Here is a 135,466-nt window from a genome sequence, read left to right on the forward strand (position 1 = left end):
ATCTCCAGGGCTCCAGACATTTGCTCTGTGTGGGTATCAGCAGTTTTCCTTCTTGAACTCTTCCTCTCAGGGTCCCCCTCCTTTCTCAGCCTTGAATTTTGCATCAAAGAGATTCTACAGGGGCTACAGCCCCAGCAGAGACCAGGTCTGGGGACATGGGGAGCTAGATTAGGTGTTAGAACCTTGCCTACCAAAGCTGGGGATTCTGAAGATGTTAATTCCCCCCCCCCTCAGCTGTGATATCAACCCCTTTCCAAGCCTCCCTGTCCCTCTCCCCTTCCCCAGACTTCACACTTCCCATATACTAGGATTCTTTTCCTGAAGGTGTTTTCTTGTCTTTGCACATATTTCATTGCCTTGTAATCACTTGTTTACGTGTTCTGCCACCCCAGTAGATTGGAAGCTCCTTCCAGGATCTGAGTCCTACTCATCTTTGGATTTCTGGAATCTGGTACATAGTAGGTGCTCAACAGATGATAAAGTAACAACTTTAAGGTGCTTTAGTGCTATAAAGAGAACAAAAAGGAAGCTCCCGAAGACTGCAAGGCCTTTCTACGTGCCCTTGTGAGGCCAGATCTTAGACCGTCAGAGTCAGTAACAACTCTTCACACCTGTTGTTTATAACCAGAACTTACCGCCACTTGGTAAAGCGACAGCATTACCAAGCATTGATGCATGAATTTTGGCCTCTGTGTGGTGGAGGGGTCTGAGTGTCAGACATCATGTGTATCAGTTTCCTGTGGCTGCTGTAACAAATTACCACACATTTAGTGGCTTAAAACAACACAAACTTATTGTCTTACAGTTCTGGAGGTCAGATGTGAGAAATGACTCATGGGGCTAAAAGCAGCACTTCATTGCTTTTGGAAGCTGTAGGAGGAAAATCTGTTTCCTTGCCTTTTCCAGCTTCTAGAGGCTGCCCACATTCCCTGGTTTGTGGCCCCCTGAGAGCACCTCTGCTTCAGTCATCACATCTCTGATTCTCTCTCTCCTGCCTTCCTCTTTCACTGCTAAGGACCACTGAGATTACCACTGGGTAATTTAGGATAATCTCCCATCTCAAAAATCATTTACTTAACCACATCCACAAAGTCCCTTTTGCTGGACTTCCCTGGCGGCGCGGTGGTTAAGAATCCACCTGCCAATGCTGGGGACACGGGATCGAGCCCTGGTCCGGGAAAATCCCACATGCCACGGAGCAACTAAGCCCATGTGCCACGACGACTGAGCCTGTGCTCTAGAGCCTGTGAGCCACAACTACAGAGCCCGCATGCTGCAACTACTGAAGCCCGTGTGCCTAGAGCCCGTGCTCTGCAACAAGAGAAGCCACTGCAATGAGAAGCCCGCGCACCGCAACGAAGAGTAGCTCCTGCTCACCGCAACCAGAGAAAACCCGTGCGCAGCAATGAAGACCCAACGCAGCCAAAAATGAATAAATACATAAATAAATTTATTTTTAAAAAAAAAGTCCCTTTTGCTATGTCGGGTAACATATTCACAGGACAGGGACATCTTTGGGGGGCCATTATTCTGTCTACCATACCACATCTGTTCTCTTTAGCAGTTTCAAGCCCAAGGAAATGATTAACGGGTGGGACAGAAGGACCCTAAACAATCCCGTACTAGAAGGCACACGTCTAAACTCTAATTTTCCATTTGCTGGACCACACATGGTTGACGGCAACAAAAAACCATTAGGAACTAAGTGAGAGTAACCTCAAAGAGGATAGATCAGCTCTGATACAGCAGTGGTGCAATCTCGGGCCGCTTCCATTTAGTTAACTGCTCCACGGCTGTTTCCTCATGTGTAAAATGGGGCTTATGATACCTCCTCCCTCTCAGGGTTGTGGTGAGGATCAAGTGAGATAATGTACGTAAAGCTCCTTCCAGCACAGGAAAAGGTACCCTGGGGCCATTACCATCAGTGCAGAGTGAAGGGGAGGGCATGATTTTACCAACTCACAGGCAACAGTCATGAAACAATCCCAAGTCTCACTGGTATTGTTTTGTAAGACTCAGCTAAAGTTTTTGCTCAAGATTTCTTAGAAAATTGGAAAAGTGAATACCCGTAATGCATATTCTCCCACAAAACAGACTAGATGGAGTTTCTGTGGCATGTAAAATTTCAGAATCATTTTTCAAGTCTTCAGTAAAACAGTGAATCTGGAAGATTATGTAGATAAATTCTGTTCAAGCCCCACTCCCTGTCAAGACACATCATACTCAGCTCCCACAGCCACTTCCTGACAAAGACAAGTGTAAACGTAAAGATGCTCATCACTTCCAAATGTACTTTTCTACCCACATATCTGCTTCATTTGACATCTCTTTCCTAGCCCACGCCTGAGCTAAAAGACGGGTCAGGAGGAAAGTCATGCATTTTTCTAAATCCAAGTTTGAACTTAGAACTAGAAAATAAACATTGTGGGAGATGTGTGTTGGAGTCTGATCTCTATGACTCACTCCCTGATCCACAAAACTCACTTTGCGTCTTCCATGTCTCATCCTTAGTTCTTTCTAATTTAGGAAGATGACCTCACAATAAAGGAACTTAGCAGTCTATGTCAAGGGAAGAGGGGATGAGGTAGAGGGTAGCAGTAGTGAAATGTAGTAAGTAGTGAAATGTAATTCAAAATGGTCTCAAACTCTACAGTTATAAATGCTAGTTTCAATTTATTTACTCACAAACACATTTATCAGATCCACCTATCAGTTGTTTCTGATATTAATTGAATTCGTGATAAGTAGCAACTGGTTACCTAAATTATACAAACCATACAAAAACAGCATCTGAGAAAAGAAACTTGCTAGTAATTTATTTAAGGTGGAGAGCCTTTGTTTAGCTTACTTTATTACAAAAGCTGTGGATTTTTATATCCCAGAGAATCATACAGACATGAAAAATGTAACATACTAAAACTGTATGTTAACAGACATGAATAAGAGTAGGCAAGAGATCGAAAACCAAATCAAGAATGAGAAGAGTTTATTCATTTCATTCATTCATTCATTCCTTTATATCATTCACTGAGCATCTCTGCTAGGGTAAAGAATGCAAGGATAAGAATAACACAGTCCCTGCCTTGAAGAAAGTCAGTTCTGTGAGAATGCATCAAGGAAGCCAGTATCTATGGGACAATCCCATGCATGCTCCAGTGGGGTATGTACAGGATGCTTTGGGAGCAGAAGGAAGGCCAGCTCAGTTTGGAGCGAGTTGGGTCTATTTTTTTTTTTTTTTGGCTGCGTTGGGTTTTCGTTGCTGTGCCCGGGCTTTCTCTAGTTGCGGTGAGCGGGAGCTGCTCTTAGTGAGTGTGCGGGCTTCTCATTGCTGTGGCTTCTCTTATTGTGGAGCATGGGCTCTAGGCGTGCAGGCTTCAGTAGTTGTGGCACGTGGGCTCAGTAGGTGTGGCATGCAGGCTCTAGAGCACGGGCTCAGTAGTTGTGGCGCACGTGCTTAGTTGCTCTGCAGCATGTGGGATTTTCCTTGACCAGGGCTCGAACCCGTGTCCCCTGCATTGGCAGGCGAATTCTTAACTACTGCACCACCAGGGAAGTCCCATGAGTTGGGTCTTAAGGGATAAGTGGAAGTTAACTAGGCAAATAGGGACAGGACATTCAAAGCAGAGGGAACCAAATGTACAAAGCCTCAGCAGTACCAGTATAAAGCACAAGAAACCCCAAGTTGCTAGCTACGACTGGAGCCTATGAGCTTGGTAGAGAATGAAGATGGAGTAGTAGGAGGTACCAGTTCTTGTGAGCTTTGTATACAACCGTACAGTCAGAATTGCATTCTGCAGGGCATAAGGGAGACAATAAAGACTTTTCAAAGGTGTTTTTTCTTTGCGCGTGCTCCAGCCCGCCCGTCGGACGCTGCCAGGCTCGCGGGCGGGGCGCAGCCTGAGGGTTCGGGGAAACTTTGTCACCCTGGTCCCGGAGAAAGCAGCGTCCGGCTTGCCGGGCAGCTCGCAGGGCGGGGACCTGGCCTGCAAGGAGGAACAGGGGGCAGAAGGAGTACCTCACGGGACCAGAGTGGCTGCTCCAGTAATAAAGAACCCCTTTTGAGGTGTTGTGATGCACGGAGGGACTTGGTGGAGTTCTTCGGGCTGAACAGCAAATTAAAGATAACTTGCGAGAGGTCAAAGCCCAGATTCACAGCTGCACAAGTCATCACCGGGAATGCCTTCGAAGCCATGAGGTGTGGCTGTATGAACAGGTAGATCTCATCTATCAGCTTAAAGAGGAGATGCTTCAGCAGCAGGTCCAACAGCTCTACCGGTTACTGGGCCGGTTCAATTGTCTTATTCATCAGCTGGAGTGCACCCAAAACAAAGATCTAGCCAATCAAGTCTCCGTGTGCCCGGAGAGACTGGGCAGTTTGACCCTCAAACCTGAAGATTCGACTGTCCTACTCTTTGAAGCCGATAATAACTGCCCTGCACCAAGCAATCGCCACGTTTGGATCTCTCAAGACCATTCAAATTCCTGAGCACCTGATGACTCATGCTAGCTCATCAAATATTGGGCCCTTCCTGGAGAAAAGAGGCTATATCGCATTGGAGAGCAGAAGTCAGCATCCAGCACCACGGCGGTCCCTCTCAGCGAATGGCTCCTTGGAAGCAAACCTGCCAGCGGTTGCCAGGCTCCTTACATACCCAGTACCAATCTGCAGGACTGGCTCACCCAAAAGCAGACCTTGGAGAATAGTCAGACTTCTGCTAGAGCCTGCAATTTCTTCAATAATGTCTGGGACAACCTAAAGGGCTTGGAAAACTGGCTCCACGAGAGTCAGCAACAAGAAGTTTCTGTTGCTGGTAAACAAGTTACCAAAAGTGTAACAGCTATTCTACTACCAGTTCTTACTCCAGTGAAATTGAAAAGGTTGTAAATCTAGTGCTTCTTGATCAAGATGAGGTGGAGCTTTCTGATTGGCTGGTGACTCCCCAGGAATCCCATAAGCTTGAGAAGCCTGGGAATGGCAGCTGTGAAACCAGTGAGAAGTTTAAGCTCTTGTTCCAGGTGTTCCAGGAGTCCTATAGTGTGAATGATTGGCTCATCAAGCCTGATTCCTGTACCAGTTGTCAGGGTAAACAGCCCAAAGGTGTGGAGATTGAGAACCTGGGCAATCTTAAGTGCCTGAATGACCACTTGGAGGCCAAGAAACCCTTGTCCACTCCCAGCATGATTACTGAGGATTGGCTTGTCCAGAATCATCAAGACCCATGTAAAGTAGAGGAGGTCTGCAAAGCTAATGAGCCCTGTACAAGCTTTTCAGAGTGCGTGTGTGATGAAAATTTTGAGAAGGAAGCTCTGTGTAAATGGCTTCTGAAGAAAGAAGGAAAGGGTAAAAAGGTATGCCTGTGGAACCAAAACCTGAACCTGAGAAACATAAAGATTCCCTGAATATGTGGCTTTGTCCTTCCAGAAGAGAGGAAACAACAAGCTAAGGCACCAAAGGCAATGGCTTCTTCTAGAATTGCTGATTCCTTCCAAGTCATAAGGAACAGTCCCTTGTCAGAGTGGCTCATTACCCCCTCATGCAAAGAAGGATGTCCCAAGGAAGTGTCTCTTACAGGGGACAGAGCTGGCATACCAAAGCTTACAAGCCACTTGGCCACTTCCTGGTGTCCCTTTAACACGGCTGACTGGGTCTTGCCAGGAAAGAAGACGGGAAATCTTAGCCAGTTATCCTCAGGAGAAGACAAATGGCTACTTCGAAAGAAGGCCGAGGAAGTATTATTTAATTCGCTCCTACGGGAGGAACACAACTTTCCCCCAGACCGTTATGGCCTCCCAGCAGTTTGTGATCTCTTTGCCTGTATGCAGCTTAAAGTTGATAAAGAAAAATGGTTGTATTGAACTCCTCTACAGATGTGAAGGAATGGAGTACTAGAGTCAAGCAAATTTTCTGCAGATTATCACAAATCCATGAGCTGAGTGACTGCGGCTTGCCAAATCATTGCGTTTCTGGGTCTGATGTAGTTCCTTTTCTGCCTAATTTTGAACTAGTGAAGAGAAATAATAAGTCATCAAATTATGAGTTACTGTGTAAAAGAAAAAGGCTGTTTGTTGACGCTGAGGTGATTCAGTTTCTTCTTACAGAAGTATTAATTCACCCCTACACTAGAAACACAGCATCAAAATGGGTAGGTCTTTTTCATAAGCCTCCACGGCTCCTTAGTTTGAGTTGTTGTTAGAAGTACATTAAAGCACTGTAGTTTTAAAAATGAAATAGTTCTATAATCAAGGTGTGTTGATGTATTCTAAAACTAGTAAACTTACCTAACCTTTTGATTGCCCTTCTTTGGATGCTTCCCTTGTTGTGGGTTTTCTTCCATTAATGGTGAATTCTTCTGTTTAATTAATATAATTTAATATATTTTAATATAATATAATATATTTCACACAAATAATTAACCTTGCCAATATAGTGGTTTTTTCTTACCAAAACATGTATTAACAATCTTGGCAATTTTTGACATTAATTACAAAACATTTTAGCTTACATGCCAGATTCTACATTATTTTTCTTTTTTTGAAACAAACTCAGCTATTGCAAGTTTCATCTTAATTCCCTTCTCTAAACGTTATTATTAAAGTATCTAGACAGCTCTTTCAGAAGGGCTCCATATTGCTTGAAGACTATATTCAGGGTAATCCTAGCCTCTTTCAAAATATTCTGAAGAACTACAGGAAGAAGAGCCCCAGTGCTGACTAATCAAAAAGCAAAAGGCAAGACATGTTGGAAATGTAGTACTTGAATTATTCACTATCCTAAGTGTTACTGGTGCATCCTGTGTAAATGGAAGCTGAACTGGAAACCTGGTGCTTTTAACTAGGCATAAATTAAATGTCCTCTCACTGCAAGCATAGCATACCTATTCCTTATAATGCAGTGACATTTTAGTGAATAGGCTGTTTTGAACACTGTGCCTTGGGGTGTTTATTGAAGCTTTATGAAAACTATTGATGTTTCCTTAGTATCCTTAAAATTATGTCCATGCTTTAAAAAGTTTCTCTTTAGGAGAGGAATGGTATTTATACCATGTTTTAAAATTCTGTAAGATGAGACATCTTAGTTGCTTTCCAGGCTTTTAAACTATTAAGCCGCTCAACTTGCCTATATGTTATTGGAAATACTTTAAAAGTTTGTGATGTGGTCATCTAGAAAGCCCTTTTGGGGAAACTTCACAGTTCCAGTGTCATTGACATACAGCTTCCTTAGAATTCTTGAACCACAGCTGAAATGAGCCTATTATTTTTAGTTCCCCCAGATACCATTTAGAACTTTAAAACTAAAGGTGGTGGGTAAAAACTTAAGGAGCCTTTCCATTATCTTAGGTTGCAGGAAACTTTGTAGTATTTGAGGTTTAACACATTGTGTATCACTAAATTAACATTAATCACTATGCTAATGAGTATGTAAAACACTGTTTTGCATTGATGCATTTTGTACCTCCCTCCATTAAAAGTATAACAGCCAAAAAAAAAAGGTGTTTTTTAAATAACAGCTATGTTGAGATATTGTTCACATACCATGAAATTCATCATTTTAAAGTGCACCATTCAATGCTTCTGAGTATATTCACAGTTGTGCAACCATCACCACAATCTAATTTTAGAACATTTTAATCACCCCCCAAAAGAAAACCCCATATCCATTAGCAGTCCCTCTACATTCCCTCCTCCCCTCAGTCCCTGGCAACCACTAATCTAGATTTTTGTAGATTTTCCTGTTGTGAACATTTCAGATGAATGGAATCATATGTAGTCTTTTGTGACTGACTTCTTTCACTTAGCATAATGTTTTCAAGGTTCATCTATGTTGTAGTATATGTCAGTAATTCACTCTTTTTTATGGTCAAATAATATTCTGTTGCATGGATATACCACATTTGCTTTATCCATTCATCAGTTGATGGGCATTTCAGTTGTTTGCACTTTTTGGCTATTGTGAATATTGCTACCATGAACATTTGTGTACAAATTTTTGTGTGAACATATATTTTCATTTCTTTGGGATATACACCTAGGAGTGGAATTACTGGGTCATATGGTAACTTCATTTTTAACCATCTCTCAAACGTTTCCAAAGTGGCCACACCATTTTACAATCTCACCCACAATGTACAAGGGTTCCAATTTCTCTATATCCTTACCAACACTTGCTATTGTTCGTCTTTTTTATTTTAGCCATCCCTGTGAGTGTGAAGTGGTATCTTATTGTGGTTTTGATGTCGATTACCCTAACGGTTAATGTTGAGCATCTTTTCATGTGCTTATTGGCCATTTGTACACCTTCTTTGGAGAAATGTCTATTAATATCCTTAGTCCATTTTTTTCATTGTTATTTGTCTTTTTATTGAGTTGTAAGAGATTTTTAAAATATATTCTGGATATGTCCCTTATTAGACATATGATTTGCAGAAACATTCTCCCATTCTGTGGATTGTGGGCTGTCTTTTCACTTTCCTAATGGTGTCCTTTTTTTTAATTGAAGTATAGTTAGTATAGAATATTATATTTCTTAATGGTGTACTTTGAAGCTGAAAACTGAAATTTTGATAAAGTCAAGTTTATCTAGTTTTTCTTCTGCTGCTTGTACTTTTGGTGTTATAAGAAACCATTGCCTAATCTAGGTTTATAAAGTTTACTCCCATGCTTTTTGTTTTTAGTTTTTTCTAAGAATTTTATAGTTCCAGCTTCACAGATAGGTTTATGATCTATTTTGAGTTAATTTTTTAGTATGTCAATGTAGGGGTCCAACTTCATTCTTTTGCATGTGGATATCCAGTTGTCTCAGAACCATTTGCTGAAAAGATTATTCTTTCCCTTAAATTTGTTTTTTAAATGCTGTTATAGGTATGCTGGCAATGACATTCTAAAATGCTATTAACTCTTAGATTTATGATTGCTTGCTGACAAATTAAATTGACAACAAGAAAGGAATTTCTCTTGTATTTCACAACTAGATGACTTGTGTGTCTGAAAATTAATTTCTCAATAAGCATGTCAGGAATGTAGTTTTGTTTTCTAAGTATTGAGTTTCTACTGTGCGCCAGAAAATGTGCTTGGCGCTGAGTATAAAATGAACAAAACAGACACAGCCCCTGCCTTCATGGATCCTGTAGTCTAGTGAGAAATTAACAGGGGGTCCTGATATAGTTTAGGGAAATTGAGGAAGGTTTCTCTGGTTGAAGAGTCCCCCCAAGAAACAACAGCATGAAAAGAAGACTGAGCAAGGAAGGAGCTTGACCTTTGGGGGAAAATAAAAGGCCACTGGAGCTACAATGTTCCAGACAAGGAGAGAAATACAAGATGAGGCTGAATAAGTGGTCAGGGCCGGTGAATGGAGGACCTGTAAATCATTTCCCAAACCGTCCGTGAAGGCTCCCCGGTGTCCCAGCAAACTCTCAGGGACGCCGCGTTTGCTTTGAATTTTAAGGGAAACATAGCGCCATATGTCGGACACAAAGGGGACTACTCAATCATGCTGGTTTACACTTTAATTTCAGATGCCTCTACGTTCCATCTGAGGGGTACTCGGCAGCTGGTGTGATAAAAAGCAAGTCCCTCGGGAAAATCAGTGTGGAGCTGGAAATGAGGGTGATTGTGTCCAACCCGATTCCAAGGTTTGAGAACTTAAGCAGTGCCCAGCAGGTGCAAAGCTGCTAAGACATAAATATTGTTTGAACCTAATTACTTAATAAACAGAACTGGTAGGTATTTCTTCTGGCCCACGAATGCCCTGAAAAAACTATTATGATATTAAGGCCACCGTGAACGGAGAAAAGTTGGGAGCCTCTACTGTTAAGGATTTTGGGGCTTTATTCCAAGTGTTACAGGCAGTTATTAAAAGGTTTGAAACAGGGAGAGTGACATGGAGGCTTTAAGTTTTTCTAGTAAAGTGATATTTTAAAAATCTAGACATTTTACCTAAAGTGATTTTGCTTTCAATTACTTGTTCAATTTTAAAAATGTCTTAGGTTTAAACTCTAATTAAGGACTCCAGTGTTTTCCTCCCTAACAGACACTTTTGCGCCAAGGTGAGAGACCAATCAAGAACCCAAGCAGAGGTGGGCTTCTTTCACTGGCTTAAAATTGTTCCTCCCTCCACAAACTGTCCACAAAAAAGGAGAGAAGGGGCAGGACCCACTACTCTGATGGCTCTTGGTTCACTTAATGTTGGAAAGGATGGAACAGAATTTTAAACATAGATTAGGCCTGGAAAGCTGCCTCCTTTTTAAGTTGCTTGAAATTTGTATCCTCTCAAATGGGTTTGACAATTGTAGCAGAGATTGCTGGTCCTACCAGTGTCCACTGGCCCCCTTCTACTTTAATAAAAGAGCATCAGTCTCCATTTTATTTGGAGTTATGCCCCCCTCCCCAGCTAACAGACTGAATTTTCCAGCCTCTTTTGACTAGGAGATGTGGCCATGTGACCAATTCAACTGACGATATGTGACCTTCCCAGAAGGCTGCTTAAAAGGAGCTGAGTTAGCTGGAAGGTGTATTCTCTTTGCCCTTCTGCCCTTCCTTCTTTTGGCTTGTGGCACAGATTTGATGGTTGGAGTACTACCAGCCCTCTTGGACCATGAGATGACCTTGAGAATGAAAGCCAGATGCTAGGGTGATGGAGCAGAAAGATAGGGGGAGCCTGTGTCTCTGATAACTGTGGAGCTACCATACTAGTCCTGGACAGCCTTCCTCTGGACTTATATATGTTAACCTAAAACAAATTGATATTTCTCCAGCAAAGATGGGTTTATTCAGGATCAGCAAAGAATTGCAGTTCAGGGTCTGCAACCATGGTGAGCTGCATGCAGTTCCTCTCTGGGCAAGGGAAGGAGAATGCTTTTTATTTTTATTTATTTATTTTTTGGCCACGTTGCGCAGCTTGCTGGATCTTAGTTTCCCAACTAAGGGGTTGAACCCCGGGCCACAGCAGTAAAAGCTCAGAGTCCTAACTACTGGACCACCAGGGAACTCCCTGGAGAATGCATTTTATATGAAAGGAAGTGGGCGGACTCTAGTAAAGAAAGGGTCTATGGTTTTTCATTGGCTGAGTCCTTGCCGGGAAAGAAAAGTCTTTCTTCTTCCTCTGGGGGCTCTGCTAACCTCGCAGGGCATGAGAGCTCCCCCTTTTGGTCTCCCAAATTTATTTAATTGAGGTTTCTGTTGATTCATTTTTTATATACATATTTGACAGAGAAATTTCTGTCTTATTCAAGCCGCTGTTACTTGGTCTGGACTGTTTTTTGTTTTATGCCACAAAATCTATCCTAATAGTCCTCATGTATGATTACCCAAAATAAGATCACAGCCATTGAACCCTTTCCCCAAGGTGGGGATTGCCAGTTTCACAGATGGGTTTTATTCAGTATCAAAGAATATTTTTTTCCTCTGGAAACTATTTCAGCCCCAACTTTATTCTCAATATTTTTTTTTCTTTTTTTTTTAAATTTTATTTATTTATTTATTTATTTATTTATGGCTGTGTTGGATCTTCGTTTCTGTGCAAGGGCTTTCTCCAGTTGCGGCAAGCGGGGGCCACTCTTCATCGCGGTGCGCGGGCCTCTCACTATTGCAGCCTCTCCTGTTGCGGAGCACAGGCTCCAGACACGCAGGCTCAGTAATTGTGGCTCATGGGCCCATTTGCTCCGCGGCATGTGGGATCTTCCCAGACCAGGGCTCAAACCCGTGTCCCCTGCACTGGCAGGCAGATTCCCAACCACTGTGCCACCAGGGAAGCCCTATTGTCAATATTTTTAGCCAGTGCCCTCCTGTGTCATTATTTAGGCAGGAGAGAGAGAGAGAGAGAGAGAGAGAGAGAGAGGAAATCCTTTCCCATCTTGATATAAAAATATTTTCTTATATATTCTTCAAATAATTTTGAAGTTTTGTTTTTTGCATTTAGGCCTCTAATTGAGTGACTCTGAAGGAACACCATAGAAGAGCACCAGAGAACAGGCTTTTTTGGGCTATCCAAAATGCTCAAGAGGAATGCTTGTGTGGTTGGCTGGGTCGTATGACAATCTTTGTCCTTGGAAACCCCTTTCCAAACCAATGAGGACAGTTTGCCTTGGCTGTGTAGAAACATACTTTTTGACCCAAATTTGAAAAATCCCTATGAAATAGGAATAACCAAAGGAAGTACTTGAAATTATTAAAAGATTTTTAAAACCCTTGGTCTCTTTTTGACCATTTATCCTTTTTCGGCGGTAGCTCAGAATATTTTTAAAAATGTAATGATTGCACTATTTATCTATGTAAGATAATTTTGCTAAAGTCTTCATCTCAAAAGTTTGCCCTTCAAGATTCTGCCCCTGGAATTCCTACCTTCAAACATGCCCATTTAGAGAGACAAAGAGCTCTTGTTACGTTTGGGGTGAGGGGAGTGGAAGATGTTTTTGAATCTACTAGGAAAGAGTTCAAGCTCAGAGTCTTTGATCTGCTGGGATTTCTAACACATGTGAACCCTCAACACACTTTCTCTAATTCTACCAGATGTAGCCAAGTTGTTCAGAGAGAGTCCATCAACTCATAAGTTGCTTTAGTTACAGATCTCTTGCTTTATATTATACAGGATGGATTTCCAGATGTTCTTTTGATTTGTAGTTTGCTCATTTCCCTCCAAGAAATTGTCAAGAAATGGTCTGGACTAGTGGACCCTTTATCTTTGTTTGCCCTAGGAGGTGGCATTGTTAGGGCACTCGGCAAGTTAAATACAGTATTTTGTAGACTCTGACACTGTTATTGTTTAGACTTTAGAGAGAAAAAGAACCGAGTTGAAATGGAGGAAGAGTATTAGGAAAGAAGCAGATGGCTTGAAAAAAAATTTTTTTTCTTCCTCTGAAATAAAATGAGACTGCCCAGCCTTACTGAGATCCAGGAGATCTCAGGATGAAGTTAAATATGCAGTTGTAATACGACCCAGCACACATCTCTTGGCTTTCCTGCAGATTTAACAGCCATGCTATTTTATTGAGTATCCACTATGTGCCTGGCACTTTATTGGCCCAACTCTTTCTACAGAAAGGCTTAACCAACTCATTACTAACACTAATGGTAAACTAAGCAGAGAATTCAGTGATAGTCCTTGAAGCAGACATAAAAGTGTTCAAAGAGGTACATTCTGGTTGTATCTGTTTATCTGTTCTTTCAATTAAGAACAGATACTTGAGACTTAGGAGACATTTTCATTTCTACCAATTCTCAACTTTTAATAACCAAAAATAAGCACCATTATAAAATGAGATAGAGAACATTGAATACTCGACTGTCTCTGCAGCTTCCATTTTGCCCTGAGAGAGGCAAAAATACTTCATTGATGAGCTTACGTCACTGGCATATTTCTCATCATTTGATCCATAGACTAGCATCAGCATCCAAGAACTTTGAAAGTGTTAGTTTTTTGCTACCACAATGTTGCAGACTGAATCATTCTGAATCATATTGCTTTTTTTAACCCTTCAAATGAAAATTTGCAAGCTTTGGATGAACATAGAAGAATAACAGAGATGGAATAGTTGCATAAAGTTCAGGAGTAGGGTAGAATCTGAGACAATGAGAAAATGACTGTAGGGGTAGTTCCATCCATTTGTTTATTTACACAGAAAATTCCTCCAGAAAAAAAAAAGTTTAAAGTTGCTTAAAAGACACAGGGTTGAGCTATCAGTATATTACATTTTAATTTTCAAAAGGGCACAGGGATGGTAAAACAATAAAGTTTAGCCTTAAGTTTCCTGGTGGTCAAGGCAAAAGGGAAAGTCCTTGAGTTAAATAGCTCTAATTAGCTAATAAGAAGAAGCATAAAGTTTGTAAGGAGAAAGTTTTTTTCTGGGACTAAATTCTAAGAGGAATTTGGTTAAATAAAAAAATTAAAAGTTGAATAATATATGTGAGGAATTTTTGCATGCTTTTTTCTCATTTAATTCTCACAAAAGTATTGTGAAGCATAGTGCGTCATATTCGTCTTACAGATGAGGAAACTGAGGATCAGAGCAGTTATGTTGACTGGACAAAGCTGGGTTTTGAACCCTGATATAGCTGAATTGAAAGCCTACACTATGCACCACACTGCCTCTCAGTGGACACTCATGTATATTGTGTAGTTTTGGACTGTGAGTTCATTTTCAGTGGGGCTTTATCTGTGGCAATATTCTGCAGCCTGGATTGAGGCATAGTCCATCCACAATAGTTTTGCATTTGTTTCTGTTAGGCACTTCAGGTATGACTAGTCCCCAAGGGCTTCTTTTTCTAGGATCTTGAGGTGAGACCTTAGATTATTAACTTGAGACTTTTCCTCTTTTCTAATGGATGCATTTTAGTGCTATAAATTTTCCTCTTAGATCTGCTTTAGCTGTGTCCCACAGATCTTGATATGTCGTTTTTTTCATTTTCATTCTGTACAGTTTTTTTTTACTTCTCTTGATACTTCCTTTTTTTAATATTTCTTTCTTTCTTCTTTCTTTTTTAGATTTATTATTTATTTATTTATTTTTGGCCATGTTGCGGCACATGGGATCTTTGTTGAGGCATGCGGGATCTTTCATTGTGGTGCGCGGGCTTCTCTCTAGTTGTGGCATGAGGGTTTTCTCTAGTTGTGGCGCGCAGGCTCCAGGGCACGTGGGCTCTGTAGCTGTGGTGCATGGGTTCCAGAGCGCATGGGCTCTGTAGTTTGCAGCACTCAGGCTCCCTAGTTGAGGTGTGTGAGCTCAGTAGTTGTGACGTGTGGGCTTAGTTGCCCCGCAGCATGTGGGATCTTAGTTCCCTGACCAGGGATCAAACCTGCATCCCCTGCATTGCAAGGCGGATTCTTTACCACTGGACCACCAGGGAAACCACTTGATACTTTCTTTTTGAAGTATGTTCTTTAGTTTCCAAGTGTTTGGAGATGTTGTTATGTTTCCATTGTTGATTTCTAGTTTGATCCCATAGTGGTCACAGAACACACTCTGTATGATTTCAGTTCTTTTAAATTTGCTGAGGTTTGTTTTATGGGCCAGGATATCGTCTATCTTGGTATATGTTCTGTGGTTATATGAAGAGAATGTATATTCCACTGTTGTTGGGTGGAGTGCTCTATGAATGTTGATTAGATCCTATTGGTTGATGATGTTGTTTAGATCTATATCCTTGCAGATTTTCTGCCTAGTTGTTCTACTAATTTTTTTAAAATAAATTTATTTATTTATCTATTTTTGGCTGCATTGGGTCTTTGTTGTGGTGCATGGGCTTATCATTGCGGTGGCTTCCCTTGTTGTGGAGCATGGGCTCTAGGCATGCGGGCTTCAATAGTTGTGGCTCGCAGGCTCTAGAGCGCAGGCTCAGTAGTTGTGGTGTACAGGCTTAGTTGCTCTGCAACATGTGGGATCTTCCCGGACCAGGGCTCGAACCCGTGTCCCCTGCATTGGCAGGTGGATTCTTAACCACTGTGCCACCAGGGAAGTCCTGTTCTACTAATTGTTGATAGAGGGATGTTGAAGTCTCCACTTTTAACTGTAGATTTGTCTGTTTCTCTTTCCGGTTCTATTAGTTTTTGTTCCACATGTTTTGCAACCCTAAATGCATACACATTTAGAATTACCATTCTTGGTGAATTGATCTTTTTATTATCATATAATGGCCCTCTCTGTCTTTGGTAATCTTCATTGCTCTTAAGTCCACTTTATCTGATATTAAAATAGCCACTCCTGGTTCTCTCTTTTTTAAAAAAACTTATTTATTTATTTTGGCTGCACTGGGTCTCATTTGCGGCATGCGGGATCTTTAGTTGCGGTATGCGGACTTCTTAGTTGAGGCATGCAGACTCTTAGTTGCGGCATGCCTGCAGGATCTAGTTCCCCGACCAGGGATCAAAGATGGGCCCCCTGCATTAGGAGTGTGGAGTCTTACCCACTGGACCACCAAGGAAGTCCCACTCCTGGTTTTCTTTTATCAATGTTTGCATGCTATATCTTTTTCCACCCTTTTAACTTTCAAGCTACCTATACAGTTAAATTTGAAGTGAGTTTCTCGTAGACAGCATATAGTTAGGTCATGTTTCTTAATCCATTTTGCCAATCTCTTTTTTAAATTAATAGTCTATTTGAGCACTTTTAGGTTTACAGAAAAATAGAGCAGGATGTACAATGTTCTCATATAGTTCCTAACCTCAGTTTTCTGTATTAGTATTATCTTCCATTAGTGTGGTATATTTGTTATAATTGATAAGTCAATATTGATACACTATTATTAACTGAAGTCCATAGTTTACATTAGGATTCACTCTTTGTGTTGTGTGTTGTGTGTTGTATGGGTTTTAACAAATCTATAATGACATGTAGCCACCATTATAGTATCATACAGATTAGTTTCGCTGCCCTAAAAATCCCCTGTTCACAGCAAAATTGAGTGGAAGATTCAGAGATTCCCCATATACCCACTACCCCCAATACATGCATATCCTCCCAAATTATCAACATACCTCACCAGAGTTGTGCATTTGTTACTACTGATGAACCCACATTGACACATTATTATCACCCAAAGTCCATAGTTTATATTAGGGTTCACTCTTGGTGTACATTCTACGGGTTTGGACAAATACATAATGACATATATGCACCATTATAGTATCATACAGAGTAGTTTCCCTGCCCCTTAAACCTCCTGTGCTCCACCTATTCATCCCACCCTTCTCCCTAACCTCTGGCAACCCCTGATCCTTTTACTATCTCAGTAGGTTTGCCTTTTCCAGAATGTCATATAGTTGGAATCATACAGTACGTAACTTTTTCAGATTGGCTTCTTTCACTTAGTAATATGCATTTAAGGTTCTTCCGTGTCTTTTGACGCTATGATAGCTCATTTCTTCTTAGCATTGAATAATATTCCATTTGTCTATTTGTACCACAGTTTATTTATCCATTCACCTACTGAAGGACATCTTGGTTGCATCCAGGTTTTGCAATTATGAATAAAGCTGCTTATAAACATTCGCATACAGGTCTTTGTGTGGACATAAGTTTTAAGTTTTCAATTTCTTTGGGTAAATAACAAGGAGTGTAGTTGCTGGATATGTTTTGTAAGAAACTGCCAAACTTTCTTCCAAGGTGGCTGTACCATTTTGCATTTCCACCAGCAATGAACGAGAGTTCCTGTTACTCCATATCCTCCCCAGCATTTGGTGTTGTCATTGCTCTGGATTGTGGCCGTTCTAATAGGTCTATAGTGGTGTCTCGTTGTTCAGTTTGCATTTCCCTGATATATGATGTGGGGCATCTCTTTATATGCTCATCTACCATCTATATATCTTCTTTGTTGTCTTAAGGTCTTTAGTCCATCTTTAAATTGGGTTGTTCATTTTCCTATTGTTTTGTTTTAAAGAGTACTTTGTATACTTTGGATAATAGTTCTCCAAAAATGTCCATGTCCTAATCCCTGGAATTCCTGTGAATGTTACCTTACATGGCAAAAGAGACTTTAAAATGTGATTAATCTAAGGACTTTGAATGGGGGAATTATACTAAATTGTCTGGGTGGGTGTAATCTAATTACATGGGTCCTTAAAATCCGAGAACCTTTGCTGGCAGTGGTCAAGGAAGATGTGACAATGAAGAAAGACACAGAGAAATGTAATGTTGGTAGCTTTGAAGATGGAGGAAAGGGGCCATGAGCCAAGGAATGTGGGTGACCTCATGCAAACAGAGCCTTCAGAGCTTCCAGAAAGGAAAGCAGCCGTTTGGAAACTTTATTTTAGCCCAGTGAGACTCCTGTCAGACTTCTAGAACTAAATTTGCATTGTCTAAGCTGCTAAATTGGTGGTAATTTGTTACAATATCAGTAGAAATCTAGTACACTGAAACTTTCTATTTTTTCATCTGTTTCAAGTGTGTTTATAATTGCTTATGAAGCATTTTTATCATTACTGCTTTAAAATCTCTGTCAAATAATTCTAACAGGTTATCTTGGTGTTGCCATCTTTTTTTTTTTTCTCCTTCAGTTTGAGCTCTTCCTGGCTCTTGGAATGAATAATTTTTGATTGCATCATGGACATTTTTGCATTATGAGACTCTGCATCTTATTTAAACCGTTTGTCAGTAGCTGGCTTTCTCTGACCCCACTGACAGGAGAAGCTGGGGCTGAGCCTTGTGACTGCCAGATGCAGACAGAAGTCAGTTTTCCACTCAGCTTGTGTTGACACCAGAAAGGGGGTGCTCCTAATCATTGCTGGGTGAGTTCTGCCCCCTCACGTGGTCTCCACTGACACTGTGTGGGGAGAGAGGGATACCTCATCACTGGCTGGTGGGGATGAACGTCCAGGATCTCTGCTTGGTCTTCTGCGACACCACTTCAGTGGGCGGTATTGGGCACTTCATTTTATCCTTCTGAGGGTGGAGGTCTAGGCTCCCCACTTTGTCTTTGCTGGTGTGGTTGGGGTTAAGGCCAGTTTCGTCGGCTGGAATAGAGTGGTTATTGTTTGCATGCTTTGTCTTGTTAGGCTGCTCTTTCCTGATCCTTTGGCTAGAGAAGGATTTGGTTGAGGCTGGCCTTTTTGTTCATGCCATCTGGAATTTCCAATTGCTGGCTTCTTCCGCACTGTCTGGATACACGCATGAGTCAAAAAGGAAACCCAGGGGACTTCCCTGGTGGTGCAGTGGTTAAGAATCCGCCTGCCAATGCAGGGGACACGGGTTCGAGCACTGGTCCCGGAAGAGGCCACATGCCGCAGAGCAGCTAAGCCCGTGCGCCACAACTACTGAGCCTGCGCTCTAGAGCCCATGAGCCACAACTACTGAAGCCTGCGTGCCACAACTAATGAAGCCTGTGTGCCTAGAGCCTGTGTTCTCAACAAGAGAAGCCATCGCAATGAAAAGCCCGCACACCGCAACGAAGAGTAGCCTCGATCGCCTCCACTAGAGAAAGCCCGTGCACAGCAACGAAGACCCAGTGCAGCCAAAAAATAAATAAATGAATAAATAAACTAAAAATAAATAAATAATTCTAAAAAAACATAATAACATTTGTGTAAAAAAAAAAAAAAAAAAAGGAAACCCATGAAACTCATCACTGTGTTTTTCCTCAAATCCCAAGGTCCCTAGTCAGTCTGCCTTCATCTCCACCTTTCAGTCTTAAGTGTGCTTTATACATAATGTCCAGGGTTTTTAGTTCTACTGAGAGGGAGGATTGGGGGAAAGGATGCCAACTTTATCATCCCGGAAGTGGAAGTCTGACTAAAAGATCACTTTCTACATTTTTTTTTAAAAAGTTTTAATTTTTTGGGCCGCACGGCCTGTGGGATCTTAGTTCCCTAACCAGGGACGGAACCTGCGCCCCCTGCAATGGAAGCGTGGAGTCTTAACCACTGAACCACCAGGGAAGTCCCTAAAGATCACTTTTTAAGGTTGGCTTTTCTTCTTATAGGTTTTTGGACCATGTATTGGCAGATTTTTTTCCAGTTCACATTTTTAATAAAGGTGTAATCCTATGAGGGTTTTGGCTTTATATGGATTTTCAGTCCAACTCTGATCTGAATGAGCCCCAGGAATTATCTGCATGTAAGTTTTATAACCCAAGCCCCTAGCCCATCAACTCTCCTTGAGCTGCTGCCCATTCACCCCAGTACAGCTACAGCTTCAGCTTATGTCACTGCCAGAATGTTTTTTCAGCCACTCTCTTGTGAATTCAGCTATGAATTTAAACAGATGCTTGCTGTGTTTTAGTTAGCATTTCTGGGTGTTTAAAAAATTTATTGTCGTAAAATATACACAACATAAAACTTTCCATTTTAACCATTTCTAAATATACAATTCAGTGGCATTAAGTCATACTATCATGCAACCATCACGAATATCCATTTGTAGAACTTTTCATCATCCAAACAGAAATCTGTTCTGGGTGTTTTGAACAAGTTTTTAGGTTATCTGTTTCCTGCTGGTGAAGTGGTAGTCAAAAGACATTTCAGGTGGAAGATACAGCAAGTGAAAAGGATGGAGCTTAGAAGAGTCCTAATACCTGAGAGACAACGGAGTCCAGTGTGATAGGAACCAATAGATAGATGGTGTGGTGGGAAGTGATAATGAGGCTGACAGAATGGTGACAGATTGTGCAGGCCAAGCTAATCCCACTGCAGGTAATGGGGAAAGGAAATTTGTAAATAAGAAATTGAGTTGCTTAGTGTTGTTATTTAGGAAGATTGCTCTAGTAATAGGGAGATCTTGCAGACATAACAGTCCTGTTAGGGGAACCACTGACAGAAACCACCCAGGCATGATAGTAACCACTTGCATGAGTTATCTTACAACAGGAGGTCCTGGTAAGGAACGTGGAACTAACAAGCGACCACCAACCGGAAGAATTCGGGAAAGGTCAAAAGGAGAGAGGGGACTCCAGTCTATATGTCCTATCAACCTCCCAGAATCCTTCTCGCTGGAATCCATCTTGGCTGAGCGATGCACACCACCAGGAAGGACCCTGAGTCAGAGTGACTGGCCAGAGACAACCCGGAAACTAACCCCATTACCATAAAACCTGAGACAGTGAGCCACATGGCAGAGCAATCCTCCTGGGTTCCCTTACCCTGCTGCTCTTCCCCCCGGGGTGCTGTTTCCCAATAAAGTCTCTTGCTATGTCAGCACGTGGTGTGTCTCCTTGGACAATTCATTTCCGAGTGTTAGACAAGAGCCCACTCTAGGGCCCTGAAAGGGGTCTCCATTCCTGCAACACTCCTACACTTCCTATTATCCAATGTATGAAAAGTTTGCTGATATATTTTTAGTTTTCTAGTTGTTTACAGCAGGATGTCAAATCCTGCACCAATTCCTCCTCCGTGGGTGGAAGCAGAGGACCAGCATAGGGTAGTTGCTAGGTTTCACTGTGGGACTGTATGCGATTGCTCAGGGACTACACATATAGAGCTAGATTAAAAGACAACCAAGGATGAGTACAGGTCAATCTCGACTTTTAAGGAGTGGCCAGAGCAAGGACCAGTGAAAGCAATTAGAAGTTCTTCCTATTTGTCAAACACCTTTGTTTAAATTATCTCTATGTATTATTATTCATTCCAGATCAGGGATCAGCAAACTACAGCCTGCAGGCCAAATCTGGCCCACCACTTGTTTTTGCAAATAAAGTTTTACTGTAATTCAGCCGCACATTAATTTATGTATATCTCTGGCTACTTTTGTGCTACAATGGCAGAGTTGAATAATTATGTCACAGGTAGATGGTTGTCAAAGCCTTAAATATTTCCTATCTTGTAGAAAGTTTGCTGAGCCCTGTCCTAGAGGACTGTGGGGACTGAACAGTGAAAAGTGCATGGGATCAGGCAAAAGAAGAAATACCACAAGAAGCCAAGGCAGGAAAATATTTAAGATTAAATGTCTATTAGCTGTAGAAATGCTACACCACCCCATTATCCAATTTTTAGTTTTTCACTCTTCTGATCATTAGATCATTTTTAATGATCTGATTACAGAAGCAGTTATATACATGAAAATGACTAGCTGTTTAAGTAAATGCAGGACTGGTGTATCTGAGAGAACGGTTCCAAATGAGGTGAGTCCTAGACACAGTGGAATACTAGACAGCACACAGATGAATATAGTATCACAATGTATTCCACTAAGTGAAAAAAACTGCTTAAAATATGATTTGTATACCACGATCCCATTTTTGCTGAAGAAAATAATCTGAAAAATTATACATCAAATTTATTTCTTATATATTTATTGTTTTCTATTTTTTGGACAATAACCATTAATTAATTTTATATCTAGAAGAAGTAAATTTTTCATTTTACTGGGGAAAAAAATAATACACCTCTAATATTGACCAAATCAAAGGCTTAAATCACAACCTTAAATTTTACACAGAGATTTGTCCATCAATACTCTGAATGTATTTCCTCAAATTTCTTTGATAGGAAGAGTTACTGGTTCCCAAGATAAAACTTTAACTGAGAAAAAGAATGAATGGAAAGATTATAAAGGGTTGCTCAGTCATTTATATACCATTAAATTACTTATACACTGATGTTCCTGCATATTTTTTCTACAGGTTTGCTTTGATATCTTTACTTAATACTACAAGTTCTCTTCAACAGTGAGTATAAAGGCTAATGTGGAATTTGTAGCTTAAGTACAATCTTCCTCTTGTTAGTGAAATTAACCTAAGCATTCTTCCCATTTTTCTGAAGTCAAACAACTTACCCACGTGTGTAACTCACCATACCTCCTTTTCTCTCAAGAAAAGGTCTAAAATTTTAAAATATTCTAACACTGGAAAAAAATAGCAAACAAATAAGAGACTGAATGATATTGCAAGAACTGCTACCTTCAAAGCTTGGCATAGGTATTAAATTTCTGCTTCTCACACGTTTGGTGCATATGCTTAAATATTAATAAGGACCCTGTAGCCAAAAATACATGGTAACTAAATCCAAAGTTCGGAAGACTGCAGCTTTTACAATACAAATGCACCCTTCAGTACATGAATAAAGAACATTAGGACAGAGATCCTGAGAACTACAAATAAAAAAGGAAAAGAATCATGTGTTTACAATGAATATTGCTCCAAAAAATGCGATGTAGATTATTATCTGACACGAATAAACGTACATATACATTCTCTATTTTCCCTTTTGTCCACCCTTTTACAGTGTTCACAAAGATAAGTCTGCATATTTCTCATCTTCTTGGAGGCACCCTAGTGTACCAGAAAGATGGAACGTTGACAGCCTGGTATCATTTACTCTGTGATCTCGGGCAAGTACTTAGAAAAACAAAATCCATCTGAGTCTAAACCTCATTTGAAAAATGGAGAGAATAACAACAATAATAACAAAACCAATTGCTTTATTTATTTATTTATTTTAAAAATAAATTTATTTGTTTTTGGCTGCGTTGGGTCTTCGTTGCTGAGCGTGGGCTTTTCTCTAGTTGCGGCGAGCGGGGGCTACTCTTCGTTGCGGTTGGCGTGCTTCTCATTGCGGTGGCCTCTCTTGCTGCAGAGCACGGGCTCTAGGCGCACAGGCTTCAGTAGTTGTAGCATGAGGGCTCAGTATTTGTGGCTCACAGGCTCTAGAGCGTAGGCTCAGTAGTTGTTGCGCACAGGCTTAGTTTCTCCGCAGCATGTGGGATCTTCCCAGACCAGGGCTCGAACCAGTGTCCCCTGCATTGGCAGGCGGATTCTTAACCACTGCGCAACCAGGGAAGTCCTTGCCTTATTTAACATAAAAAGCATTTCCCATAGTTATTAGATACAAAGGATAAAAACTTTTATATTAATGGGCTTGGTATGTAGCAGGATGTGTTAATTCCTTTCCCTTCTGGCACTCTCTTGCAATTACAAATCAAGTGCTGTTAGAAATATAATTCATCTGAACTCAGTAAGAGATACCCAACTGACTGAAATGTCTCCTTCACTGTCTTAAGTTTTCTCAATCATGTTTTTGGTCTACTTGTTCCATTATGCAGTCCTCTCTCCTTGAATAAAAATGTAAAAGCAAAACAGAAGTCAAATAATGCTGACTGCTTTCTTGATCATGGCAATGTGACATTCTCAGCCATTACCATACATCCTTGTGTGTTAACCTTGTTGCTCTGTAAAACTTCAATTACTGCAGATATGTATGGGAATAAATGCTGCTTTTTGTATATAAGACAATCTGGCTGGGAGGTTAAAAGGCAATGTCCTGGGAGTTCCCTGGTGGCCTAGTGGTTAGGATTCTGGGCTTTCACTGCCATGGCCCGGGCTCAATCCCTGGTCGGGGAACTGAGATCCTGCAAGCTGTGTGCCCCCCTGCTCCCCAAAAAGTCAGTGTTCTATTTTAACTGAGTCTGAGAAAGGCAACATATAAGATAAATTGCATGTTTTAAGACTGACTTTCAGACTGAATAATTCAACAATTAGTTGATCAGAAATGACCCCTTTATTGTCTTAGAAGAAAAACAAATATAAAAGTTACTTGTTATTAAAGAGTGAAGAATATTAAGTAATCAGGTAATTTACTATTAAAATGTAATTATATTTTAGAATTCTCTTTTGAATATTTAAATGCTTTTTTTTTTCTTTTTGGCCACATGGCTTGTGGCTTATGGCTTATGGGATCCTAGTTCCCTGACCAGGTATCGAACCTGTGCCCCCTGCAGTGGAAGCACAGAGTCCTAACCACTGGACCACTAGGGAATTCCCTTAAATGCTATTAAGTAAAACTTTCTAAGAAATTTGGTTATTGGCATATGAAATTATTACAAATTTACCAACGGTTACAGATATGAACATATTCATGTAAAGAAGCCAGGGAATTGATCATCTCAGAGTATATGAAAAAGAAATGAAAGCAAAGAGGGATAACTTCCCAAACAAATGAACCTAGTTAATTATTTATTTATTTATTTTTGGCTGCGTTGGGTCTTCGTTGCTGCATGCAGGCTTTCTCTAGTTGCAGTGAGCGGGGGCTACTCTTTGTTGCAGTGCACGGGCTTCTCATTGTGGTGGCTTCTCTTGTTGCGCAGCACGGGCTCTAGGCACGTGGGCTTCAGTAGTTGTGGCACGAGGGCTCATAGTTGTGGCTCGCGGGCTTAGTGGCTCGCGGGCGTAGTTGCTCCGTGGCATGTGGGATCTTCCCGGACCAGGGCTTGAACCCGTGTCCCCTGCATTGGCAGGCGGATCCTTAACCACTGCGCCACCAGGGAAGTCCCCAAATGAACCTCGTTAAATCCTCAGGATTTTAGATGAGAAAATAGAGGGATGGTTCTGTTTCCTGACTCCCTAAAAGCCCTACAGAGGATACCTGACTTCCTTCTGCATCCTAAAAAGGAACAGCTATTCCTCCAAAACTGAGGCCCCTATGTTTTCCATACCTAGGAAAGAGCATTTATTTTATTTTAAAAAAATTTTCAGGGTTGTGGGCGTATTCCAAACTTTCTTTTCTCTTTTTAATTAGAATCCCTGCCATAGAATGTTACTGTTACTGATGGGAGGTATCTTACTCCTCAAGGGTTTGGGCAGAAAAAGATGCAAATCACTGCTATAGAGACTCAGGTACAATAAAACACTGGTTCCTATGGTCTATTCATCACATGTAGAAGTCCAATTCTGATTTGTAAAAAATTCCAGAAATTCAGAATATTTGAAAAAAAAAGCATCATTTTACTTGTACACTTAAGTTGTACATAGAAACTTATAATACAGTTCTGTAAAACTGAAAGAATTGCCAGGGAAAAGGGAGGGTGTTACCTTTTATTGGCTGATCATTAAGGAAGTTAGAGAAATAAAACAAAAACACAATAAAATGTTTAAAAAATTAAAAGACATTTTCCAGGTACAAATTTTATAAATACAAAACAAATTCACAAATTACTTTGAATGCTAAATAAATATCTAGTTAATAAACTCAGACTCAATACCTCCAGCCAGCACTGGTACAGCACTTCAAGGAATAAAGTTGGATTCATTCATGTATAGTGTTGAAAGAATCTGCTCATTAAACAATTCTTAGACGTATACACTTTTTTCTAAACTGTGCTATCATGGAAGATTTATCTGTGTAAATAATTCTCCCTTAATACCACACTTCTAAAAAGAAGTCAATGACAAAATAAATCATAGGCGAAAAAATATTTTTTGAGATACTGGGACACATGAATGATCTCAAAATGCACAAAAATCTCTGTAAACCAGTACTGTAGCCAATACATCTATCAAATTTATTAGATACTGAACAAAACTGTAGCAAAGGAAATCTTTCCTACATTCTCCTGAGTGCTTAATATTAAAGTTGAGAATATAGTGCAGGCCACACTTCAATGTGGTCAATCAGTTGTTATTGCTTTATACATATATGTCTGCTTTAGAGCATGATTTAATGTTCCATTTTCATGAACAATTTGTTTTCTTCAAATATATCCTTTAGAAAGACAAAATCAGATTCGTGACTTTTTTGCAGCTGGTGGTGTGCTAACTTGATCCACACTCCCAGGTGTGACGTTGAGTCCAAGTTTTTGAGCCTGAATATGAAAAAATGCTTGCAGCCTAGTTCCAGCTTTTGCTTCACTTGTGTTACGAGGGTTGTACTCAAAGCAGTTCGAAAACATTAACTCAATATCATCGATAAACTCAGCTAGAACGAAAAAACCAAATGAGATTAGAATGAAAGAAAGTAAATTATAAATACAATCTTTGTATCATATCTGGAAATGTCATTAAGAAAACAGAAGTCCACATTTTTCTTTAGAAATTAAAGACTCTGAAACAAGGTGGCAGAACTGAAACTTAAAATTGTTTATAAATACTTTAAAAAACTGTTTTATTGAAATTATACAATTATTTAATTAGATGTATTTTATATAACTGAAAAGAACATCTATTAAGATGAGATTCTATAAAATATCTTTAACTCATTCAATCCCCATCCATCTTTCATTTCCATATATGCATACATAAGCATTTTAGGGATTTCTTGGGATGCCATCTACACAATTATGTTAATATACATCATTTAAATAAAAAGAAAAACAGCCTTTACCTCCTTAAAGGAAAATAATTATCAGAGAAAAACATAAATTACTCACATGCTAGTTTATATTCACATTTGTTCACTTTTTCACGAATTATATTTAAGGCAATGGGCTTTTTGATGATGTCATAATAGTCTGGGACCTGTAAAATAATTCAAATATATCTCTCCTATAGAAAATTTATTGAAGGTAAGTAGTCAAATACATGCAAGTTTTGCCCTTAAAAGCAACTGAATATTAACTTCTGAATACTATTATTCCATTAAAATTACATAATACATTTCAGTCACTGTAATGTTGTAAAAGCTTATTTGATACTATAAAAAATGTTAACGTATTGTGAAAAACAGATTATGGGTTTGCTTGTGTGTTCTCTTCCTTTCTCTGTCTCTCTCTCTATATAGATACATAAATGTATTTATAAAGAAATTTCTGTAATGACCATGACTGAATTTGTAATAAAGAATAAAATACACGTAACAAAACTTAATTCAGCACAAAACTACTCGGGAAAAATAAGTTACAGTCCAACTGAGAGTTAATTTTTTTGTTGTTGTTAAATATTTATTTATTTTTGGCGGCATTGAGTCTTAGTTGCGGCATGTGGGATCTTCTGTTGCGGCGCGTGTGCTTCTCTCTAGTTGCCCCACGTGGGCTTAGTTGCCCCGTGGCATGTGGGATCTTAGTTCCCCGTCCAGGGATGGAACCTGTGTCCCCTGTGTTGGAAGGTGGATTCTTTTTTTTTTTTTTTTAAATATTTATTTATTTATTTACTGCTGTGTTGGGTCTTCGTTTCTGCACAAGGGCTTTCTCTAGTTGCGGTGAGTGGGGGCCACTTTTCATCGCAGCGCGCGTGCCTCTCACTGTCATGGCCTCTCTTGTTGCGGAGCACAGGCTCCAGACGCGCAGGCTCAGTAGCTGTGGCTCACGGGCCTAGTTGCTCCACGGCATGTGGGATCTTCCCAGACCAGGGCTCGAACCTGTGTCCCCTGCATTGGCAGGCAGACTCTCAACCACTGCGCCACCAGGGAAGCCCGGAAGGTGGATTCTTAACCACTGGACCACCAGGGAAGTCCCAGAGAGTTAATTTTTATAAGACGCTATTCAATGTTAATTAATCTTTCACATTCTGGTTCTAGAATTCTCAAAGTAGAATTCTGACGATGTCACTTTTTCATTCAGAAACCTTCACCTGATACTGACAAGTGAGGCCCTTTACAAGCTAGTTGTGTCTGAGCCCCTCTAACACACCCTCTGCTCCATTCAAACCATCCATCATTCCCATATTCTCATTTCTAGGTCTTAACTTCTTGTCCCCTCTTCCTAAAATGTCCTCATTCCATTTCTCACTGTTGAAATTCCATCTTTCTTCAGTGACCAGATCAAATAGTTCTTCCATAAAAAAAACTTTCTAATTCCTGCTATTCCTTCCTCCTGAAATGCTCCAATCAATTCCTTCTCTTCTCTACTTCGGACAGACCATTAAACTTCTGGTATAACTGACACTGCCCCACCTCTGCTCTGGCACATCACATTCTGCCGTACCCATACACAAATAACAGCTCAAATCCCTTAGTTAGGTCAGGCTATCTCTGTTATTCAAGAGTACCCATCTTTTACATCAGTGTTTCTCAAAACGCTGTCCCTGGACCAGCACCATCAGCATCATTTGGGGACTTGTCAGTAATGCAAATGGTTGGGCATCATCCCAGACCTAGTGAAACAAGACTGGGGTGGGGCCCAGTCAGCTGTGTTTTAACAAGCCCTCCATTGACTGTGGTGTATGCTAAAGTTTAAGAAACACTGTTTTACATAATAGAAATGCCAATAATGGTACTCAGTTGAATCAACTCCATTCATATTCATTACACAAAATAAAAAGTGAGGTTATTTCAACACATTGTCATCATTTATAAGAATCAGTCACAGGGGCTTCCCTGGTGGTGCAGTGGTTAAGAATCCACCTGCCAATGCAGGGGACACGGGTTCAAGCCCTGGTCCGGGAAGATCCCACATGCCGTGGAGCAACTAAGCCCGTGCGCCACAACTACTGAGCCTGCGCTCTAGGGCCCGCGAGCCACAACCACTGAGCCCGCGTGCCACAACTACTGAAGCCAGCGTGCCTAGAGCCCATGCTCCGCAATGAGAGAAGTCACCACAATGAGAAGCCCGTGCACCACAATGAAGAGTGGCCCCCACTTGACGTAACTAGAGAGAGCCCACGTGCAGCAACGAAGACCCAACGCAGCCAAAGATAAATAAATAAATAAATAAATTAAAAAAAAAAAAAGAATCAGTCACAGGACTAGAAGGGACTGAGGAGACTATGCTAGCTCCATTTTTTTCAATATAAGAACAAACGTTCCAAGATTTGTTTTGTTTTTTAAGTAGACAGTGACTAAACAAGTATTTTGACTACCTTAAAGTTGCCATGCAGACTAAATCAGATAATACACATGAATACATTTTATGAAGTCTAGTAGTATTACCTGGATTTTAGAAACGAGTTTCAAAAAAGGCCAGCTGTCATCATGCCGTACCAATTCCACAACAAGTTGTTCAAAAGCGGACAATTCATGAACTCCTCCCTGTCGACCTGAACTCCTTCGATTAAGTGTCATAGGAGATGATTCTGAATAAACAATTATGTTAACTTTAGGTGATGACAAAACAAAATATTTGATCACCATAAGCTAATCAGGACATATAAATACAAACTAAATTCAAACAGAAAATCGACACTCTACACACTGAGATGTTAAACTGACTTACATTCTGAGAGATAGGTAAATCTGGACCAAGTATTCGTTATTTCCTTTCGATCTTAAAAATTTCCAATTGAAATAAACACTCATTGGGAACAGATTGTAAAAAGAGCGTAATACAAAAGGAAATTCTAGAACACAAAGTTTGTGGGTTGTTACTCCATTTTATTAAAAATATGTTTTTAACTACAGTAAAATGAAATCCTCTGGCATTTCCTGAAATACAACCTTAGGAAAATAACCTCTTCAGATTTAGAAACTTGGCTTCTTTATAAATTACCTTGCATAATAGAAAATATTTCTCAATGATGAAATAAAAGATTATTCTTATAAATCTAATTTTATATGGAGAATTTTCTTAAAGCAAAATGCTTTCTCATAAAATGTAAGGTATATAATGAGATCTAAGGTGAATGAGTTAGTAGAAAAGAGTAGTATAATCCATATATAGATCTAGGTGTTTAAATTCTCTGCTTAAATGTTAATCCACACATTTCCCCCTTTATTTGTCCTTAGAACCAGGCTAGTAAGTTCACAAATCAGTTAACAACAACAATATTTTTTTCAGCAGAGTTTTTTTTTTTTTTTCTTTCTTAAAACAAAAATGCTTCAGGTGTACTATTTTCCAAATAGCTTGGAGTTCAGGATTGGGGAAGAGCAAAACACATAAGGGGATAGGAAAAGCTAAATTAGATCTCGGTGCAAAGTTACCTGATACTACCCCCACCCCACTGCCAAACCTGACGACCTGGCGACTGCATTATGTTCCATTCTTCCACCAGTGAATTCCTTAATCCTGTCATGGGTTTGAATAATGCAATACAAACTATCTAAAATTCTTCAAAGAACAGTAGTAGCATTTTTTATGTTTAACTTCATTTTTTGAAATATCAAAGTTTTACTACTACTGACATTAAAGAAAAAAGAGGATAGGATTAGAAATAAATGGGTAAAGAGACTATTACATGGATAAATATTACCAACAACTTACATAAATATATATAATATATAAACAATTTATATAATATATATATAAATATTAAAACAACAATTATCAGAATCAAAAAGACAGCTGGTAATCACTCCCTAACAATATTACTGTTCCCAACTCTCCCTGCCCCGAAATTCAGTATGTCAGGTGGGAACCTTATCAAATTACCTAATGTAGCTTGTCTAGGTGATAAGTACATGTGTTTTGAAGGAAGCAAAGGTGGAAGAGAATGAAACGTGTTACAATGTGGTATACTGAGGCTGTTCAAGTATTGGCCAAATCTCTCCATTAAACACAGAACACTGTTTGCAAATTTCTTACAACTACCCTACTACACTAGTAGAAATACTAGTACTGTAGTTTACCTTTATTCCAAATACCTGCCCCTTCCTTGAACATTATGCTTCAGGTCAGGTGTTCCCTAATAACTCTGTATAGTGGACAGCCTTTCAAAAATGATACAAAGTATCTCAACATTCAATCTTTCCAAATTACTCAATTTTCTTAGGTAAGAATAGCTTAAATTAGACTTCTTCATACCTGTAGATTGTCTTTTCCTGCCTCTTCTCTTGGATTCACTATCTTGGAGAGAAAGTTTTGAAGCAACATTTAGAGATCTTGACCGCTCACTTGACTTTGTGGCAATGACTCTGAAGTTAGGGAAGTTGGGACTATTTTCCGGTGTATAATTAGCACTTTTCCTGCCTCTGCGTTTTCTACGAGGACTAAGTAGTTCCACGAATACATCTGCTTGCAGTGGGCCATGACTCTGGCGAGTAGAACGACTGGCAATTCTTAAAGATTTAGTTTCTGTAGGAGGAGCAGATTTTATCTTTCTTAGGCTTCTACCAGTAGCTTTAGAAGAAACAGTTGTTTTCGGTGTACTCTGCTGACTCCTTGAAGTATATCTTCCAGGATCTTGTCGTTGGCCACGACTTGAGAAAGAAGAGCTAAGTCTCCCTCTTGTTTTAATTGGTAATGTAACTTGTGTTCTTCTTCGTTTTGGTGGGCTATAAATAGTGTTAGAAAACAATTATTGTACAGACCAATGATGAACATATGAATTACTTCTATCCCCCTTGTTCTACTACTCAGCCAATGAGTTCTACATACATAACTTTTGTTACTGAGACTTATCCTGTACTCAGTTCTTTAAACTTAGAATCAACAAACTCTTCATGGAAATCTAAAATGTGCTTTCATATATTTCTTTGTAATGCAAAGACAATGTTTAATAATTTCTTGGTAACTCCAGGACATGATCATGAAAATCAAATCCTAGGTTGTGATAAACTGTAATAAAATTCTCAGGAGAACTGAAAAAATGGACTTAATCATGTTGAAAAACTTAAAATGCAAATCTTTTGTCTCCTTATGCTACAGGAGACTGTCACTTTTCATTACTATTGATACTGAGGTAACCTACAGTTTTGGCCAATGGATCCCACAAAAGTAGGCCTTAAACCTACTGTTCCTCAACACTAAGCCAAGAATCTCTTTGCCATCTTTTGATTCTTACTGTAAAATACAAAACTAGATTCAACCCTTTAATTGCCTTTAAGTTGTAGACAAGGATGATACAACCCCATTAAGCCTCCTTATATCCATCTCCCCCCATACCTGAACTTCCAGTTTACTTAAAATATTTCCAAAAATTCTCCAAGTTCTTTATCATCCTTATGCTTAACACAATACTGTCATTACAAGCTACAGGGAAAATGGCTCCTGCTAGTTGGAGCTATTGAACAACTTGTTTAAAGTAGAGGGGGTGGCTCTCTCTACTCATCCTCCTCAGTCTTTGGCCTTTTTGTACTGTGTTGGTTCTAGGTTGCCCTTGCTTCACATTCATTTTCTTGATTCCACAAGAATGGAGCTCAAATGTTAAAAACAAGGGGAGGTCTTAGGGACAAATAAAGGGAGACTGCCCCAGTGCTGCCACGGCAGGAATAACCAAAGCCATTCATTAGGCCTGGGTGACACAGCTTGCTAAGCTGCAGAATACTTGGCTATACAGTAGTATAGAAGTTGTTTCTAGGTGCTGATGTGGTACGAGTATAAAAATACAATGTGCTTCCTGGCATTTCTCTCTCTCTCTCTGTAGACTGCCAAGATCAGCAATATTTGGGTATAACTCCTTGAGAAAAGCAAAAGAGGCATTGGGAGCTGCATTCATCTCTATCTCATGAATATCCTCTGGACTGCTTATTTGCTGCTTTCAGCAAAATCTAAGTAATATCAACCTTGATGTGGCTCTGAATTGACATCCTAACCAAACTTAAACTTACACTTGATTTTATGATCTGGCTAAATTCACAAAGCGACTATACTCCCTTGGGAATAATTTCATATGTTTATAATACATAAAAAGCAAGGGGAACTTTATGAGACTATATTGCACACTAGTTTTTTGTTTTTAAATTATGGGCCCCAACCATTCCATTTGCATTTGAAAAGTCAAGAGACTGTCTAGTTAAAGACTCGAACTCTCATTTTATTGCATGGTAGGACTTACCTGACATCTTCCTCTTCTTGAGAATCATCTTCATCTTGTTCTACCTCATACTCTTCCTCCTCACTTTGATCCTCTTCATCATCATCATCAACTTCATCATCCTCACCTTCCATACTATCTTCCATCTCGTCATCACTTTCCAAGGATGGTCTCTGTCTAGAGGAGAGTCGTCTAGAACGTTGCTTTGGCCGACACTCTGGACAAAACCAATCTCCTTCAGGCACAGTCTGATAAATCACATAAATGATTATTAATCATCTGTCACTCAAAATCTCAGTGTCTCAATTCTAATCTGAGAAGCAGAAGAAGAAAAAAATACCTTGAGCTTTGGTCGAACACAGTAGGTATGATGACCCCGATCACAGCCATCACAAAGTACCATGTTTTCAGCATCACCCTTCTTTCGGCATATCTTGCAACGGGCGTTCAGTATAGACTTAGACCATATTACACTACGATCCAAGGTGGAGAGATGAAGAAAGACTTGGGATAGACTGGCAGAAGAAAGGAGAGACTCTCTCCAACGGTCCAGGACTGTTTTATAAGAACGCCCACTGTCACTGGCATCTTAAATGAAAAGGGAAAGTGATTAAACTTCCTAGGCAAACCCTAGATATCTCCTAGAACTATTTCCTTGGTAGTGTAAATAGGTTGGAATTCACAGTTCTTCTCTCCTAATACTTCACAAAAAGACCACGTTGATATTAAAAACAAAAACCTCGTGTTAAAGAAAATTTGCTGAGCCATATCTTATTTATGACATAAGGAATTACTTAAATCTGTAAACCAAATGCTGGGGGATTTCAATAGTTAAAAGAGAAAAATAACTTAGGCAATGTATTCTCAATCTAGTAATCTAGTTCTTTGTATCAAATCTTGACGTAATTTAGAAAGCTCGCTATATATGATTACAAGTCAGCTACTATTCATTTGAATCAAGAATGTTACTGCCTCATTTCAGATAAAAGATGGACTGCTCTCTAAGTATAAATCATATTTAAGGTTTCTTTTGGGGATAATGAAAATGTTCTGAAATTAGATAGTGGTGGATGGCTGTACAACTGTGAATATACTAAAAACCACTGAACTGTACAATTTAAAAGGGTGAATTTTATATATGTGAAATATATCTCAATCTAACTTATTAAAAATATCGATTATGTATAAATGCCAATGATATTGTCTTCTATACCTAAGAAAGTATTATTTTTAAAATAAGGTAAATTAAAAAAATGTTAATACCCCCTTAAAAAGAACTTTCAGCACCAATTTTTATACGGAAACATTTGAACCTATTAAGAGTCATTTAGGAAGTGTTCAAGATGGCGGAAGAGTAAGACATGGAGATCACCTTCCTTCCCACAAATACATCAGAAATACATCTACATGTGGAACAACTCCTACAGAACACCTACTGAATGCTGGCAGAAGACCTCAGACCTTCCAAAAGGCAAGAAACTCCCCGCGTACCTGGGTAGGGCAAAAGAAAAAAGAAAAAACAGAGACAAAAGAATAGGGACGGGACCTGCACCAGTGGGAGGGAGCTGTGAAGGAGGAAAGGTTTCCACACACCTTCGCAGGCAGAGACTGCGGGTGGCAGAGGGGGGAAGCTTCGGAGCCGCAGAGGAGAGCGCAGCCACAGGGGTGCGGAGGGCAAAGCGGAGAGATTCCCGCAGAGAGGATCGGTGCCGAGCAGCACTCACCAGCCCGAGAGGCTTGTCTGCTCACCCGCCGGGGCGGGCGGGGCTGGGAGCTGAGGCTCGGGCTTCGGTCAGATCGCAGGGAGAGGACTGGGGCTGGCGGCGTGAACACAGCCTGAAGGGGTTAGCGCACCACAGCTAGCCGGGAGGGAGTCCGGGAAAAAGTCTGCAGCTGCCGAAGAGGCAAGAGACTTTTTCTTGCCTCTTTGTTTCCTGGTGCGCAAGGAGAGGGGATTAAGAGCGCCACTTAAAGGAGCTCCAGGGACGGGCGCGAGGGGCCGCTATCAGCGCGGACCCCCGAGACGGGCATGAGACGCTAAGGCAGCTGCTGCAGCCACCAAGAAGCCTGTGTGCGAGCACATGTCACTATCCACACCTCCGCTCCCGGGAGCCTATGCAGCCCGCCACTGCTAGGGTCCCGTGATCCAGGGACAACATCCCCGGGAGAACGCACGGCGCGCCTCAGGCTGTTGCAATGTCACGCTGGCCTCTGCCGCCGCAGGCTCGCCCCGCATTCCATACCCCTCCCTCCCCCTGGCCTGAGTGAGCCAGAGCCCCCGAATCAGCTGCTACTTTAACCCCGTCCTGTCTGACTGAAGAAAAGATGCCCTCAGACGACCTACACGCAGAGGCGGAGCCAAATCCAAAACTGAACCCCAGGAGCTATGCGAACAAAGAAGAGAAAGGCAAATCTCTCCCAGCAGCCTCAGGAGCAGCGGATTAAATCTCCAGAGTCAACTTGATGTACCCTGCATCTGCGGAATACCTGATTAGACAATGAATCATGCCAAATTGAGGAGGTGGACTTTGGGAGCAATGATATACATATATTTTTCCTTTTTCTCTTTTTGTGAGTGTGTATGTGTATGCTTCTATGCTTCGTTGTGTGATTTTGTCTGTACAGCTTTGCTTTTACCATTTGTCCTAGGGTTCTGTCTGTCTATTTTTTTTTTTTTTTTTTTTTTAGTATAGTTTTTAGCACTGTTATCTTGGTGGATTTGTTTTTTGGTTTGGTTGCTCTCTTCTTTTCTTAATTACTTTTTTTTCATTTTTAACAATTATTTTTTATTTTAATAACTTACACAGTAAGTTAAGCAAAATGAGAAGACAGAGAAACACACAGCAGATGAAGAAGCAAGGTAAAAACTCACCAGACCAAACAAATGAAGAGGAAATAGGCAGTCTACCTGAAAAAAAAATTCAGAGTAATGATAGTAAAGATGATCCAAAATCCTGGAAATAGAATGGAGAAAATACAACGTTAACAACGACCTAGAAGAATTAAAGAGCAAACAATGATGAACAATGCAATAAATGAAATTTAAAATTCTGTAGAAGGAATCAATAGCAGAATAACTGAGGCAGAAGAATGGATAAGTGACCTGGAAGATAAAATAGTGGAAATAACTAGCGCAGAGCAGAATAAAGAAAAAAGCACGAAAAGAACTGAGGACAGTCTCAGAGACCTCTGGGACAACATTAAACACACCAACATTCGAATTATAGGGGTCCCAGAAGAAGAAGAGAAAAAGAAAGGGACTGAGAAAATATTTGAAGAGATTATAGTTGAAAACTTCCCTAATATGGGAAAGGAAATAGTCAATCAAGTCCAGGAAGCACAGAGGGTCCCATACAGGAAAAATCCAAGGAGAAACACTCCAAGACACATATTAATCCAACTATCAAAAATTAAATACAAAGAAAAAATATTAAAAGCAGCAAGGGAAAAACAACAAATAACATACAAGGGAATTCCCATAAGGTTAACAGCTGATCTTTCAGCAGAAACTCTGCAAGCCAGAAGGGAGTGGCAGGGCATATTTAAAGTGATGAAAGGGAACAACCTACAACCAAGATTACTCTACCCAGTAAGGATCTCATTCAGATTCGATGGAGAAATTAAAACCTTTACAGACAAGCAAAAGCTAAGAGAATTCAGCACTACCAAACCAGCTTTACAACAAATGCTAAAGGAACTTCTCTAGGCAGGAAACACAAGAGAAGGAAAAGACCTACAATAACAAACCCAAAACAATTAAGAAAATGGTAACAGGCACATACATATCGATAATTACCTAAAAATGGATTAAATGATCCAACCAAAAGACACAGACTGGCTGAATGGATACAAAAACAAGACCCACACATATGCTGTCTACAAGAGACCCACTTCAGACCTAGGGACACATACAGACTGCAAGTGAGGGGATGGAAAAAGATATACCATGCAAATGGAAATCAAAAGAAAGCTGGAGTAGCAATTCTCAAATCAGACAAAATAGACTTTAAAATAAAGACTATTACAAGAGACAAAGAAGGACACTACATAACGATCAAGGGATAAATCCAAGAAGGAGATACAACAATTGTAAATATTTATGCACTCAACATAGGAGCACCTCCATACATAAGGCAAATGCTAACAGCCATAAAAAGGGGAAATCAACAGTAACACAATCATAGTAGGGGACTTTAACACCCCACTTTCACCAATGGACAGATCATCCAAAATGAAAATAAATAAGGAAACACAAGCTTTAAATGACACATTAAACAAGATGGACTTAATTGATATTTATAGGACATTGCATCCAAAAACAACAGAATACACTTTCTTCTCAAGTGCTCATGGAACATTCTCCAGGATAGATCATATCTTGGATCACAAATCAAGCCTTGGTAAATTTAAGAAAATTGTAATTGTTATCCAAGTATGTTTTCTGACCACAATGCTATAAGACTAGATATCAATTATAGGAAAATATCTGTAAAAAATACAAACACATGGAGGCTAAACAATACACTATTAAATAACCAAGATATCACTGAAGAAATCAAAGAGGAAATCAAAAAATACCTAGAAACAAATGACAATGAAAACACGACGACCCAAAACCTATGGGATGCAGCAAAAGCAGTTCTAAGAGGGAAGTTTACATCAATACAAGCCTACCTCAAGAAACAAGAAACATATCAAATAAACAACCTAACCTTACCCCTAAAGCAATTAGAGAAAGAAGAAGAAAAAACCCCCAAAGTTAGCAGAAGGAAAGAAATCATAAAGATCAGAAATAAATGAAAAAGAAATGAAGGAAACGAGAGCAAAGATCAATAAAACTAAACACTGGGTCTTTGAGAAGATAAACAAAATTGATAAAACACTAGCCAGACTCATCAAGAAAAAAAGGGAGAAGACTCAAATCAACAGAATTAGAAATGAAAAAGGAGAAGTAACAACTGACACTGCAGAAATACAAAGGATCGTGAGGGATTACTACAAGCAACTATATGCCAATAAAATGGACAACCTGGAAGAAATGGACAAATTCTTAGAAAAACACAACCTTCTGAGACTGAACCAGGAAGAAACAAAAATATAAACAGACCAATCATAAGCACTGAAATTGAGACTGTGATTAAAAATCTTCCGACAAACAAAAGCCCAGGACCAGATGGCTTCACAGGTGAATTCTATCAAACATTTAGAGAAGAGCTAACACCTATCCTTCTCAAACTCTTCCAAAGTATAGCAGAGGGAGGAACCCTCCCAAACTCATTCTATGAGGCCACCATCACCCTGATACCAAAACCAGACAAAGATGTCACAAAGAAAGGAAACTACAGGCCAATATCACTGATGAACATAGATGCAAAAATCCTCAACAAAATACTAGCAAACAGAATCCAACAGCACATTAAAAGGATCATACACCATGACCAAGTGGGGTTTATCCCAGGAATGCAAGGATTCTTCAATATATGCAAAACAATGAATGTGATACACCATATTAACAAATTGAAGGAGAAAAACCATATGATCATCTTAATAGATGCAGAAAAAGCTTTTGACAAAATTCACCACCCATTTATGATAAAAACCCTCCAGAAAGTAAGCATAGAGAAAAGTTACCTCAACATATAAAGGCCATATATAACAAACCCACAGCCAACATTGTTCTCAATGGTGAAAAACCAAAACCATTTCCACTAAGATCAGGAACAAGACAACGTCGCCCACTCTCACCACTATTATTCAACACAGTTTTGGAAGTTTTAGCCACAGCAATCAGAGAAGAAAAAGAAATAAAAGGAATCCAAATCGGAAAAGAAGAAGTAAAATGGTCACTGTTTGCAGATGACATGATACTATACATAGAGAATCCTAAAGATGCTACCAGAAAACTACTAGAGCTAATCAATGCAGTTGGTAAAGTATCAGGATACAAAATTAATACACAGAAATCTCTTGCATTCCTATACACTAATGATAAAAAATCTGAAAGAGAAATTAAGGAAACACTCCCATTTACCACTTCAACAAAAAGAATAAAAAACCTAGGAATAAACCTACCTAAGGAGGAGAAAGACTTGTACTCAGAAAACTATAAGACACTGATGAAAGAAATTAAAGATGATACAAACAGATGGAGAGATATACCATGTTCTTGGATTGGAAGAATCAACATTGTGAAAATGACTATTCTACCCAAAGCAATCTACAGATTCAATGCAGTCCCTATCAAACTACCAATGGCATTTGTCACAGAACTAGAACAAAAATTTTCACAATTTGTATGGAAACACAAAAGACCCCGAATAGCCAAAGCAATCTTGAGAAAGAAAAACGGAGCTGGAGGTATCAGGCTCCCAGCCTCAGACTATACTACAAAGCTATAGTAATCAAGACAGTATGGTACTGGCACAAAAACAGAAATATAGATCAATGGAACAGGATAGAAAGCCCAGAGAGAAACCCATGCACATATGGTCACCTTATTTTTGATAAAGGAAGCAAGGATATACAATGGAGAGAAGACAGCCTCTTCAATAAGTGGTGCTGGGAAAACTGGGCAGGTACATGTAAAACAATGAAATTAGAACACTCCGTAACACCATACACAAACGTAAACTCAAAATGGATTAAAGACCTAAATGTAAGGCCAGCCACTATAAAACTCTTAGAGGAAAACATAGGCAGAACACGCTATGACATAAATCACAGCAAGATCCTTTTTGATCCACCTCCTAGAGAAATGGAAATAAAAACAAAAATAAACAAATGGGACCTAATGAAACTTAAAAGCTTTTGCACAGCAAAGGAAACCATAAACAAGATGAAAAGACAACCCTCAGAATGGGAGAAAATATTTGCAAATGAAGCAACTGACAAAGGATTAATGTCCAAAATTTACAAGCAGCTCATGCAGCTCAATACCAAAAAAACAAACAACCCAATCCAAAAATGGGCAGAAGACCTAAACAGACATCTCTCCAATGAAGATGTACAGATTGCCAACAAACACATGAAAGAATGCTCAACATTACTAATCATTAGAGAAATGCAAATCAAAACTACAATGAGGTATCACCTCACACCAGTCAGAATGGCCATCATCAAAAAATCTACAAACAATAAATGCTGGAGAGGGTGTGGAGAAAAGGGAACCCTCTTGCACTGTTGGTGGGAATGTAAATTGATACAGCCACTATGGAGAACAGTATGGAGGTTCCTTAAAAAACTAAAAATAGAACTACCATATGACCCAGTAATCCTACTACTGGGCATATACCCTGAGAAAACCATAATTCAAAGAGTCATGTACCCCAATGCTCATTGCAGCTGTATTTACAATAGCCAGGACATGGAAGCAACCTAAGTGTCCACTGACAGATGAATGGATAAGGACGATGTGGCACATATATACAATGGAATATTACTCAGCCATAAAAAGAAATGAAATTGAGTTATTTGTAGTGAGGTGGATGGACCTAGAGTCTGTCATACAGAGTGAAGTAAGTCAGAAAGAGAAAAACAAACACCGTATGTTAACACATATATATGGAATCTAAGGAAAAAAAAAAAAGGTCATGAAGAACCTAGTGGCAAGACGGGAATAAAGACACAGACCTACTAGAGAATGGACTTGAGGGTATCGGGAGGGGGAAGGGTAAGCTGGGACGAAGTGAGAGAGTGGCATGGACTTATACATATACCAAATGTAAAATAGATAGCTAGCGGGAAGCAGCCACATAGCACAGGGAGATCAGCTTGGTGCTTTGTGACCACCTAGAGGGGTGGGATAGGGAGGGTGGAAGGGAGACACAAGAGGGAGGAGATATGGGGATATATGTATATGTATAGCTGATTCACTTTGCTATAAAGCAGAAACTAACACACCATTGTAAAGCAATTATACTCCAATAATGATGTTAACAAAAATAAAATAAAAACCACCACCAAAAAAAAAAAAAAAAGTCATTTAATTGGATGCCATTAATCTAGGCAGTCTATCATTGTACATTGACTTGTGATATCCACCTTCGATTGATCTTCAATACTGCAACTACCTTAGTTTTCCTAAGACATGACACTTAATTATAAAGGGCCTACCACATCATGTCAAAATTCTGCAAGATATAAGACTCCACACACAGTTTGGTCCTATCACACCATATTTTCTACTATTATCCTCAAATAAAACCTCATGTGCCGTGTCATAATAATTAAGAGAATGTAGGCTATGGAGTCAGTCTGTCTTGAGGTTGAGTACTAGCTCCCCTATGTGAGCCTGGGCAAGTTGCTCAACCCCTCTGTGCCTCAGGTGCCTCAGTAGTAGTATGTGGTTAGTTTATGCCTCTGAGGGCTGTTGGGAAGATTAAATGAGATAATACATATAAGACATGCAAACTGTCTGTCATGGAGTAAATGCTATTGTTGTTCTCATTATTCCTCCATCATACTGTTCCTCCCATATGCAGTACTTTAGAAGATATGAAACAAATCTATTCTATGGCCCCTGACTTTAAGAAAATTTTAATATAGCTGGGAGGGTGAAGATATACACAATGAGTTGAAGTCATAAAGCAACAGACCTGCCAAACACTAGTGGATCTCGAACTTCTGTCTGACTGTTGGGCAGGGAGGGAGAGACAGGACATGAAACCCAGGGCCCACTCAATGTGGTGAGTCCTCTCTTAAAAGTTAGGACCCCCAAAGGCTACACCTGAAAGCATCAGGGTGGACACAGCTGCTACGAAGAAAGAGGTAGCAAGTAAATCTGCTCATCTGGACCTTGGTGTTGGGTGGAAAGGGGAAGTAAGTCTACTACTATGTAACTACAAGCAAAGCCTTGAACAGGTTTAAAACCTGAAAAAACACAAACTAAGATTTTAATGTGGTCCAGGATTCATAGTGACCTCAGGTAAATGGCAGAAACAAGGGCAAATCTTTGCAAATGCTCTCTGAAGAAATTTCCATAGATTAAGTTCTGAGGAATGAGAGTTAATAGTCAAAACCCACAAGGCACATGTGGAAACATTTTAAGCAAGAGCCTGCAGAATCTGACCCATAAAGACAAGAGACGCAGAATTAGACACAATACAAAATAACTATGTTTGGGACGTCCCTGGTGGTCCAGTGGTAAACAATCCGCCTTCCAATGTAGGGGACTCGGGTACGATCCCTGGTCGGGGAACTAAGATCCCACATGCAACTAAGCCCATGCGCCTCAACAAGAGAGAATCCGCACGCCACAACTAGAGGGAAGCCTGAGCGACACAATGAAAGATCCTGCACGCCTCAACAAAGATCCTGCGTGCCACAGCTAAGACCTGACGCAGCCAAAACAAAAAAACAAACAAACAAAAAAACCCCCCAAACTTGTAAAGAAAAACAACTATGTTTAATATATCTTAAGAAATAAACATTTGAAAGTATGAGTAAATGACCAAGCTGTTTGAAAAAGCATCTGGACCTCTAAAGATAATTGAGATTTATAACTCAACGAGAGAGGGGAAAAAAATGGATGGGTCAAATGACTCTTTAGACAAAGCTAAAGAGAAATACCAGCAAAGAGGGATATAAATGCAATAATACAGTCCACTTGATTTATTTCCACCCTCTCATTTTGAGCTTTCTATTTATCTTGATTTTCTAATATAAATCTTCATGAAAAGTTCTGGCCTGAGTGGGACCTCCAAGGAAGAAGGCAACAAGAATTGCTAGTTCAAAGATCTTGAAGAAATCTTTCTGTATAAATCAGAGAGCATTCTTATTGGTAATGGCAAGAAATAAGGTTGCAGAGGCCAATGTGGAACAATGGAAGAAAAATTATGAAGAACTTTTGGAACCTAGAAAGTCAGTTTGAATGGTTCTCAACTCAAAGGCTGGTGAAACACTATAGGTTTTGATCAAAAAGGTGCTTTAAGAAAATTAAACCAGTGGTAGTTCAAGGACCAATTTTTATCCCACCTACTCCTATCCATTTTAAATATTCTAAATATAAGATATAAATGGATGTCCACATTTTTCTATTTTCATATAAGTACTTAAATAAGGATAAAAAACAGTATATAAAATTGATTCCATTTTTCTGTTAATTGTTTTTTCATCTTAAACTTTGCTTCTCCAGATTATACAGCTCTCAAGGGCAGAAATGTCTTGTTTTATTTTCCATTATGCTAGCACAGATAAATTCCTCAAGATATTGCTAATTAAAAGTTTTTTACTAGGGACTTCCCTGGTGACACAGTGGTTCACAATCCGCCTGCCAATGCAGGGGACACTGGTTTGATCCCTGGTCTGGGAAGATCCCACATGCCGCGGAGCAACTAAGCCCATGCACCACAACTACTGAGCCTGTGCTCTAGAGCCTGTGAGCCACAACTCCTGAAGCCCGCGCACCTAGAGCCCGTGCTCAGCAACAAGAGAAGCCACTGCAATGAGAAGCCTGCGCACTGCAACGAAGAGTAGCCCCCGCTCGCTGCAACTACAGAAAGCCCGCGTGCAGCAATGAAGACCCAATGCAGCCATAAATAAATAAATACATAAATTTATAAAAATATTTTACTAATATAAAGTAATGGTAGATTCATATGATCAAATATCACACTGGAAGATTTTATACTGTTAACTGCCACTATACGTTAATCCATGTCACCATGCCATGTAAGCTTCTCTAGGAGATAAAACAATAACATCTCCTACTCCATAATTCTCCCTATGCTAGTAAAGGAAAAAAAAATGCTGTGAATAAATACTATATGTAGAATAAGTAAATATACATTCCATAGCTGTTAATTCTTTTAACTAATAACTAAGTATACTAAGGTTCAACGATGTCAATTTTTTATATACCAGCTTAAAAGAGTTTGATTAGCTGAGGTATGAAATGTAGAAAGAAAAATGTTAGGAAGATGATATTACCCCCCAACGCCATTCTCTTCCAAAAAACCAAATCCAAGGTTTTTCCTTCAAAAGCTAAATGTGTAAACCAGTATTCAGCAGTAAAGAAAGTAAAATCATAGTTCTTTAAAAATACAGAATTCTTTAAAAAGTTAAAAATTTACCATCTGTCACACTAGATTGATCTTCCTCTCTCTTTTTCTTGTCTTTTATTTTTCTATCTCCCTTTTGATCTTTATTAATTTCTGTGTTACCTAATTTCAAATTGATAAAGTTAGTTTGACAATTTTTTTCCCCATAGCTTAAGGGTTTAACCATATGGATGACTTTATAAATGATTAAATTATCAACTTAAACAATTCTCACATGTTACCTAAAATCATTAATTGAAATATGATTATGTTCCCCAAGTTAAAAAAGCCTAGTTTTTTTTTTTTTTTAAAGCAGTGGTATTTTTTTTTTTTTTTTTTTTTAATGAGGATCTTGAATCAGATGCGTATGTTTGATTGATTGATTGATTGATTGATTTTGGCTGTGTTGGGTCTTCGTTTCTGTGCGAGGGCTTTCTCCAGTTGTGGCAAGCGGGGGCCACTCTTCATCGCGATGCGCGGGCCTCTCTCGTTGCGGAGCACAGGCTCCAGACGCGCAGGCTCAGCAGTTGTGGCTCACGGGCCCAGCCGCTCTGCGGCATGTGGGATCTTCCCAGGCCAGGGCTCGAACCCGTGTCCCCTGCATTAGCAGGCAGATTCTCAACCACTGCGCCACCAGGGAAGCCCAAAAAAGCCTAGTTTTATCAATGCGATTGATCACTAGCGTAAGAGGGACATACTAGAGAAGGTGGAACATAAGTAGAAATTTTATTTCTTACTTGGTTCCTCAAGAAACAAATAATTTCTGAAGCTAAACTGGGAAAATTCCTACTATAGTTAATTTGCTATGTTGAAAAATTATCAGGAGAATGGAGGATTTTAATAAATATTCTATCTCAAACATTCATGAAGTGGAACCCCCTTTTCTCTTCCGGATTAAGGATATTCTTGATTACCTTGCTCCAAATATTTAGACTATCTTAAAACTCTAGAGGTACCTCCATTTTCTGTGGTCTCATTCAAAACAGACCGTTCAAAGGCTTAAACAAAGAGTTACAGACACCAGTTCTTCTATTAACTTTGAGGCAGCAATGGTAGATGGTAACATCCATATTACAAATGATCAACATCTGACTCTGACCAACATTTACAAAGTAAGTAAGGTAAGTTGAACTTGTCTTATTTCATTTATTTTTTTAAGATCCCCAATTAAAATTGTTTCTATGTCTCAGGATGAAATAAATGTTCTAATGCTGCTGTATACAAACAAGCATAAGGAACACTATAGTTCTCTGCTCTTACATAACTTAGGAGATATAAGTTGCAACATCTCTCAGTGTTAACTTTTTCCCTTTGTGTAAATATTTAATAAAATGTACTGGAGAAAATACAAACACACTAGATAATTAATTTGATTCCCCCCCCCAAACTTATAAATAACTTTAATTTATGGCAATTTCAGAAGTGGAAAAATCAGCAGAATTGCATTTTATCCCTCACCCCTTTAGGAATCACAGAAGTAATAAGTAGTAATAACATCTTACATTTATAAGAGCTCTATGACTTACAAATAACTTCTAACTGAAGTAATTGTAAATTGACATGTGCTTGTAAGAAACAATACAGAGATCCCTTGTACACGTAATTTGATTTGAACACAGAAAATATTAAGAAATACTGAAGACAAAATAGCAGTGATTCAACAAATACAAACTTGAATATCTTTATGATCATATGTATTTTATTTCTTACAAGTGCTACTTTTGATGTGAAAAGTGAGTTATTAAGCTCATGGTGGAATTATCAATTTATAAAAAATATAAAAATATGGATAGGTTTATTAGAACAATGAGATACTAGCCACAAATCCTTCAACTTAAAAATAACATTTTACAAATATATTGACGTGCCAAAATTGCTCTGATAGCACCATCTATTTATGAAAGCTTTGTTCTTACTACTCAACAAAGTAACATTCAAATCATTTTTAAAGGATTTTCGTCTCCTCAAGTTGCTCTCTCAATATGAGACCAAAAAGATATGGTTTAAAAAAATTGTTTCTTCTAGTACCCCACTATTGAGATACAAACTATCTCAATATGATGAATTATAAATTAATTCCATTTTTCAGAAAGACCACAGGGAAGTAGAGGCAGTTATGACATGAAAACTGATTTGGAAATTGACACATATATTATCCTAAAGACATAATGAGTATGTTCCTAGATTAGTCCCTAAAAGCATATTAATTTCACAATTGCTGAAACACATTCCTGATAGAATTATTTCTGTCATCCTAACCATAAATTATAGAGCATTTCCTCATCTGTGTACCCTTTAACACCTGGTATTTCTGATCTGGTACTTCGTACACAGTGCTCAGGTGAGTGACCACATTATTAAACCATACCCCTAATGGGGGACATTTAAGTAGCTTCCTTGAGGTTCTGTTTTAAATAACAACAACAACGAATTTATGTATAGTCTTTGATTATTCAGGCTAGTCACAGGATTTGGTAATCTTTCTTCAGAAGAAAAGTTCATAAAAGAAGAGATTGACAGAAATAGTTAAATAGACATTCATTAAAATGAATGAATACCTAGAAAAGAATTTTTTTAAGTATTTAAGTATTATTAAAAAAATAAATCTCACCTGAAAGAACTCACATTTTAAAATGAAAATGCAATCTTAAAATTTTCAAATTAGTCAATCAATTTTATTGTCAGCCAATAAAGTTCTATCAACTAAAGGGCAATTCAAAAGCATTTAAAATATAACTAATATTTTGAATTAAAAACAGATACTTACCAAGTGGCGCTTTGAGAAAACGCCGCTCAATGCCCTGCTCTATTTGAAAGAGTGCCATTGCAAGATAATGAACCACGTTGCTTACTGACTGCGGTGTACTTGCATTAGTTGAGACAGTACTTGGAGATTCTGTTTTTATGCCCAAAAGTCTACAATTAAAACATTGAACAGTGAGCACAGGGATTATCTTATTCCTCATAGCACCACATATAAAGTTTTGTTAAGAGCAAGTCTTCAATCGAATCCACAAAATAAAGAATAGGCAATTAAGGAATACTTGAAAAATACTCCCAGTTTAAATCTGTCATATCTACAGCCACATATAACAAGGATCTTCAGTGGTTACAAATATTAAGGTCCTCACAATAAGATTTTAAAACAACTTTTTGAAGAAAAAGAAACATTTACTTTAAAAAAAAAGTATATAAAATGGCAAGGAAAAGTGATGATTACTTTAGAAAATCCTTTTTGTACCTGTCTTTTACTATGACCTTTGCTTGCTCATCAATTTCCATCTCCTCTACATCTTCATTCACAGTTTTAATTATACCATTTTCCTTGTTTTCCTCATTTAACAGCTCATACCGTCCACTTTCTAATGCTGATCTCCAGACGTTTCGGTCTGTAACCTGTAACAAAACCCAAATTTACTAACCCTGAAAAATGACATATACTGTTCCTAAGAAGTATGAGGTTCAATGTACATATGAAAAAGTCATGAATATTCTAGAACAGATTGTGAATCAAAAAGGGATCTAAAAATAAGGTTACTAAGTGGCCAAAATGGAATTCATATCATTCATAGATGGAAGCTTTAATACCTTACTCTCTATATAGTGAAATCATAAACAATTCTAAGATTGGTCACCTGACAGTAGCAAAAAAGTGACAGATGATAGCAAAGGAATGAACAGAACACACATACCAAGCATGAATTACTTACAGATTTTAAAAAGGTAACAAAGAAACCAATAAACAAACCAGACTCAGCAGAGGAGGCAGGAGCTAGTCAAGGAAGAAGAAAATATCCTTACACATTTCAACATCTCGGATGAAAATGCCATAAAACAGATACTTTTTAAACACCAAAAGTTAATATTAAAAAAGGTCAATTATGTTCATTAAATTCTGTTTAAGAAAGCAGATAGTCATATAGCATATTTAAGAAAGATTTCTATCTATATATAAACAATTTGATACAGGGGAATAAAGTTAGTTTTCATAAAAAATATATCACTTCCTGGTATTTATTCAGAACACACATGCCTTGACTATATCAAATAAATTAACAAATATGGCCAAAATTCTGGTAATTAGGCAAATTTAAAATGGGAACAGGTACAAACCTTGATTGCTCCTAATGTTCCTTGGTAAATTCTGTCTTCAATATCCAAAAGAAAATCTCTCAGTCTCAACTCAAGCTGCCTTTCTGCAGACATCTGAGATGGATCATATGCATTGGAAGATCTTCCCCGACTATATGCAGGTTTGCTATCAGTTTGAGGTTTGTCTGAAATAGTTACCAAATATCTTTATTATTATTTTCTCACTAAAAAATACAGTTACCCATCTGACTGTATGATTGTGAGACAATGGATATAAAAACACTCAGTAAATCCTCAAGTGTGGGGGAAAAAAAAAAAAGGAGAAAATGTTTGCACATCATTTATCTGATAAGTGATTTGTATCTAGAATATGTAAAGAACTCTTACAACTCAATAAAAAGACAAATAATAGAATTAAAAAATGAGCAAAGGATCTGAACACACTTTTCTTTCTTTCTTTTTTTTTTTTGGCTGTGTTGCGAGGCTCGCGGGATCTTAGTTTGCCAACCAGGGGCCCACAACAGCAAAAGCTCTGAGTCCTAACCACTGGACCGCCAGGGAATTCCCCTGAACACACTTTTCTTTAAGGAAGATATACAAATGGCCAATAAGACCATGAGAAGATGCTCAAGATCATTAGTCAGTTGGGAAATACACATCAAAACCACAATGAGATACCACTTCACACCTCTAGAATGGATAGAATCAAAAAGTCAGATAATAACAAGCGTTGACAGGGACATGGAGAAATTTTAACCCTCAATATAAAATGGTGAGCCACTTTAGGAAACAGTCTGGAAGTTCCTCAAATGATTAAACAGAATTACCATACGATCCAGTAATTTCACTCTTAGGTATATACCCAAGAGAAATGAAGACATGTGTCAGCAAAAATTTGTACACAAATGTTTATAGCAGCATTATCCGTAATAGCCAAGAGGTGGAAACAACAGAAATGTCCATCAACTAACATATGGATGAATAAAATGTAGTATACAATGAACATTAATTGGCCATAAAAAGGAATGAAGTACAACTTAAATGAACCTTGAAAACATTATGCTAAATGAAAGAAGTCAATCACAAAAGACCATATACTATATGATACCAGTCATATAAAATATTCAAACAAGGAAATTTACAGTGACAGAAAATAGATTTGTGGTTGCTTAGGTCTACGGGGGTGGCAGCTAAAGGGTATGGGATTTCTTTCTGAGATGATGAAAATGTTCTAAAATTGACTGTGTGATGGTTGCACATATCTAAGAATATACAAAAAAAACACTGAATTGTACGCTTTAAATGGGTGAATTGTACAGTGTTATGAATTAAAATCTCAGCTTTAAAGCTGTTAAAGAATTGTGATCAACAGTTTTTAATCCTGAAGAGAATTAAAATAGTCATGGTAATTAATATGACCCTAAATTTAAGCGTTCTCTACCTAGAAAATTTCACCTAAAAATGCCTTACTGCTAAAATTTACACCTAAAAATGCCTTACTGCTTTCTCTTATCTGTCATCAATAGACCAGCCATCAAATAAGAAATACTGCTACCTGATCTGTCCTTGCAGCCCATCTCCAAAGGCGTGATCACTAATGGAACCTGTCCCTGGACCCTCAGCCAAAACCTTCAGTGAGTGACCTCACTCACTATTAGATCTCAAAAACCGATGGTAACCTTAGTGCCTCAGGTGTTCAATCTACTGGTCAAGGAATGAGATCAGGAAGAGTACGTAACTGCTCACATTGTCAGCTGTGTTTCTCATAATCCAAACGGAAGCCAGTGGAATCTAGAAGACCTTATTTCTCTAACTGGCAAACTTTCCCTAACTTAGGAACTGAGAGCATAGTCCAAATGAAAGAGAAGTTGTTTTAAACACAGCTCTAATAGTTTGAAAAATGTTTAATCCTGAGCCAGAGATTATTGGGAAAGAAAAATAAAGGAAATAGGTTCCATTGAAAATTTACCTGAAAAATGAAATTTCTCTTCAGAAAAACGGGCTAGCTGTGCATATATTCTGCGTTTCTCTTGCAACAAAGTTTCTTTTAAGGCACTTTCTCTATGTCCTCTAGAATTAAGAGCTTCAATAAGCTGGTCCAGCTGTTCACAAGAACTGTAAAAGCACCACCGATTTGGCTTATGCACTGGTTTTGGCAGCTGCACAGAATCATCACACGGACCTTGGTCAATGCTGGAGGTAGATTCAGACATCAAAGAATCTCCAGTTTTAGTGGATACCTGAGGATCTTGAGACTGTACATTATCCTGAAATGATGAAGGCCTCGGCAACAGCATGTCTTCAGTGAGACCAGAATAATCCTCTTCAATAAACAATCCAGGAATAGAAGGGAAAATCCAATACCGCCTATACATGCGGTCGCGGCCCAAGGGAAAGATATTGGTACATGCTATGGCACTTTGGATTTTTTCTAAGAGCTCTTTCTCTTTTCGCTGGTGTTCCTGTTTTAAAGCTTCTTCCTCATCAGCAGTAAGAGGCTCTCTTGTTACACAGTTGACCTCTTCTTGCCTTGTACATTCTTTAAATCCATTTTGTCCCCTTCTCCCTATAATCGAAACAACCTTTGATCACCATCATCATACTTTAAATTTTCATTAGAAAAATATGATACAAGCTACCCCAAGTTACTATACGTTTTAGACTAAACTGTATGCGCCGCCCCCCATATCCCCAATTCATAGGTTGAAGTTCTAAACCCCAATGTGACTGAATTTGGAGACAGGGCCTTTAACGAGGTGATTAAGGTTAAATGAGATCATAAGGGCAGGGCCCTAATCCGACAGGACTGGTGTCTTTAAGGAAGAGAGACCAGAGCTCCCTCTCCACTTGTGGGCACAGAGGAAAGGTCATGTGAGGACACAGTGAGAAGGTGCTATCACCAGCTGAGAGAGGCCTCACCAGAAATCAACCCTGCTGGCACCTTGATCTTGTACTTCCAGCCTCCAGAACTGTGATGAAATAAATTTGTTGTTTAAGCCACCCAGTCTGTAATATTTTGTTATGGTAGCATGAATAGACTAATATACTATGTTAATAAGAAACTGGCACACTTAAATATGAAGGGACACACAAAAATCTTCCATCTCCATACTGGAGAGTGTGGGCACAGTCTGTTAGTTATTTTGCAACATACATTCAGTCCTTCCTCTAAGGCAGGAGTTAGCAAACTACTTTAGTAAAGGGCTAGCTAGTAAATATTTTAGGCTGTGTGGGTCATATGGTTTTTGTCACAGCTACTCAACTCTGCCACTGTAGCATGAAAGCAGCTATAGACAATATGCAAATGAATGAGCATGGCTATATTCAATAAAACTTTATTTATGGTCACTGAGTCTGAATTTCATGTAATTTTCACGTCACAAAATATCATTCTTCATAAAATTTTTTCAACTATTTAAAACTGTAAAAACTCTTTTTAGCTCATGGGTAATATTAAAACAGGGGGCAGGGCAGATTTGGCCAATGGGCTATAGTTTACTAACCTTTGCTTTAAGGTAACAGAACCCTTAATTATTAGGCACCTAGCAATCCAAAGGAAGGACAACATTTCCCAGACCCTCTTTCCCTAGTAAACATGGCTACATTAGAAACTACTGGTCAAAGAGGTGGGAGCAGAAGCATTATATGTAACCTCTGGGTTACGCCTCTTTTTCTTCTTTCCCTCTTCCAACTAGATAGAATGGAGACAAGGTGATAAATCATTTTGGAACATGAGGATGGCAGCAAAACCCTAAGGATGACAGTACCAACAAGACAGAAGGAGCCTGGATTCCTGGTGACCTGCCTGGACTTTTATGCTGTGTTGAAGAATTAGACTTCTCTCTTGTTTCAGTCATTGTCATATTGCTTAAATGGTTGGGGAGTGTTTCTTCTTTCTATTTCTTTTGCCTGAGTTTGTGTAAGATTGGAATTATCTGCTTCTTTAAAATTTGGCAGAATTCACCATAAAGTTGCCTAGGACTGATGTTTTCCTTATAGGAAGGCTTTTAATACGAATTCAAGATGTTTAATGGTTTAGGACAATTCACATTTAAAATTTTTTCTTCAATCCATTTTTATAATTTGCACTTTTCTAGGATTTTGCTCCTTTTTGGCCTCTATTTTCAAATTTACTGCTATAAAATTGTTATGTTATCCCCTTATCATTAAATTTCTGCTCCATCTGTAGTTATGTTGCTTGCATTTTTAGTCCTAATTTTTTATTGTGACCACCCCCCCCCCCCCAAATCAATTTCAACAAAGGTTTATCCAGTTTGTGTCTTTTTCAAAGAACCAACTTTTGGCTTTGTTGTTCTTCTCTATTGCAGTTTTATCTTCTATTAATTTCTACTCATATCTACTGTTTCCTTATATTTGGGGAGATTATTCCAGTTTCTACCTCTAACTTCTTAAATGAATGCCTAGCTCAATTTGCCTTTCTTCTTTCCTAATTTGCATTAAAGCTATATAAACTTTCCTTTAAATAGAGGGACTGTATCCAACAAGTGTTAATATGCAGTATTAATTGGTTTTAAATATTTTCTAATTTCCATTAGGGTTTCTCCTTTGACCCATTACTTGGAAGTTTGTTTTAAACTCTAATAATATGAGGTTTATTTGCTTTGGATTTCTAAGTCAACTGCACTGTAATCAGACAGTACAGTCTCCATGATACAAGAGATTTTCTGTCTACTTACAATAACCATTTAGAAAATAAAGCAAAAAAAGAAAAGATACCATCCAAATTAGAGGCACAGAATAAACTTAAGGATCTCCTTAATAGTTATCAAATGAAGACGGTTAGAGATCCTCAGAAGTAATTTGTACCAAGCTTTCAAAAAAATATATTTCCTTTGATCCAGCAATTTATGAAATTATTTTACGGCAGCAGAGATATCCATTCCCAGCAATATGACACCAATTACAAGCATTACTGATCTCTTGTACCTCTAGCAACTAAGAGGCATTCAATGCATGTAGAATGAGTATGTTATAGAATAAAAATTTCTATTTGGTCAATATAAAGTAGTAAATATGAAAACTCAACAAACACACCTTGGAATCTCAAATGGAAGCAATCTAATATATATTTCAGAATAGTGAATTAATAAAATGCCTTATCAATTAAAAACAAGCAAGAATGCCCTAAAGAAATTCTGTATTACCCCTTCTGCTTCTTTTATGTGCTCCTGGGTCATCTTCATCCTCAGTAACTGTGTCTTGATCTTGTTCCTTTTGCTCTATTTCTTTGCTCTCAGTGCTAGTATCAAAATCTTCCCTTTCTTCTTCCCTTAAGGATGAAAACAAAAATTATATTCATTAATGAATATATATAATTCCATTCATGAAATATTTATTGCCTGCGTATGAAGTGCCAGGCATTATGCTTAGGAAGTAGTGAACGAGATAACACAGAGTTTACAGTCTTGCAGAGAAAACAGATAATTACATAAATCATTGTAAAATTAAAATATGTAATAAATACTAAAAAAGTAGAAGTTCAAAATGCTATGAAAGCATTTCCAGGAGAACCAAATCTAGTCTCAGGGATCAAGAGAGGCTTGCTTAAAGAAGTGACATATAAACTGCGAGACTATGGAGACTGGGGAGGGGTAAGGCAGCAGGTAAGAAGAAATCTTCATTTCTAGCAGAGGGGACAACATGCTAAGGCACTGAGCTCAAAGGAAAAGGAAGGAGCTTATAATTTTGAGAAGGTGTAAACAAAAAAGAAGTAATTCAAGACATGAATGAGAAAAAGCAGGGCTAGGTCATACTGGGCCTTGTAAGGCATCATTCAAAAAGCAATGGGAAAAAAAAAAGCAATGGGAAAAACGTGGACGAGTTTAGAAAAGGGAAATGACATGATTAGAAGGCACTTTTGCTGCTATGTGGAAAATCATCTGAGAGAGAAAGTAGATGAGGGGAGACCAGTAAAGAGGTCACTGTAATAGTCCAGGTAGCTGGCTGGGAGGTGATGGTGGCTCAGAGTATAAAGGAGATAAACAGTGGAGGAGGAAAGCAGACAAACTTCAGATATAATAAGTAGGAAGAATGAACACAATATGGATGTTTTATCTAATCCACTATATTGTCCAAATCAAAACTAAAGTTGTATGAAACCTGAGTTAATTCTACCATTTATGTTCTACATTCAAAGACAGTTTTGTAAACTCAAATGTATTTGTAACTCTCAGGAACCAGAGAGATAATGTAAATAAGTGAGGCTAGATGAGTACAAAAAATATGAAGTGGTGGGATCTGTAACATGCCTAGTTTCCCTTTTTAATAATTTGAGATATCACAAGGAAAAAAAATTTGTAACTATGTGAGGTGATGAATATTAATGAAACTATGGTAATCATTTCACAATATATGCATTTATCAAATCATTGTTTTGTACACCTTAAATGAATACAATATTTTATGTCAATTACATCTCAATATAATTGGAAAAAGTTTACAAAACGTAAAAAAAATTGAGAGATAATTCACATACCGTAAAAATCACCATTTTAAAGTGTACAATTCAGTGGTTTTTAGTAATATTAACAAGGTTATACAATCATTGCCTCTATCTAATTCCAGAACATTTTCACCATCCCCAAAGAAAAACCACATAGCCATTTTCATTTCCTCTTCCCCCAATGCCCCTGGTAACCACTCATCTACTTTCTGCTATGGATTTGCCTATTCTGGACTTTTCCTATAAATGGAATCATATAATACATGGCCTTTTGTGACTGACTAGCTTCTTTCACTTAGCATAATATGTTCATCCATGTTGTAGCATGTATCAGAATTCCATTCCTTTTATTGCTGAATAACATTCTGCTATATGGATATACCACAGAAGGAATATATCATTTTGTTTATCTATTCATCAACTGATAGACATTTGGGTTGTTACCATTTTTTGGCTATTAAGAATAACGCTGCTATGAACTTTCGTGTATACATTTTTAAGTGAATGTATGTTCTTAATTCTCTTGGGTATATACCTAGGAGTGGAACTGCTGGTCACATGGTAACATATGGTTTAAATTGTTTGATGAACTGCCAAACTTATCCAAAGCAGCCACACCATTTTACACATCCCTGTGAGCAATGTATGAGAGTTCTAGTTCTTTCATATTCTCACGGACATATGTTACTGTCCCTCAGTTGAATTATAGCCATCCTAGTAAGCGTGAAGTAGTATCTCATTGCAGTTTTGATATAAGTTTCCCTAATGACTAATGATGTTGAGCATCTTTTTATGAGCTTCATGTATATCTTCTTTGGAGAAATGTCCATTAAAATCCTTTGCCCATTTTTTAAATTGGGCTGTCTTTTTACTGTCGAGTTGTATGAGTTCTTTATATATTCTGGACGTCAGACCATCATCACATATATGATTTGCAAAAATTTTGTCCCATTCTCTGGGTTGCTTTTTTTTTACTTTCTTGATAGTGTTCTTTGAAGCACAAAAGTTTTCAAATTTGGTGAAGTCTATCTATTTTTTCTTTGGTTGCTTGTACTTTAGGTGTCATATCTATTAACTTTCTTAAGGTATCCAAATAAATTCCTTAAAGTATTACTGATGGCCATATAAAATACAACTGATGCAAGTTTGTGACCTATGATCTTAAGACGTAATAGGTATTTTTACATCAAAGTATAATCAAAAGTCAATACCCTAAATTTGGAATACTGAGATTTTTAGAACTTCCTTGGCAGATTTTATTTAAAAATGATTATTTCTGCTAAATTTGAATATGATTTGCCATCTATAGTATGGGAAAAATTCTGGCTTGTCTTCACAGCCAATCTTCATCCCTAATATGCTGAAATGCAATGAAATACTTAGGCAGTCACTAAATTATTTAAGATGCTGACATCCTCTCCCTACACCTTCTACCAGAAGCTCCAATCTCATCTCTATTCCTCAAAAGGCTTGAAGGAGCTCTGTAAACACAGTGTACAACTGTGATGATGATGGTGGAGAGGAGAGATCCTACTAGTAATGCTAGAAACTGGTTAACAATAGCCTATTGAAAGTTTTCTGGGAAATTATAATTTATAACATTAATTCTATGAGAAAATGAGTTCTAGATTCCCTAGAAGTGCTTTTTTTTTTCTTTTTAAACATAACACATGTATATCCGAGGACTGTCTGTATGTAAATTTCATAGGCTTGCTGACACTATCATATGTTTTCTAAAACTTTTGAAAGCATTTTAGAGTTTAAGGTGCTGATTTTTATTCTTTATGTGATCCAGATAAGCAGTGTAATTCAAACCATACCCAACAGATATATCTGCAACTGAATTTCTTTGCTCATCTTCCTTTAGTTTTTCTTGTTTCTCCTTCATTTTTTGTTCTTGCTCCTTAAGTTTTTCTTCTTTCCTTTTACGAATCCTGAAAGTTAAAATAAAATATTATAGTCTATCTGATACTTTTAACTTTTAGTATCTTGCCTTTAATCATAAAATTATAGAAAATGCTCCAAATGTTATCACAAAACCATAAAGTAGTTAATCTATTCATAACCTCTCAGTGTGAGCCAATGCCACACTGCAGCCCAACATGGTTTCAGATGTAAAGAAATAAACAGCTTTCATTAGCACAACTGACTATAATTATTTCTTACCTAGCAGCTGCTTCTTCCCTCTCTTTTCGATGTTGTTCTGCTTTTAACTCCCGAAACTCCTGCTTTGCCTGCCGTAATATGTCAACATAATCTTCAATGAAATCCCTAGTAGAAACTAGGGTCAGTAGTTTCCCACAGAGAGCATGAAGTATCTTCATTTTTTCTCCTGTCAAAAATTGGTAAATAACTTCTGGATTATCAATGACAAGAAAAATTTTAATTTGTAGCTCAATGTGAAAATGTTTAATAAAGACCAGGGAAAAGTTTCTTAAGATCAAACATGCCAATGGCATGTATGGAAAAAAAGCAACTTTGAATCCAATTAACAGTTATGTGATAGACAAGGCATTTCAAATACTAATGACTACCTTATATACTAATTAAACAGACATGAAAAATTTTCTAATTGCAAAGAATTAATTTTCAAGTTTTAATTTTCAGGCTCATGTATGAAGTTCAAATCAAAACTAAGTTATAACCACATGAATTAAAAACAAAAAAAGGCAATATGCAAATTGCTACTCTGAAAAGACTGCATAAAAACACTACTATAAATTATAAAAATTATATGTTAGATCAACTATATCTCAATAAAAAAATTTTTTTTAACTATATGAATCTTAGGAATTAGGTACCCTTATTATATGTTCTATTAAGCATATTAAATTCAATTCTATATATTTGTACATTATAATTTTTTATTTAGAAAAAGGGAAAAATAACTTCATCTTATTTTTACATATTGTGCCTCATATGTAAAATTGAGGCACACGGGGCTTCCCAGGTGGCGCAGTGGTTGAGAGTCTGCCTGCTAATGCAGGGGACACGGGTTCGAGCCCTGGCCTGGGAAGATCCCACATGCCGCAGAGCGGCTGGGCCCGTGAGCCACAACTGCTGAGCCTGCGCATCTGGAGCCTGTGCTCCGCAACGAGAGAGGCCGCGATGGTGAGAGGCCCGCGCATCGCGATGAAGAGTGGCCCCCGCTTGCCACAACTGGAGAAAGCCCTCGCACAGAAACGAAGACCTAACACAGCCAAAATCAATCAATCAATCAAACATACGCATCTGATTCAAGATCCTCATTAAAAAAAAAAAAAAAAAAAAAAAATTGAGGCTCAAATGAATATTAGAATTTTGCAGCTACAGCTTAAATTTCTGATATACTAATAAGTAAAAGTGAAAGCTAGTTACTTCTCACTTATCCTTCTAAACTTAGTAGATGTAGTAAACTAACCACAATTTGTTTGGTTTTTTTTTTTTGGCCTCACCACGCAGCATGTGGGATCCTAGTCCCCAACCAGGGATTGAACCCACGCCCCCCGCAGTGGAAGCGTGGAGCCCTAACCACTGGACTGCCAGGGAAGTCCCCATAAATTTTTAAAGTAATAGAAAATCCAAATAGAAAAAGAAAAAAATCATAAATAATTAAAGCTAATATGAATAACAACAGTAGTTAATTTACATCACTGTATTCCAACAATTTTTTTTTAAAGACTGCTTTCTCTCTTTTTTTTTTTTTTAAATAAATTTATCTATTTATTTTTGGCTGTGTTGGGTCTTCGTTGCTGTGCGTAGGCTTTCTCTAGTTGCGGCGAGTGGAAGCTACTTTTCGTTGCGGTGCGTGGGCTTCTCGTTGGGGTGGCTTCTCTTGTTGTGGAGCATGGGCTCTAGGCGTGCAGGCTTCAGTAGCTGTGGCACGCGGGCTCAGTAGTTGTGGCGCACAGGCTTAGTTGCTCCGCAGCATGTGGGATCTTCCCGGATCAGGGCTCGAACCCGGTCCCCTGCATTGGCAGGTGGATTCTTAACCACTGTGTCACCAGGCAAATCCCTCTCCTTCTCTTTTAAAACTGAATATCACCTAAAATTTTCTCATCAGCTACCAAGTTTTCTGGGCGTAAGAGGATAAGAGGGTAGGAAGTAGGCAGATTATACAAATTCTAACTTGCAAAGTTTACCTGGTGTCAAATCATACACTGAAGTGCTTGACAGTTTCTTCACTAGACTGGGGTTGCTCAAACGAAGCTCCATACAGGCATCATCTGTAGCATCAAATCCTCCTCGTTTTTGATACCTGTACTTTGCATTTGCTGATGTTACATCAGCACCTGAAGCTAAGATGTGTAGTCTGAGGATTTCAGAAAGTGTGCAGCTATCAAGATCCAAGCTTTTCAAACTGCAGCCTATAGTTGTTAAAAATGATATAGTCATTTAGAATATAAACAATAAGTCCTCAGCAATGTAAAATATACCTTTATAAAAATAAAAAGGCAAACAAAAAATAAAACCTACACATACCCTGGTGCAACTGCGGCCATGCAGCTGCCAAAGTTGCAACTGCAGACAGTGCAGATTTTGTGGGGTCTGCATCTTCATCCAAAGCCTCCGTTAAATCTTTAAGGAAATAAATACTTCATTCTAGTGCAAATCAAAGCTTGAATATTTGGGAAAAATACCCTTTTAAAATGATGAAAGAAACAGCAAACAGCTTAACATTCAGGAACCTCAAAAGAACCAACACTAGGTACAACAAGCATCCTTCACATTCTGCCTAGTATCCAACTAAAACTATAAATCCTAAGACATGCACTACACACTAATTTTTCCCTTACTTAACAGAGAGAAGACAATTTCCAAGTTACCAACAAGATGCACATACACATTCCAAAAAAAAAAAAAAGGTAAAATACACTTTAGAATGAAAAACAAATCTCCTTGCTCAACATAACTTTAGAAAAGTCTACTTTGAAAATCAGAATCTGTATGAAGATACCCAAATCTTTTATAAATATTTTAAGGTTGAATCATAACAAAGTATAAGTTGTAATCATCACAAAACCAGCACAGAAAAAGAGCTAAAAGAACTTAAAGACAGTACTGCTGTCACTTAACCAGAGATTTATCCTCTTCATTTAAATTGCTTGTTTTTATTTTGAAAACTTGCCGATCCATGAAACAATAGGAAGATATCCCTGTATTTTCTAAGTAAATTCCTTTAGCTTTGAAAACAGTGCTTAGCCTACAAATAGGACTAAAGAGCAAGCCTACTGGCACAAATGTATTTAAACCATTAGGATATATAATTATTCCTTACATAGATAATAAAATTAAAATGTCACCTATGAAAAAACTTTAAGCTGATAAAAAGCCCTTCTGTTATACCAAAGTACAGCAGACACAGCTTCAGACTAAGAGTCAGATAATGTATATTCTAGTCTTAACTCTGCCAATCCCTAGTTCCTAGTTACGTAGGCTTTAGACCAGTCACTTAATTGGCTTCATTTTTCTTACAGGGGTAAGTCTAGATCAGCAGTTTCCAAATTCTTCAAGTATTTCTTGGAAGTACAATATAAAAGAGATAAAAGATGTCCTTGTTAAAGTAGGGAATAGAGATGACAATCCTGCCCATTCATTTTTCCAACTCTGCTGCAGTAGCACAGAGGAATCCCCATACAATTTGTAGAGCTCCATGGATTAGAGCTGGAAAATCACTGGGCTAACCTGGTTCTGTGGTTCCTTAACTTTCCACTATATGATTCCCTCCCCAAAGTTCACAAGCTGAAAAAATGAACCTTAGAGAACAGAAGTGCTGTCCTTTACTAAAGGAAAAAGGCGGCTCTGGGATTATGTCTGATTACAGTCACTGACAATTTCATGGCATTTAAAGCATAAACACTACCACACAGGAGAAGTTATCTGACTAAACGTTACATATATGCATAAGTTATTCCTACCAGGCCATGAATCTAGTCAAAATGACAGACATTATATTCTTCCTCAATAGGGAAATACTAGACCTAAAACTTTTTCAATTTTCATTTTACATATAAAGCCAAACAAACTTAAAATTAATACAGGCAGTCTAAAATTAACAACAGTCCTAGTTACAGAGCTGTATAAGTGTACTGGTTCTCTTCCTTTGCAGCAATTCAACCTATTTTATCTATAGTAAGTTATAATTTTCCTAGGACAAAGGCCTTAGGAAATGGACAACCAACAAAATGACAGCTTACTTTTAGTTGTGTTTAACATGTTAAAATATGTATTCTTTAACTCAGTTATCTACCAAATTGCACTCTCAAGAAACTGTAAATATCATTCTAGGATTTGCCGAGACAGTCACTCAGGTACATCATACCAAGAGAATATAGCTGAACTGTCTATGGCTTGACTATGTGAAACAGATACATTTATCACCATCATAATCTAGAATTAGGTGCACACAATTTCAACACTAAACAATAACATCTCAGCAAATACACAAAACTATTCTATATAAGGAGAATGCTCTTTTTCCTGTACTTTGAAAGGCACTAAGTTCATGATGTAAGACTAACGAGAGGAATTGATATTTTTAATAGAAGAGTTAAAAAATTGCTGGTCAAAATTTCCAAGATTTGATATAAAAACAGGGAGACCAAAGACCAAAGAAATCAGATGTTCTGCAAAGTAAAGGAGCTGTTACAGTGGAGGATTACTGGACTGAATGTCAATGTTATGACATAGTATAAGTGTGTTTCATGTTTGGTAATTGCAATCATTGTTGCTTTTGTTGTGGTCATCCATGTACAATGCTTGGTGTCAGTCTATCTATCTCTTGTAAAAATAAAATACAGTGTGTGTGTGTGGAAAAAAAAAAAAAAAAAAAAAAAAAAGAAGAACTAGGAAGCTATATGCACAGTATAGGAGCCAGAGAAATCTGCACTGGAAACTCTGAAGGTAAAAATAAATAAATAAATAAAACTGACACATGCAATTTAAAAAAAAAAAAAAAAAGATGGAAGGGGCCACATAGCAAGGACCTTGGTGGACTCTCAGAGCTGAGAGCAACTCCCAGCCAACAGCTAGCAAGACAATGGGCACCTCAATCCTACAACCTCAAGAAAATGAATTCTGCCAAAAGCCTGCATAAGACTGGCAGGAACTCCTGAGCTGCAGATGAGAACACAGCTATCTGATACCTTGATTTCAGCCTTGTGAGATTTCTGATCCAGAGAACCAGCTACCCTGTGCCGGGACTTCTGACCTACAGATCTGTGAGATACTAAGTGTCTGTTGTTTGAAGCTGTTGTTATACTGCAACAGAAAACTAATATACACACTGAATAGTTTTTATCTACAGATTCAGTTTCTTGAGAAGCTCTCTTTCCAGTTTGGCAGTGAAAGTCCCTGCAGATGAAGTCTTCCACTGCTAAGTATAAACTGAAAAAAAAATACAGAACAACTACCTGGGCATTCTGAAGAGTAATAATAATCAGGCAGATGATGGAGGGGAGTAAAAAACTTGGAGAAGCAACTGGCATAGGATGAGTTTCTCCTGAGCAATACAAGGACCTTGGAAGATACTGACTCTGATTAGCCCTTTCTGTCTTACATATTAGTGTACAGGATTTTAGTTCTGAGCAAGCACTGCAGCCTGTCAAAGGACGTGAATATTATGCTGCCATATAGCCATCTACACACTCATCCTACTATCGTCCCGAGGACTGTGTGGCTGAAACAATATCTTCCATCTCATATGGGTTTTTTTTAAAATAAAATTTACCATTTTAATCATTAAAAAAAAAAAAAAAAAAAGAAATCAGATGTTCTGGAAGACAGATAATTACTTCTTTGCCATATAATAAGGTAATATAACAGTCATTATGAAGCTCTAGGCCAGAGTGCCTGAGTTTTTATCCTGTCACTTTCTTATTAGCCAAATGTCTTTGGGCAAGTTAATTAGACTCCTTAAGACTAAGTTTCTTTGTGTGTAAAAGGCAGAAAATAATTACATCTTCCTCACAAGGGTGGTATGAGGATTAAATGAAACAACGCATATATAGTGTCTTACTAGCTTTGTGGTCACTTACTATCTTTGTGATCTTCAGCAAATAACCTCCCTGAACCTCAGTTTTTTCATCACTAAGATAAATTCATGCTTTTATCTTCTGCCCAATTTCCCGATTTCTAAAAATAGCAAGAAACACCTTACATAGTAAGACCAGCTAAAGAGGAAGTAAAAGAATATTCAATCCCATTTGATTATTCAGTGGCTTTCAGGAAGACTATGGAAGAGCTTTTTTGTTACTGAGATGGGAGAACATATGAAAAATATCCGGGGGAACAGCCTAGGGCCCTTAATGAAACTGAAATAACCATTTAAAATGTGGCCAATAATAATACACAAGTGAGAGAAGGGTGAAATTCCTTGAGTATTTTTTTCTCCCTCCCTAACATTTAAATAGTTTCAAAAAGAGCATTAAAACCTTTATTTAATGGTCAATACATATTCAGAGGTAGACTTTATATTTATAGACAGTTCTGTATAGGAGTAGAGCTATAAAAATTGCAGATCAAACAAATCATGAATAGAAAATATAATGGCAATACAAACGTCAACATTACATATATTTTTCCTTTACATTAGCTGATTTTCCAATACAATTTCCTTTTGACTCCACTGTTTGTCATCAGGATTTCCAACACTACAAAATTCACCTGCTTCAAATCCTGAATTAAAAAAAGCTTTTTGTCTTGTATTAAGGTCAGAATTTGGTCAATAACCCTGTGATGTTATTGGTCATTAAGAAAACCTAAAGGCTAAAAGAACGAATATATGTTACATTGTCTCTCTTAGATAATCCATCTTTAGTGCTCATACTTGTCACTAGAAAATCTTTAGGTGTTTTATAAATGGATTTACCCTTTTGTCTTCCCTTTAGTAGAGTTTCATTTAATTGACTAAATCATCTGAGATGACAATGAGGACCACATTGCTAAAATGGCCTTGATAAGGGACCTATGGTGATTAGCACTCAAGCTAGAGAATATATTTTGCTTGAACTCAGCCTGTAAAATCAAAAGGCAGCTGACACTGGCTACATACTCATAATTATCCTATTGCTTCATCGACCAGGCGCAAAGGAAATTAGCTCAAATTATCTATGGCCAACCATGCTATCTGAATGGAGGAATGTCTCATTTTTTTTCTACCAAGATTCTGCTATCAAGATGTCTCCAAATAGTTATCTTATTGTAAATTTTTATGGAATACACTAAAGTATTGTTTAATAGTCCCATCTCATAATGTGGCAAAATTCACAGAGAGTATTATTCAGGAAGTCAAATCAACCTTTTAATATAAATGCTTAACAATTCCCCTGATTGAGGTAAATCCTAAATAAAACAGTGAACATACTCTACTCTGTATTAAAAATAAAAAAGGGTTTCCCCAAGAATTATTCCTACATTAATAGGTACCACACGCTGACTCTAGATACTTAACTGTATAGAATTTAAAGAGCAAAATTTCTAGTTCAAACCAATTACTGAAATTTAAAAATTAAATTTTACTTAACTCTGGTCTAAAAATTGTCAGATAGGAAATGAAATCAGTGGTAATATTTTCAATTTAAAGTATTAATAACAACAATTGAAGTAACTCCTTAGGTGGGGAAAAAAAATCATGCTATTTAGTAGAATTTCTTGGAATTAGATACTAGTCAATGAAATCTGTAATGCTCCTAAATAGCAGGAGAAATCTAAAGGAGTAAAAAGCAAGACAGATTGGTGGGGTGGGGGCTGCAGCATTTTTAAGGCCATCAGAAACAGGATACATTAAAACAAAGTTGTTCTAAGACAACTGATGATGTGTTGCTAGTATATGACTCAAAAATCAAGTAATTTTATAACTGTAAAAGCCAAGTAAAGTTAAAAATTAACTAATCAAAAATTAGTTTCACTACAAAGCTACTATCAGCAAGCAATAACACTGAATTCTGACCTTTGGTGTCAGCATCAGTTATTTGCTCTTTGGCTACTTCCTCTTCTTCTTCAGCTATCGCCTGGAAGATGGCAGTCAGGAAGAAAAAAAGCAATTCACATAGTGGGCCTTCACTGTCATTTCCTACAAGAGCTTCCTCTAACACTTCTGCGAATAAAATGTTTAAAATGAATTTAAAGTTCTGGTCATGTACTGAAAAAACAACTCCATTGGAATAATAAACATTTTAATCAACAATAGCCTGTGTAACTATTTTCTTAACTGCCCATTTATCAAAGTAGAGCCAAGTATTATTCAAGCCAAAATCAAAAATAATTTATAATGATTACAATAAAATACAATAAAATCAAAGGCCAAAATCACTGCATTCAAAGAAAGCCAAATTAGTCTCAGTAGATTGATACAGTATTTCATCTAAGTTTAAATTTGAGACGCAAATTAAGGCATATATTAAAAATTATAATTTTACTCTAATTTGAATAACAATGCCAAAGATTTATTATTGTTGTCCCACTGTTCTGAAGAGCTATGTGGGACATTACTGTTTACCAAATAGTGCACATAAGAGGTAATCATCAGCATTAGGTGTAATCCTAAAATTGTGTTCAAGTCATAAATGTTTCTCATCTAATTCATCTAACCTAAACTTCTTACCTAAACCAGCGTTGTTTAGACCTTCTTGATCTGTAAGGCACAATGATTCATGCTTCACCTAGCTCATAAAGAAAAACTGAGGGAATGTGAAAGCCCTCCTGAAGAATTTACTCTTATTAAAATAAGAGTGGCATTATAATTCTGTCTTTGAGAATCTTTATTTGGATCTTAAGAAAATTATTTTGCTATTGGTCAGCTAAAAATCTAAAATGGGATCCAAAGCCCTTCTCATACTAATTTAGCTCTTATAAATGATGTAAGTAAAAAGTAATAGTATGTAAGTGCAGAGGCAAAACAGAATCATAAATTAAAGTTAGGCAATAACTTGTCTCCAAATACGGCTGTCAATTTCTCCCCTCCCTGCACTTACATACCATGCCACCCTCAAGAAGTAGAGTCTATTCCTTTGCCTCCTTGAATCCCAGCAGGCCTAACTAATGGAATATGGCAGAAGTAAGGTTTGCTAGTTCCAGGCCTGGCCTTTAAGAAAACTGGCAGTTTCTGCTTCCAGCCTCTTGGAGCACTCAGCGGCCACATAAGAAGTGCAGGCTACTCTGATGGAGTGGGACACCATGTGGAGGAGCATCGAGGCATCAGGCACGTGTGTGAAGAAGCCATCTTGAACATCTAGCCAGGTGAGCCTTCAGATGACTCCAGTCCCAGCCACTGTCTGACTGTAATCACATGAAGGGCCCCAAGAAAGGACTGGACAGCTGGGTCCAGTGACTCCACAGAACTTTGAGAGAGAATAACTTGTTCCTTTAAGCCACTAACTTTAGCGTGAACTACAACACAGCAATAGCACTTGCCTAGGGTAACTCCCTCAGGAAACTCATCTTGAAGATCAAAAAGCTCCCCAAATGCATTAAGGAACTCCAAAACCATCAGAGCATCACCAAAGATTTCAGGAGGTAGTCTAGTTTTCACTGGAGTTGGTTCTGGAAGTTCCTGCAAGATTAAACAATTTATATAACTATTTGAACCAAGTACAGGAAATTGTAAAAGACAGATATGATATACTCTTTACCTAAAAGAATAATTTCACGTAAAGAATTATTTCATGTGGTTCTCAACACTGGATGTTTATCATAATCCCCTTTGGAACTTTAAAAATTATAGATGCTGTGGCTTTATTCCAACTTTACTAAATCACAGTCTCTAGGGACTTTTTCCTTCATCAAACTAAGAACATAACTTTAGGCTGAACTATACTTCTGACTACCTTTCCTAGTTAAGAAGGACTCCTAACCTAGATTCTGAGGTCAAGGCATTAGCCATGTCAATATGATCTTCAATGCAGTATTTTCCTTAGGATATGGAACAGAATTAATCCATCATCTACTGACTTAGAAATGGTTCCTTATAAACTGAGATGAACGAGTTTGGTTTGGATACTTTGGTTATTTCTGGAGATGAGCAGAATCTTTGTCTAGCAATCAAACTACATGTATGCCTGGCCCCAGTGGTTACTGGACTACCAAGGATAGCACAGATGACCAACTATTTCCACAGACTAAGAATCATTATCAAAGCTTGTTATAAAATACTAACAATGTTACTTTAGAACTCTAAATATAAGCATTTGCTTAACTGGCTACTTCCTTTGTTACACAGGTGTGTGAAACATCACAGAACAAGCTCATACCTTAAGATCCTCACATTCCATATCTTCTCTAGGTTTACTCCACTGTTTTAAGTATTCCATATACTTTTTCTTTTCTTCACGCAATTTCTCTCTTTCCTAAAACAAAAGGTTAATAAAAATTCTTATAAGAAATTTATAAGGCAGCATCAGCATCACCTCAGAACTAGTAAGAAATACAATTACTTGAGCCCTACCTAGACTTATTGAACCATGAACTCCGGGGTTGGGACCCAGCAATTGATGTTTTAATAAGCACTTCTGGTGATTCTGATGCACATTAAAGTGTTAAAACCACTGATGAAAACAATGCCTGCCTGACAGAACTGCTACAAAGACGAAAAATGTTCAACACATAGCAGCTCCTGGATAAATATTAATTCAATCCAACCCTGTCTATAGCAGCTCTCCCTCTACTTTAAATCAATTAGATCTTAACTAAAGAGGTAAGAAGTTATTAGAGTACCTAAAATAAAACCTCCCCTTATATTTGTAATACATTTGTTTTCAAGATTCATTTAAACCTGACTAACTGCCTAGAGACACACAGAGGGGACAGTATACAATTGGTGAACTTTTCGCTCACTTGGTCTTTTGAAACCCTTACTTCTTGTTTCTGGTATTTGAAACTGCAAGATAAATACTGACCCTAAAAAGTCTCTAATAAAGCAAAATGTAAACAAAATATTTTATTATAATTATTTCCAATAAATATATGTTAATGTATGTAATAAAATATATGTTTAATATATGTTAATATTCTTTCTTTGAAATTTAGTAACACTGGAAGTAAACAGATATACACTTATCAAATTTAACATGAAACAACTAGATAGTTACAGAATTTATTAACTGTGCTTCGAGCGGTCTGCTGAAATAAACTCCCCCTCCCCCCAAATAATTCTTGCAGGATGTAATGAGATGGGTATTTTCATTCACTGTTGCTAAGTGAATATACATAAGTACACCTGGCAAACAAATATCTATGTCCACGATGTATAGAAAGTTTTAAAAATGTTCTTACCCTTGACCTATTATTTCAGTTCTACAAATTTATCCAGACACAATCCAAAAAGAGGAAAGACTTTTGTTCATAAATTTGAACAAAGTATCATTATTTATGAGCAAAAATTTTTAAATGTTTACCTATATCTATTTGATTAACAATTATATGCAGTCACTAAAAATTCCACCTCACTTATTTAGTTTATTTAATACCATGATGGAATGTTTATAATGTTAAACAAAAAAAATATATACAAAATTATAAATACTGGATCTTATTCTTTAAGGCCCAGAATAAAGACTAGAAATAAATTAATCAAAGCATTAATGCTATCTCTAAATGTTACCATTTAGATTACAAGTGGTTTTTTTTTTCTTGTTTTCTACTTTTTTCTGGAGTAAACATGTATCAGACACTCCCTACTCCCACCCAAGGGGCTATAAGAAATAATTCAAGAAACACATGCAATTTAAATGAGCACAATGTGTAACACCTAGGCTACTTGTGAATATCCCAGGAAACCAATGACAATGACTGACTTTAGAAGAAACCAACTATAGAATTCTCTAAGGAATATCTACCGCTAAAGGTTATAATCAAAGATTTGCTGAAATACCTGTTATCACAGATACCTTATTCTTTAAGGAGAATAAGAACACTGCACTAATTCTTATTAATCATGCATTTTATTGTACTTTTCTAACGATGTATTTTACTTTTGAAAGTTTTACATATATTGTCTTCCCTAAATATGGAAGTCTAAATAATGAAGAAAATCAACTTTAGAATTGTACTTTGGAAGAGGCTTTGAGGTGTAAAGGCATGCATATATGTTGAACCTTAAATCATTCATTAAATCTTCCAAAGCAAAAGGGAGATAAACCAGTACTGTTTATCAGTGCTCTATGCACAACTATAAATGTAAATGAAAGTGATAAAAGCATTTGAAAATTAACCATGAATTTAAATATATAAAGTACTATTAACTATCTGTGGAGGATGTAACTAATATACTTGAGTATACCTTTTCTCTTTCTATTTTAAGCCTCTCTTTTTCTTCTTTCTTCTTCAGTCTCTCTTCTTCAACAATTTTCTTCAATTCTTCCTTCTTTTTCTCTTTATCTTCCTTTTCTTTTTTCTTTGCCTCTAGGGCATCTGCTTTTTCTCTTTTTAATTTAGCCTTTTCAAAAGCTGTGGAGAAGGTCAAACTTAGAAAAGTACACAGACAGAAAATAACAATTTTTTTAATGTAACAAAAGAATCCCTGAAATATCTTAAGGTTAAATCAAGAGAGACTCCCAGGGGTTGTAAATTACTGGAGGGAGTCAGCAAGTGATTAAAATGGGAAGAGCAAGTTGGCTGTGTTTAAGACAAACTACTTCCGTGGGACAAACATATACCTGCCTTTGAAAGCCCTGCTATTCAAAGTGTGGTCCTAAGACCAGCAGCAAGGTATCACCTTGTTGCAAATGCAGAATCTCTTCTCCCACCCAGGCCTACTAATTTAGAATCTTCATTTTAGTAAGATTTCTAAGATTCCTGTGTACAGTCACATTTGGGAAGCAATGTTTTATAAGGCTGTAGGAATCAAACAAAAATGGACCAAAACAGTTTGAAAGCCCTAGAAACTTGCCAACTTGTGCTTAATCTAGCGTTAGGTCAGTTTAACAGGGGATATGTTATACCCTGAAATACTGTTTTAAGAAGATAAACAGAGGTCTCATTTAGTAAAGAAATTAATTATAATCTGAGGGAAAAAACTATGTTTAAGAAAAACCAAAACAGAAATATGCCATTTTAGAAACACCCCCTGCCTGGGCACAGAGAAATATTCTTTCCTATAACTAACAGTTTTTGGAGAGAAAAAAGGTGTTAAGAAGGCAGACAACAAATGAGTTGAAGGAATTGGAGAACTAACATTTATTAAGCCTGTTCTGTTTGCCAAGATCTTTGGTATATCCTTTACATTAAAACTCACCCAGTGACTTCATTTCTTCTTGTTTCAAAAGTTTGTCTCTTTCTTTAGTAGCTCTGTTCCTATAACCTGCAACAGTCTGTTTATTAGCAATGCTGTCCTCCTAAAAAAAAAAAACCAAAAACAAAAACCCAGAAAACTAAAGTTGTAGAACCACTAAAGTTGTAAACTAATCGTCTGCTTTGTTCTTACAGTAAAAATAAAAAACAAAAAATTCAATTATACTTTATACTAAGGTTTTATTCTAAAGTATAACTGAACATTTATTAACTCTAATCATAGTAACATACAGAATATGAGTTAATCCTATAGTTCTACAAATTAGTACAAAAACCTCCCAGGAAAAACAACCAGTAATATAATATATAAGAGGAGCCTTAAAAATATGCATTAGAAAAACAAACAAACAAAAATCTTCCAGGGTACTTTATAAACTAGATGGTGTAGACGTCAAATAAGAAAGAGACAGAGAAAAGACATGTCAGACATTTTTGCAGCCAATATTAAACATGTCAAAAGTTTATTTTTACTTTATTTCTTGGGAGATTAAGGTCTAGCCTGCTTAATTGTGATACCATTATCTCGTATCTTTTAAATGATCTTTACATTTCAATTCCATAACTTATTCCCTGTATTTCATTCTGCTTTACATTTTAGTGATTGCTTATAGGCTTGCTTCCACTTCAGTATAAAATCCCTGTGGCATGAGAATCATGTCTAATTCACACTTGAAACTTCTACAAGCCTCATTGCTAAGCAGTTATTAACATACAGTACCCACCTTTTTTGTGTGTGAAGGAATGTGTTCCTTCTTACAGGCTACAGAGGTGAAGGGAGCCAAATCCCACTCTTAATTTTGGTTAGTTTTATTAAGAACTACAATGTAGTTTTTATCTATTCTCTACTTACCTGACTAACAGATACTCCTTTGGGAGGTCTCCCTCTTCTTCTGTTAGCCAGACTGAAGATAAATGTGGGTGGATCATCAGGGAAAAAATAAGAAAAATCTTGTTCTGCTATTTTATATGTTGAAAGAGATGATGCCTTCATTAAAAAAAGACACAGGGTACAATAATAACACATTAGTAAACCATATACAGATAAGCGCTAACATGTCATATGATTACTGTTAAAGACCAGGTCAAAACCATTAGAATTTTATGTGTATTATGCAGTAACATATATTTTATTTCTTGATCCTTTTAAAAACTATATAATTAATCAGATTTACCATAAAGAAAACAACAATTCAAAGGATTGCTTCACCATAAAGTACTCAAGAATGCTTCAACAGTTTCCTGAATTCTAAAACTATCTCAAAATTACATTTATACAATAATCTTTCTTGTTTGCTTTTGACTAATTTTGTATGAGATTTTCTATGTAAATAAATAATCCATATATTTAATATTAAAAAATCCACTGTATTAAACCAATACATTCTTAGCCATTTCTAACTGCTGAACATTTAGATTCCCCCCCCCAGTTTGGAGTGATAACTTAGATACTTTATGTATCAAATTTTAAAGTTGGTCTGGATAAAAGCAGAAATATTGATCAATTCCTATAAAGTTTCAACTCAAAATTTAAGTTCGGAGAAGTCAACCTCATCTTTACCATGAGTGGTGTGGTTCTAGGATAATTTGCTAAAATCAAGAGTTTCTCTCCTTCTACTTCATATTCGGAACTTGTTCACCTTTCATCTATGTCCAACTCTAAACTTCTTTTTAAAAAATATTTATTTATTTAATTGGCTGCATCAGGTCTTAGGTGTGGCACGCGGGATCTTCGGTGCGGCATACGGGATCTTTAGTTGCGGTGCACAGGCTCCAGAGCGCGGGCTCTCTAGTTGTGGCGTGTGGGCTCTAGGGTGCGCAGGCTTAGTTGCCCCATGGCATGTGGGATCTTAGTTCCCCGACCAGGGATCGAACCCGCATCCCCTGCATTGGAAGGCGGATTCTTTTTTAAAATAAATAAATAAATTTATGTATTTATTTATTTATTTTTGGCTGCATTTGGTCTTCGTTGCTGCACGCGGGCTTTCTCTAGTTGCGGCAAGTGGGGGCTACTCTTCGTTGTGGTGCATGGGCTTCTCATTGCGGTTGCCTCTCTTGCTGCAGAGCACCGGCTCTAGGCGCGCGGGCTTCATTAGTTGTGGTGCACGGGCTTAGTTGCTCCGTGGCATGTAGGATCTTCCCGGACCAGGGCTCAAACCCATGTCCCCTGAATTGGCAGGCGGATTCTTAACCACTGCACCACCAGGGAAGTAGAAGGTGGATTCTTAACCACTGGACAACCAGGGAAGTCCCTAAACTTCTTAATTTTGATTAAGCAATTCTGAAGATTACTTTTGGTCTAACAGCCAAGATCATCACTCTTTCTTTCTCTCCAAAAAAAAAAAATGCCATTTACAGAAATACAGAAAATGTGATGATACAAAATTTTAAGTTATTAACAAAATAGGAATGCTTCTACTTGGAATTCAATTTTCTATATAATATTTTTACTTTTGGTAGAACATAGCTTTTAACACCTAAAAGTCAATCAGTTCTGGCCATCAGAGTAAATCTAGAGTCCATTAAGATTTTACATTAAAGTAAATTCCCTTAAGATGGCTGTCTACTATCCCACTTAAATAACCTGTGAATGTAGAGAACTGCCCTTTAAGTAAAAATGGGTGGTTTCTTTTCAAATACATACCCAAAAAAGGTCAAAATAGATTTTAATATATTAATTGCCAAGGTGTCCTCATTCACACACACAACACACACAATAAACAAAAATACCACATCTTTGTGTTCTTGCAGGTACTCGTAACAACAGTCTACACTCACACACAGGGTATCAAACTTTGTTGTTGTTGTTATTTATTTATTTATTTATTTGGCTGCGTCGGGTCTTGGTTGTGGCATGCAGAATCTTTCATTGCAGTGCACAGGCTCTCTAGTTGTGGCTCGCGGACTCCAGAGCACACAGGCTCAGGAGTTGTGGCACACAGGCTTAAGTTGCCCTGCGGCATGTGGGATTTTAGTTCCTCGACCAGGGATAGCACCCGCGTCCCCTGCATTGGAAGACGGATTCTTTACCACTGGACCACCAAGGAAGTCCCCAAACTTTGTTGTTTTGAGGGGGTGTGTGCATGTGTGCAAGTACACTAGAATATCCACTAACCATCTTTCATTATACTCTAAGAGAAAAATGTTTACTGTCACCTTAACTTTCAATATTTATTAAGTAAAGTTGAATTTCTTTTCATGTTTACTGACTTTGTTTTCCTTGGTGAATAACTGCTGATGTCCTTTGACATTTTTTCCCTAATTAGGTTGTTTTTGTTCACTGATGTGTAAGAGATCTTAGAAAGTTAGGTGAATTAGCCAACTGGCTATTTATGATACACATATGCAACTATTCACATATTCACTGACTGCCTATCAAGTGTCAGGCACTGTTCTAGCCACTTATCACAAGTATCTAAATCAACTTTTTGCAAGCATCATTCTACATGGCTACCTGTTCAATATTATATAGACAGAATGCTTAAATTATGTTCTCTTATCAAAGACAAATATTTTAGAAATTTTTCTTTCAGATGATTCTACCTTATGTGTTTTCAAGTTTTAATACTTCATCCACTGTGAATTTTGATCATGTCTGTCTATTTTTCTAATGGGGTGTTTATGTTTTATAATTGATTTGAGCTCCTCACTGTATTCACTGAAAGTATTTTTCCTCCAGCACTTGCCCTTGAAATATATTCATGACATTTTTAAACCTACATAAGTTTATACTGTCAAATCAATCTCATCTTTGGTACTTCTTTTCTACTGCTCCTTCTAAGTACTTCAGCATAAATGACATTAAGAGTTATCTCATGTCTTTTTTTTTTTGAGTTAGACCCAACTTTATTTTTTCAAATAGTTAACCAAGGGTCCCAGTTCTATTTATTAAATAATCTATCTTGGTCTCTAGATTTGAAATGCTACTTTTCACATAGAGTAAATACATCTATTCTTTTACTTCATATCTTTTCTTTTGATGTAACATTTACATATGATGAAATGCACAAATCTTAAGCATACAGTAGCTGATTTTTGACACATTCATACATCTCTCTAACCCATTCTTTTGCTTTTTTACTTAGTGTCTCTCTCCCAGTATGAGTTAAATATTTCTCATTTAAAAAAATCAGTTTTAGTTTCACCATTTAACTTTTTACTTAGTATACAATGTGAGGTTTCTAAACTTGATTTTTTCCCTCTGAATGGTTATGAATAAAATATAATCTATCTGCTTAGTATTGGTCTCTGAGATTCTTTTTATTATATATATATTGTTTTCCTAACTAGTAGGATCTATTTTAGCATTGTTCTTTGACTCTGTTTTTGTGAGCCAGTACTACACTATTAGAAAGCACTAGTTGCCCTACACGCATAACTTTTTTTTTTTCAGCCGCGTGGCTTGCGGGATCTTAGTTCCCCAACCGGGGATTGAACCCACACTCCCTGCAGTGGAAAGGTGGAGTCCTACCCACTGGACCACCAGGGAATTCTCCCCATAACTTTTCTTTCTCCAAGTTTTCCCTCTATTCTCATCTGTCTTGGTTGATCTTTTTTATACAAGGAAAAAAGTGGAAGTCCCTGACCCACTTAGCAATTATAGCAATTGCAAAAAACAGTATTTAATCCAATGAAAATTACTAAAACTGGCTCCAGATAAAAAGAGAGCTATTTTCAACCAAATTTGGAGTAACATTTCTGCAATGTTACAACTTTATAACACCGCTCATTTTTCTCTTTTTTCCCCTTCTTTCCAACAAATAATATCACTGTTCTGATTACCTTAATTTTAATGACTCCATCTTGTGGTTCACAGTGTTGCTTCAGAAAAAGCTTTAGCTTATCACGAGAAAATAGGTGTTTTCTCCGGCTACAAGGGGAAAAGGAGGAGAAAGAAGAAAGCGTTAGTATCAACGAATTCAATCTGAACTCCATCATCTCTTTTGAATGCATAACCTCAATTTCAAGCCTAGGAAAAGAAGAAAATTTCATTTTCCGATAGTAGTTATGTGGAAGTTACGAGAAACTTCATATAGAAGTATTTATGTAGAATGTTATAAAATCAGCTTGAGTGGATCTACCATAAAAGTCCATTACAAAAACAGCATATGGGGCTTCCCTGGTGGCGCAGTGGTTGAGAATCTGCCTGCCAATGCAGGGGACACGGGTTCGAGCCCTGGTCTGAGAAGATCCCACATGCCGCGGAGCAACTGGGCCCGTGAGCCACAACTACTGAGCAACTACTGAGCCTGCGCGTCTGCAGCCTGTGCTCCGCAATGAGAGGCCGCAACAGTGAGTGGCCCCCGCTCGCCGCAACTAGAGAAAGCCCTCGCACAGAAACGAAGACCCAACACAGCCAAAAATAAATAAATAAATTAATAAATTAAAAACAACAACAACAACAACAACAAAACTTTCCTTCCCCCACTCCCCGCCACAGCACTTTGACCTTTAAAAAAGAAAAAAAAAAACAGTATATGCATTTGTTGCTTAGGAACCACTCAGAAATCAAATAAACCTCAAGGAAAATATACCACACAGAGTAAACCAAATTTTATAAAATTAGATGATCATTCCTACAAGTATCACCATTAAAATTCTTAACATAATAAAAATTCGTAGATTACCATATATTATCACATAATACTATGTAAATCAACATTCAAAAGGATATTGTGAATAGAACTGAACATGGGTTTTTATCAAATTCTAAAATATTTTGTATTTAAACATCATATGGCAGCCAACAAATTCACGGGATTAAAATTAAAGAGAGTTAGAGTTATTATGATTCTAAAAATACACCTTTTCATTTTCCCTTGCTCCCAAATTAAAAAACAGAACCACCACCATACACAGAGCAGAACAAAAAAATAACACACAAGTATTTCTGGAAAGGTTCTGGAAAGAAAGCAAATGTTTCAACTGAATTTAAAGTATTCCTTTCAAGAAAAAGCCAGGTTAAAAGCTTCTATGAGTAAACAAACAGTATAGGAGTTTTTAAGTAGTAGCCCTCCCCCAAATATATATTCTTTTCCTAAACTACAGGAAGGACTATACGAATAAAAGGATCTGAAAAAGGATCCCAGCACCATACAGTAGCTGAGAAGGTAATTATCTTTTGACTATTGACTAAATATACTAGTCCTCAAGAAATGTATTGTCCTACCTGGCACGTATTAGCCATATATATATATTTTTTAAAGACTTTTTTGATGTGGACAGTTTTTAAAGTCTTTACTGAATTTGTTACTATATTGCTTCTGTTTTATATTTTTGGTTTTTTTGGCCAAGAGGCTTGTGGGATCTTAGCTCCTGGACCAGGGATTGAACCCGCACCCCCTGCATTGGAAGGTGAAGTTTTAACTGCTGGACCACCAGGGAAAGTGTCTGTTTTGTTTTTCTTGTTTTTTTTTAATAAATGAAATTAAAATTAAAACTTCAGTTCCTCACTATTACTAGCCACATTTCCACCATACTGGACACCACACATATAACCTTTCTATCATTGCAGAAAGTTCTACTTGTCAGAGCTACTCTATCATATCAAGTCTTCCTTACAGGAATATTAACATTTCTTTATTATAGGAACAGTATTATCTTTTTTTTTTTTGCATCCATAACTCAAATACTTCCTCTTTTCCATATTATGTGAAGCATATTCCAGACATCGTATTATTTCATCTGTAAGTTTTTCAGTATGTATCTTTAAAAGAGAGTGGCTCTTTAAAAAATATAACCACCAAAGCATTATGTAAAATATTATAAATTAGTAACAATAATTCCTTAATATCATCAAATGTCCTTTCAGTGTTCAGATTTAGTTGTTTTGCTTCGTTTGTACAGTTAGTATATTTGAATCAAGATCCATATAAGGTCTGCATATTATGATGGGTTGATCTGTCTCTGAAGGTTCCCCTCTACCTCTTTTTTTTTTTAACGTTTTTATTGGAGTATAATTGCTTTACAATGGTGTGTTAGTTTCTGCTTTATAACAAAGTGAATCAGTTATACATATACATATATCCCCATATATCTTCCCTCTTGTGTCTCCCTCCCTCCCACCCTCCTTACCCCACCCTTCTAGCTGGTCACAAAGCACCGAGCTGATCTCCCTGTGCTATGCGACTGCTTCCCACTAGCTATCTATTTTACATTTGGTAGTGTATATATGTCCATGCCACTCTCTCACTTTGTCCCAGCTTACCCTTCCTCCTCACCGTGTCCTCAAGTCCCTTCTCTAGTAGGTCTGCATCTTTATTCCTGTCTTGCCCCTAGGTTCTTCATGACCATTTTTTTTTCTTTTAGATTCCATATATATGTGTTAGCATACGGTATTTGTTTTTCTCTATCTGACTTACTTCACTCCGTATAACAGACTCTAGGTCCATCCACCTCACTGCAAATAACTCAATTTCGTTTCTTTTTATGGCTGAATAATATTCCATTGTATATATGTGCCACATCTTCTTTATCCATTCATCTGTCGATGGACACTTAGGTTGCTTCCATGTCCTGGCTATTGTAAATAGAGCTGCAATGAACATTGTGGTACATGACTCTTTTTGAATTATGGTTTTCTCAGGGTATATGCCCAGTAGTGGGATTGCTGGGTCGTATGGTAGTTCTATTTTTAGTTTTTTAAGGAACCTCCATACTGTTCTCCATAGTGGCTCTATCAATTTACATTCCCACCAACAGTGCAAGAGGGTTCCCTTTTCTCCACACCCTCTCCAGCATTTATTATTTGCAGATTTTTTGGTCATGGCCATTCTGACCAGTGTGAGATGATACTGCATTGTAGTTTTGATTTGCATTTCTCTAATGATTAATGATGTTGAGCATTCTTTCATGTGTTTGTTGGCAATCTGTACATCTTCTTTGGAGAAATGTCTACTTAGGTCTTCTGCCCATTTTTGGATTGGGTTGTTTTTTTTTTTGATATTGAGCTGCATGAGCTGCTTGTAAATTTTGGAGATTAATCCTTTGTCAGTTGCTTCATTTGAAAATATTTTCTCCCATTCTGAGGGTTGTCTTTTCGTCTTATTTATGGTTTCCTTTGCTGTACAAAAGCTTTTAAGTTTCATTAGGTCCCATTTGTTTATTTTTGTTTTTACTTCCAATTTTTCCAGGAGGTGGGTCAAAAAGGGTCTTGCTGTGATTTATGTCATGGAGTGTTCTGCCTATGTTTTCCTCCAAGGGTTTGATAGTGTCTGGCCTTACACTTAGGTCTTTAATCCATTTTGAGTTTATTTTTGTGTATGGTGTTAGGGAGTGTTCTAATTTCATTCTTTTACATGTAGCTGTCCAGTTTTCCCAGCACCACTTATTGAAGAGGCTGTCTTTTCTCCATTGTATATCCTTGCCTCCTTTATCAAAGATAAGGTGACCATATGTGCATGGGTTTATCTCTGGGTTTTCTATCCTGTTCCATTGATCTGTATTTCTGTTTTTGTGCCAGTACCATACTGTCTTGATTACTGTAGCTTTGTGGTATAGTCTGAAGTCCAGGAGCCTGATTCCTCCAGCTCCATCTTTCTTTCTCAAGATTGCTTTGGCTATTCGGGGTCTTTTGTGTTTCCATACAAATCGTGAAATTTTTTGTTCTAATTCTGTGACAAATGTCAGTGGTAGTTTGATAGGGATTGCATTGAACCTGCAGATTGCTTTGGGTGGTATAGTCATTTTCACAATGTTGATTCTTCCAATCCAAGAGCATGGTATATCTCTCCATCTATTTGTATCATCTTTAATTTCTTTCATCAGTGTCTTATAATTTTCTGCATATAGGTCTTTTGTGTCCTTAGGTAGGTTTATTCCTAGGTATTTTATTCTTTTTTTTGCAATGGTAAATGGGAGTGTTTCCTTAATTTCTCTTTCAGATTTTTCATCATTAGTGTGTAGGAATGCAAGAGATTTTTGTGCATGAATTTTGTATCCTGCTACTTTACTAAATTCATTGATTAGCTCTAGTAGTTTTCTGGTAGCATCTTTAGGATTCTCTATATATAGTATCATGTCATCTGCAAACAGTGACAGCTTTACTTCTTCTTTTCCGATTTGGATTCCTTTTATTTCTTTTTCTTCTCTGACTGCTACGGCTAAAACTTCCAAAACTATGTTGAATAATAGTGGTGAGAGTGGGCAACCTTGTCTTGTTCCTGATCTTAGTGGAAATGGTTTCAGTTTTTCACCATTGAGGATGATGTTGGCTGTGGGTTTGTCATATATGGCCTTTATTATGTTGTGGCAAGTTCCCTCTATGCCTACTTTCTGGAGGGTTTTTATCATAAATGGGTGTTGAATTTTGTTGAAAGCTTTCTCTGCATCTATTGAGATGATCATATGGTTTTTCTCCTTCGATTTGTTAATATGGTGTATCACATTGATTGATTTGCATATACTGAAGAATCCTTGCATTCCTGGGATAAACCCCACTTGATCATGGTGTATGATCCTTTTAATGTTCTGTTGCATTCTGTTTGCTAGTAATTCTGTTGAGGAGTTTTGCATCTATGGAACAGTATTATCTTTTGGTGTTAACAAAGAGCTGCAAGTCATTTAAGTCTTCTATTATCAAGTATAACTTTCCACCTTATAATTCTTTGCCTCACCAATTAAGAAGAAAATGAGTTAATACAACTGAAACCAAGATCTAGCAGAATTATATTTACAGTATAAGTCAAAAAGTAAATAGAAAAGTGAAAAATATTAAATAGGGAATTACATTACATAAAAAACATATCTTGAACTAAAACCCAAAAAAAAAACTCAACAGTGAATAAGGAAAACATTGGTTGTCTCATCTATGCTATTCATTAGCCCATAAACTGAATAAATTCAAAAGTTTGAATAATTCATGAGCATTATCTTGGAAATGCTATTTTTCAATATACAATAAAGTGGAGAATGCTCCAGAGATCTTACATTAATGATAGGCCCCCAAAAACAAACAAAAAACTGCACAGACCCATACAGTTTATAGAAAGTAATATACCTGACTCAGGATCCACTCAATATTTATAATATTGTTATCACTTTTCTTTGGACTCATGAGTATATGGGCGGGGGCGGGGGCAAAAGGGATGAGAGAATAAATAAAATTATTTTACATAAAACAAAATGCAAGACTGATTCCTAGGTGGCAAGTTGATAGTTGGCTGACGATGTCATCTACTTACTTTCAGGTGACTAAGAGACTAACCTCAACAGGCAACAACAGGGATTTTCCTAAAATGTATCAATGTAACCTAGAGCCAGTTCTTTTAAATATTAACCATTCAGTACTTCTTTCTCTTTTTATCTTTTTATTTTTTAAATTTTATTGAAGTATAGTTGATTTACAATGTTGTGTTAATTTCTGCTGTACAGCAAAGTGATTTGGTTATACATATATATACATTCTTTTTCATATTCTTTTCCATTATGGTTTATCACAGGATATTGAATATATTTCCCCGTGCTATACAGTAGGACCTTGTTGTTTACCCATTCTATACATAACAGATGTATAGAATGCAAAGCATCTACTTATCCCAAACTCCCAATCCAGCCCTCCCCCATCCCCCTCCCCCTTGGCAACCACAAGTCTGTTCTCTATGTCTGAGTCTGTTTTTGTTTTGTAGACAAGTTCATTTGTGTCATATTTTAGATTCCACATATAAGAGATATCACATGATGTTTGTCTTTCTCTGACAATTCACTTAGTATGATAATCTCTAGGTTCATCCATGTTGCTGCAAATGGCATTATTTCATTCTTTTTTATGGCTGAGTAGTATTCCATTGTATATATATATACCACATCTGCTTTATCCATTCATCTGTCAAAGGACATTTAGGTTGTTTCATGACTACCTCTATCTTTTGATTAGGTCACAAACAGGAATTTTTAAACATACTCATTTTTTATTAGTTAACTTCCTCAGAAATGGGCAGAGACTGATCAGATGTTTGTGTCTAATGAACATAATATTACAAATGTGATGTATTTCTAAACACCAGGTTTCTCAGCTTTGAAAACTGAGTTCTCTCATGAGAAGTGCTTCATAAATAGAATCCTTCTTAATTTTTTAGATGTGAAGACTATTTGGAGTTAGTTACTAAACTAGACAAAGGGCTCATGGTTCATTAGGAATCACATTATCAGTCTATGAGCATATAAATATACATGTATTTTAAAAAGGGAAGCAATCACTCGCTACTACCCATTTGTTCTACAGCAAATCTCCTTAACTGAACATAATTATTCTACTTTAAACCACCATACAGAAGATATGGAATTTTACCTGATTTGTGTTGCTTTAACAATAGCACACTCATACAATTCTTTTTTAGTGGGTTGCACCTTGTACTTGAATAATAAGGGATCGATTGTATCTTTCTTCTTCCTAAAAAGAGCAAAGACACAAAATAAGTTAATAATTTGTTTGGGGGACTTCCCTGGTGGTGCAGTGGTTAAGAATCCACCTGCCAATGCAGGGGACATGGGTTCGATCCCTAGTCCAGGAAGATCCCACATGCCGCAGAGCAACTAAGCCCGTGTGCCACAACTACTGAGCCTGCGCCCTGGAGCCCATGCACTGCAACTACATAGCCCACACGCTACAATTACTGAAGCCCACGTGCCTAGAGCCCATGCTCTGCAGCAAGAGAAGCCACCGTAATGAGAAGCCCACGCACCGCAACGAAGAGTAGCCCCGCAACTAGAGAAAGCCCGCACTCAGCAACAGAGACCCAACGCAGCCAAAAATAAATAAAAAATTTAAAACAAAAATTTGTTTGGAAACATGATATTTTACATGAAATCTAGTTTCTAAGGACATACTGTAACAGAATCTAATGCATTTTAATTTTAATTATGATTTTATAAGTTACTGATATGCCTCACTATTTTATTAGCCAAAATAGTACAAAGCACTATTTTATGATTGGTAGCTACTTTAATTACTTATTCAATAAATTTTCCTTGGGTGAAGAAATTAACTCCAGATGAATAAGCAGACTATGCAGTTTAGGTTAGATAAATTTATAAACAAACAAATAGCTCTTGGATTTACTTTTAAACCTTTTTTAGCTATGTAATCCAAGAGCAAAAGTGGAGATAATGTAGTTTACCCTGTTTCAAGAACTAGCAAAGAGGCTACACATTTAATTTCCACCCCTACCAATTTCTCATTTTTTCTTCTCTTTTGAGGGTATATTCATTCATTCATCCATCCATTCACTAAATAGTTAAGAGCCTACAATGTGCCAAATACTAAAGAATAAGGATTCACTGGTGAACAAAATAGAAATACAGTGGGGAGACAAACAAAACAGACAACAGGGTAGGTGGTAAGTGCTATGAAGGGAATAGAGTGCAGAGTGAAAGGTCTCTATTTCATATAGGGTGATGATCCCTGATAAATTGACCAGGTAGGCCTTCCAAGAAGTTGACATTTAAGCAGAAATCTGAAAAAAATGTGGGAGCAACCCATGAAAAAACCCTTGGGGAAATGAGTTTTTAAAGGAAGAAAGAAAAGAGTGTGTAAAGGTCCTGAGGGGGAAGCATGCATGGTTTGCACAAGAAGCAGAATAAACAGGGAGAAAAAGAGGAAGGTTCAGTCAGAGAGGCAGCAGCAGGGCCAGACTACGGGTTACCATTAAGGGCTTTCAATTTTACTCTGAGTAAAGACACCAGAGGAGGGACTTCCCTGGTGGCGCAGTGGTTGGGAATCCACCTGCCAATGCAGGGGACATGGGTTTGATCCCTAGTCCGGGAAGATCCCACATGCCTCAGAGCAACTAAGCCCACGTGCCACAACTACAGAGCCCGCGCACCACAACTACTGAGCTCAAGCAGCCCAACTCAAGTAGTGCAACTACTGAGCTCAAGTAGTCCAGCTCAAGTAGTGCAACTACTGAGGCTCACGCGCCTAGAGCCCATGCTCCGCAACTACAGAGGCCACCACAATGAGGAGTCCGCACACCATAACAAAGAGCGGTCCCCGCTTGCTGCAACTAGAGAAAGCCCTCAGGCAGCAGTGAAGACCCAACACAACCAAAAATAAATAAATTAATTTTAAAAAAAAAGAAAAAAGACATCAGAGGATTCTGAATAATGGGGTGATAATGATTTAACTTACACTTCAGAAGGATCATTCTGGCTGGGATGAGGGGAACAGAGTGCAAACAGGGATACCAGTTAGAAAGCTAATGCAATAAAACTAAGTGAGAAAAATGTTGGCAGTACAGACTAAGAGGGTAGTGGTGGCAGTAGAGAAAAGTGGTTAGATTCTGGAAAAGCTGCCTCTGTGAATGCAATCGTATATGTAAAGGGGATATAAGTGGGGGTTATAGAGAAGAAAATGATATAAAGGATGATAAAGAGAAGCATTGGGCAATTGGGTAATGAAAGTAAGATACAGTCCAAGTGATATAAATACAGTACACACACTGCAGACAGTGCCAATCTATATGGATTTATATGATTTTTCTCCAAGAGCACTCAGCTGACCAAAGCTGTCAATTGACTAAATCTCAGAAACTTACAGTTTCTTTACTATATGCACCATAAAGTGAATAATAAAGGACAGAATGAATTTTCCCAGGTAAACAAAAGTGGAATGTATAACTGAATGAAGTGAGCTTCAATTGTTCTTGAGCAGCTGACTAGAATTAACTAGGTAAGTTTCAGTTTTTGCAAATTCTAAGGTGTTGTTGAACCATATTGTTTAGATGCATAGGATACCAGTGTATGACTAGAAAGGAAGAGAAAAAATTATTTCAATGGGATATCAGTACCCAATCTGACATACATACATACATACATACTTACTTAAATAAATAAATACATACATACATACATACTTACTTATTTAGGCTGTGCCACATGGCTTGTGGGATCTCAGTTCCCCGACCAGGGATGGAACCCGGGCCTTTGGCAGTGAAAGCGTGGACAGCCAGGGAGTTTATACATTTTAAAAATTATTAAAAATCACTTACCCATTTTGGAAAGAACTGTTTTGTGTTTCTGAATCATCACTATCACTGATGATAATAGTTTCTCCATCTATATTGCTGACATGTCCATTAGCAAAACCATTTTGGTGTGATGGAGGGAGGACTTCCAAAATCCTACACTGTAACCTGAAAGAAAATGATACATTTAAAAATGCAAATCATTTGATATTTTATAATCAAACATTTCAGAGCAATCTATTTTGAACAAATGAAAAGCAATTTTGCAGAAACTATGGCTGATTACTATAACCAATTTAATAAAAGAGAAAATCTGTAACATCCAATTTAAGTAAAGGTTAGCTACGATTTAACACAATACAAGACTATTTTAAAAATCAATTTATCACGATTCTTAGCAATTATATTCATCACTAAAGTTACTGTTTAGAAATCAAATACTGGCATAATATCTCATTATACAGAGTAGGCCTTACAAGAGTTTTTCAAAGCATTCAATATTTTAAATTCTCAAATTCTCCTGATCGTAACCTTTTTTATTCTCTTTGTAACTTATATTGTGATTTCTGATCTCTGGAAAGCTTCCTATTCACTAACTCTACCCTATTTTGGCTTCCCTTACCTCTGCCTGTTGTGTCTGGATTTTATAGGCTGCAATTTCAGACTCACTCACCACAACTGAAATATTTCCCAATCTCATTTTTACTGTGCCGATTTTCAATTGATAAATAATTTAAATTTGCTATAACCATACAATGGAACATTATTCAGCAAAAAACAGGAATGAAATACTGATGCACTCTATAGTATGGATGAACCTTTAAAACATTATGGTAAATTAAAGAAACCAGATGGAAAAGGCCATATAATATATGACTCCAGGGACTTCCCTGGTGGCGCAGTGGTTAAGAATCCGCCTGCCAATGCAGGGGACATGGGTTTGATCCCTGGTCCAGGAAGATCCCACATGCCGTGGAGCAACTAAGCCCCTGTGCCACAACTACCGAGCCTGAGCTCTAGAGCCCACGAGCCACAACTACTGAGCCTGCATGCTGCAATTACTGAAGCTCACGCGCCTAGAGCCCGTGCTCCACAACAAGAGAAGCCACAGCAATAAGAAGCCCATGCATTGCAATGAAGAGTAGCCCCCCGCTCGCCGCAACTAGAGAAAGTTGGAACGCAGCAACGAAGACCCAACGCAGCCAAAAAGCGATCAATAAATAAATTTTTAAAAATTAAAAAAAAAAAGATTCAATTTATATGAAATATCCAGAATAGGGAAATCCATAGAGACAGAAAGTAGACGAGTGGTTACAAGTAGTTTGCCCTTTTGCCTACATGTTTTCAAAATAAATTTTTGCATTTACAGCCAAAACAGAATCATACAATTCCAGAAAGACAAACAGTATACTTAGAGCTGATTCATTTTGGGAAGCTGGTGAATTTTTACAAGGAAATTGCACTTATTTTCATTAGTGTACATTTTAGCGTATGCTTGCTTATATTCTCCTTTAGGAGAACATCTTTAGTATCCCCAACAAAGTCTAATATTGCTATTAGGCACAGAGAAAATCAGGACCATGGATTTCCTGCTAGGAACTTTGCACTATACACAAATAGAAGAAACCAACTGGTTCCACAGCACCCTGAGGTTTAAGAATCAACAAAATGTAGACTATGTGGGTGAATCTAAAACTCTCAAAGCATCTTATCCTCCCCCCTCAACTCACTTCCTCTCACTCTGAGACTTATAAACATTCAATTAAAAGTATCATATGTGGGGACTTCCCTGGTGACGCAGTGGTTAAGAATCTGCCTGCCAATGCAGGGGACACGGGTTCGAGCCCTGGTCCAGGAAGATCCCACATGCCGCGGAGCAACAAAGCCCATGTGCCACAACTGCTGAGCCTGCGCTCTAGAGCCCATGCTCTGCAACAAAGAGAAGCCACCACAATGAGAAGCCCGCGCACCGCAACAAAGAGAAGCCCCCGCTCACCGCAACTAGAGAAAGCCCGCGTGCAGCAACGAAGACCCAGTGCAGCCAAAAATAAATAAATAAATAAATAAATTTTTAAAAAAAGTATCATATATGACTCCTTAATAATTTGCTCCTAAAAAAAGAATTGAGAAAAGAGAGAAAAGACTCAAATTACTAAAACCAGAAGTGAAGTTGGAAAAGATTATAAGAGAATACCATGGACAACTATATGCTGACAAACTGGATAACCTAGATGAAATGGACAAATTCTTAGAAACACACAAATTGACTCAAGAAGAAATAGAAAATCTAAATGGATCTGTAACTATTAAGAGGGTTGAATCAGTAATCAAAAATATCCCAACAAAGAAAAGCCCAGGACCAGAAGGCTTCATTGGTGAGTTCTACCAAACTTCTAAAGAATTAATACCAATTTTTCTTAAAATCTTCCAAAAGATTGAAAAGGAGAGAACAGTTCTTAACTCATAAGGCCAGCATTACCCTGATACACAAACCAGACAAAGATATGGCAACACATATAAAGAACTCTTAAAACTCAAAAAAAAGAGAAAAAAATCCAATTCAAAAATGGGCAAAGGACCTAAAATAGACACTTCTCCAAAAAGGATACAAATGGCAATAAGCACATGAAAAAACTGCTCAGCATCATTAGTCATAAAGGGAATGCAAAATCAAAACTGCAATGAAATACCATTTCATACCCACTAAGATGGCTATTATTAAAAAATATGGAAAATAAAGAGTGTTGGGGAGGATATAGATATTGGAACCCTCATGCATTACTGGTGGGGATGTAAAATGGTGCAGCTGCTGTGGAAAACAATATGGCAGTTCCTAAAAAAAATTAAACACACAATTATCATATGACTCAGCAATTCCCCTTCTATGTATATACCCAAAAGAACTGAAAATAGGAACTCAACAGACACTTGTACACCAATGTTCATAATGACATTATTCACAATAGCCAGAACGCAGAAACAACTCAAGTATCTATCAACAAATGAATAGACTAAAAAATGTGGTATATACACATACAATGGAATAGTATTCAACCATAAAAAGGGATGAAATTCTGATACATGCTACAATACAGATGAACCTTGAAAACATTATACTCAGTGAAATAAGCCAAACACACAAAAAAACAAATATTGTATGAATCCACTTACATGAGGTATCTAGAATAGGCAAATTCATGGAGACGTAAAGTAGAATAAAGGTTACCAGGGGCAGGAAGGAGGGAGAAATGGGGAGTTATTGCTTAATGGGTACAGAGTTTCTGTTTGGGATGATGAAAAAGTTCTTGAAATAGTAGTGATGGTTACACAACACTGTGAATGTACTTACTGCCACTTAATTATACACTAAAAATGACTACAATGGTAAAGTTCATGTTTATTTACCACAATTAAAAAAAAATTTTTTTTTGTCCTAAGAGTAAAGCTGAAGAAGGCCCAATTACCAAGCCTACATTGGTAGCAAATGGAAATGGTGTCAAAAGAACTGCAGGCTAAATTTCGCCACTGGCTGATAGAAATAAACCAGTGTTTCTAAAGAGGAACAACTATAGGAAATTATATCAGGCAATTATGTAGTCTAATGGTTAAAAGGTTCTGTAATTTAGTGACATGAACTGCACGAAAATAAGGAAGGAATCAAATGGACCCACTTTTGAAGGGCCTAGGTATGACATCCAGGGATCATATGGCTCAGGGTTCCAGGAGGTGATAAAGGAAGCTTTTCAGTGAACCTGTGACAAGGTTCTTCAAGTTAGAAAAAGAGATAGTTTTCACTTGGCAGAGTCCAGGTGAGTGCCCCTAAGTGGCAGTAGTGGTTGTCATCAGAGAAAAAGTAAATGGGTCTACGCTGGGCACAGGAATGGTTGGTGTGGTGCCTAAAATGGTCTGACAATCCATTGAAGGGAATAGTCTATGATCCCAGGAGGGCCCACAGAGCTACAATAATTTAAGAACTAATTCATTTAAAACTAACAGAAAATTAACAGAAATACAATTCTCTGATAGAGGAATAAGGGAGAAGGAAACCAGTACAGCTTAGAGACATTGTCTATAATGTAGTAAATGTTTTATATATAAATTATCCTAGTTATTTTCAATGCTACTATTAACTTTGTACCACACCCAAACCACAGGTCAATTCTTGCTAATCTATCAAGGCTAGGCCTCTCACTGGTGCTTAGCTAAACTTCAGTTAACCGCAAGATGTCAGGTCAACACGTTCTAACAGATTTCCAAAGAGACTTAGTCTATGTCTTTCAAATCCACTTGCTGCAATTTCTTGGTTCTAGGGAGTCCAAAGAAGATTGGGGTGTAAAAAAGGTTAAAGAATCACGAATTAAAACCCAGCTAGTGGGTCTTGGAGAGTACAGAAACTCTAAATTAACGTTATGCTCCATTCTTTGAGGACAGAGTGGAGGCTGACAATCAAAGAAAGGTCCTTATTATTATTAGCGTTCCTGTGCGCCAGATAAGTATATCACTTTCACATATTTCTCTCGTCGTATCAACTCTGCAAGGTACACGTTTTTCAGTAGATGAAATTCAGGGTCAGAGAAGTTAAAGCATTTGTTTATGGTCACACAACCAGTAACGGTACAACCAAAACTTTAACTATTTGACTCTGAAGCCCATATGTTTTCTAATCTTCCACTCTACTACTGGAGTTGAGGGGTAACACAACACTATATTGACCCAAGGGTATTTCAGAGCTTTAAGTCCAGGTAGTCAAGAGGCACTTTTGGAGCCTCTCTGAAACACATTTCAAACTTAAACATATTTCAGAGTGAAAGCAAGTCTGTGGAGCAGCAGCAAGCACAGAATGAGGCTAGAGTGGAAGTTCGCCATAAACTTCTAACAGTGACCAGCTAAACATGGAAAGAGCCTTCTATGAGAATATTCTGGAATGGTATATATATATATCTCCCTCCAAAAGTTGTTTTTGTTTTAATAGTCATTTAACAATAGTTATAGTTCAATTTATATCTCAAAATACAAATTCATTAAAACAAAAGCAAATTCTAGAATTGAAACATATGCAGAATATTTACAAGGTATTTGGGTAGAAGATAAATAATTAACAGCAAAAGGAAAGAAGAACAGAAACCTGGGGAGACCTACTTGACATAAAAGGACTGCCCCTCTCTGTTTGGGTCTCTAAAAATAGAATATGCTGAATCTATGGCATGCTTCACACCTGCTCACCTGTGCTGCCTCATTAACCTTTTATTTTCTTGTAATACAGGTGCCAAGAACATTTATTTTTAAAATGCTATGCTTGAATAATTACTTCAACTTTATAGGTAGAAACAGAGTAAACCTGCTTAATTTGAAGTTTAGAGTTAAAAAAAATTCAAGTTAAGGAGGTTAAGTGATACCTCATTTTAAGTGGAGGAAACTAGACCGCTCAACAAGTCTGCCTACTTCAAACAAAAAGACTGTGAATTATGTTGATTACTTGTCAGTGGGGAAGAAGCAGTCAGAAGACGTTGCTTTGTTTGTAACCTCTCACTTTTTAGACAAACTGATCAGAGCAGCTCAAAGAATGTTTCATTTTGAACTGTTCTGAGACTCTTTATGGACCAGAGAACCACATCTTATTATTTCTCCAGTTGGCATTTGACCTATTATAAGCCTAAATATCATAAGACAACTAGAATCATTAGATTCTTGCTAAAAACTAAATCTGTTATTAAAAGGTATATATAATACAAATAAAAATCTTTGGAAAGAAAATTCTAGATATAAGATATATGAGTTAAATCCTACATATCTCTAAAGCTTCAAACTTCTGGATATTATCAGTATACTGTTTAAACTCTTTAGTATTCAAAATTATCATCTTAAAGCTACATGAGTGGGGGCTTCCCTGGTGGCGCAGTGGTTGAGAGTCTGCCTGCCAGTGCAGGGGACACGGGTTCGAGCCCTGGTCTGGGAAGATCCCACATGCCGCGGAGCAACTAGGCCCGTGAGCCACAATTACTGAGCCTGCGCGTCTGGAGCTTGTGCTCTGCAGCAAGAGAGGCCGCGATAGTGAGGCCTGTGCACCGTGATGAAGAGTGGCCCCCGCTTGCCACAACTAGAGAAAGCCCTCACACGGAAACGAAGACACAACACAGCCAAAAATAAATAAATAAAATTAAAAAAAATATATATATATATATTAAAAAAAAAAAAAGCTACATGAGTTAGTTTGGTTAAGGTATCAACCAAATTAATGAAAGCCTCACCAAAATACTTTAAAATTCCAATTAGTGTATTCAAATTAATAGACATTCAAAGTGTTTGTGGGCTCAGCTTTATGTTGATCTGACATACTGATGCCAACAGAGATGATAACCTCGTGAGGACGCAAGACAAACACACGCAGATCAGAGAAAACAAAACATTAAATATAATGAAAAGCCACCACAGACTTAGCAGCAAGTGACTTCTGTTTCAAAATGATAATAGTATTTTAGAACACTTAACTTGCCTCAATGTGAAGGATGGATAGGAAAGGAAGAGAAGCAGGCTTCTTGCCTTTCCTCTATCTTGCTGCCATTCTGAACAAGGAAAACAATGGTCACAACCTTGGGATGACAGAGCAGAAAACAGGAAAAAGCCTGGGTTCCTGACAACTCTGTAGACCTGCCCTAACACTACAACTTAAGTACTTAGTTCTACATGAGAGAAATTTCTATTTTGTTAATGTCCCTAAAATTTTTCCTATTATAGGCACCCAAGTCAAATTCCAGCTGAGGAAAAGCAATATAAGCAATCTATTAGGTATACTAGGTATTTTTATTAAACAGTAATCAGTTTATAACCTGATCTATGTTAAATTTATTTTGAGTCAGAGTACTGCATTCTTCAACTCAGCCAAAAATGCTGAATAAGATTTTCAAACTTGAAAGTTACCAAGTCACTGGCAATACAGAGTTTTCAAGTCATATTTGTTTCAGAAAACAAAGTCTGAAGTAGAAAAATAAATTTAACAACCTATGATTTGTGGGTGTGGCATAAAAGAGCAATATGAGGGATCCCTGCAGTGACAGAAATATTCTGTACCATGACTATATTAATGTCAATATCCTGGTTGTGATACTGTACCGCTGGGGGAAATTCTGTATTATTTTACAACTCTATGTGATTCTAGTTATCTCAAAATAGAAAGTTTAGTTTAAAAATGCTAATGATAAACATTAGGAAAATATTAACTCCAATTAAAAGCATACATTTCACATCACGGGGGAAAAAAATCAATAAAAAGACGAAAGTAATGTATATGTATCACTAAAAGGCTAGAGTAAATAATGACACTGTAGTTTTGGCAGGATAGCCATACAGCTCAATAGAAGGGAGTCCAGAAGTAGACCCAAAATTCCATTTATATTCATATTCTGGAAGGGTCAAAATTATAAGGACAGTAAACAGATCAGTGGTTGCTAGAGTCTAGAAGGTGAGGGCAAGGGGTGACTACAAAGAGGCACAAAGGTCACTGGAGGGAGTATGGGTTCGATCCCTGGTTGGGGAACTAAGACCCTGCAAGCCATAGTAAAAATGTGTGATGGGTTACACGACTATGCATCAAAAGTCAGAGTCAGAGCTATACAATAAAAAGGATAAATTATATCATAAGAAAGTAATATACTCTAATTAAGCTTTATTAATTTAGATTACTTAGGATAAAGACCTATCTGAATGTAAGTTATTTAATTTAAATTATCCCTTAACTTAAAAGTAAAACATTTATTCCTTTTCTTAAAACAATATATACGAAAATGGCTAACTGAAGTAGGTCTACTTGTTAGAACTTATTGAAGTATAGATGGGTCCTGCTATACTTATCAGAAGACTAGCCAGAGAGTTCTTTGTAATGCAAAAACTCCATAAAGGGAGTCCTTTTCTATAATTTGTTTCCATTTCAACTATAAACATAATAACAATTCATCTTAAAATCCCTATTTTTCATGGAAGAAGTTCAATATATTGGTGTTCTCTCTTACAACGTGAGATAACCAAATCAAATAAAGTCAGATGATTTCTGTACATCAAAATACAGTGCATAGGGCTTCCCTGGTGGTGCAGTGGTTAAGAATCCGCCTGCCAATGCAGGGGACACCGGTTTGAGCCCTGGTCCGGGAAGAGCCCACATGCCGCGGAGCAACTAAGCCCGTGCGCCACAACTACTGAGCTTGTGCTCTAGAGCCCGCGAGCCACAACTACTGAAGCCCGCGCGCCTAGAGCCCGTGCTCCGCAACAAGAGAAGCCACCGCAGCTAGAGAAAGCCCACGCACAGCAACGAAGACCCAACACGGCCAAAAGTAAATAAATTAAATAAATAAATTTATTAAAAAAAATACTGTGCACAAAAAATAACTACAAGAATTTGCAAAGAAATTATTATATAACTAACAAATTAAGATAACAAAATTATACTTTATTACTTCCTGCATTCTCGAATTTTTTTGAGCTGGAAGCTCAAACAAAATAACCCGAATATTATCTATTATCCTTATGGTCAATAAGCATTCTTAATATGACAACAATGAAATCAACATGCTGACTGACTGACTGACTAGAAGTAGATAAAGAAAGATACACAAACATCTTTATAAAGATAAACAGTAAACATCAGCCCATTCTAATGGCCAATCACAGCAAATTATTAATGGAGCACTAAATTAATTTAGCATTACAGTACCTTTTATTCATTCTATTTCAATGTTAGTGATATATTCACTAGCCAAGTAAGACTTACCTATGCCCTTTTTTGCCAGTTTTATTGAGAAATAATTGACATAGATCACTGTATAAGCTTAAGGCATACAGCATGATGGTTTGATTTATACATATTGTGAAATGATTACCACAATAGGTTCAGCTAACATCCAGCAACTCATATAGTTAAAAAAAAAAGAAAGAAAAGAAAAAAAATTCTCCTTGTGATGAGTATTCTTAGGATTTAATCTCAACAACTTTCCTATATATCATGTAGCAGTGTTAACTATAGTCATCATGTTGTACATTACATCCCTAGTACTTACTTATAACTGGAAGTTTGTACCTTTTGACTACCCTTCCTCCAATTCCCCTCCCCTCTATGTCCTCTTAATGTATTTATCTTATTTAGTCCTTCATTAGTCATTCATATGTATTTTACTTATCTTTGCCCTACAAATTCTATTCCTACTACCAACAGACTATATAATGTTTGAGAACAATAAGTACTAATGCTTTTCTCATATTTGATTATCTGCTTGCATCTAACACAGTGGTTTTTCAGAGAAGATACTGAATTTAATTGGCTAAAATAAAAAATGACTCAAAACTATCCCATCAAGCTTTATTTTCTTTACAGCACTAATCAGTATCTGAAATTATCCTGATTTGTGTTTTTCTCTCTTGCACTTGAATATAAGTCCCTAGTCCTTATCTTATTCACTACCCTCTTCCCAATACCTACAATAGCACTGAGCACACAATGTTTATTGAATGAATCACAAAAAATTGGCTTTGTGTATACTTTAAGTACTAAATCAGAATATTCCCTACCACCTCTAAGAAAAAGTCATAAGTAATTGCATTTTTCATCCCTGGAAACTGTGCCAAAAGATAGAAAAACAATAAATAAATAAAAGTGCTGGGACTTCCCTAGTGGTCCAGTAGTCAAGAACCCACCTTCCAAAGCAGGGGACGCGGGTTCGATCCCTGGTCGGGGCCGTGGGGCAACTAAGCCTGTGTGCCACAACTACTGAGCCCGTGTGCTCGGGAGCCCCCGCGCCACAACTAGAGAGAAACCCGAGCGCCCCAACAAAGATCTTGGCGTGCCGCAACTGAGACCCGATGCAGCCAAATAAATAAATAAAAATAAATACTTAAAAAATCCTATCAAAAAAATACATTAAAAATTTCTATTTTCCCCATGCTTGCAGTCACCTTTTGTTGCCACTAGATAGCATTCTTTCACCTGCAAGCAAAATATTTGAAAAGAAGAAAGCTTAATCAGCTCAGAATGCAGAAGTAAAATAATTAAGGCACCCTCTGATGAGTACAGCGGTTAAAAATATAAATAGCAGGAGAACCTGTTTAAATGAAGGAGCTTTTTTCCCTTTGAATCAATGATCATAAAATGATGCTGATTTTCAGACACTCAACAATATGGATCACTCAGAGTGAATGATCAAAAGCTTAATCTAACCACATTATATACAATCCTATTTGCTTCACACTTTGACAGAAATTATAAAATGCGCAAATAAAGTGAAAAGTAAATAGTGAGTAATCAATAAGTACATTCAATTTATAATCTTTCAATCCTGCTTAAGGGCTATCTTCTAGTATTTCTTTCACACTCATTCTGCCCACACAGAAGCACTGCCTGTGCTTGATAACTTCATCACTTGTGACCTTGGGCAAGTTTTAGTTACTTAAGCTCTGTGTATGAACTCCTCAACTGTAAAATGAGCAAATGAGTACCTACCACATATGGCTATTGTGGAAATTAAATAAGATAGTATAAGTAAAAAGCTTAGAACAGTGCCTGGCATATAATAAGCTCTCAAAAGTTTACTGGTATTGTCATCATTTCCCTAAAATGACATATAGTGAACTCTGAAGAACACTGACTGTGATGTAAGAAAATTAGGGACTGGCTACAAAAAAAGATGAGTCATCACAGCTGGCAGGCTCTTCACTTGTCCCTGACAAGCACAGGAAGGATCTAACATTTACTGAGTGCTTTATGTGCCAGGCACTATGCTGGGCTCCTAAAAAATATTAACCACTGTGACAGACTGTTACAGTTATGGCCCCCACTGAGTCACAGGCCTCCTTGATCCCCCTGCCCACACATTAACTCTGGATTTGCTCATGTGACTTGCTTTGGTCAATGGAACACTAGCAAACATGGAGCAAGCTGAGGCTTGATATGTGCTTGCACGTTGGAGCTTTGCCTTCTCTTGCTGCTGGGAACTCTATTCCTACCCTGGCAACAAGTTCAGATTGGCCTCCTGAAGGATAAGAGGCCACATGAAAATACCCACCCCAGTCTGAGGCCTCAGACATGTGAGTAAGGCTAGAGTAAGCGACCTAGACAATACAGCCCCAGACAATAAGAACATTCCAGCCCACTACGGAATCATAAGACTGTTTATTGATTTAGGCCACTAAGTTTTGGGGGTGGTCTGTTATGCAGCAAAAGCTAACTAATACAACCGCTATACGAATGTAGATATTACTTGCTTTACAGATTAGTAAAGAAGATTCCCAGAACTAGTAACTCAGTTTGGTTCCAAAGGCTTTTTCCACCATACCAAGCCACATCTACATGCCATACTCTGAGGTTCTAGATTAAAAGGGTATCTCTGGGGACTTTATTCTTTAACCCTTATTTCAGCAGTAATCTTTCCTCTCTACCAGGAGTCAGCACACTATGGCCAATGGGCCAGATTCAACTCACTGCCTGTTTTGTGTGGTCTACGAGCAAAGAATGGCTTTTACATTTTTAAATGGCTTAAAATAAAAATAAGAATATTTTGTGACGTGTGAAAATAACATAGAATTCAAATTTCAGTGTTTATAAATAAAGAATTACTAGAATACAACCATGCTCATTCATTTATTGTCTACGGCTGCTTTTGCACTATAACAGCAGAGTTGGCTGGCTGTGACAGAGACCATATGGACATCGAAGTCTATAATATTTCCTATCTGGTCCTTTATTTTTTAAAAAGTGTGCCAACCTCTACTCGGAATTATTCTCTTGGCATATGTTTTTGAGTTAAACAAAGGATTTTGCCTGGCCTTTAGTGATGAGCAGACTTTTTTTGTACTTTTATCTCTCCTTTTCCTTTCATTGAAAATTATTTTAGCTTATGTCATTTCTCTTAGTTCTCTTTTAACTTTTATCTTTGGACAATCTCTGAATTTGTCTAAGAAAAGCAGATAACCCCATTTTATTTATTTATTTTTTTTATACAGCAGATTCTTATTAGTTATCCATTTTATACACTTTAGTGTATACATGTCAATCCCAATCTCCCAATTCATCCCACCACCCCCCCCCCACCGCCGCTTTCCCCCCTTGGTGTCCATACGTTTGTTCTCTACATCTGTGTCTCTATTTCTGCTCCAGATAACCCCATTTTAAAAATGGTTATTCAGAACCACTGTGATCTTATATTGGCTGAATGGAACAGACCATAAAGGAGGTAGAAGATGATGTAGGAGAGAGATTTTATTCAGAAGACCTCTAACTTCCCAGACCTGAACCTGTGTAATAACCACGTAGAAATGGACTTCCCTTTTATTCCTAACAGGGATTTCAGGACAGAAGTAGCTATACATAGTCTTCTCTCTTTTGTGAGATTCGTCTCTAATATTCTCCTGCCATAGTGAACTAAGAACTTCAGGACTACTACTAGTCTACTTCACCATCCTGCTGCTAGCCAGTTCAATGAGACACAAATTGAAGTAAACATTGTTTTCCTTTTATAATAGAAAAGAGGTGAACCTCAATTTACTTGCCATCCCCCATTTTTATCACTTTTCTTACTACAGTAAGACTCCCACAATAAAGACCTTAAGTCCTTGTGGAGACTCAGCTGACTCTTTGCACTTGGTATTAGTACAGAGGATCAATAAAGAGGTTGCCAGAGAAACCAACCACCCTCCTCCAACATTTACCATTCAAAAACTTTTGAGAGGCATTAGGCAGATCCTCCTAATGGCCAATACAAATTTGAAGGTCCTTAGAACACTGGAGAAAATGAATACATTTGTATGATCAGTCTAAACTTCACTGAACTATTTTGTTAAGAATCGAGCAGTTGAATCCATACAGACATATTTACAACAGAAGCTTTATATGTTATTTGAATTAAACACGTTTAGAAAAACAAATTCATTTTCATGTATTTTTGTGACTACTTAACAGGGATTTTTAGGATATAAAAAGGGTTTCTCAGGATGGCCTCCAATTTATATTATTATACAAGTAAATAAGGATTCTAAATTTTAACTGTTCAACTTGCAACAACAATCCAGCAGTCAGTCAGGCTGTAAGTCTGGGTCTCCGATACATACAACAATATATATCTAAAGAAGACTCTAACTAGGAATTCCAAAGAACGAACAGCTGTCCCAAATAGCCTTTTTTTTTTTCTATTAATAATTGTATCATCAGCATACTAGGGTCATCAGGAACTAAAGACTGAAACAACAATTTGAGGATGTTCCTTAGGACTCTCTTTGGCTAAGAACCAGGAATTTTGACCTTAAAAGGGCAGTAGTATAAGCTGACCAACAGAAAGCCTTCCATTTGAAAGAACTACAATAAACTTAATTAATATACGTTGTTAAAAGTTATATACTATATCTGGGGCTTCCCTGGTGGCGCAGTGGTTGAGAGTCTGCCTGCCAATGCGGGGGACACGGGTTCGAGCCCTGGTCTGGGAGGATCCCACATGCCGCGGAGCAACTGGGCCCGTGAGCCACAATTACTGAGCCTGCGCGTCTGGAGCCTGTGCTCCGCAACAAGAGAGGCCGCGGCGGTGAGAGGCCCGCGCGCCGTGATGGGGGGTGGCCCCCGCTTGCCGCGACTATAGAAAGCCCGCGCACAGAAACGAAGACCCAACACAGCCAAAAATAAATAAATAAATAAATAAATAAAAAATTTAAAAAAAAAAAAAAAAAAAAAAAAGTTATATACTATATCTGCACCTAAATAAGAAGCCTTCCTCCTCAATCCTTTCACTAATTTATATTTTTCTCTGTCTTCAAATTTCTAGTCAAATAACCCTTTTCCAAAAACTTCTCCTTGGATTAATCCCACCTGGATCCACTCACTGATATCCAAGCATGTATGTTTAAATCAAAATAACTGTATTGTTCCTCACTTACACCTTTTATGTTCATCTTATCTCCTCAATATATTTAGTATTTCCCTTTGTCCTCAACATTAATGCATTTTAATTAATTATGATGCACTAATATAATTTAGGTTAGCAATACAAAAAGGAGCTCAAAGATTAAAAAGTCCATTTTCTCATTTCCAATTCTAATATATAATAAGTACCTACTCTCTATATTTTAGGCTTTTATGCTAATTTTCTTTTATTCATTAGACTAAAGTGCTTGAAGCATTCCACCAATGCAACATAGAAAGCCACAGGGAATACACCTTGACATCTGAATAGATAAGAGCTCGAGGTGGCTGGTCTCTATTTGATGCCAAAATTGATATCAGTTTGTAAGATTAAAAAGAATTTCATAATCTTCATTTTACAAGGCAGTTCTAAAAACAATACTGAACTGTAGTCTCTTATGCTTCTTGACTAGATAGCATTTCTAAATGTTAAATCTAAATAGTATGGGGATAATATTGGGGAAAATCTAGCTATCAGTGAAACTCCAGTGCAAATCCAATTCTGCTATTGTATTGATTTAACCTACATTGGAGAAAAGGTCTGTCATTAAGTCATAGGTCAGAGATTATGTGGAAGAAAATGCAGTTCATTATTTTCAAAGAGCAAATTCACACAAGGCTAACAAAAGGACTAACTTTCTCCATCCTCAGAAAAAGGCAATATTCCAAGTAAGCTTTTTAGGAACACACAGTTTAGCGAGTTTATGCAAAACCAATTAGAAGTGGTGCATGTGGTTTTCTAATGTAAGAAGACATCCAAATCATTACTAAGTGAAAAAGCTACTTTTTTTTTTTTTAATTTAGTGTAGTATAGAAAAAAAGAGAACTATGCACTAATTTTTTGACTGTGGTTATCTCTGAAAGGAGCATTTGGGAAATGCACTCCAGGCCTTCACCTTTTACTTTTCTCTCTTGTATATAAATTTTTATAGGAAAAAAAAACAGCAGATTTTTAAAAAATTATAAACTTCAGCCTTGATAAGCAGACCATATAATTTTTTTTTAATTTAAAGACTTTGGTTTTTTAGAACAGCTTTAGATTCACAGCAAAATTAAGAGGAAGACAGAGATCTCCCATATACTCCCTGCCCCTGCCACATGCATAACCCCTCTATCAATATCCCACACCAGAGAAGTAACACTTGTTAACAATCAATGCACCTACATTAACACATCATTATCACCTGAAGTTCATAGTTTACATTAAGTTTCACTATTGGTGTTGTACATTCTATGGGTTTGGACAAAAGTATCCAGTACCACCGGGTATTTTTACTGCTTTAAACATCCTCTGTGCTCAACCTATTCATCTCCCCTCTACCCCATCCAACCCCTGGCAACCACCGATCTTTTCATTGTCTCCATAGTTTTGCCTTTTCTAGAAAGCCATATAGTAGGAATCATACCACACATATCCTTTCCAGATTGGCTTTTTTCACTTAGTAATATGCATTTAAGGTTTGTCCATGTCTTTTCGTGCTTGAAGGCTCATTTCTTTTTAGCACTGAATAATATTCCATTGTCTGGATATACTGCTATTTATTTATTCATTCATCTACTAAAGGATATCTTGGTGCTTCCAACTTTTGGCAATTATTAGTAAAGCTGCTATAAACATTCGTGTGCAGGTTTTGTGTGGACATAAGTTTTCAACTCTTTCAGGTAAATACCAACAAACAAATAACCTTTTCAAAAATTCTGGGTCACCCATCAGTATCATGAGAATTAAAATGAAAGCATCTAGGACACTGCCTAGCATACAGGAAAAGTTCAATAAATGCTAGCATATTTTTATTCTGCAACGTTTTCTAACGTTACCAAATTATATACTGAGCCAGGCCAGTATACTTTGTAGTTAATGTTTACGCCATGTCCTCCTTTGCTATAAGGTCCCACTTCTTGCTTCTGTCAGTATATCTGTTGGGTTGGCCAAAAAGTTCGTAACATCTTACAGGACAACCCGAATGAACTTTTTGGCCAAAGCAATACTTTTAGAAGTACCTTCTCACCTGCTGCTTCACATTTCCTATGAATCTTTCAGCTCCCAGGACATCTTGACTGTGCTTATAAAATGTCTGAAAACAAGTTGCCCAAAGCCTACTTTAACTAAAAAAAATTACCAAATATACAATTATATTCTGACTCATTTTTAAAAATTCTTTCAAACTCTAGTCCTTTCTTTACACTGAATGATGACTCAACAGTCCAAAATGTTTTTTGTTGTGTGATTTCTACCTCCTTTTTCCTGATTCAATTCACCAGTTCTAGGGCTGGGGAGAGAAGATGAGTTTATCATGCAATTATTTGAGTTCTAGCTCACCATCCTCCCAATCCTTTATTAAACAATGGTTATCAGGCTCGTCAAAAAAAAAAAAAAAAAAAAAAGATAAAGTTACTTGAAACTTGGATGTCTTGAAATCTGCTTGTGTAGCATTTTTAGAAGATCACATACAAATGAGGGATGATTGTCTTCAAAAACAAACAACTATGTCTTTCTAAGACACTGATATTGTTAACTATGGGGTTTCCGCTCAGAGTTGCAACAGAGAAATTTGATTCCAAGTTACAGTGTCCCAGGCAGCTACTGCAGCCTCACATCACTACTGGCATATCCCAACAAACAAACAAAAACAAAACAAAACTGCATGACCACCAATAAACAGATTCAAATACTAACAAGACACCTACATCAAAAGGCAATATTGGGACTTCCCTGGTGGCGCAGTGGATGGGACTCCGCGCTCCCAGTGCAGGGGGCCCGGGTTTGATCCCTGGTCAGGGAACTGGATCCCACACCCATGCTGCAACTAGGAGTTTGCATGCCGCAACTAAGGAGCCTGCTTGCAGCAACTAAGATCCGGCACAACCAAATAAATAAATATTTTTTAAAAAGGCAATATTATATAATACAGCTTTTAAAAATTCATATTCATTATGTCATTTTACCCTGTGAGGCAACCCTGTAAGGCGGGGGTCCATTTAACACATGAAAAAAGACTAACACTTAAGAGTTTAAATTACTTGCAAAGAACCATACAGCTAATCACAAATGGCAGAATCCGAAACCAAGGACACAGTGATACTGAGAAAGAAATGATTTTGTAAGTCAGCCCTATCTGAATTTAATCCTACAATTTACTACTTGTAAGATTAGAATGGACGCTCCACGACTTTGCTTTGTTCACTGTTGTATCTCCAGTGTCTGGAACAGTGCAAGTATCAATAAATAACAGGTATCATTAAATACATGGTAAACAACTATCAAAAAAAACACAGCTTCTTTGGATCTCTGTTTCCTCATCTGTAAATAGAAACCGTAAGCCCCTGTCTCATATCTGCTGATATAATGTATATACAAAGCATCTGGTAGTTATTTAAGAATTAACAGACCTGACTACCAGTTTAGTGTTTTCTTCACAAGACCAGCCATCCTCTCACTTTTCCCATAGGCTCCAAGGAAGCAGCAGAAAACAAATGGCAGCATGATTGGCAGGCAAGCTGGTGGTAATCAGGATGGGGAATGTAAAGAACTAAACTGGTGTGGTTCAGTCAAGTAGTCTGCTGTTCTCTTTACTTCATCTGCAATAGCAATGACAAAGGATCTTCTAGAAGAATCTGTCTTCGGATTGCCAATTTCAAAACAGAAAGTCTTGGTGGGGAGGGAAGAACCTAATCTATACTTGTAAGGTGCAAAAAGAAAAGAAGAAGGGATATCTAAAGGTAAATGAGACAATAAGAATACTGAAGTGAGAAGATCCAGAGTACTCATACTGAAATAATTCAGCCTAAGAACGGGCCCATCCACTTCTCTGTAACATAGCACGTTCTTTCCAGTAAATCTAATCCAGTAATTCTAATGGATGAAGAAGTCTTTAGGACCACTGCTAAGTTCTGCCAACATAGATAGAAACAAAAGGTAGATGTTACTGACAAGTAGCACAAAAGTTAAAAGCAAAGGGAGACCGCTTGCCGTGGCTGGAGAGGGCCCTCACGCAGAAACAAAGACCCAACACAGCCATTAGTAAATAAATAAATAAATAAATAATAAAAGATCACCAGAGATATTAGCTTCATTTAAAAAAAAAATTAAAAAAAAAAAAAAGCAAAGGGAGATGGTACTGCAAATGGTACCATAAAGAATGTGAAAAGACAACTCACAGAATGGGAGCAAATATCTGCAAATCATATATCTGCTAAGGGACTTATACCCCAAATCACAAAGAACTCTTTCAACTCGGTAATAAAAAGATAAATAACCCAATTTAAAGATGAGTAAAGGACCAGAGAAGACATTTCTCCAAAGAAGATACACAAATGATCAGTAAGTACATAAAATGATGCTCAACGTTATTAGTCACTAGGGAAATGCAAATCAAAACTACAATGAGATACCACTTCACACACACTAGGATGGCAAAATAAAAAAGACAGACAATAATAAATTGTCCATACATATGGCTTGGTGAGGATGTGGACAAACTGGAACTCTCATACATTGCTAGTAGGAATGTAAAATGATGCAACTGCTTTGGAAAAGTTTGGAGATTCCTCAAATGCTAAACATAGTTACCAAATGACTTAGCAATTCTACTTCTAGGTATATACCAAAGAGAACTGTAAACATATGTTCACACAAAAACTTGTACAGGAATGTTTGTAACAGCATTATTTATAATTGTCCAAAAGTGGAAGCTCAAATATCTATTAACTGACAAATGGATAAACAAAACGTGATAGATCCATACAGTAGAATTTGTTTCTCAATAAAAAGAAATGAAATACTGATACATGCTACAACTCCGATGAACCTTGAAAACATTATAGTTAAGTGAAAGAAACCAAACACAGAAAGGTACATACTTTATGATTCCACATATATGAAATGTCCAGAATAGGCAAATCCACAGAGACAGAAAACAGATTAGCGGTTGCCAGGGGCTGAGGGGAGAGTGCAGTGGGGAGGGCCTGCTAACTGGTACAGGACTTACTGGGGTTATGAAAATATTCTGGAATTAGTGGAAATCATCACATAACTAAAACCCACTGAACTGTACACTTTAAATGGGCGAATTTTACAGTGTGTCAATCATATCTCAATAAAGCACATTTAACTTAAAAAGCAGAGGGAGATGTATGTCCTGTGGAAGCAAATTCTTGTAACATCACATTCTAACTTTCAAAGAGTGGAAAGTGGGAGTAGGAGCACAGACATCTCATACTGTGGATCCTATGGATCCCATGAAGATAGTAAGTGCCTGCTATTTCTCAGCCACTGGGAGAAATCCACTGAATTCTCTAAATAAGCCCTGTAAGGATAAGCCTCAAGCCACAGTCAGATACAAAGGCCACGGGAGCCTGCAGATGAAAGTCAACAGGGATGCTGAGGAAACTCAACCTGGAGCTTCTCTCATCACTGAAGCTGGATTTGCCCTAGTTGACCCCCTGAGGACGCCAGAACCTTATCACTAGCATCATCGCCTCAAAACTGAACTGAATCCCAAAGTTACATAAGCAGATGTGAAGCCAGAAGGGACACATGTTCCTTGGGGTCTAGAGCACTTTCAAAATGAAAAACATCATGCCAAGTCCTCTCCTCGTATCAGTGTAATAGAATAAGAGTTTACAAGCATGACAGAGAACCAAAAAAATCAAAATGGAAAAAGATGGACTCTTTTTACTTGTCATTTATTGAATACTTGCTGTGTGCATGGAACATCACATACAGCATCTCAGTCAATCTTCACAATAATTCTACTACATACACAAAGAAGAGATAAGTGATGTTAAATAACTTCCCCAAAAGTTACACAAGTAGTACGCAGATGGGAGAGGTACAATTCCAACCAAAGGAAATCTAGTCAAGTTTATATATTAAAGTTATTTTAACTGAAATTTAAGTTAAAAAGGTGGAAGGATAAAGGTGTATGCAGGCACTAGTATCGAAAGTTGCAGAAATCTCAAGTCAGCCTTGAAGCTTAATTATAATATAAAATAATAGAAAACCTAGCCAATAATAGAAGAAAAATACTAACTTCCATATAACCCTCTTGGGTCAACAGGAGCATTATTCCCCTAGTAAAATGCCACTATATTCTACTTATATAGCAATTCAAAAATGTGCACCCCACACACACACACTCATTTTAGTCTCACAATAAGCTGAAAGGATGTCATTGTCCAACAAGGTCAGTCTGACTCCAAAGCCTAAACCCTTCACTACCACACAATTCTGCTTCCCATAAAACTAAAAAACTTTTCTCAAACTATAAACAAACATCAAAGATAAAGGTATTCTATTAAAACCAAGTGTTGAATGTGTATTTATTGAAGTTTTATCCATTATTCCTTAATTCTATCATTATTCTTCATACATATTTTTAAGTCCTTTTTACATTTACCACACATTTAAGAAAAAGCAAAAAATGAAACAAAAATATTTACAACAAAGTGACAAAGAGTTTAATATGCCTAGTATTTAACAAAGACCTTTCATAAATCTACTGATGACAAAAAAGCCAAAAGAAAAATGAGCAAAGGACCTGAAAAGCAAATAAACACTGAGATATCATCAGATTTGGCAAAGATGAAAAGACTAAAATAACCAGTGTTAGTGTGAGTGTAGGGAACCCAGGCCTAGCCTCTACGGCACTCTGGACCTGGATGCTCCTGAATTACCTCATTCATTCGTTTATTTTAATACCCGGCAAGTTGACATGTTTGTCTCTCCCTTCACTGAACTCTTTAAGGACACCTTAATCCTTGTTATATCCCTAGTAACTAGTGTCTAGCCTCTAAGTGACACTCATGAATCACCTAAGCAACATGTCTGTGAAAGGCAAAATCAGAGCAATCATAAATATCTGGGTCTGAGATGAGAGCAAAGATGGCTAGACTCTGATAGTATTACTTTTTGAGGCCTCTGCATCTTACCATCTACCCAGCTGCTGAAGGCAAAAAAGTCAATGAGCCATCCAAGATTTCTCCTTTCCCGCACAAAGATTAAGAATGGCCAGTATGTACCATGAAAATTAAGCCTTAAAAATTTTTCAGAAAAGTACCAATTTCTTATACTTTACAATTTAAAAGCTTCATAAGCCAGAAGAAGTGTGTTTTCTTTTTTTCTTTTTGAGGTTCCCATTGAATCCACTATAGGATTCTTTTTTGAAAATTAATTAATTAATTTTATTTTTGTCTGCGTTGAGTCTTCATTGCTGCACGCGGGCTTTCTCTAGTTGCAGCGAGCGGGGGCTATTCTTCGTTGCAGTGCGCGGGCTTCTCACTGCAGTGGCTTCCTTTGTTGCGGAGCACAGGCTCTAAGCGCATGGGCTTCAGTAGTTGTGGCACGAGGGCTCAGTAGTTGTGGCTCACCAGCTCTAGAGTGCAGGCTCAGTAGTTGTGGCGCACAGGCTTAGCTGCTCCGCAGCATGTTGGATCTTCCCGGACCAGGGATCCAACCCATGTCCCCTGCATTGGTAGGAGGGTTCTTAACCTCTGTGCCACCAAGGAAGTCCCAAGAAGTATGTTTCTAATGAATAATCAATAAAATTGTGACTCTCAGATTTCCCATTTCTACAATGTACCCTAGTTTACTACTGTCATTAAAGCTACAACTATCTGAAGCCCATTTTTAAGGTACAACCAAAAAAAGCTATACAAAAAACACTGAACAACTATATTTCTAGATGTAAGCAATATTTAACTTAATGTTAAAGGTTAACGTATCCCAATGATTTTTAAGTTAGAAAACACTTTTGGCATAAGTCAAATAAAACAATGACTATAAGGAGAAAAAAAATTGTCCTGGTCCCCAAACAGGCCCTATTATTCCTTTTGGTGATATAGATTGGTATGTTCTCGGTGGGATTACTGGTGACGTATCAATCTTTCCTCTTGAAAATAAAGATTTTTTTCCCAAAAGTCATGAGACAAATGAAAAATCCTTCAATTTTTACCATTTGTTGCTTTTACAATTAAAAAAAGAACTTCTTCAACTCTTCACCAAAATCAAATCCAAGCGAATTCAGATCTTAATACAAACACCTCCTGGCTTTTTAAGATTCATGCAGAGTAGCATTTAATAACTAAAATGGATTATATTAAAGACATTATTCTGAAATTACATAAAAACTCATGATGATTCTCCAAAATAAGATAATAAAGAACATAATTATTGACATATAATTAAGAACATATATAGTGGGGCTTCCCTGGTGGCGCAGTGGTTGAGAATCTGCCTGCCAATGCAGGGGACACGGGTTCGAGCCCTGGTCTGGGAGGATCCCACACGCCACGGAGCAACTAGGCCCGTGAGCCACAACTACTGAGCCTGCGCGTCTGGAGCCTGTGCTCCGCAACAAGAGAGGCCGCGATAGTGAGAGGCCTGCGCACCGCAGTGAAGAGTGGCCCCCACTTGCCGCAACTAGAGAAAGCCCTTGCACAGAAACGAAGACCCAACACAGCCAAAAATAAATTTAAAAAAAAGAACATATATAGTAAGTTTTGACTGCTAAAGTTTAAAATTCAAAAAGAGGGACTTCCCTGGTGGTCCAGTGGTTAAGAATCAGCCTTCCAATGCAGGGGACGTGGGTTCGATACCTGGTCTGGAAACTAAGATCCCACATGCTGCAGGGCAACTAAGCCTGTGTGCCACAACTACTGAGCCCACGCACCGCAAAGAAGAGCCCATGTGCCACAACGAAAGATCCCACATGCTGCAACTAAGACCCAATGCAGCCAAATAAATAAATAAATAAATATTTAAAAAATAAAATTCAAAAAGAAAAAAATTTTCATTCAGGTTAACAAAGGGGAAAAAGCATCCCAAAACAGTCACTGCCTCAAAAGTCAGGAGGCTATAAAAAGTTTTAATGCAAATAAGGATTACTGTAATAAATATCAGTGACTAGCCAATCATAAATGCTTAAGATTTCAGGAAAGCAATGATACTTTTTAATTTAGTGCCATAGATAAACTCAATTTAACTTTGCAATATGAAAACCCCACTTTTTTCTTGAAGACCTGGGTAAAAGAGAAGAGAACTTAGTAGAGTATATAAAATTCAGTTTTCATCTTATCAAAGAACTACTAAAACCCAGCAAGAAATACAGGCATATTTAAACTAATAGGTAACATAATGAGAACACAGTAGATATCTTTAAGATTTTTTACTCTTAAATAGAGGTGAAACTTCGATATAATAGAACATACAGTAAATAAAAAAGAGAAGGAAGGTGGTTTATAAAGTAATGGACTAATCTTCAAGATATGTTGAGTGAAAAAAGGTATAAACTACAGTATGTTACCTTTCCCGTTGAAAGGAGCAGGAGATTGTGTGTGTGTGTGTGTGCACGCACGCATATGTACATGTTTTTGGTGGTCTCTATAAAAACTAGCTTTGGAAAAATACATAAGAAACTGTTAACACAAGGGCTATCTTGGGGAAGGGTAACATGGTAGGTGGAAAATAGTAAAAGGTAAGCTTTTCCTCAGTTCATCCCTGTGTGTACTTTGAATTTGATCAATGTGAATGTATGTATAACAAAAGGAAAAATTAAAAGTACTTTACCTTGCACCATTGTTCCTAATGACTTCCACAGTTTCTTCAACAAAATATCGATCCTTGACATACGCAAAAATATCATCACAAATTTCATGTAAGCGTGAACGATGGGTAAGGTTGGTCAAGTATAAAACTGGAATAATTAGTGGTTCTGGAAAACTCTGAAGATTCTGTCTTGCTTTTTTTTCTGACTCAAGTGCTTCCTGATAGGTCAGTCCAGGTCTACCCGTTACAGCACAACTCCACACCAGACTGTTGCACAGAATGGTTCGTTCAAAAAAGTCACTGATGAAAAAACAAAAACAAAAACCCATTACCTATCATTTCACAAATTTTACATTAAAAGCTGATAAAGGATTGTTCCTTTATTGCAAAATTTTACACAGAATCATAGAACTCAAACAAAAGTTTAGTAACTGGTCAACTTACACATTAATATTACAAACATAAGAAAAAGTATATTTAAACTAGACATTTATATTTTGCAATTTACAGGTACATTCAGCCAAAATTGGACTTTGATTTCTATCAGTTTTGAAACTGAAGTGAAAGAAAATAAACTCAACCTTTCTTTTTTCCTTCTAATTTTTAAGCTTTTTGTTCCAAAGCAGTCAAAACATTGTCAATTCAAGCACTTAACTATGAATTTTGAAAGGCTTTAACATAGTAGTGAAAAACTGGGACATCTAAGCATCAAACAATAAGAGAAAAGTTAAATAAATTATAGTACTTCATATAATGAAAAATCACAGTCATGAAACAGAAGGAGAGTTCTTAAATAATGTAAACAGGGAAAACAACTTTCCAGTCTGCTTCCCTCCTATATTTTTTCAGAGTAAAAGCTTATCCAAACAATATATATAATACGGTCCCACCTGTGTTAAAATTAAAAAAGAGAAAGGAAGAAAAAGAAAGGGTAGAAGGAAGGAAAGAAGGAAGGAAGGAAGGAAAGTAGAGAAAGATAACTTAAGGAAGCATAAAATATTCCTGGAATGTTATACAAAAATCAAGGTAACAGCTACAGAATGGGGATGGGACTTAGGGACCATTCTACCCAGTGCTTTTCTGCACTGTTGGGATTTCTTACTATAAGCCCTAATTTCTTTTCAAAAACTCTATTCAGTTATTTTTAAAATGCGAGAGACCTACTATATGGAAAGATTTCTAAGGTATATTAAAGAGAAAAAAAATCACTGAATGACATAATTCCATATGCATTAATTATAATAATAGCAAAAATGTGCAAATGTTCATATTTATACAAATACCATAAACAGATGTTCCCTATGGAGAAAGGGAGGGACTGGGAAGGAAGAAAGAGGAAAATTTGTTATTCTAAATATTTCCATATTGTTTGAATTTTTATAATGAGCATGTATTCATATTGTTTTTATAATAAAAATATTTTTTAAACAGAAAAGGTTAGACATATGCAAAAAGATTAACAGTAGTTGCCTATAAGTGGTTAAGATATGGGTAAATATTTTGCCTGCCTCTATATTTCAGTCTACTTTTCAACAGTTATATGTAACCAACATAATTCACTATTCTCTTTCTCTCCTTCCTGAAATACCCCTTTCCTTCTCATCATTCTAAAAATTATTAAAACTGTTACATGTTTATTTCCTTGTTAGTATATCTGTACAGGTTACCCCTGTAGTAGTCTGATCTCCAAAGAAGATTTGGAGTAATTCCATTAAGATAGTTTCATTTGCAAATTTGTCTGTAGATTCTACGAGAACAACAAAAACTGAAATCTATGGAAGTAAAGAGAAACTAATCATACTTTAACATAAATGAGATCTAAAGAGATAATATACATATGCCAACTTACATGACTAATTCAGTACAAGGGAAATCCTTTTGAAGTATGTACCCTTTAGTAATGGAGATAATGGGTGTATATCATTAAAATACAAAGTAAAAAGTGATTATCTTTACAAAACAGAGGCAGATATCCTTCGGGAATTCAGAGGAAGGGAACGAGGAGAGGCAGGCACAAAATATCAAGAAAAGTACCACATTTAAAAATTTTTAAAGAAATACTAATGAAATTAATATATTTTATTTAACCCAATATATTCCAAAATAGTTCAATGTGTAATCAATATTGAAATAGTTTACTTTTTTTTTTTTTGGGGTACCAAGTCTTCAAAATCCAGTATGTATTTTACATTTACTGCACATCTTAATTCTGACTAGTCACATTTCACGTTCTTAATGACCAATGGCTCCTGCATTGGACAGCACCGCTCTAGCCATAGCAGGTGGGTGTTTGATAGCCTGGGGTATTTGGGGCCATGGCAGGCGGACAGACTTTAGACTGAGCTGCAATAAACACTATTTAGATTTGCTACCATTGTTCAAAATACCAAGGAGAAGAATGGTATAAGTGCCACAAACCTCCACTAAACACGTGGATAGACAGTAAGCAGCGACAGTACAGCTACCCTTCTTCACCCAGGTTCCCATAGCCTCCTGCAAAGTGTGTGTTCTGTATGCTTCCTTTGTGTCTATCTACCCTACAAAGGTCTTACATTATAGCCCTGCTGTGCACAAAGATCCACCCTCAGGAGGAGGGAGGCAGGACACACTACCACAGCGGCCATTTTTTAAAATGAATTTTTATTGGAATTTTCTTTCACAGCGGCCATTTTAAAGCCCAAGGCTACTTCTCCCTATTCATCGCTCCCTATTCATCATGGTACCATCTCTAACATTATATACCTTCACTTACTTCCACTTCTATATTCTGCTCTTCACCCATTCATCATATACATTCAAATGTGTAGGATTTTGTTAATAATGCTGAACTCTAGGGGATAGGTTACAGTGCCTCTTCAATTTCAATATTATAAGAATATAAATAACGAAAATTTTACAAGAAGCACACTTTTATTATTGTGAGTAAAACTTAATAAAATACAAAGTACTATTTTACATCAGTTTAGACTAATACAGGTTATTATGTCTCCAATTTATTGCTACATTCCTTCAACAATCCTCTTTACTAGAGATGGGCGTACTACTGGCCCAGAGGTCAAATCCAGACTTCCACCTGTTTTTCGAGTTTTATTGGAACACAGCCACACCCACATCTTTAGGTATTGCCTATGACTGCCTCCTCACTACATCTGTAGAGTTGGGTCGGTGCAGCACACGTCTAATGGCCTGAAAAGCCTAAAATATTGACCATCTGGCCCTTTAAGAACAAGTTTGATGACCTCTGCCCTTTGCCATTATTTCTTAAGGAAAAATTGCTTCTGAGTTACCAGGTCAAGTACTGGTAAGAACACACTTCTAAAATAAAGTCAACAAATTAAGGAACAAAGGGCAACATACTGTTAACTTGCTGGGTATTTGGAAAACTAAAAACCTAAGAGAAAAAGATTAAGAATGAAGTGACATAAAAACCAGAAACCAAATACAATTCAGAAAAGATAAATGCAAAGCATACTCTATTTACTTAATGGCCCAAAATGTATTAACTAGAGGTAAAACAAGGTAAGAAAGATACAGCCCAATACTGCAGAAAAGATCTAAGGGACATAAGCAAACTCCTCTGTCTACAAAATAATTAGTAACTGAGAAATGCAGCCATAGGTTAAAAACTAACACAATTCCTGACTAAAATAGCATATGGTATGCAAGAGAAGGGAAGTATGGTTTATAAGCTTAGAAAAGTAGTAATTGCTAAAAGACAGCATGGGTTGTTCTAGCAATTTCCTTCACTGAAGGGGTTACAAGAGCAGGAGATTAGGTGATCATGGGCATGGCAGACTACACATGCCTTATAGGGAGAAATAACTGCTAGATGAAAATTACATTTATTACATTTATTCATAAATGGTGAGGGGGAAGTTCAATTATAAAGCTTAGTTTAAAAAAACATTTTACTATTACTTTGCACTTTACTTAGTGCTGCCTCAGACAAACTTAGATAGTGACATACAAGGCAGGCTCTTAAAATCTGCAGGTGACATTAAGGTGAGGAATAGCAATACAGATTTTTAAAATCTAGACACTGAAGCCGTAAGTAGAAATCAACAAAGGTGAAACATAGCTCCATCTTTCAGGACCCAACTCAGATGTTATCTCCTATCTGAGGGCTTCCTCAATTCCCCAGCAGTTATCAGTTCCATTTTCTATGTTTCCATTACACTGGCTCCTCAGCACATATGTGATTTATGCCACTGTGTTATAGACATACATTCACTTCTCACTAGAGGGGGACAAATTATCTCAGCATCTCCAAAGACTTTCCAAAGTACAGTGTCAAGAATAAGCAAATATATTCTCATTGGCAGTCCACATTTACTTTTATGTGTATCTAAAAAGAGAAAGTACACATGTGAATGGGAAGAAGAAAGGAAAGAATCTGAATCTCAGCTTTGTCACTTGTACAATATGACTTGGGTAATTTATACAAACTTCACTGAACCTGGTTCCCCTTCTGTAAAATGGGGACAATGTGTTCCATAAACAGTTAATATGAAAATTAAATAATACAGTATGCCCAACATACTATATGTGCACTCAATAAACATATCAATTCTTACTGTTTAGGTACCCTATTCGCAGAGAGATCCTAGAAGAATACACAGAAGAATAACCTGTATGGTAGAGCAACAATGTCAGAAGAACACATATAAGACCTGAGAATCTTTGAAGAGAAAGTTTGGCATTGGGAAGGAGGGTAGGAAAAGGAATTAACTGTAGACGGATTATCAGTGAACATCCAAAATCCAATCTGGATGACCCAAGTATAAAATCTTATCAGTTGCATAGTGGTAGACTATTTGCAAAGAGGGTTGAAGGTGTGCAGGCTCCTAAGAAATGACTTTCATACTCTTCTCACAAGAGGTAGAGTCTATTTCACCACCCCTTGAATCTGGGCTGGACCTGAGACTGGCTTTGACCAACAAAATACAGAAATGACATTGACAGATGTCTACTCTCACCCTCCTGGAACCCTGAGACCAAGGTCTCAGGAAGAAGAAGCCCAAGTTAGCTTTCTGAGGATGAAAGACCACATGGTGAGAAATGCCATCCCAGTATATTAAATTATCACATAGTACACTTTAAATATCTTACAATTCTATTTGTCAATTATACCTGAATGAAGCTGGAAAACACACACACACAAAGAAAAGCCATCCCAGCTGAGGTCCCTGACATATGACTGAGGCCACCTCTTACTCCATCTAGCCTCAGCCAAGCCTGACTTCATCTGACTTCACCTAAATGAAAGAGCACAGAGAGACGAGCAGAAACCACAATGGCAACCCAAAGAATAGTGGGCAAACAAAATGCATGGCTGTCTGAGCCACTAAGTTTTAGAGTGGCGTGTTATAGACAACTGATAGATATGTTCCGTCTGCAGAAAAGAAACATGGTAGCCTGCTAAGCAGATAAAAGGTTAAAACGCAAAAAAAAAAAAAAAGTATTTAGGAATCTCTGTTATACCATCCACAGAAAAAGGACTCATAGACCCAAATACCTGGGCCATGTGGCAGACTTATTCCTAAAGAGGAGCTGAACATCTAATTTGAAGACGCTAGCTATTAAGATTATCCTACTCTCCTTGAAAACCCTATTCTCACGAAAGGGCCTTCTGATAATAACTAGATTTCATACATAGCTGATTATCAGTTTGGGGACTGGTCTATGTGAAGGGCATTTTTCCCTACTATAAATTAATGGCATTCTGGTTTTTACATATAGTATCTAGAATTTAATCACTTGGGAGTGTAGTAAAAAAAGTCAAATGTCTGAGCAGACTGTAGATAATGGTACCTACACAAAGATCTAGGCAGCCAGCTTGAATTCCAAGCAATGCCCCTATGTTTTTGGTGCATACTTATGCAAACTTTAACAAATATTAGGAAGAATACTCTATAATAAGCACTACGTGATGGTAAATATGAACACAAACCCTAGAGTCTTAGGTATGTGAGTGAGAACTCTAGTGTCACCAATTGCTAGATAGGTAGTTTTTGAACTGATCTTGGACTTACTCTTCCTTCCTCAATCCCAACATCCTCATCTGTAAAAAGAGGACAGTTGAAAGGACTGAATTAACAAGTGAGGAGCTGATGAACAATGAAAACAGGATGCTTTATAAATTAGTCAAACACTTTTCACTGGACAGCCAGGTTGAAACATAAGCTGGTCTGTCAGTGATGTTGTGGAAGAGACTCCTACACTGTATATGAAAAGTGTGATTCACTCACAGATGGGAAATACATTCCAATTCCAAGAGTCTAAATGCCTAAAAAAAGAAGTCATTTTATTAAGGAGATTAAAGTCACTAGGTAATACAAACCATTTTCCTAGCCCACAAATCTAGAATTTCTGGTATTCAGACTTGACTGCTCCTTATTTGAACAATCCACAGACAAAAAAAATTTTTTAAACAAAATTGTTGTCTGCTAACTAAATTACAGAATAAATTTTTATTTCCTTTAAAAGATTAAACTATGCACTTTATTCTGTTCTCTTTATCTACGAGCTTCGTTTTTCTTATATTTTTTCCCCTAGGTTCCATATATAAGTGAGATCATATGGTATTTGCTTTTCCAACATTTCACTTAGCATAATGCCCTTGAGGTCCATAGGTATTGCTGTAAATGGCAAGATTTCATTCTTTTTTAAGACTGAATAATATTCCATTGTGTATATGTACCACATCTTCTTCACCCATTTATCCATCAATGGACACTTAGGTTGTTTCCACATCTTGGCTATTATAAATAATGCTGCAATGAACATGGGGGTGCATATATCTTTTCGAATTAGTGTTTTCATTTTCTTTGGATAAATACCCAGAAATAGAATTGCTGGATCAATATGGCAGTTCTGTTTGTAATTTTTTGAGGAACCCCCATACTATTTCCCATAATGGCTGCACCAATTTATATTCTTATCAATAGCGCATGAGGGTTTGTTTTTCTCCACATCCTCCCCAATACTTGTTATTTCTAGTCTTTTTGATAACAGCCATTCTAACATGTGTGAAGTGATATCTCATTATGGCTTTGATTTGCCTTTCCTTGATGATTAATGATGTAGAGCACCTGTTGGCTCTCTGAATATCTTCTCTGGAAAAATATCTGTTCAGATCTTCTGTCCATTTTTAAATCAAGTTGTTTTGTTTTGTTTGCTATTGAGTTATATGAGCTCTTTATGTATTTTGAGTATTAGTCCCTTGTCAGATATAAGATTTACAAATATTTTCTTCCATTTCGTAGGCTGCCTTTTCATTTTGTTAATGGTTTCCTTTGCTGTGAAGAAACTTTTTAGTTTGACGTAGTCCCACCCACTAGTTTATTTCTGCTTTTATTGCTTTTGGTGTCAAATTAAAAAAAAAAATCATTGCCAAGACGTATGTCAAGGAGCTTACCACCTATGTTTTCTTCTAGGAGTTTTATGGTTTTAGGTCTTATGTTCAAGTCTTTAATCCATTTGGAGTTAATTTTTGTGTATGGTGTAAGACAGTGGCCCAGTTTCATTCTTTTGCACTTTATGCATTCACCTACAGTTAATGTGCTATTTTTAATAAGTCTTCTTTATTTATGGAAAGCAGGTCAAACAAGAGCTAGCAATTAGTTAAAGAGCATATAGTTAAAAAAAACAAAAACAAAATGAAGGAGTTTGAACTGTATAATCACCAAGTAACCATCTTTGTCATAGTCCCTGTCTCAAAGAATTCAGGGTCTAGGAAAAGAGAAAATGTGATGCAACAAATACACTGTATTACCATGCAATAACTGCAGATGTTACACTAGATAAAATGGAGGGTGACCGTTGCTGCTAGAAGGACAAAGGAGGAAGTGTTAGGCTATAATATCAGGTAAGACACACAAAACACTATTTAGCAATTAAAAGGTCACTGGCAACCTGTACTAACCAGAGTTAGAGGCAGTTACTTTGCATTATGCTGGGAAGTGAAAAAGGTGCGGAGGTGTAGTAAAACTCTTTGAGACTGACTAGAGAAAGTTATATTCAAGAAATCAAAAACATGAGCAAATAGGTGAGCATAGTGATCTTCAGACAAATACAAAAGAAAAATATTCAAAATAATGTACTTAAAGGATAATCTTCAAACAAATTCACATAAACCAATTTGTGATTCAACGAATTAGTGAAAACAGATGTTTCCTTCATAGTTTCTCCAGACTTGTGGCAAGGGTCAGATTACCATCATCTGCAGACCACCATATACCATCCACCATGAATGTATTTTTAGAAAGATCTCTTTGTAATCATCTAAGAGAAAGTAATCCAAATTTTAACACAATTAAATGGCAGTCTTCTTCCAGTTTTATGCCAATTCCAAGTCATAAACGTTAATAGCTAAGAACATCAGTAGTTCTGCTTTGGTCAGGGTAAATGATTAAATATCTTTGCTCCCAAACCAATCACCTCTCCTAAACTGCTTGTAATTTCCAAAAACCCAAACACTTCAGCACAGAGCAAAGAGAAAACAAAACATTTAAATTTTATGTCATAAGACTACAGGGGACACAGTTCCTTAACATTAATGGAAGGTAGGTTTGGAATACCAAAAATCTCTTCCTTTATCATCAAGAACCTAAGTATCTGAAAAGTGTTCAAATTCAAAGAGGCTAGGGGCCATATTTATGCTCCCTTCTAAAGTGAGAGGAGTGTCTCAAAAAGATAAGACTGCTTACATAAAAGCAGAAAAGTTTAAATTTAAGCCCATTTCCTATCTTGTTGGCACTTTTAAATACAACTTCTTGAAAAAATTCAGAATTACCAAGGATTTTAACCTAAATCTTCTTTAAAAATAAGACATCATCCTTGTCAAGTTACTTAATCCAAATTCACTTAGGTAGTTGTAAGACTGAACTCTATTTGAGTAACAAAACAAGTCTGTACAGGAGCAGAGTAAGATGTGCACTCCTATTTAAAAGTACTGTCTGCTGAAAAACTTCTCTAGATATGACATGTTTACGTGTAACTCCTTCTGTGGAGCCGAAGAAAAAAGAAGGCTTGCTTAAAATAAAAGCTCAAAGGAACTGTCCTTTCTAACTTCACTAGTCATTTCTCAGACAGGTGCAGAGTTTGCTTAACGCCCTCCCTCCAGCAAGCCCCCACTCAGAAAAGGTGCCTCCTACACCCAATTTATTTGGTTGCTATAACACTTGGTTTCTAAGCCACAAAGGGACTCCTTCTGAGTGGAGAGGATAAAGCATAAGAAAAAGGGAGGATCAGGCTGTTTCAGCGATTGATCAATTCAGGTTCTCACTTGGAGATCCTGTTTAAACACAGAGCTCTAAAACGCCCCGTTATTTGGTGTCACGGGACAAGGGGATCTCTCGGGATAAACCAGGCAAGGGACTAAAAATTGAGGGGTTGAAACTACACAGGCAGCAGCTCCGGATTCTTGTCAAAACAAAAGCGAGTGGCACATGTCAGGCGGCCCCAAGCGCAGGGGGATAAAGAGGAGGCTAGCTGGGGTTGGAGTTGAACTTGTCTTAGCCCCCTCCCCCAACTCCCACCGCCGCGCTCCGGGCTACGCAAAAGTGAAAACGAGGGGGCGCCCAGGGCCCTGCTCTCTCCCCCTCCTTTTCCCCCGCCCAGTCCCGACTTCTTCCTCACCCGGTCTCCCGGGGGCGGAGACGCCGAGTTCCCCAGGGCCAGGAGTTAGTCACCGAGAAGAGGCGGTGACAGAGCGCACGGCTCGCTTCGCACACTCCGAGGCCTAGCCGCACCGGACCAGAGGCGGCCGGCGGAAGCTCTAGCGTCCCGGGCTTGCCGGGGAGCCCCCTCCCCGGAGTCTCAACTCCGCTCCCACCCCACCCCCGCCCCTACCCCGGGCAGCTCCAACGTCAGGCTCCACTCCCGACCGAGGAAACGACGCCCAGCCCGGCCGTTTCCTGCCCCCGGGGGCAGGGATTCCCTCCCCGGACCGGGGGACCACGACTCCATGCCGCTGACCCAAGCGGGGATCCCCTCGGCCGCCGGGCGGGGATCCCGGAACTGGCCCCGGAGCGCGCGTGTGGCCGCGGCGGGGAGGGGCGAGGCGGGGAGTTTCCGCCGCTCGGCGGCCGGGCGGCTGCCGCGACTAGAAGCTGTCCCCGCGGCCGGCCAGGGACCCCAGCCTGCTCTGCCCCGGCCGGCTCTCCCCACGCACGCCTCGGCCGATCAGGCCTCCCGGGGGCCCCGCGCAGTCACCGTGTCGGACGCGGGGGCCAGAGAAACGCGGGCCCGCGGCCACCCGTCACTTTCCAGTCGCCCCGCCAGAAACCCGGGGCTTGGAAAAGGAGAAAGACAAAAGGACGCTGGGGAGGGAGTCCCCACACTCCCTCGCACCCCCCGCGCCCGGCCCGGCCCTTACTCGTAGTGGCGGAAGATCTCGTTGGTGACTTTACAGTAGAAAACTTCCTCGTCGGGCCGCAAGTCCGCGGGCGGCTTCTGTCTCACAAACGGCTTTCGGTGTAGCAGCGGCATCTCGTCTCCGGCCGCGGGCTCACCCCGACCCTCGGCCGCCCGCGCCGGCCCCGCTTCCCTATCAAAATTGGAGGGAAAGGAAAACCGGTAAGGTGGGGACCGCTCGGCGGCGGCGGCGTGGGCCGGTCCGCGCGCCGGGGGAAGCTTGACTGCCTTTTGTGTGATTGACGCGCCACGGCTGCCACCCGAGCCGAGGTCGCTCCTGTCGCGGTCGGGGTATTGAGCCAGCGGAGCCGCCCCACCTCCGCACGCCCGGCTGCCGGCTCACAATGGGACCGAACGCCCCGCCGCGCGCAGGCGGTGCGTGAGCGGCAGCGGCCCCCTCCCCCAGCGCCCGCTCCCTGCCCGCCGCCGCAGCGGCCGCGGGGCTCACAACGTGCTCGGCGCGCAGCCGGCCGGCCCGACGCCGCGAGGGAGCTCGCTGCGGGCGGACCCCGGCGCCGCTCCGCTTTGTTCGCCCGCTCGCCTACACTTCTCTGCCGGCGCCGGCCGGCTCCCGAGCGACCACACCAAGCCCCTCACCTGCGAGCACGCCGGCTGCCACTTCTCCACCTTCTCAACTACAAAGGCGGCGAGGGGAGGCTCTGTCCCCCCGGGGGGTCGCTTCTCGCCGGCCCCGCCGCGCCGCCGGCCGCCGCTTCTCCAGCTGCCACGGCCTGGCTCCTCGCGGGGGATCGCGTCCCACCGCCACTTCCCCGCCTCTCGGAGCTCCTGGGAAGTTTCTGATCTACTTTCGGCTCAGAAGGAGGAAGAGCTGTTGGGAGGAGCTTTTCACTTCTCGCTTCTACCTTTTTATTGGCTACTCGATGACTTTTACAGCCTGTCACTGATACAGGAAGAGACGGCGGAGAGCCTGGGAGAGCTACATTATTAATTAATGAAGCAACCCCTTGTGAAGAATCAGAAGCATCCTCCATGTTTGCGATTATCAGCCCAAAGATCTGGGAAGAGCGCTGGGGTTTCAAACAAATAGCTAACAAAGTAAAGCCTTCCTCTTCAAGTCTGACACCAGCGCTTGGTTCCACAATGGGAAAAGGATTCCAATTAAGATTTAACTTGTATTTTAAGGATGGGAAGAGAGATGAGGAATAAGAAGTGAACAGTATTTTGAAATTTTCTTCTTCAGAATTAGAATTCACCTGTCTAAAAAAAACTTTGCTTGTGTAAACATTCGTCTTGAAAATACCTTTCTTGACACCGTGCTCTTTAATACTTAGGACAATTCAAAGTCTTAGCACAGGAAAAGACCAAGAAAGTATACGTCAGAAAATGTCATCATGCCTATTAGGACCCGCTCATATTTAAAACTAAAAACCACACCTTTAAAAAGTAATATTTAGAATACGCCGCTGAATATATTATGCAAGGGATCAGTATTTAATTCAATCACTCAGAATTTTAAAGATTATGAATTTACTAGTGAAATTTCCCCTAAAACAACTGTCCCATATCTATGATTTCCATTTGTGGAACTAATTTTAATGCATATAATACGTGTGACTTTTGAAGTAAAAAGTTTTCAAAACTACAAATAACGCCAAATGTTTGCCAGCTTTGTATTAAATGGTCATTTTTGCTACTGCCCTTGACATTTGCTTATTTGTAGACTAACCTGTAAGAATGGGTCTAAAAGACAATAAGTTTGAAGAAGTCCTTCAACAAAGGATGTAACTAATTACTAATACTATGAAATGATCTCAGTTGTAAAAACAATGTGGGATCATCTTTGTATCTTCAAATTAAGTACATATGTACATTGGAGCAGAAAGTGTAAGGAATCTATCCCAATCTCAAGAGTTATTATTTTTAAACTTCTTTTAAGATACTTCTATGGTGGCTAGCAAAATAAAATTTTGTGATTCAAAAATCGTTAATAAAATTAATGCACCTTAGTGTACAGATACAGAAGTCAAAGAGGCTTGGAAATGCTCTGAGTAGCAAGTATATTCCTTAGCCTGGATAAGGTCTTCAAAAAATTATGCATGCAAAGATTTGGTGTTTTAAACTGGCCTCCAACTAGTACACTGAGTGACAATATAGAATTCCCTTCATAGAAAGTAATTTCCCAGGTGAAAAACTTAGAGCCTACAAAAAATGGGGACAAGGAGGATAGATAATTTTCAACTGATATTGAAGCATCACTCTCACAATTCAAAATCCCACCTTAACTGTTAAGCTAAAAATAGATGAAATTTTATTTGATTATATAGTATTTATCTTTCTTAGATCTCACTATTTGCTAAGCTGCTAAAATAATCTTGTTAGAATCACCATCAAAAATAGTAATGTTGATTTTACTTTTATTAAATACAAATTTTTTAACAACTGGATTCTTTTTTTTATACTAACCTAAAATGGAAATTTTATTCTACTTCAAAATACTATCATCTCAATGTCCCTACTACCATACTCAGATTTCAATACCGTCATAACTCGGTTCTCTGAGTTACATACATAGGATTTATTTTAATTTATGATAATTAACCAATGTTATACATAGTTATTTCAGAACGTGTTTAGTAAATTATAAATAATATATTAAAAGGTTTAGTTTTTATATGTTTATAATGTTTGATCAAATTGATAGCATACCTAAGCTACCTCAAAGTAACACTTCTCTTAAAGTTATCCTACATATTTACTGCTAAAAACTTACCTAATATTTATTTCATATTTTGGTATCATGATCACCTCCTTGCTTTACTACTACTTCTAGACTTTTGAGAGTGAAAAGCTCATTGCTGTATTCAGAAAGTAAAGGATACTGTCATAAAATAGGACATTGTGTAAAAAAAAATTGGAAATATTGTAAAGGAAACTATAAAAGTTAGGGTATCACAAAGGAAAAAAGGAGAAACAAATTAATTTAAATTTTTAATAATTTAATTCTGTTAAACATTTGTCCTCCATTTATGTGCCAAGACACTGTACTAGCTCATGTAAGGGATACAATATAAATGTATCCTGGCCTCAAAAAATGTACAGTCTTGTAGGTAAGAGATGATGTAAAGACAAACAATACAAGGATTGTGTGAGTCCTAATGATCATGAGTAATATAATGCAAAAAGAGAAGTAGAAAAGATTAAAAGAAAATGTACAATAAAAGCGGGACCCAGGGTCGGTCCTAAATGAAGTTATCCACAGGGCATGATTTGAAGGGCAACATAAAGCTCATGTTCCAGCATATCCTCCCCAGTCTCAAGATGCAACCCTCCACCCTCTGTCACCTCTCTGGGTGAAGACACCAGTAGCCCCCATTTAAATGTAAAATGTAAATATACTAGTTAGGGCATATATCAATCTAATATCATCAAGACCTAGTTTAATATTTGAGAAGGTATACTGCCTTGGATAGGTAAAGATAAAACAAGACTATGAAATATATATATTTGTAAAAGCTTGAGCTAGTATACTTTTCCTGTCTTCTATTGACTGATTAAGAAAGGCTTTACTTAGGTGGTTTGGTGAGACAGTAATTACTTAGAACTGAAAGAAACCTTTGGGAACTCTTAATTCTCTCATTTTGCAGCTGAGGAAATGGAAGCTCAGGAACTGAAATCTAGGCCTCCTGACTCCTTGTCTAGTCTCTTTAGACCACACTGCTCTTTCTGTAGATTTGATAATATCTAATTTTCTTGTATACCCTACTTGCACTGTATCTGTAAATGAGCTAAAATACTATTACAAATCCCTCCTGAACTGCTAAAATGTGTATGGGGATAAGATATATTACGCATGATCAGAAATAATAGTTTTTGAGAATTATCCAGAAAAGCAATAGGAGTAATACGAATCTTAAATTTGTCCAATTGAAGAGCTGACAAATCCTATCTCCATGCTTCAGTTAACACATCTAACAAGTATAAACACTTCATGTCCCTTACCTCTAAGTAGCAGTGATACAAGTATTTAGAGTATAGCTGAGAAAGGTGTCTTATAAATATATACAAGGAGTATCTTCAACTTCGTAACTCCTTTCCTTAGTATCCTTACCTGACACCTGTCTCAACTCTTCTATGATCTCTTTTTAATGTCTTTCTAATTCATGGCATTTTGCCTATAAAAGATTTATATATATTGTTCTTTAGAAGCAATGAATATCTGAAACCATTGGCCTAGTATTAGGATAGTGGTGCTAGACCTTAGCTGCCCATTGAAATCACCAGAGGGGTTTTTGAAAGATACTGATGCTTGGGTCATACCCTAGACTAATTAAAACAATTTCTGGGGTAGAGACCCAGGCGTCTGGGGTTTAAAAATCTACTCAGATGATTCTAATGTACTGCCAAAGCTGAGAACTACTATGCTTAGAGGAGATTGGATTGTTAATGCTGAAGTAGTAATGTTGGCAAATTTGGAATTCATTTTTTATCCAACCATTTGGATAGTCATGAATTATGGGATGGTAGGAGGGGTTGAAAGAATGTCTATGGCCATCATCATTATCACAGTAATAGTTTACACTTAATGAATGCTTCCAGCTTGTCAAGCATCGTGCTAAGGGCTTTAAGTGAATCATCTCATGCAATTCTTACAACAAAGTACTATTTATCACTTCCATTTTACAGATGAAGCCATTGAGGCACAGAGAGGTTAATTAAGTAGTTTGCCCAAGGTCATACAGCCCAGAAGCAGAAAAGCCGAAATTATCAACTCTGGAGTCCAAGCTCCTTACTATTGTACTACTGTATATTTCCATGGGACTGATTTGCTAATCTAGCTCAGATATGAATTGAAACAGGAAACTTGAGCCAATGCACTAAACGGTTTAGAACTTGTAATGATCAAGAATGTTTGTTAGAGGAAACCATGGAGAATTTAAAAAATTATCTCAGAGTGGGGAAAGCCTAAGTACCATAACACAAAGCCCAGAATCCATAAAGATAATTCTATAAAAAAAAATTAAAAATTTCTGCACGACAAAAGCTACCACAAAGTTGGAAGATGAATATCAAACTGGGAAAATAATTATTTGCAACTCACTGACAAAGGGATAATTTCCCTAATATATAATTTCCTATTTCCCTATCATCTACTAATAAATCACAATAACCTAAGAGACAGAAAAAGAAATATAAATGGCTTTTAAACATATGAAAAGATTCTCAGCCTCACTCAAAATAAGAGAAAAGCAAATTAAAACTACACTGAGATGACACATTTCATCCTTCAGATTTGCAAATATCACCATCATATGTTGGTAAGTCCGGAGAAACAGGCACAACCTCTATAAAAGGCAAATTGGTGATATTTATCCAAAATTACAAATGTACATAAACGTTCTATCTCTAGGAAGATATCCCACAAGTATATTTGAATATAAGGCTCTTTAGGGACTTCCCTGGTGGCACAGTGGTTAAGAACCCTCCTGCCAGTGCAGGGGACACGGGTTCGAGCCCTGGTCCGCGAAGATCCCACATGCCGCGAAGCAACTAAGCCCATGCGCCACAACTACTGAACCTGCGCTCTAGAGGCTGCGAGCCACAACTACTGAAGCCCGCGCGCCTAGAGCCGGTGCTCCGCAACAAGAGAAGCCACCCACAATGAGGAGCCCGCGCACAGAAACAAAGAGTAGCCTGCGCGCTGCAACGAAGACCCAACGCAGCCAAAAATTCACAAAACAAAACAAAAAACCCCACAAAAACTTTAGTTTGGCTTTGTTAGGAATGGCATAATGTTAAAATTAATGGAAATGTCTATGATTAAACAAAATTATGGTGTGTTCATACAATGGAATGGTATGCAGACATAAGAAAGAATGAGAAAGTTAAAAAAAGTTCATTAAAATATGTATGGGGGGCTTAATATATATACATATTTGCTTGATCTATTAAATGGACCTGGAAAGATATATTGGAAAATAACACATTTGTTGCCTCTGGAGAAAGAGTTGCTAGGGGTCAGGGATCAAAGGAAGACTTTTCACTTCGTAGAAAGATGAATAAAAATTTTTAAGATACAGAGATTAGATGCTAAAGCGGCAGGTCAGGACAGATAGCTGATATAATAAAGTCCTCAATGCAACAATTGGAAATAAGTTTAGAACTGCAAATAAAAAGTAAAAATGTCTGTTAAATATTTTACAGGGCCTAGCATAGTGCTCTTCCCATGACAGGAGTTCAATACAAATTTGTTGGATGGATGAACAGTTAGATGGATATATAAAATACAAACTTAATTTGATTATAGTAAAAGAAACAGAGTCATATGGGTGGCTGATTTCATCTTAACCTAGAAATAGAATTTAGATTACACATTTCCAAGCAACTCCCTCTAGACTGTTTATGTTAATTATTAGCTATATACCAATTTACAGAACAAGTCATACTATATTCAGCCAAATAGATTTATTATTATTTTTTAAAATAAGACATATAAGGAACAAGTAGAAGGTTTTAAAATTTGAAGTATAGGGTTCTTTTTCTTATTTTTATCAACTGCAAAACTAATTTTTAAGTTTTAGTTTATCTGGTAAAATAGCTACCAGATAAAAGTTGCACTAATATTTACCATCTCATTTACTAATTTCTGTTAATACTGAGTATAAAATACTGGAATATACTACTTTGTTCCTCTTTTTCTTTAGTGTTTAGTGCTATAACCTATTATCAGATATTATTTTAGATATTACTATATAATTTTTTAAATCCTTTAAAAAAGATTTACTACCATGCCTGGAACACAGTAGGCACTCAAAACCTGTTATAGAAAAGTACTAAGTTCTTTCCTTTTTCTTATTTTCTTATAATATTTAAATAAATATTATTTATAATATTAAATTTATAATATTTATAATTAGGATCATGTCTTTTTTTACCAGTTAGCTCAAGTGGTTGAAGCATGGTATTCATGGTATACTGCAAGTGTGACACTGGTAACTAGCCCCATATTGTAATGCATACATGGACTACCTGGCAATTATGGATGAAGAGACAGAATTAAGACAGTTAAAATTCAGAAACCAGTTCTGAACATATTACCGCTAAATTCTAATCTAAGAGTTCCTGGTGAAACACGTGCTAATGCTACAGGCAGTATAAGATAAAATATTTAGGGTTTTCTCCCTTTTACCTCTGTTGCCATCATCATACCTAGAACCCAGGAGTCATGCTACTATCCTATTTTCTCTAGTCTAAATGTTTAGGTCAATAACATCTTTGGGTGTATCTTGGCACTGTGTCTTGACACAACTGAAATTTATCTTTTTCAGCTGAAAAAGCTTTTTTAGCTACCAGCTAAACTCTTTCTCAGTAACTTTTTAGCATCTAGAAACCACATACCTGGCATCTAGGAACTAGTTTACCTACCAGAACAAGCATCTTGCCTATTTCAAGTACAAAAACCAAATTCCCCAATACTAAACACCTCTCTTTTTAACATTTCAAACTTTCCTCTTAAAATAAAGACCTCACTCTCAGTTCCGGTGTGGTAGGCAGAAAAATAGCCCCCAAAGATGTCCATAGCCTAATCCCCAGAGTCTGTGAATAGTTATCATACATGGCAAAAGAAACTTTCAGATGTGATTAAGGTTAAGGACCCCGAGATGGGGCAAGCTGCCTGGATTATCCAGGTGGGCCCAATCTAATCACATGAGTGCTCAAATGTAGAGAACCTTTTCTGGGTGTGGTCAGAAATAGATGGGAGGATTGAATAAAGGTTAGAGGGATAGATGTTGCTGGTTTGGAATGGAGAAAGGGGGCCACAAACCAGAGAATGTGGTGCACTCCACAAGCTCGAAGAGGCAAGGGAACAGATTCTCTCCTAGAAGCCTCCAGATAGGAACATGAACCTGCCTACACCTTTATTTTTGCCCAGTGAGACCTGTGTTGGACTTCTGACCTACCACTAAGTTTCTGGTAATTTGTTAAAGTCGCAATAGGAAAGGAATACATCCAGCATGAAAATATTCTTAATTCTCAACCGATTTTCATAGCAATGAAAATCATAAAGAATGATATCTTTGAACTTTAATGAAAGATTTAGATTTTTCAAGCTGAGGTTATTAGCAACTCCTATTTCTAGAGTTTTCTGTCATGATTCATCCAACTGCTACTCCTCCAAATTGCAAAAAATTCATCTAGTCATTTCATAATACATCTTCACCTTAACCATATACAACCATACCATATATAGAGTCAGAATTAGCATGTATATAGTAAGAGGATGATTATAAACAGACAAAGACTTTTTTCCCTCATTAGTTTCTATCTCCTCAGACCTCCAAAGGGATCTTGCTCCATCAATCTTCCTTCTATCCAATATCAGGCTTTCCTTCACCATTGAGATCTCTGGCCTTAGGCTGTAATCTAGTGCAAGTTTCTTTCATGGGGGTGGGGGGGGTGGAGGATTAAGTACATCTTTCTTTATCTTCAGCACTATTTCTCTTCTCAACCAACATTTAAAAAAGGAAACCTATGCTCCTTGTTTCTACTTTTTTATTTCTTAACCCTCTGTATCCTCCCCATCCTGTCCTAAAGCTGCTTTTGATTCTTGAATCCCTAATTGCCAAATCCAATAGACTCTAACGAAGGAAGAGTCCACCTTATTCATTCTGCTCCTTGACGTCCTCTCCTACCTTGGCCTTTGTGACACGCTCTCCCCTGGTTTTCCTCCTACCCCTCTGAACTTCCCCGAGTCTCTTTGGCATCACCTCTTCCTCCTCAGCCAATTTCCCTAAACCCTGGTGTTTCCCAGCTTTCTTCCATCCTTTCTCGTCTCCCGTCACTCCTCAGGGAAACCTGTTCTAAACCAGTATCTCCTCCTGACTACATTAACCGCCCCTATTCTCAATGGAATATGAGCTCTTCTAGGGTCTTCTTGTTTCCTTGGGGACTCTACCACAGCTTCTTGAAGATTTTTTGAGATGAGGAATGAGTCATCAAACTGACATTTTATAAAGATTAAACTGGGTGTGGTATGTAAGACTGACTGTATTGGGTAGAACCTGGAGGCAGGGAAACCAATTGAGAAGACACAGGAAAAGTACGAGTGTGGAATGACAACAGCCTGAATTATTGCCAGGCTGAATTAAAGCCAGGGGAAATATTTCAGTGGACATATTTAGTGACAGAACTTGATGACACATTAAAGAAAGGAGAGGAAAGGTCAGAGATGACTCAAAAATTTCAGATCTGGGAGACTGGAAAGGTAACAACATTAACAAAATTGGGGTAATCGGGTATAGAAATAGGTTTGGGAGGAAGATGAAGCATTGAATTTTAGATACGGAATAGCAAAGCAGTTGGAAGACTGGGCTCTGAAATCAAAAGAGAAATCAGGATTGAGGCTATAGATTAGGGAACTGTTCCCAGAAATATGATTTTAAAAGCTACTAAAGTTGATGGGTATACAGTAAATAGTTAATCCTTGCTAAATAAATAAACCTCTTGATATTCTTTCCTCTACTCAAGTGCTCAGCTCAAGTAACAGGATGTTCTAGACACTCACCAGCACTCCTGTTCCCACCATGGGTAACCCCTGGCATTTGCTTTCTGTTGCCTCTTCCTGATTGATCACTGGAAGGTACTACAAAATGTGCTCTCTAATCTTAGGGCCTCACAGACACATTTTAGGGCCTCACAGACACGCTAACCTCCTTTAAAGTCATCTCACGTTGACATTCTATTGAATACCCTACAACAGTTTTTCTAAACCTCTTTTCATTTTTCTCAAGCCTCTCACCTGATCTTCCTTTCTTAGCCACACCTTGCCTCCTAATTTATTTACAAAATCTGGGCCATTCAGATTGAGAACAACTTCTTTTCTCAACCCAAATTTTCTTTTCACCCCACCTTCTTTTCCTTCACTATTGTCTTCACCTTTCCAGGGCTACAGCTGTGCCTTTGATCATATTTCTTTCAACCTCTAGGTTCTTATTCCATGACTTCTTTCTCTTGTATCTCCCCACTTCAGTTGCTCCTTTTTTTTTTTTTTGCCTACTAACAAATTCAAGCCCACCTTATCCGTAAAAAACCTTTTTTCCTTCAATTTGATTTCCTCAGAGCTACCATCTTATTCCTCCTTTTTGGTGTTACTAAGTAATATAAACTTTACCACTATATGTCATCTTGATAGTGGTTTGAATTCTTGCTGGAGCAGTTTTACTTATGTGAGTATGTCCTATATGTTTGTGTCATAGTCTCCAAAATGTAAGTTTCAGTAGGGCAGAAATCATGTGATAAATTAATCATAAAATATTTTTAGTTATGACTAATCAAGAAATAGTTGTGAGAGATTTGGGATGCTGACTTCTGAGAAACAATAAGTAATATAATACTACTTTGCCTTTATCTGTTTCGAAGGAGTTAAAATTGTAAATGCGCTTAGAGTTGTCATGTGATGGTTATCTCTTAGTCATAAGTCAGGATTTTTCTGATGTCTATAACAATAGCAATTATACTCATTTAAGGCTGTAAGCAAGAGTCTTGGGTAATCCTTATGGCAACAAATGTAGAAGTTAGCATAAGAAGTGGGCAGTCAAGTTTTAAACCTAGTAGGCACCTCGAGAACACTAATTTTTTTCCACTATTAATTTAGATACAATTAATCTTACTTCATAGAAGTTATTTATGTTTTAGAACTTTCTAGCAGGAAAGTTGACAGTGCCTTCCCCTCTGTATGCTACACATACACCTACGTTTCTCCTTCTATCATAAAAAGCTACCTTTTCACCCTGGTCCACTATAGCTGCCTTCCTAATTGTTGATGAAGTTAGAGAAAATGCCAGAATTTATTGCTAAGTATTTGGGATTTAAGAGCTAAAGAATGAGCTATGTAAAAGCTAATTAATTTGTATAACCGTCTTTTAGAAAAAGTTATTTTTATAATTTTACAACAATAAAATATGTATTTTATGTTATCTCAACAAAATTAAGGCCCCGCAGCTAGAAAACTTCTGAAAAATATCTAAAGATATTATGATCTATAATAAAGCAAGTTTATTCCTTATAATTAAGTATAAAAATTCAATTAAAAATCATTTAGAGAGCAACTGCTAGGTATAAAGCACTTTGCCAAGCACTCACTGAGCTTAATATTTAAGTATAATATAAGAAAGTCATAATGCATATATACACTAATATGTATAAAATAGATAACTAATAAGAACCTGCTGTATAAAAAATAAATAAAATAAAATTCAAAAATTCAAAAAAAATAAAGTCATAATGGCTCAGATTAAAAGTCTATGTTACAAATATGTATCGGAGAACTACATTCTATATTATTATTCTTGTCTTAGAGATAATAAAGCTGAGGTATATCAGGGTAAAGAAATTGTCCAAGACCCCACACTGTGCAAGTGGAAGAGCTGGGATTCGAATTCAGATTGATTAGCCATCAAAGTCTATATATTCAACAAATACTTCTGAGTGCCTTTTATATGTTAGATACTGTTCTGGAGACTTGGGCTACATCAGGGAAGAAGACAGAAGATCCCTGCATTCTTGGTGTCTACATTTGTTAGCTGACAACTCCTCTGTCTTCTCCCCTGCCGCCCATCTACACAGATAAAGACGAATTTACTTTCCCAAGATTAACCCTTCCACCGAAGTTGTTGATTTTATCACCTTCATCGCAAGTCGCCTTTGAAACCTGGCTTAATTATTGTCTCTTCCACTGGACCCATCCAACTACATTAAATACACGGGTCTCGTCTTGAAAAATGACTCTACTTGTCCCTATTTCCATTCCTTTTTCTCGCTCCACACCATACCCCATATTCCACAGCACTCTTCTAACCGTCTGCTACCTCATTTTCCTTCGAAAGGTTGTTTACAGTCCTCATGCCATTCTGACCACTCCTGAAAAGTCCTTCCGTGATTGATGAGAAGTCACCTTATCCTGGCTTTAAAAGAATTGTATTTCTACATCCATAAGAGTATCTTTAAGAAAGGAACAGGACCATCTCCTGTGAATACTGTCATCGCAGTAAGATGTTGAATAAGTCAGAAAATTGGCGAATTTTTTTCTTGAAATCAACTAGAGGAATTTTTCCTTTCACATTTTTTTAAACATCTTTATTGGAGTATAATTGCTTTACAATGGTATGTTAGTTTCCACTTTATAACAAAGTGAATCAGCTATACGTATACATATATCCCCATATCTCTTTCCTCTTGCGTCTCCCTCCCACCCTCCTTATCCCACCCCTCTAGGTGGTCACAAAGCACCGAGCTGATCTCCCTGTCCTTTCACATTTTTAAGAGCTTTCTAATACAAACAAGAAGATACAAATTCATATTTATTGTATCATGTATTTCATTGGAAAGTAGAGATAACTACAAGCTAGTATAAAAGTCAAATTTCATTTCTACCACTCAGAAGGTGACTCAGACTGCTTCTGACTCAAGGTGCACACTCAGAACCAGATACAAGAACTTAAGAAGCATGGATTTGGAGTCATTTAATGGTAGGACAAAAAGTTCCACATAAATCAAGTGTATTCTAGCCCAGTAATACCAACAATTTAGTGCCTCTAAATCATTAAGAAAAGATAAAATTATATTTAACATACTATTCAAGAGTCTGAGCGTGTATATACTATATATACTATATATATGTATATATACTATATATACACACACACTTTTTTAAAAAATTCTTTCTATTGTGAATTACATGGAACAGCGCACAAAATAAATACACAGCTCAATGAATTATTACACACACACACAAACACTACCCAGGTAAAGAAAGAGAATATAGCCTGTACTCTAATGTTTATGAGATTCATCTATGTTGTTACACATAGCTGTAGTTTATTCATTTTCATTACTATGTGGCATTCTAGCATATGCATTCACCATAATTTATCCATTCTTCTGTTGATGAATATTAGTTTGCAGTTTTTGCCTATGAATATTCTTGTGCATGTCTCTTGGACACGTGAATGTATAGACAAGAGTGAAATTGTTGGGTCATAGGATATGCATATTTTTAGCTTTAATAGATAGTCAAACTCTCCCAAAGTGGTCATACAAATCGGCACTCTCACCAGCAGCATTATATAAGTTCTAGTAACTGCATATCCTCACTAATACTTAGTATTGGCTCTCTTTTTAGCCATTCTGGTGAGTATGTGGTAATACCTCACTGTAGCTTAAATTTGCATTTTCCTGATTGCTAATGAGGTTATCTTTTTATATGTTTATTGGCCATTTAGATTTTTCTTTGGAATATCCTTTTTACATTTTAAAAGATTTTTATATTAGGTGGTAATAAACAATAAATTTTGTTAGATGGAACAGGGACAAGAAACAGCCATTAAAGTGCTTTAATTTTGCTACTGGTCTCTCTGAGCAAGGCAAGAAAAGACCAAAAGTTGCTCTGTACAACAAAGGAGAGTCATTGTTTCCATTGACTGATCTTGAGGCCAGCAAATATAGAGAAAATACTTTTTTCTCAACAGGCTTTAGAGAAATTTAACTATGTTTCAAAGCTTCATTTGTAAGTTTTGTGGAGTCTAAAAGTTCAAGGAGGCTGCAGCCATAGAGATACTACTACTCTTGTCATATCCCCTTGTAGGCCTGAGGAGAGAGAAGGCATTAGCTTAAAGAATGGACTTCAACCAGTTTCTAGTGGCTTTCGGTAGCAGCAGAGAGTCTCATAACCAGAAAGAATATTTTCAAGAGAGCGTATAAGCCTGACTGGTCCTCCCCCATAGGCTAAAAGTGAAGCTGCGGTGGAGGCTGGGATGGGAGGGACAGCTAACCACTGGGTGATCATATATGGGAAATTCACAAATACAGAAGTTTCATTTCCCCTCCACGTCAGATTATTGAAGATTTTGGTAAATTCTGCTCGATCAGATGAGAAGAATCCCTTATTTGCCAGATGTCCCTATAATAGTTAAGGCTAATTAATTATGCTGGAGAAGCAATAGGCTGTTGCAGAAACCAAATGCCTTGGTAAGACTGGGGTTTTAAATTTCCATTTGGCACCTAAAGCCTTGGGAAATGAAGTTTCCTCATCTATAAAGCGTAGAGGTAGATTCCAGGCTCATAAATGTTTCTATGCAAATTCAATCAAAACTTTGAGGCATACATACATTATAATCAATAATATCTGATCTATTATAGAAAATAGAATGCTATGGAAAGCTTTATTATTATTCATTTTATAAAGTTAGCATAACCTGAGAACAAACTCTGAGGCACATAGCACACACACACAAAGAAAACCACAGATTAACACCATTTATGAAAACTGATGCAAAAAAATCCCAAATAAAATATTTGCAACCAAATTCAGTAGTATATTAACAGAATAACACACACTAACCATGAGGGCTTATTGTGAGAAAGAATAGATTGTTCAACATTAGGAGATCAATAAATTAATTTCAACACATTAATGGATCAAAAGAGTAAAAATCCAAGAGTGCTTTGAGAGAGAACAAAAGAGAACTTGATCAAATTCAATGTCTGTTCCTGGTTTGTAAACAAACAAAAGTGTAAATGAAGACACAATAAGGCTTATGCTTTATACAACAAATTTCAAACTTAACATTAAAACTTTAGTTACATTTCCACCAAAATCAAGAACAATAAAAAATCCCCACTATTGTTGTTATTCTTCATATCTGTTCAGGAAGCTAGCTAATAAATAAGACAAGAAAAATAAATAAGAGGTATAAGTCTTAAAAAAAGAGAGAGAAATTTATCACTATGTGTAGATGATCTAATTGTCCAGAAAACGAAGAGTCAACTAAAAGACTATTACTACTAACAAGAGAGGTTCAGAAAGATATTTGGTTACAAGAAAATTTTCCTATATAGTAGCAGTAACATTTGGAAAATATAAGGGAACTGAGGATGAAGGTACATGGAATCTCTCTGGCATTTTTTTAAACAACTTCCTGTGACTCTACCATAATTTCAAAATAAAAAGTTTAAGATGTTACACAGCCCACAAGTGGAAGCTAAGAAAATGAACTGCTAGAGTCTGTGGTATACCAGACCCTTACTGGACTCACCTAGGATGTTTTTTCCAGAGAAAAATGGGACTTGAAAACAAACACGCTGAGATAGATAGACCACCCTTTCTACATAGCAACAAAATCAAAGTGGTCAATGTTTTTATTTGCCCTCCCACCAAGAGAGGAACTACTCATGTCTTATCTCTGCAACCTGAAGATCTCTTTTCTACTTCTAGGGTTTCATGTTCATTTTAACTTGATTTTACCTTTTAAAAAATGCTGGGCAAAAAAAAAAAAAAAAAATGTTGGGCAGGCACCCAGTTCAACACGATCTGGGCCCAGCCCTTTCTAGAAATTGTCCTAGTGTCCTCCCCTCAAAGTTACAGCTGCACTCACACATTTCACCTCTATTCCTATGCTGTTTCTGTTCTTCCTCAGAGTTCCTGTAGGCCCTCTGATCTAACTCACTAAGAACACCTGCTCTGACGCCTCTATGCTACAGCAACAGCAAAACTTTACTTTTCTAGGAAGGTCCTTGGGTCACATGGTAGCTCAATGCTACTCACTTTAAAAGTAAGATTCTTTGGGACTTGCTCTCTGTGGAGTATTTATTTAGTCTCCGACTCTCCCAGGATTTAGCTTCCCAACAAAAAGCATATTCTCTCTATTCTAACAAAGTAGGAGGTTTTGTTTTAGCCTGAATATTGCTTCTCTGTCTTTTGAATGGTTTCAGGCTTACAAATCATCTATTAGTAGCATAACTTTCCATGCATGTCCTCAAGGACAGCCTAAAATTTTGCTGTAATTTTGCTGTAACTCTGTTCTTCATAATAATGGGGTTTCTCAACTATGTAGGTTCCTGTATCTTCTGGAGTCTACTCCTACTGTATGCTTGGACCTTGGGAAGTATATTCAAATGTTAAGATTCCCAAGAGGCAATCAGCACAGAAGGTTCTCTGCAACTTGCACTTATCTGTTTTTTGCATTATCTGTGTACAGTTTAAAGCTTGAAACAAAGTAGCAGGTCTAATAAAAAGCAAATTTTGAACTGTAGTGTTTTTGTTTGCCTTTTAATTTTACAAACACATTCCAAAGCTGTTGCAACCAGTCTGTTCAAGAACAAAAGCTCATTAGTATGTCTCAACAGTCAGAGAAAACATAAATTGCAATAAGTAGGGCTAAAATTTCCAAAATAATCAGGACCTAGGAAAGTTCTTACATAACTTTAATTGGCCTGAATAAAAACTACTATTGCGTCTAAATTTTGTACAAGTCAGATATACTTCCATAGCCCAAGCCCTTGTTTGGCAAGTACAGATTAAGAAAATGTATTAGACTAAGCACTATCTTCTCAAGGAAGCACTTGCTGTACCTCCACCCCCAAACATCCATAATACTCCTGTTGCCCTTACTCCCCTACAGACCTCCTATGACACATTGTATCCATTTGTTTATATGCCAGTCATCCTGGGATAGGGGTGGGCAGGGACCGTGCCTTCCTCCTCTAAAACAAGACCTGACATACTGTAGTCCCTTACTTAATGGATCCTGAAGGAAGGAATACAAATGAATGAATGCTATGAAGAATCTGGACTGTATTTTTGCATCTCCATTGTACGAATTTATAGAGAATTTGAAATAGTTTTTCCTTTCTTGAATTATGAACAAGGTTGGAATAAATACATGTTAAAGGTGGGATGGAAAGAACACCAATGGAAGCCAAGAGATTTAGTCTCTTCCGTTAACTCTATTCACCAAACTTCTGGAGGTGGGTTAACAAATCCATCAAATAAGAGGTTTAAATCAGATGCTTGTCACAGAACTCGCTGATTCATAGATTTTGTGAGGTCCCTCATTATTCCATAGTACAAAAATGTAGCTTTGTGCTTTAGAGAAATTGGTGTTATTAACAGTCTTTGGAGTGATTGTTATTAATTATAGGAAGGTATTTTGTCTTTTCGCATGACATTGTCCTTGTGCGTTAGTAGAATAGAACTTTTGTAAATACCCCTGTTATAGATAGCACTTTTCACTGTAAGAGCGTATGGAAAAACCCGAACGAACTTTTTGGCCAACCCAATATAATTATTTGCCTCCTTGATAGTTTCCATCATTAGACAGCTAGCTCCTCAAGGAGAGGGGCCAGTGCTGCTATATCTTATGCATCCTTGTATTACCCCCTCCAGCACATGTCTGATGCACAGTGGGCCTCTACAAATATTTCTGGAAGAATGAATTAATTTTCAATATCTTAGGTCCACCTTGAACTAGTGCAAGCATAAGGTTTCACATATTTCTAAAGGAGCTCTATTTTTGAATTTAGGAGTATTCATGGTTATTTTAAACTCCTTTGTATTTCTCTGTGGCTTGTGCCGTTATTGTTATTTAAATTTTTTAATTTTACTTTAAATATGTAAGAGAGCTTATTAACCAGGAACTGATTCATATATCAAGTGCGTAGAGCACAGAATTTAATTACCTCTTAACTGTTTGTCAGAGGGGTTGTGAATCTTAATATCTGCAAAGGCTTCTACCATGCTGGGATAAAAGACAATCAAGACTAATGCATCATTAGCAACAGGGCAACCACAATCTACATGCACAAATTTGAAAGTACATCTAAAATACCATTTCAAATTTTGTAAGAAGACATGTAAACGTGCCACATCACAGCTACCACCAAAAATAGAAATAATTTAGATTTTTACTAATGCTTTTTATAGTCAATGACTTCTGGGTAAAATATTTTATCTTTGTTAACAGAACTTAATGTTCAGCTACATTTTAGGATGGTTTTTGTTTTGATTTATTGCTGAGGTGGTTGTTAACACAATTAGCTCCCAAATTACTTTATCTCTAAAGCATGCCAATATTTCATAGTAAAACCACTTCATTGTCCCTCAATTCCCATGATCCAATCCATAAAAATACTTTTCTTTTAAATATCACTCAAATCAAATTTAACTTTCCTACTTATCACCATGATCACCATCTAAACGCAAACCAATCATCTCTGGCCTGAAAT

The 135,466-nt window shown here is 37.6% G+C and overlaps 1 protein-coding gene and 1 pseudogene across 4 annotated transcripts; one reads left to right on the top strand and one right to left on the bottom strand.

Annotated features, from left to right (window-relative positions):
* Positions 1-3,704: 3,704 nt before the first annotated feature.
* LOC103001398 (nuclear receptor coactivator 4-like) lies at positions 3,705-6,014 on the top strand (annotated as a pseudogene).
* Positions 6,015-25,111: 19,097 nt separating this feature from the next.
* Positions 25,112-118,250, bottom strand: BAZ1A (bromodomain adjacent to zinc finger domain 1A). Of its 4 annotated transcripts, XM_057542000.1 has the most exons (28): positions 118,046-118,249; positions 117,411-117,581; positions 107,054-107,332; positions 83,586-83,729; positions 80,888-80,989; positions 74,383-74,470; positions 70,454-70,588; positions 69,548-69,647; positions 68,594-68,760; positions 66,567-66,662; positions 65,731-65,869; positions 64,268-64,414; positions 58,801-58,896; positions 58,461-58,685; positions 56,506-56,671; positions 56,160-56,273; positions 53,042-53,166; positions 49,846-50,442; positions 47,898-48,061; positions 47,026-47,180; positions 46,552-46,700; positions 35,621-35,656; positions 33,089-33,336; positions 32,770-32,996; positions 30,798-31,267; positions 28,991-29,133; positions 26,556-26,643; positions 25,112-26,104 (listed from the first exon to the last, which is right to left on the bottom strand). In XM_057542000.1, exons 2-28 carry the CDS (start codon positions 117,521-117,523, stop codon positions 25,908-25,910), a joined length of 4,710 nt encoding a protein of 1,569 aa, XP_057397983.1. In that variant the 5' UTR covers positions 117,524-117,581; positions 118,046-118,249; the 3' UTR covers positions 25,112-25,907. The 4 variants fall into 4 exon arrangements, with proteins under 4 accessions (XP_057397983.1, XP_057397985.1, XP_057397984.1 ...); XM_057542002.1 differs by lacking the exon at positions 64,268-64,414 and having other exon boundaries at positions 118,046-118,250; XM_057542001.1 differs by lacking the exon at positions 35,621-35,656 and having other exon boundaries at positions 118,046-118,248.
* Between the last annotated feature and the right edge of the window lie 17,216 nt (positions 118,251-135,466).

The sequence above is a fragment of the Balaenoptera acutorostrata genome, chromosome 3 (genome assembly GCF_949987535.1).
Source record: "Balaenoptera acutorostrata chromosome 3, mBalAcu1.1, whole genome shotgun sequence".
Classification (NCBI taxonomy): domain Eukaryota; kingdom Metazoa; phylum Chordata; class Mammalia; order Artiodactyla; family Balaenopteridae; genus Balaenoptera; species Balaenoptera acutorostrata.

Excerpts from the sequence above, each read along its gene's own strand:
- BAZ1A (XM_057542000.1), bottom strand. The coding sequence starts at position 117,523 with ATGCCGCTGCTACACCGAAAGCCGTTTGTGAGACAGAAGCCGCCCGCG. Across the intron at positions 29,134-30,797 it reads CAGGAAAAGACAATCTACAG|AATCATCTCCTATGACACTT; the intron begins GTATGAAGAAGT and ends TTGTTTATTCAG. Across the intron at positions 26,105-26,555 it reads ATGTGAATATAAACTAGCAT|CTGAGTTTATCGATGATATT; the intron begins GTGAGTAATTTA and ends TTTTCGTTCTAG.